The sequence below is a fragment of the Crinia signifera genome, chromosome 8, assembly GCF_055691185.1.
Source record: "Crinia signifera chromosome 8, ASM5569118v1, whole genome shotgun sequence".
Lineage (NCBI taxonomy): Eukaryota > Metazoa > Chordata > Amphibia > Anura > Myobatrachidae > Crinia > Crinia signifera.
Genome location: NC_139224.1, coordinates 80262705 through 80390258, shown reverse-complemented (window position 1 = coordinate 80390258; position 127554 = coordinate 80262705). Strand labels below are relative to the sequence as shown.

The window sequence follows — 127554 nt, the reverse complement described above, 5'->3', positions numbered from 1 at the left end:
ATATATATATATATATATATATATATATATATATATATATATATATATATATATATATATATATTTATAATGTTGGAGGATTCTACTTTGTGCATGTGAACTAACTTAGAAATGTTGCAGCATGTGTTATTCGTGCTTTGTCTCACAGGATAAACTAATGTAACTTCTGTACATACTATCTCCAGCTAATGGTTTCTCTTTTTTTAAATGGTGTTCAGGCTTTGGCCATATGACATGTAGGTTATTTTTATTTTATTCTGTTTGATTAGGGACATCCAGCGCGCACATAGAGTAGTGGCAGCTTTACAGGCTGGAATGTGCTTCATCAATAACTACAATGTGAGCCCAGTGGAACTGCCCTTTGGTGGATACAAGAGGTCTGGTACGTATGAATAGGAAGCCTCTTTACTCTGCTATTTGGTCATGCTGGGATGTGTAGTTTACAGCTGGAGGGCCGAAGGTTCCTCATCTAGTGGCATGGAAACATCTGACTTGGATAAAACTTGTATCTGTTTTGTAATTTTAGATTATTGATATAAGCGGTCAGTGTGCAGGGCCAGAATGGGACCTACTGTATATAAAATAGAGACACTCAAAAATGAATAAACATGAATATTAAAATAAAGGCTATGCCCAAGGAAACTTATTTAGTTGCAAAAGGCAATACCTTTTAATGTCACCGTAACCTACTTTAATCTTAATGTAATTATCTTGCATATTTTATTGTGGAAATCATTCTGACAAAATTGGCTTTCTGCTGCTAGTTCTTGCATTTAGGAACACTCTTCCTAACCTATATATGATTGCCGCATTTTGTGCTATTTCTACAGGCTTTGGACGTGAAAATGGACAAGTGGCCATTGAGTATTACTCGCAACTCAAGACAGTTTGTGTGGAGATGGGAAATGTCGAGTCTGTATTTTAAATAGCTTGCAAATTTCCATCTGTCTTGTATTTCTTACTGCAGTCTGTTATAGAGGAAAACCAAAGTATTTTGTAGTTTTGCCTTTCTTTATCCTACGTATATTTTGGGAGGACGTTAACTGCAAGACTGTAGCCTCCGATCTCCTGTGCACTTACCAGGAGAATCCTTTTTATATGCAAATCTTAGTACAGCAAAGTAATCCTTTCTGAATTTGTACCACATTTGAACTCGAGGCACTGCTTTTGAAAATAAACACGAATAATAAATATTGTGTAGCTTGTACTGGTTATTTCCATTTAATCATGTAATAATTGATCCTGCACAAATGTCTCTGTAGTGATTTTAGCTTTAAGGTGCACTTTTTTCCCCCAAATACTGCCTGAAACATGGCAGTTAGCGGATTGGCTGGTATTTCTTTCCTCTTTCTCTTTAAGACATGAAAAATGTAAGATTTCTCAATATGTCCTACAGCGATATCTGGTCATCTGTACTGAGATTTAAACCACAAGTGAGCTGTGTGTATTTGTAAGTATCTCATGTCATTGTTTGTTCTGGAGTGTCTGGCATGTATCTAATGCTGCGATGAGTGCAGGGGCAGTGTATGCTGTCATGGTTTCGCCTGCGCTCGCCGTGCTTCTCCCGTCAGCTGGATTTGCCGCCAGCCCGCCGGTCACAGTATTCAACGCTCGCTGCACCTGACAGCAAAAATAACACAATGTGGCACTACACAGGCAGGAGGGGGACAGGGTGGCTGCTGCAGAGAGGGACGGAGGGCTGCAGCTCACATTTATCCACAGAAGGGAGGGCCGGTGACCCAGGCAGTAGTGTGTGCTGAGCTGGTCCCACTCCGTGCATATCTAATGAGCGGGACCCAGCTCAGTGCATATTTAATGTACTGCACAGTGCATATTTGATGAGCGGGTCCCCATCCCCTGCATAAATAATGGGGGGGGGGGGGGGGGGAATAAACAAAAAATCTAAATATATTAATGTGGTGCTTGTAAAGAAATAAAATTAGCAAGACCCTTCTAAATTTAAATATTTGACTTGTAGACAAACTTTCTTTGTATTCATTTATTAATTTTTTTTTTTGGTACGTACCAATTTCAGTTCACCTAAAAAAGATGTCAAAAGCAGAACGGAGAACTTCAACAAAAAAAAACCCAGTGAACAAAGTTCTCCATTTTGGCATTGAATATACTTTCGGCAAACTATGCAAAAAAAACCATAGAAATACAACGGCGAATATCCTTTTCGGAGAAAAAATTTGCCGTTTCCCCAAAAAACAGCCCTGTTCACCAAAAAAAAAAAGCAGTGAATCAAGAGCATTGAATATGGTCCTATGTATGATTACTGTTTTGTATAATTTTGAATGGCTTCCCTGATTTTAGATGATGGGCAATTTATACACTGAAAAGAGGCAAAAGAAATAGTACTTGAAATTTAAAACCAAAAGCATCATGGTGGCATTCCAAAATACAAAACTTCTCTCATTCTCAATGTCTTTTATTGCTGTGTTTCACCAGGATTGGAATCCTCTTTGGAAATGAAGGGGTATATTTAGTAAATTGGTTACTATAGGGCAGAGGTCCTCAAACTGATTTGCTCTGGGACCCCATCAGACAATAAAAATAATGACAGGACCCCAGCAGGTTACTGCAGAAGGTCATCACATCACATGTATGGCCAGCAGACAGCACATGCATGGCAGCATTGTAGAGGCACAAAATGATGTCAGAAGTCTGATATAACAGATTAGTCAGACTCCTTGAATCACTGACCGAGATTAGAAAAGTAATCAGTCTGATGGTCAGCAACATGGAGTCGCGACCCCATGCTGAGAAGTTCGGGACACACTTTGGGGTCAGGACCCACAGTTTGAGAACCGCTGCTATAGGGGATTTTTATAATCCATGCCTCTGCAGGTTTGCCACCAAAATATTTAGCTATAAAAATTATTACACAAATGTAACACCTAGGTATAGTATTAAAGTATGTCAGATACCTTTTAAAACCACATGTCTAATATTGTGTAGCCTCCCCCTCTTGCAGCCAAAACTGCTATGACCCATTAAGGCAGGGGTCGGGGAACTTTTTTACCATTTTACCTCAAAATATTTTTAGATACGCCAACGTTACCTCCTTGATTTCATCATAAAGATGGCGCTGGTGGAGTCGGCTGCCGTCACAACTGCTCCTACTTAACTTCAGACAACAGAAATAGAACCAGGGGGGATAGCGAGGATAGAGGTGCCCAGCGCTGTCCTTCACCCACTGGCGGTGGTAAGATGGCGGGCGGACATCAGAAATACAGCAGGGGGGATCGCGAGGATAGAGGTGCCCAGAGTTAGCGCCCGAGATATTGCAAAGACTGCTTCCCATCTTATGCCCCGCACTGCTGTACATTCTCTGAGGTGGCGGTGACCATATTGGATACTGGCAGCGCCATTCTACACCCGCTGGCACTCTTCCCCCCCCCCCCCGGTCATTATACAGGTGGGGGACCAAGGGGACACCACATACTGGCTCCCCTCATCTCACCATCAAATAGGGGCCCAAAATTGCGGAGCACTTTATGTGGTGCTGGCTATCTTTGGTTATGGAAGCCCTTCTGAGTGACATTCTCTGCCATCCTCTGCTCTCTCCTGGAGCTCTGGGGTCTCACCCCACTGCCACTCCAGTGAGGTGCCTGTTGGAGGCCCCCCCAAGAAATTACAACAATTGCAGCATCCGGCATCCTGCTGGTGCCTAATTAGCACAGCATATATAGCAAGTGAGGGGATGCCCCCCCCCCCCAAGCAGGGATTCGGCATGGAGTGAATTCGTACAGTAGAGATACTCTTATTGCTACTTATGCACGATGTACTCAAAATGTGGCATTTTTAGCCCTGGATTCTAGCTGGTCAAATGAGATCCTGAGGAAGAACAAAGGACGGCATACGAAGCGGCGGCCACGGGGGAAACAAGCCGGCATTAGAAACAGGCTGAGAGCTCGGGCACACCGCACACCTCTACCTAGCATTCTGCTTTCCAATGTCCAGTCTCTGGAGAACAAGCTCGACGACCTCAGGGCCAGGGTAAAGTGCCAGAGAGACACTCTCACACTCGGAACTGCAATCTCCTCTGCTTCACCAAGACATGGCTAGACCCAGCGGTGCCGGACCATGCCTTCCAGCCAGCCAAGTTCTTCTCGGTTCACTGCAGGGACAGAACATTGGAATCGGGTAAGTCAAGGGGAGGAGGCGTGTGTTTAATGGTGAACAGTAGCTGGTGCAATAGCGCATGTATTGTCCCTCTCACACACTCCTGCACACCCAACTTGGAACTTCTGACCATCAAATGCCGTCCCTTCTATCTTCCTCAGGAGTTTACATCAGTCATAGTCAGCGCCGTTTATATTCCACCTCGGGCTGACACGGACACTGCTTTATGCGAGTTGCATGAAGCACTCATACAGCACCGGGATGCTGCGCTTATTGTGGCAGGGGATTTTAACAGCGCCAACCTCAAATGTGCAGCGCCAAACTTTTATCAGCACATCAGCTGCCCCACCAGGGGTGAAAGGACATTGGACCACTGCTACTCAACAGTCAAAGACGGCTACAAGGCACAATCTCGACCTCCGTTTCGGAAATCTGACCACGTCGCCATCTTCCTCTTGGACGAACCAATCGGTGGCCGCTCTGCAGGATGCTCTGGATGATGCAGACTGGGACATGTTTCGGCGCAGCTCTGATGACTTCAACATATTTACGGAAGTGGTTATGGGATTCATCGGGAAACTAGTAAATGACCCATTCCACAAGACTACCATCACATGGTTTCCAAATCAGAAGCCATGGGTGGATAAATCCGTACGTGATGCTCTGAGATCCCGTTCCACTGCGTATAACTTGGGGCTCGCCAGTGGGAACATGTCAGAGTATAAGGCTACATCCTATATCATACGCAGAGTGGTGTTATGGTGAGAAATTAGTTACAACTTTACCAGAATGGAGGAAAAGGGAGTCTATGGAATTGACTAAGCACTATGACTGACTACAAAACACCATCTTCCAGATCGATGAATGCAGATGCTTCTCTGGCTGAGGAGTTAAACTCTTTTTTTTATGCTCGCTTTGAGACTGCAGCTCACAATGCTAAAAATGGTAGCAGCACGAACAGCGCTGTGGGCAGCACACTAGTGGAGTGTACTGGAGTGGTTAACTCATTTATCATCTCGGAGCACTACGTGAGTAAGGCATTCAGGAGAGTGAACATAAGAAAAGCAGCAGGACCAGATGGCATTGCAAGTTGGGTCCTGAAGGCCTGTGCAGACCAGCTTGCTCCAGTGTTCACTGAGATATTAAACCTCTCACTGGATCAGTGTATCATCCCAACATGCTTCAAACAGTCCATCATTGTTCCGGTTCCCAAGAAACCACAGCCCACCGGACAGAACGACTTCCGTCCAGTGGCCCTTACCTCAGTAGTGATGAAGTGCTTTGAGCGACTAGTTAGAGACTTCACTTCTTCTCAACCGGCCACCCTGGACCCGCTACAGTTTCCGTATCGTCCTAACCGATCTACTGAGGATGTCATTGCATGCCTCCATCATGCAGCCCTGGGCCACCTGGACAGCAGAAGGGGGAACTATGTCAAAATGCTGTTTGTCGACTATAGTTCAGCATTTAATACTATAATCCCCTCCATACTCACCACTACACTGGAGACCCTGGGCCTCAGCCCATCCATGTGTTGCTGGATATCCAACTTTCTGACAGACAGACTGCAGTCTCACCCTCAGCACTGGAGCCCCCCCAGGGCTGTGTTCTGAGCCCATTGCTGTACTCTCTATACACTTACGACTGTGTGGCCACTTTGAGCTCCACCAACATCATTAAGTTTGCAAACGACACTCTAGTTGTGGGCCTGATCCCTAACAACGACGAGACAGCCTACCTAGAGGAGATTAGCAACCTGGAATCTTGGTGCCAGGTCAACAATCTCTACCTGCACATCAGCAAAACTAAGGAACTAATAGTGGACTTCAGCACAAAGAAGGAGAAAAACTACCAGCCACTGACCATCGACGGGACCCCAGTGGAGAGAGTAGACCGTTTCAGGTACCTAGGTGTCTACATCACGCAGGACCTGACATGGTCCTGCCATGTTAACTCCCTGGCGGAGAAGGCCCGGCAATGTCTTTATCATCTTAGATGACTGAAGGACTTTAGACTATCCTCAAGGGTACTAAAGAATTTCTATGCCTGCACCATTGAGAGCATCCTGACAGGAAATATCACAGCCTGGTTTGGAAACTGCACCAAAAAGGACAGACAAGCTCTCCAGATGGTTGTGCGATCGGCAGAGTGTACCATCTGCATCAAGCTTCCAGATCTGGACACTATATACAGCAAGTGATGCTGGACCAAAGCCAGGAAGATAATGAAGGACCTCAGCCATCCTAACAATGGACTCTTCTCCCTATTGCGATCAGGGAAACGCTACCGTTCATTGAAGGCAAACACAGAGCGAATGAGAGGGAGCTTCTTCCCGCAGGCCATTAGAGCCCCCAACCAGACCTCCTAGTACTGGGACTTTCCTTCCTTCTTTCTAGACATACCCCACACAATCTCTCTACACTCTTCCTCAGCCGATCTACTTATTCTAATGTAAAGTAGAACAGTTGTATAAGCATTTCGCTACATATTGTACCATGTATGACTTGTATGTGACAAATAAGATTTGATTTCTAACGAAGGAAATCATATCATTGTAATACACACTGTACCCCCATAAATTGATGATCTATCCTGCTAGTACATTATACAGGCTGGCATGTATGGCTGTGTGGGGTACAAAACTGTAATGGTCATAATCATCATCAATGGCTGCCAGGATGTGTGTGGTATATCAATTGATAATATGACCTTCAGGCAACTATTCGTGTCATAATTTCAAGATGATAGATTGACAGTGTGCAAAAATCTTTTCCCTAGACAGGAGCCTATAACCAATACAAAAAATCACTTAGCGCATTCAGATGAACTTACACTATAAGAATGGGTAAGTGTCCTTTAGATTCATGCAGGAATCATCCTTGAAACTAGCATAAGGAATGTCTGCCGTTTAACATTAAAGTCCTCCAATGTGAGGTGAAAAAGTGTTTCCACAATCAATAGAGGATATGTCCACAATGGGTAATTTCTAAAAAGAGAAAGAATAGTGCAATATCGCTTTGCTGGAAAGGGATAACCAATTTTATTCATGCACTCACAATTTATAAAACTCATATAAACATATAGTCACCAGCCGGTGAAGTGATGGGGAGGTTACACCCAGTCTTTCTCCTTAGATAAACATCAAGGCTCCGGAACCTCTTCAGTCATAAAGGGAGATTCAGGGGTGAATAGCAAGCTTTTTCTCCTTCAAGTGAAACAGGTAATTCGACCAGCCACGGGAACCACTGCTTAATGCATTTCGGACCTTTGGGTCCTTCCTCAGAAGCATAGTGCTTCCCGTGGCTGGTCTGGTTTAAATAGCAAGAAAAAGCGCCAAAGGAAACTCACGTTTCCAGGCGCAACACTCAAACAGGAAGTAAACGCGGCTACGCACGATCTGCGTTCCACCGCGACTTCCTGTTTGCGTTCCACAAGTTGGAACGTCACTTCCGGGCGGCCCTCCGACGTAGCCGCAGGAGGATGTGGGAGGCATTTCTATTGCGCTCCAACCACTTACACTGGCGCTGTATTTATATTGCACATCTCCCATATTACACATTGTACGTTTTCATACAAAACAATAACATTTTATATAAAATCTGTTGGAACGTTCTCCTCTGATTCTTGGCCATTCTTGGGAAATTAATTCTTCCATCTTTCTCTTTATCAAAACGTCCATTGATTTAATGATATAAAAGGCCATATAGAAGGCAATCAAAACAAAGGAGAGAATGGGGATATCAATTTCAGTTTTTTCACGATAAATACAAAGCATTAAAAAACATTAAAAAAGACATATGAATTCATAAAGGTTCATAAAAAAAGGTAATAAAAATACAAGACATAAAAAGTACTATAAAAACCATTTTAGCTCGAATTCACTATTAAGACCGTTTGGCACTAGAGTGTTCAATTTAAAAATCCATCTCATTTCACACTGAGCCAAACGTGTATCAACAGCTTTATTGCGCCATGTTGCTGTCACAACTTCCAGGCCACCAAAGGATTTAATACAGCATTCTTTTGAATTGTAGAATGCTGTATTAAATCCTTTGGTGGCCTGGAAGTTGTGACAGCAACATGGTGCAATAAAGCTGTTGATACACGTTTGGCTCAGTGTGAAATGAGATGGATTTTTAAATTGAACACTCTAGTGCCAAACGGTCTTAATAGTGAATTCGAGCTAAAATGGTTTTTATAGTACTTTTTATGTCTTGTATTTTTATTACCTTTTTTATGAACCTTTATGAATTCATATGTCTTTTTTAATGTTTTTTAATGCTTTGTATTTATTGTGAAAAAACTGAAATTGATATCCCCATTCTCTCCTTTGTTTTGATTGCCTTCTATATGGACGTTTCTATCATTAAATCAATGGACGTTTTGATAAGAGAAAGATGGAAGAATTAATTTCCCAAGAATGGCCAAGAATCAGAGGAGAACGTTCCAACAGATTTTATATAAAATGTTATTGTTTTGTATGAAAACGTACAATGTGTAATATGGGAGATGTGCAATATAAATACAGCGCCAGGTCACTTCCGGGCGCTGACACGCACGAAGTGTAAGTTTTTGGAGCGCAATAGAAATGCCTCCCACATCCTCCTGCGGCTACGTCGGAGGGCCGCCCGGAAGTGACGTTCCAACTTGTGGAACGCAAACAGGAAGTCGCGGTGGAACGCAGATCGTGCGTAGCCGCGTTTACTTCCTGTTTGAGTGTTGCGCCTGGAAACGTGAGTTTCCTTTGGCGCTTTTTCTTGCTATTTAAACCAGACCAGCCACGGGAAGCACTATGCTTCTGCGGAAGGACCCAAAGGTCCGAAATGCATTAAGCAGTAGTTCCCATGGCTGGTCGAATTACCTGTTTCACTTGGAGGAGAAAAAGCTTGCTATTCACCCCTGAATCTCCCTTTATGACTGAAGAGGTTCCGGAGCCTTGATGTTTATCTAAGGAGAAAGACTGGGTGTAACCTCCCCATCACTTCACCGGCTGGTGACTATATGTTTATACGAGTTTTATAAATTGTGAGTGCATGAATAAAATTTGTTATCCCTTTCCAGCAAAGCGATATTGCACTATTCTTTATCTCTTTTTAGAAATTACCCATTGTGGACATATCCTCTATTGATTGTGGACACACTTTTTCACCTCACATTGGAGGACTTTAATGTTAAACGGCAGACATTCCTTATGCTAGTTTCAAGGATGATTCCTGCATGAATTTAAAGGACACTTACCCATTCTTATAGTGTAAGTTCATCTGAATGCGCTAAGTGATTTTTTGAACTTTCTCTTGTATTCGTTGTGTTGGAAGGTGGTGAAACCTTCCTTTCTCAAAATTTCCAGCTGCATTCAGTTATCAGCGCATGATTAATCAAACAAACCCATTGCTTTTTCAGGAGCCTATAACCAGGCAAAGAAACTCTGCATGGCAGGTGCAGCAACTAGTCTCCTCCTACTGAAGAAGCAGGTGGACTTTGAGGCGGGGCCCGGGGCATCGCACAGGCAAGAGTGTTATACACAAGGGCACTGTGTCAGGTCCTAATACACTATAGTACACATATGTATGTCTCAGCAGTGCGACCGTCCATTACTCCCAGAAATTTAATTTTTGCCCCCTGTTCCCTGACCATTGCATTAAGGCATGGACTCCACAAGATCTGTGAAGATCTCCTGTGGTATGTAACATGAAGACTTTTGCAGCACATCATTTTAAGGTGATGTTGGACTCCATGGATTGTGGTGTGTTTTTTTTTTCTTTCCCCCAGCGTATTCCACAGATGCTCAGTCAGATTTGAGTTCTGGGAAATTTGGAGGATCAATCCACACCTAAAAATCTGCTATTTTCCTTAAACTACTCATGTCCATTTTTTTTGTAGGAGAGCGCATTATCCTGCCGTAAAGGATTACCACTAAAGTTAATAGGCATACAGGGTGCGAAACCACTGTTTTGTTATGTGGGAAGTAACATGAATGGAAGACCTCAAGGTTTCCCAGCAGAACATTATACAGAGCCTCACACAGCCTCCAATATCTTGCCTCCATTAAATAAAATGGGGGGGGTTGTAGGCTCTTGAGACTCATGATGCACAGCTCCTATTCTATATAACCCCACCTCCATTTTTTAGCTCCTTAGTTTTTTGTTGATGCCTGCAGGAAGCAGAAGCACCATGTGTTTCAGCAGGGATTGCTGGAGGCAATTACAAGCTTTATTTTCTCTTTTTACACTTTTTCAAGCATGCAGCACTGTGTCCTAGTGACTATAGCACTGCAGCTCCATCACCCCTGCAGGCGCCAAAACTTACCAATCTGCCTGGGCAAAGAGGGGTACTGGGTGTGGATACTGCTGCCTGCGGCAGGGACTCCACTAGACCACCAGGGCATAGAACGCAGGCCGAATGCATTCACCCATGTTCAGGGGCGGATCCAGGATAAAATTACAGAGGGGGCACCATGATAAAAGAGGGTTTAGGTGGGGGAGGGGTGGTGTTAGTGGTGCCAATGTACATGCTAAGAGACCGGCAGAGAGAGAGTGGGAATGGGATTAAAAATAGGCCCTGGCATTTAAAGTACGCAGGCCCACCATGGCGACAAAAGTGAAGGATGTAGTTGTACGCGCGCTGAAGGTGCGCTCCGGAAAAAGGGGTGTGGCCACTCAACAGGGGGCATGTCCTTGAGTGTAGTGTACAACAACTTCTACACATTATGCAACAAAATACTAGACCCCATTATACTTGCCCCTTACACATGATGCCAAATGGAATGAGCCAAAATTCATATAATACCACTCGGATTGAGCCAAAATTCACATAATGCCACACGGATTGTGTCAAAATTTACATAATAACACATGGATTGAGCCAAATTCATAAAATACCAAATGGATTGAGCCAAAATTCACATAATGCCACATGGATTGAGCCAAAATTCACATAATACCACATGGATTGAGCCAGAATTTACATAATGCCACATGGATTGAGCCAAAATTCCCATAATGCCACATGGATTGAGCCAAAATTCACATAATGCCACACGGATTGAGACAAAATTCACATAATGCCACACGGATTGAGCCAGATGGATTGAGAGAAACTTCACATAATGCCACACGGATTGAGCCAGAATTCACATAATGCCACACAGATTAAGCCAAAATTCACAATACACTTCATAAACAGGGACATTGTCCACCAAAGGCTCGCATTAAACATTTACACCATAATGTCCATTACACGTTAAGTTACACGCCATTATGTGTATATGCCAAACACCATAACGCCTATTAAAAATTATGCTACATAAGTGCTGCTTCTCTACATGCTCATTGCCAGAGGTTCCATGCTCGTTGCCATGTGGGATTACATGCTCATTGCCAAGGTGGAATACATGCTCGTGGTAAATGGGGGACAGCAGAAGTGATAGCCACTGACAGTGGCAGAGTTTTTAAGCAGGGACTAGCAATGACTGCACAACTGTGATGAAGGCATAATTCCAAGTAAGTCCTAATAATTTACAAATGTGAGTTTTCTTGGGGTAATTGTCTGGGTGCTGGGCCCCCCTGGGCTTGTCTGGCTGGACCACTCCAGGGCATCGCTACTTTACACATAGACTCACATAAACATATCATTTTTCTATGTATGTCTTATTTATATGTATTTTTTCACAATTTTTTTTTTATTTTTGACACACCCTTTATCACTATTAGTTGCTTACACATACCCTACCATTCTATGACACTATAAACTCTATTACACTTCACAGCTATATTTTATTTATGTGATGCCCTGGGGTGATTTTGCTGGACTGGCTTGGGGGTGCCCTGTGCCCCAGGCATGAACCCCATAGTGCTAGGGACCTGCTCTAATGAGGAGACCTTAACGTGGTGAGCAGGTAGATATATTTGGCCAAATGTATGCTAACATCCTCAGAAATTAATTATAAAAGGAATACATGTTAGCAGTAATGATTGCATAGTGCACCTGCAACCCCCCTCTGTTTTGCATCATTGCCAGAGGTTCCATGCCCGTTGCCATGTGGGATAACATGCTCATTGCCAAGGGGGAATACATGCTCGTGGTAAATGGGGGACAGCAGAAGTGATAGCCACTGACAGTGGCAGAGCCTGGCTGTATTCAGAGCACTGCAGGTCCCGGCTATTTGAAATAATACCCTTTTCACACCAGAAAATGCATTCCCAGGTTGGCCCCTTTTACACCAGCCTAGTCCCTGCATTTTCTGGTGTGAGGGGGAGAGAAAACCACCCCTCCCCCCTTTAACCAGTTATCTCATTTAACTGGTTATATCTTCGGAACCAACTGAGCAGTGGCGTAACTAGATACATGTGGGCCCCATAGCAAAAGTTTGTAAGGGCCCCTATTTATCACCTTATGCTGAAAAATGTATACAGCATATCATACTTTGACAGGCAAAGTGGGCCCCCCTCAGCTCTGGGCCCCTTAGCAGCTGCACTCCCTGCACCTATGGTAGTTACGCCCTTGCAACTGAGCCATTTACATGAGACAAGTATTATATTGAAGAACTTTTGAGTGGGCTTTGAATGATTTTGGTCCAGTGAAACTGGAACGTTTGGTTCCAGAGTAATCTGCCCTCAAAGAACATGAACAGCCATGAAATTACATTTCAAAAATAAAAAAATCGGTTTACACGCAATATCTCTGGAACTGATTGACCGATTTGGACCAGCCTGGTATCATATTGAAGGCCCAGCGATTTGGAAGTGAATGAAATCAACCACAAGCTTCTGTGATGCCAGGGCGGGTACTGGCAGCCGTCGGAACCGGTTGGGGGTCGGAATTGACGGGTCCCATATTATCCTATGGGGAAAAAACGTTACAGGTTTGCCAGACGATATCTCCAGTTCCCGGGGGGCTAGAGAGACGGGGCTGGGCTCGTTGGAAAGCCCTGGTCCTCAGCTACAAAATAAATGACAGGGGGCACGTGCCCAGGTGCCCCCCCCCTGAATCCGCCACTGCCCATGTTTACAGGGCTCACAGTACCAGGTGGGGCCCTTTTAGTCTCCCCAGAATCAAATCTTTTTGACTCTCATCTGAAGGAACCTTCCCACCCACCTGTATGGTGTTTAAACAGTACATGCCCAATTTAATAAACCCACCGCTTGACATACGAAAGTCTTATACGGCAGCAACACTAGACTTATATTGCAGCACAGGATACCACCACTGGACTTATGTGAAAGACCTTCACGACAGCACCAATGGACTTATATGTCTCACAGGGCAGCTTGGCTGGACTTCTATGGCAGCATCGCTGGACGTTTATGGCACCACAAGACATCACCACTGGACTTATACGGCAGCACAGCTAAATTTAAATGTCAGCGCAGGACAGCACCGCTGGACTTATATAAAATAATTATATGGCAGCACTGCTGGACTTATATGGCAGCACACGGCAGCACCACTGTACTTATATGGCAGCACACGGCAGCACCACTGTACTTATATGGTACTTATATGGCAGAACGGGGCAGCACCACTGGACTTATACAAAATAATTATATGGCAGCACCACTCAACTTATAAGGCAGACGTATAATGTAGCACCGCTGAACGTATATGGCATCTTAGGCAAGCACAGCTGGACTTATACGGCACACAGGGCAGTCCTGCAGTAAAAGAGATAACTTTTATTTTTTAAGGCAGCCCCTTTGTAGTACTACTATAGTACTTCCCCACAGTAGTGCCCCTATAGCAGTCCAATAACAGCAGACAGCACGGACATGTCTGAATTAAACTGTGGGAATGAAGATTGCGTGGATCACTGCGACTTAGGCCCCCCATACATTAGCCCGACTTGTCCTAGGGACAAGTCGGACCCGATTTCCCCGGCAGCTCCCCGGGAGGTTTCCATCATGATAAGGCACTTGATGTGCCAAGTTGTGCATATGATAAATCGCCATGCGATTTATCATATAAAACTCCCGGGGAGCTGCAGGGGGAGAGCGGGGTGAGGGACACTGGGGAGCAACAGGGGGGGAGCCGGGCATTGTAGCTGTCAAATAGGCTGGAGAGCCGGGCTGGGGACACAGGCAGCAGCGGGCGGGGGTGGACGCCGGTGAACGGAGCTGGCCGGGCGCAGCATGACCGGGGACGGGGAGAACGCTGCAAAAAAAAAAAAAACATTACAAATGAATTGGAAGCCAGTGATTGGCTGAGAGCTCTCTCAGCCAATTGCTGATTGGCTGAGAGAGCTCTCTCAGCCAATCACTGGCTTCCAATTCATTTGTAATGGGTTTTTTTTTTCTTGCAGCGTTCTCCCCGTCCCCGGTCATGCTGCGCCCGGCCAGCTCCGTTCACCGGCGTCCACCCCCGCCCGCTGCTGCCTGTGTCCCCAGCCCGGCTCTCCAGCATCGCCCTCCCCAGCGTCTGTCACCGCTGACGCTGCCCGCTCTCCCCCTGCCTGGCTCTGGCGTCCCCCGCCCGGAGGCTGCACATAAGATTTAGGAAATCTTATGTGCAGCCGGTCCGACTGCCCGACTCCGATCCGATGCGCACGGGACCGCGCATCGGATCGGGGGGGCTGTCAAACCATGCGATTTGGGCCGATTTCATGGCCCGATTCATCCGAATCGGGTGAAATCGTGCCCAAATCGTATAGTGTATGGGGGCCTTAAGATTCTTGCAAGACCCGGACTTTAGGGGGGGGGGGGCTGGTGCTCTGGGAACCGAACCTGCCCATCTGTAATATATACACACTCACACACAAACATCTTTTTGGTGTGCACATGCCCATTTTAAATAAAGTGAGCAGAATGTTTAAATAACTTCCCATATACTGTAATTGTTCAGATTTCTCAATTAGTTTTCACAAAGTACACTTTCAAACACTAGCCTTGGAATTACTAGACTTCTGCCCTTTAGCCTAGGAAGCATGAATCATTTATTAGTGAGGCTTGCCTGCTGTTAAACAGTAACCACAGCAAAGGAATGATCTATAAGTGCAATGGTGCTGTGATATTTATTTGTATTGAGATACTAACTATTTTTGGTACTTGTTTCCTAGCACGGCGCCCACGATTTACATCGTATGGCATCTTATGCATTGTATCGCATCGCATGCCATATAGCCGCATGCGATGCAATACTTAATTAATTGTACTGTATAAACACCCTAATGGGTGCTTACAATGTTAAATGCACCCCCACTATCAACGCCAACCTGAAGCGTGGCGAGCGCAGCGAGGGGTGGCGGTACGCGTCCTCCGACCTTTTCATACCCCCACTATCCACGTCGGTGTGGAGTTGATTTTAGATAGTGTGGCGAGTGCAGCAAGCCACCCAGCCCAAAGCGTGGCGAGCCGGTGCGTATTACTTTACATGTATTCCGCGTCCGCTCGCCACGCTTCGGGCTCGCCACACTATCTAAAATCAACTCCACGCCGACGTGGATAGTGGGGGTATGAAAAGGTCGGAGGACGCGTACCGCTGCGCTCTTCACGCTTCGGGTTGGTGTTGATAGTGGGGGTGCTTTTAACATTGTAAGCACCCATTAGGGTGCTTATACAATTAAAAATCGTATAGGGGGCCATTTAACATTGTAAGCACCCATTAGGGTGCTTATACAATAAAAAATCATATACCATCGCATTGTATGCCATTGTATGGCATATACGATTTTTTATTGTATAAGATCGGGTCCCATCGCATCGCATACCATATTTAGGCTTATGGTATACGACGCGATGGGCGTCGTGCTTGGAAACAAGTACCCTATTTTTTAAATAATTATCTCTCTTGTATAAAAATGTGCACAGGGAATGTAGCAAAAACAAGCTGTCATATGAATAAAAGTTGGCACAAGATGGCTTTTGCATTTTGATATTCTGATACATTTTTGGGGAGGATGGGGGCCTCTTCCAGGAGCTGATTAGGGTGCCAGGCTGCTGGACCTGTTGCCACTCTGCTGGTCCCAGTGTTCCTTCAGTGGCCTGCCCTCACCCTCTGCTGGCTAGCTGCTGCAATCTGAGATAAGCTCCCTCCCCACCTACCTGAACTCACCATGGCGATCCCACGGCCTCCATTCCTCACTCTGCAAACAATAGCGCATGAAGTAAATACCTGAATGAGTCAATGAGCCTAATAACACAGCAGCATCCTGCTGAGCAACAGACAGCGCAGCCACTCAGAGAGGACCTAAGGCAGGATGTTTTGTCATAATAATGCGGTAAAAACCCAGTTGTCTGGGTTTCCGCTGCGGGGGGGGGGGGGGGGGGGGTACTCACCAGCAGACAGCCTCCTGCTTTACTGCCCGGACCAGTTACCTTGTCCTCCCTAGCCCCATACTTCCCCTTCCAGGTGAAAGGAGGAGAGCCCTGCAGCAGCCGGGGACAGCAGGGAGGGAGGGGGGTGAGTCACCAAGGACCCGCTCATCCACCCACCGGCTGCTTCACTAAGGGCAGCCTTTTGCGATACTAATCGCATATGTTAGAGCATGTGCAGTAGCTGGAGGAGAGTGGCGGTAAGAGATGGCAAATCTTAGAGAATCATGCCCCTAGTCTGGCCGTGCTGGTGTGACATCAGGCTCTACTCTGTGGTGGTATGGTACATTGGGTCGACCACAGAATATCGACATATGAAATAGCATTAGTGTCAATCAATCAAAAGGTTGCTATGCGGTTTTCAAGTTTTTTTTCCCCCGAATGTCAACATGGACACCGTCAAAGTGTACTGTGTCTCCTATCATGGCTTGCTGTGCTCACCATGCTATGCTCGGCCCACTGTTCTATTCTCCCTCAATGCCCTAGTGGATGGGTCCTCAAACTGCGTCCCTCCAGATGTTGTGAAACTACAAATCCCAGCATGCCTTGCCACAGTTTTAACACTCCCTTATAGCAAAACTGTGGCAAGGCATGCTGGGATTTGTAGTTTCACAACATCTGGAGGGCCGCAGTTTGAGGACCCATGCCCTAGTGGATGGTATGGCATGAAATACCACCTGGGGAAAAAAAAGTATTCACTAGGAATAATCAGGCGCCTTGCAAAGAGCTGTATCTCTGGTAAGAGCTGCTGCTTTACTGTGGGGGTAGTCACTCCCCACTAGAAAGAAACCACAAAGAAAAGAACTCACACTGGGTGAGTGTAGCAGCGCTCAATTCAATGAAAGAAACCAGTGTTTGAAAAAGTATAACAATTTTACTGTTTGTTAAAATACAATATAAATAACATATAAAAACAATAATAACAATAATGGTATAATGGTGGAAGGGGGGGAATAAACGTAAATTGGAATGAATGTCAAAATGAATGAAATAATAAATATATGCCCCGCCTCAATGGACACGTCGGAGTAAGCTGTGTCGACACTTGTGTAGAAGAAACAGGTAAGTGCACTTTACCAATATTGAATCGAAGATCCTTTGGATGTGAGTAATGCTGGGAGTCCTCACGATGGTTACGGCTTGTTGGACAGCCGCTGGAGGGATTATAAACCGCTTGGAATGGAGCAGACCTTGTGTCGGTGAGGAACCGATCTTGAGGGTTCAGACCACCGGATATGTCTGCAGCGATAACCCAGATGAGAATATCTGCGATGAAATGTGGATGTGGCTTCCGTGCTTGGTGGCAGTCCACACTGGTGTAGATGTTGTTAACCAGTGGATTAGATGCACGGTGTCCGCCAAATTAACGTCCAGTGGGATGAATGGATAGAATGTAAGTCCAAATGGAACTGAGGTATCACAGCTGGGTCCAAAGGTGGGGGGCAATCACCTAACGCGTTTCGCTGCGTCTTGATAAAACCTTTGATAAAGCTGCAGGACGCAGTGAAACGCGTTAGGCGATTGCCCCCCACTTCTGGCCCCAGCTGTGACACCTCAGTTCCATTTGGACTTACATTCTATCCATTCATCCCACTGGACGTTAATTTGGCGGACACCCCTTCCACCATTATACCATTATTGTTTTTATATGTTATTTATATTGTATTTTAACAAACAGTAAAATTGTTATACTTTTTCAAACACTGGTTTCTTTCATTGAATTGAGCGCTGCTACACTCACCCAGTGTGAGTTCTTTTCTTTATGAAATACCACCTGTCAGCACAGATCGGCTCAAAAAAAAAAAAAAGTGAAAAAAGCACATCAACCTTTTAAATGCCGACCGTCCAACCTTAGATATATTAACCTACTTAATGTGTCGACCTAAGCCATGTCAACATTCAGTGGTTGACCCAATGCATGTCGACCTTATTTGTATCTACCTAACAACCATATACCCTCTCTGGTACCCGACTCTGTATAACAGGATGTTTGATAATATGTGTGATATAATATAAACGCGATGTGTAGTATAACAATGTCACCGATATGTTTTGTGATATAATGTGATGTGTAATTTGCAAATGTGTGATATAAAGCAGGATGTAATGGAGTCAAACGTCACAGAACACGTGAGATTCTGGACGATCTCATACTTTTTTTTTTATAAAGGGCCAATAATTTACAAGGCTAAACAATGCCTTGTAAATGATTGGCTGGCATCCTGCACGTTGTGCTCGTGTAATAATGTAATATAAATCGGTCATAATGTCATGTCATAATGTGTGATGAGAGAATAGACAGTATGTACCAAGCACCGGCAGTATATCCCACTGTCCATCATTACGATGCTCATCGCATATGTACTGAAATATTCAATGAGCAATGCAAAGGGAAGTTCTCCTGATAAGAGCTGCCCTTTGCGATCACCGTGGTTGCCTGAACTTCTAGGTTTCGTACCCGGAAGTCCCTCTGTGCATGCGCAGAGATGCTGGCTGCCCTAGTGCAGCCTGCGAGGGATCTGTGTCTGATCCATCACGCAGCAGCCCATAGGCTTCTATGAGCTGGCATAAACCTCCACAACTAAATACTGCTCGAAAATGTGGTAAAAACCCAATTTTTCTGCATTTTATTTAAACAGCAGCTAGGTCCCGGGAGACTGAGATAGCAGTACAGGAGTGAGCTAAGCCATGGAAGGAAAATCCATGAGGTCATACCAGAGGATGTACAGTATGTAAGCCACGCTTGGGGCCTGGATAAGTGGGAGAAGCCAGAGGACTACAGAGCCAAGCACCTGCTAAAGAGACTCAACCACCATGGTATGGAACCAGCCTGTATATACTCTTGGGCTCAAATGTCACATCTAGCTGACAAAGAGCTAGCACCACGGGGCAATCTTCATTGGCACAAACAAAAGGTTGACACTAAAAAAAAGGTGGTTCCAAGTAATCAGATGAAATGCTGTAGACCAGACGATGGTAGCTCAGAGCATGTGCTCTTCTTTGGTCCCTCCTCTGCAAACTATTGTGTTCCTGGTACAGTATGTGGTTAATATGCTAACAGTTGGGATCCCGGCAGTCACAATACTGAATACTAATATTGCCACCAGCCGGAAGCCTAATTCACAGGGTCTATTCTCCCTTTTGGGGGTCTGCAGCATGGCAAGAACAACCTTTTTGCACACATACACCCCCGCCAGCATTCCGGCGGCCGGGATACCATCTGGGGGAAACTTGCAGCTTTGCGAGTCAATCAGAATAAGGACCTATGTTCATGAGCTACTGGTTTTTAGGAATTAGTTCCATCCACAAAATGGCTGCTGAAATGCAAGAAAGTTATCTAGTGATATTAAACTGACAACTACTTTGGAGATGTATAGATATACAGTATTGGGACAATAGAAACATTAGTCAGCAAAGGATAGAATAAGTTCTGAGATACAGTTTTGCTACATATTTTCCTAAACATATTTCTACCAAACACTATTTTGTGTTTTTGGGCCCGATTAACAAATAAGTTTTGTATTGAAATCTCAAGTGGTGTGTCATTGCAATTGTAATACACTAATAGCACCTCCATAGTAATACAGGTGTATCTGTCCCCTAGTGGTCCAGTAATGTAATAGGAATGTTGTATTTTGGGCTATTACTGTATATACATTGCTGTGAAAGGATAACATTAGTATGGATTCTTGTTCTTTCCATCTAATGAAAGGTACCCAAACAGTCCTCAAAGCACATTAACAGTCCAAGTTTAAAGGCCTTGGAGGGAGTCAAACCCACTCAATGCTGTGAGGCAGTAATGCATTGTAAGCTTGCGAGCAGGGCCCTCATACCTTTGAATGTTTGTAAATACCCAGTTTGTTGTATCACTGTCTCCTTTGTAAAACGCAACGGAATATGCTGCGCTATATAAGAAACATAATAAATAAATAATGCTAACCCTCAAGGCCTTGAGAAAGATTGTAAATCGAAACGCGTTGGGTGGCTATCTGGACCTGCACTTTTACTGGACTACTTTTTATCACTGCTGGACATTCATCTGAGGTATTTTGTGGTACACTCACCAACATTGGAGACTTATCCGGAAGGTCTTTTCTGTTGTACAGAGAGTCTTTTGAACATCTTCCACTTGCCTTGTCTGATCTGTCACTTCAGTGTTTGAAGTTTGATCCATTTTTTTATATTTTTAGTATCATTAAAATCTTTTTTACTCAAAATCTCCACTACTGGTTGTCTTGAAATTCAAGGATAAAAAGAAACCCAGATGTGTTTGAAAACTCTCCTGCGAATTGTGAGTCATTGGTACGCTTAGAAACCATTATATGTGTGCATCTTTAATTTTCCAGTGAGTGAAAATGTACATGTAAAAACCATTCGAACACGTGGTGTACTCTGGTGAAGGCCACCCACACCTCTATAAAGATACCTTTATGAGTGTTAACACACACTTAATTGTGAGTGTGGTACGTTCTATTCTAAGTATTACTGCATCTTCCTGTCAAAAAATAAATACATTAAAAAAAAAAAAAAAGTGATAATCCTACACATGTAATTCTTCTCTTTGTTCCACATAAACGTCATATGTGAGAACTGGAGAAGGAGAAATTAAACGCAGACAGCGCTCTGGATATATCCTAAAAATAGTTTTGTACCTCCTATGTAGTATTCCTATGGCAGTCATACAGCATTGTCAGAAGACAGCAATTGCCTTAGCGCTGACAGCCAGGAGAGTTCAATTTAGTATGATGAAGTATCATAGCTGCCAGTCACTAGTTCCATACTGAACGTGGGATGTACTACACAGCTCCCATCAGACTGTTGCGGCCTATGAGCTGGTACAATCTGGCAATTGCATTTGTAGAAAAGTGTACTAACAAACAGCACGGTACTTGTGTAGTTTCACGGCACCACTTACGTAGTCAGCGTAGTGTCCCTGTCAGCATCAGCGTCGTGTTCCCGCAGCCAGTGTCCCTGTCAGCATCAGCGTCGTGTTCCCGCAGCCAGTGTCCCTGTCAGCATCAGCGTCGTGTTCCCGCAGCCAGTGTCCCTGTCAGCATAAGCGTCGTGTTCCCACAGCCAGTGTCCCTGTCAGCATCGTGTTCCCGCAGCCAGTGTCCCTGTCAGCATAAGCGTCGTGTTCCCACAGCCAGCTTGTGTCTGCGACTGTGTATGTTCGCGCCTAACCAGAGCTTACGCAGTCATAGTTGTGTCACTGCTTATTACATTGTTTGGGAACCATTGACCATTTTTAACCTGCCTGACATGACAGGTGTGAATGTGTTCCTGAAACACCCCCACTATTGCCGTCAGCCCAAAGCATGGCGAGCGCAGTGTGCACCGCGAGACGACGCAGTACACGTCCTCCCGACCTGTTCATACCCCCCCCCACCATCCACGTCGGCATGGAGTTGATTTTATAAAGTGTGGCAAGCGCAGCGAGTCACCAAGGCCAAAGCGTGGCGAGCGGACGCGGATTACTTGACGTGTATTCCGCGTCCACTCGCCACGCTTCGGGCTTGTTTTCTGCGTCTGCTTGCCAGACTTTATACAATCAACTCCACGCTGACGTGGATAGTGGGGGTATGAACAGATTGGGAGGACGCGTGCGCTCGCCACGCTTTGGGCTGACGTGTATAGTGGGGGTTTGAAATGAAGGCATTTGCCAGTATGTAACACTGGCAAATGCGTCCTTTATTGTGCATGAGATACACTTGCGCCCGCACCCCCCATTTGTGCATGATACGCACGTGCTACCGAACCCCTAACCATCTCCCTGAAGCGGACATGGTTGCCGTACCCTGCTGCACGAATTACTGAAATGCACTTGCGTATGAGATGCTCGTGCGTCCCAGGCAGATGGCGCGCCTCTCCGCCGTGGACAGAGCTGCAGCTCGTGGGGACAGTACGGTGACTACTCTGCCTGATGGGGACACTACGCTGAGCTGCCGTTGCCCTACGTTGAAAATTTAGCATAGTGTGGCGCCATGAAACTACACAAGTACCAACAGTACATATTAAGTATGTGGCAAAATCAGCTGTAGATGTATTATCTTAATAAAATAAAAAACAATGCTTGATACAAGGTAAGATACGTTATTATACATATACAATAGCAAAGTTACCTGTGGATATACAGGACTCCATCCTGTCAGAACAATTCTGTTAAATCATGTTGAAAAGTGGGTTTATTAAGCAGTCAAAGCAATTTTTGTTATACCATAATTATATACCTAAAGTAACTGTATGAAGTAGCACATTGGTAGAGACTAGATCCCCTTCAGTTTTTTTTACAGGAGGTGACGTTCAGTGAGGGCTGAAGTTGTTAGATGCCCCCACAACGTTTTGTATTTTATCTGTAATTCACTTAGATGTAGGTTATTTTGTTTTATTTTAGCTGCATTGTACCCTCGCAAACTTCGGGCACAGACTTATATTCCCCCTTCAGATATACATGGACCCAGTGCATGATGGAAAAAGTGACAAAACTGAAGGGGATCTAGACACTCCCATAGAACATTACCAAAAGAGATGTGGCTCGCTTTTTTAAACCAAATGTACCGTTTACTGGTGCTACCAGACTTCTGGTTTGATTTTGGAGCTATCCTCAGTAACTCACCACCTATCTAGCCCAGGAGTGCCAGAAAGAGCCTCTGTGCTAATCAGCAATGATTTTTTTGCAGGCCCAGTTCCCCCATAGAACTCTGACTCTGAGTTGGTGGCTGGTCCACACTATGGCATTAGGATTACAACAGACGTCACTGTTATAGTGACAAGTATGGTGCTTCTTACAGTTTTTGTGGTTGAACATGCTAGTACTGGTTATACATTTTTTAATTTAATACATACAACGTGTGTCAATCTCTTCACATAAAATAAAAACAATCAGTGCTATAAATGACACCTTGAAAGGAAAAAGGTTTGGCTATTATAACAGAAGTATTAGAACATCATAGGGGAGCAGCAGTAACCACCCTAGCCTGCATACTGCCCTTGACTACACAGGATTCTGTTTATGGTATAAATCTACAGTGTCTAGGTCTACAATTATATGGTCGACCACTAATGGGCGACAGGGTCAAAAAAGGTCAACATGATTTATGTTTTTAGGGTGTCTATATCGACATAGGTCAACATGGACACGTCTAAGTGTACCGCATGTGCTCACCATGCTTCGGGCTCGGCACACTATTTTATTCTCCCTCCATGCCATAGTGTATGGTAGGGCATGAAATAACGCCTGCCGGCTGCAAATTTAGCCAAAAAATGAATGTCGATCTTTAAAACCGGTCGACCTTTTGACCCAGTCAACCATATGACTGTCTATCATGAGTCAGTCTGCAATCAGTCCCGATACCCAGGACTCTCTACTGGGAAGGAGTACCAAGATGACGGGAAAGGTAGGGACAGATAACTTTATGCTGTATCATAGCCTGTGCTTATATAACGAACTCCACCAACTATTCCTTAAAGGAGATGCAAATGTTATAATAACCAAAACATTTCTACCTTACATGTGTCATTTATAGACATCTTAGCACTCATTGTTTTAGTTTACATTTTGGCTATATTTGTCAGCTCTATATACACCTACTAGCACGGTATTACTCATTTAATCTTCAAGTATACATGCCACCAGGTAAAAACTATTTTACAGCCATATTTTCACAACTACATTTTGGCTGCATTTCACAAACTGGATCAGACAATAATTGGCAGATTCTGGAATGGTTGATGTAGCTCAGGCATGGGGAACCTTTGGCCCTCCAGCCGTAGTTGAACTACACAATCCCAGCATGCACTGCAACAGTTTTAGTATGGCCAAATAGCAAAACTGAAACAGGAATGTGTAGGAAAAAACAAAACACCACACAGTTCTGTTTATTCAGGGGTTTACAAATTTTATTTAGAAAATAAAGGGCAATTAGATTAAGGTGTCCTATTTTAAAAGATACATAGGCCATAACCAACCCTTTTACATAGTACAAAGAGATATGGCAGCGATTAGAATTTTATTGGCCTCTTTAAAATGAACACCTCTGGTCCCATCTTTGGCTACTTCTGTTGATTTAACACCATGTCTTTGGGTTGAAAGACCAGCCGAGTAGTTTAAAAGCAGAGCACACAGTAGTACCAAATAGACCGAGTAAAGCGGCAGAACCAATGGCACCTCTGGCACGTTTTTTGGGATCTATCGGAAATATAAAAAGAGAACAATATAAAATTTCTGTTTATGACAATAATGAAAAACACCACTTGCATACAACACTAAAGAAGCTCTGAGCACCCAGGTCTAGACATCACGCAACTCATAAAGAAAACACTAGAGGTATAATTTGATTAACCCGCGTGTTACTGTGGGGTGGACTTTTCCTTGCAGCTTCAGGAGATGCCAGAAAAAAAAAGTCATCAGTAGAAAGGCATCATTGTGGTTTAACAAATTCATTACATAGTTTTAATAGAATCAGTGATTTAATCCTTAAATTTTAGTGCAGGAGAACAGCTATTAAATTGCTTGTTGGAAATATTGGCTGTTTTGCACGAGAATAGATCAAATTCAATGTCCATCATGATTATAAACTAGTGCAGTGGAGATATTGAGTAGGTCATGGACGATATTTCGGAACCGTTGGAATTGCTCAATTCTTGACTTTGAATCGGTTTTAGGTTATATGAGATTATAACAACTGTAAACTAAATTATATTTTTGGTTCTGGCCAGGTAAGTGGTTCTGTAACTACTTAACTCAGGGGTAGCCAAACCTGTCCTCAAGATCTACCAACAGTTCATGTATTTCAGGCAACCTGTGGAGCTATAGTAGGAATGAATGCAGCATGTTTGAAAATGTGACAGTTAGTAAGGACTGCAGCTGTGCACCAGCTTGGAAGTTTGGAAAACGTGGACCGTTGGTAGATCTTGAGGACCGGGTTGGCCACCCCTGGCTTAACTGAATAATTATTTCTATCCAAGGTCACTGGGGGGCATGTACTGCCGATGCCCAAATGAGCAGGGCTGATGGACTTGCACTGTTGCTTCTCAAGTGGCACCCTCTCCAGTTTTTGGGGTGTGTGGAGCCAGGAGAGACATCCAGCTATATAGCTCTTGACTGAGCTTCCTGTTTAGGCCTTGAAAGATACATACAGTGAAACATATCGTAACACGTTGGTTTGGAGACATAGAAAGTGGACTGCCTGGCTTTTGATCCTGTGGAGACTTCCAGGGATGCCTGTGGACTTACATTCTGCGTTTTGGTCTGAAGTTTGTTATGCTGCAGGGTGAGAGTCTGTCATGTCACACATATCTGTTTTAGACTTTTATTGTAGATTAAAGATTGTATTGCACTATTCTGGACCCTTCTGTTTTTACATGGAACCGGTGGGAGCGTCAATTGGAAAGGATTCAAGCCTTTCCCGACATTATTTGTCCCTCCCCACGCAATATATGTCTACCCCCTCAGTAGACCTCTATGAGTCCTAATCAACTAGACTACAAGCATTGTTATATTTATCAATTGGTCATATAACAATATCACACTAGTGTATATTCTATTTATTTTCCTTCTGGGTAATACTAATGAGAAATGAAGTGAAAATGTGACAAACACAGAGCCAGGGGACACATTGGTATTTCTTTGTGGTATTGTACACACTGCTTGATATCCGGGATTGTGACAGAGAGTCTTGCTTCAGACCAAGGGTTCTCAAACTCGGTCCACAGGACCCCACACAGTTCTGTGCAAAACATGCACTGTGGGGTCCTGAGGACAGAATTTGAGAACCTGTGTTTTAGAACAAACAATAGGAAAATCAATAGTTTATGACCAAGTTCTCTGCTTTATACACAAAACGCCAAAACGATGAATATACACACACACACACACACACACACACACACACACACACACACTATACAATAAATTATGCCGATCTCCCAATTATTGCCAATTGGGAATTTTTTTTTATATAGGGTGTACCTATCTTAAAGCCCCATACACACTAGACGAGAAAGTAAAAGATCGCTCAGAAGGGCCCAGTGTTAAAGTCGAGTTGCACACACGCCATTTTAGGTTAGTATGGCCGCCATTTTGGTTCGCAGAGTTGCGCAAATAAAGTATACATACCCGAGTCTGTGTGACAAAGTGGACCAGAAGCGCAGCCAGACTATTACACATAAATTCATAATACCACACTTACACCAAATAAAATATAGTTAATTAAAGGTTTAGAGCACTACACAGTTTAATCAGCATGACATACTTCTGTCTGTATAATGTTTGGTACCGTTACGTTCCTCATGCGCAGTATTCCGGTCGTTGCAAAGTTTTCGCAACTCCTATGGTCCGATAATTACGGACAAAATCTATATTTCAAGGACTATTTCTGTTAAAGTGTGTGTGACAAAAGAATCAAGATATAACCGGTTCTTGTTCTTGTTGCCAACACACAAAGGACTCCAAAGTTCATTCCCTCTGCACCTATCCAAACCAGGTGTAATACTTTGCCCCAATCACTGAGGACTGGACATTCGAACCCTGACCAATAGGAATGGCCTTTGACCTCCCCCTTCTGACCCTATAAGATAGCTATCCCTAGGCTGCCTCGGTCACTTTTGGCACTGCTGATATCCCCTCACCAACCCGGGCTATAGTTCTACTTGAATATAGCGAGCTCTGACCGGACTGCGCTGCGCTATTTCCTTAACGGTAACATTTGTATTCCCGTTTTATGTAATGTGGCTGATTATAATTGTATCTGTTTCTTTGTAAGTGTTTTAAAGTACTTATTATTGTTAGACAATTGTATCATGTGTTACCCTGTATTTTCTTCTTTCTGTAATCCCCCTTTGTCCGATAAGGACTAAATACACTATTTACGGAGAATCTATCTCCTCACTTGTTATACCGTGGTCTCGTCTATTATTCGCATCTAGCGATAAGGTGTATTACGGACATTGTCCTTAAAGTGTATTCGCAGATTAGAGACAAAGTACTGCGAAGGGATCTCCTATTACTGCATTTATTCATCCGTGTATAATACACGGTAAAGGTACGCTACGCTGCGCTATGTTTTGTTCGCATGTAGCTAGGAGTAAAGGGTACGCAGGTTACGGACAAAGTACGTAACCTACGCTTTTCACTTATTGTTCTTTGATCATATAAATATCGATTTTGATAGTTGGGGGCTGGCGTCCGAGCGTTTCATACTCTAGAACACTGTACCAAACGCGCGGCTTGAACCTATACCAGCAAAAGGGTGGAAGTGATTATTTAACCATTGCTGGATAGGCCAAGTCCGCGGCGGTGCAGGGTTCGAGAGGTGCTAGCGTTTGAACCCGAACTACAATAAGTGAAATCAAGGAAATATTAAGCCACGTGTTTTAAAGTATATTAAGTGTTTAGTAAGCTGTACTTCTGCCTGCCACAAGAAGTTTAACGGGGTATGGTGTCTTGAGTTGCTTGTTCATTACAGTATATGTGCCACGTGCGATAAGGTTCGCACACGTGGAGGCAAAGGCCTGTGTTTATTATAGTACATAGAGGATTCCTTCTGTGCAAAACTATAATCTTTTATTGTTAGTTACTGCAGGGCCAGGGACTTCGCCACGTGGCGATAAGTTCTGGGCCTTTTACAGTAACGTGAAGCGTCTATTGTGTATTACGCAAGGTGCGCACGCACGTGCTTACGTTGGGAAATTTTCACATCTTTGTACGTAATTTACGGATTAAGTGCGGGATTTATTTCGCATCTTTATACGTAACTTTCGGACTGAGTTAAGGGATTTATTCCATATTTATGCGCAATTACTGCATGTAGCGAAACCCGATCGCGACCTTGCAAATACACTGTAGAACACGTGGGTGGCCGATTTATCGGCGGCCTGTGAACAGGTCTAACAAACACACGTACATATGTGGCTGTTCACTGGCACTGCACATGCAGCACACATAGGAACCCAGAGGTGAATAGTATTAAATCACTAGCTTTATTTAAAAACAGTATAGTAACATACTGTGGATAAAGCGGTAATAAATAAGAGAAAATAAGTTTTTCTTTTATTGTTCATTTTTCCGAAAAACAAGCAACTCAAGCATTATTTTAATAGATTCCTATAGCCATTAAAAGGGATTTATACCTGCATAAGTATCTAGTGAGAAACTACCAACCTGGGAAGATTTTCTGTACAGAAATATTGCAAGTTTAAGCGTAAGACCAAGGTGTAACTAGCACCCAGTGTGAAACAGTCACTGAGGTGAACGGGTGTGTGACGACACAACTCAGCGCAGTCCAGATCAGGATATTAGTTGTGTGTTGAAATAAGACATATAGGTGCACGTGACAACGGGCCCATAGGAACTGCCCCTTTCCTGGATCTACCTATTTTGATCCACCGGGAGGGTACAAGAAGCTAAATCGGAACCCAGTGATCTGATCAGCTGCTTTAGAAATACCGGTTTTGAGGATACAGGAAAAACAAGTTTTGTTGTGTTCTGCAAAACTTGCCGCACCCTGCAAGTCGACTAGCATTTCGCTGCTAGCCAAAGGCGAGTGGTGATTGAGTACAACCATGTAGACTGCGCGCCTCGCTTAAGTGTGGGAACGTTGCAGGCTGCTGAGGAGGAGTGTTTTGGGTACTGCTCACTGATAAATTACCCACCGGCCCTTTAAAATGAACCTATCATTCCCTTAATGGGGAACCGTAGCTCGCACCAAGGGGCCGTGCTACCTAGGGAAGAATTACGCCGACCACAAGGATCGGCGGCATTCATAATGTGCAGAAAGCACGGTGAACGAGCAGTTGTTTACTTAAATAAATGGAAGGAAATGACACAAGGCAGCAAAGTAGAATTTCCCAGTGTTGGTAGTTTCGATCCAGAAGTCTTATCAGCAGTTAGAGATCAGATATGTTTGCTCTTGCCACTCGAGGAAAGAGTTGAACAGAATGAATGTCTAAAATTGTGGCAGAAGGAAAGTACAATTCAAAGGGAACATAGTTATCTGTCAGATGCAAGTATAAATCAGCCACAGGAATACGAATGTTTCTACTCCCCAATATGTAAAAAAGGGAACAATTCAAGTCCAAAGTGAAACCAAAAATAACCTGAAAATGAATAACCTGTATACTGTTTTTACCCCCTATAAGCAAGATACAGATCCACAGGAGGGATTCCTGACATCAGCCATCCCTTGCGAAGCTAGCGGAAAGGAGAGAGAGGCTGAGACAGCCCAAGCTGCTGCTGCCATCCTGGTCGAGGAGATTGCTGATGCCAGGAACACAATTGGAGACACAGGTAAGCACACACAACACAGCACAGAGATAGTTATTCCTGGGATGTTGTCCAATGGTGCAGGGGGGACACAAATCCACCCTCTGCACACAGTGGAACCTCCTTGTGGACGGGGAGGCAGGGATGAGGTAATGCCTGTAAGGGATAGCGACATGCACAATACGTGGACACGATTGGAACGTCGTTCAATCATCAAAAATTTCCCTGATCCCAGCAAAGATCTGGCAAAGTGTCAGAAATTTGTAAGGGAACGAGGAAATTCAGATGAGCCCACCAATAAGGATTGGCGATACATGTTGAGAGCTTGCCTCCCTTCACACATAGATGTCCCGAAATTCATTCGGGACAGTGGTGTGGAGGGCGATAAGATTTTAACTGAACAGGGCAACCAGGAAAATATACGCCTAATAAATATACAATTGGGTGTATATTTCCCAGCGACGGTTGAAAATACTCTGATGTTCACCAAACAAAAAGATGGTGAGTCTACCAGCGGATATTTCAACCGTGCTTTGCAGGCGTTGCCAAAACACTCTGGTATCCCCGACCCCAGGGACAACATACATCTTAAGGGAGTGATTGTCTCTGTGCTGATACAAGGTCTTAGGGAAAATTTGAGAACCAGCATAGAAACCATTTACCCCAACTGCAGACAGATGACAATACATACTTTAAAGAAATCTGCTGTTGATCTAGACAAACGATTTATGACAGAAATACAGACAAACGGCATGCAGAAACTGATAACAGCCGATAGTCACACTTTTAGTAAGGATCCAACCAAAAACATACAACACCAAAGGCAAGACACGGTAAGACGGAAACAAACCGTATGTTTCAACTGTGGAAACAAAGGACACCTAGCCAGACATTGCAGGGTAAGTAACCATAGGAAACATAACACATATGTAAGACATATGGGAGACACAATGGGAGAAGACAGGTAGGTCTCAACACATAGCCATAGCCCCACCTAGTAGCCAACGCCGCCCTAAGCATGACACATATATGCAAACAGGGAGTAGGACACACATACACCCCACAACCAGATAACGTGACACAATATCTGAGGGAGGAGCCTCAGATATGGGTAAGTGTAATGGTTTAAACGCAAAAGTTTTTTTTTAATCAAACCCGTTAATAACATTCCCTCCTGATCTAGGTTGTGCCAAGCAAATAGCAGTTACAATTGGGGTAACAGGAAAAGTGCAGCATTACCCATTGGTAAAACAAATAGAGATCATAATCGGGCCCTTGCATATCAAATACTCTGTCTTATTAACTGCAGCGGCTGCGATTGACCTTCTAATTACAGAACGACCTTGAAAAATAAGTTATGTCTGCTTCTGGGCTCCAGAGGATTCATAACTTAGAGACAACAGGACCAGTATGCACGAACTAGATGCAAAATCGTTAGATACACCCCCATGACTAATGCTGCACTGTACGGTTATAATTTTTTTTTAACCCATCTAAGGTAGCTAAAAACTACAGCACGAATACCGAGTTCCCTTTGAACTAAAGATGGGCAGGACACAGGATTAATGGCAACGATAGCTTCAATAGAAACCCATTTAAAAACAGAGAGCATAGCTCCCCAAAGTACAGCTTCACCATTTGAAACCTGAGGTCGAGCTGGAAAAATACCCAGTGAGATAACAAGGTTCCCAAAAGAGAACTTTTTAGCTAATACCCCTAGACACAGCCCATAGTCACAACCCCACTGGGTAAGAGAAAGGAGGGAGGGCTTACAGATCAGAACAGGAGTTGAAAAGGGTGAGAACCAAATAGTTGAGAGCCTATTCCCCCATAGTGCCAAATCCTGGTGTCATCTAAATAAAAGAGAAATTTCTGTTGCAATAAATGTACACATTACGGTCATCAATTTTTCTACCCTTTTGATATTTTTTTTTCTCTTTTTTTCCATTTTTTTTCTCCTACTCTTCTGTTCCAGAAACTTTAGAGAGCCACAAAGCCCCAAGTCTAGCAGGATTGCACACTGTCCTTACAGCCCACAAATGGTTTGATACCGATACAATGGGTCAATGATCTATTGTTAGGTCCTTTCTCATCCACAACACCAGCAGATGGCAATAGACAACTTCTGGTGTATCCTCCTGAGGGAGGACATATTGGGCGAAATGTAATAGGGTGGGATTTTAAAAAAAAAAAAAAAAAAATCGCATCTTTAAAAAAAAAAAAAAAATAGCATTTTTTGCAGCGAATTCGCATATGTAATGAGATGCGAATTTGCGATTTCGGGCGATTTTTAGTCATGGCCAGAAATCATTCTAACTAGAGACGCGAGGAAGAAACATCTCTGCTCTAGATGCGCAGAGATGTTTCTTCCTCGGCGTCTGTATTCAGAATGATTTCTGGCCAATCAGGAGCCGACTTTCTCGGCTCCTGATTGGCCAGAAATCATTCTGACTAGAGACGCCGAGGAGGAAACATCTCTGCGCCTGTCAAAGTCCTGCGAGCCGGGTACCAGATGGGAGCAGCGCTGTCACCGGAGAGGATGCCGAGGTCGTCGCCGGGGACCAGGTGAGTAGGATTTCTTTCCTTAGGTACCCCTGGGGACTACCTCGGATCCTGGACCCCGGATTCTTCAGCCCAGGAGCCCCGGAACCCCAGGACCAGCCCCGGAACCGGACTCTTCTGCCCTGGAGCCCCGGACCCAGGGACCGACCTACGGGCTCAAGGTAGGTAAGTATCAGTGTGTGTGTGTGTGTGTGTTATGTGTGTATTAAACTTTTATTTTACAGTGTGTCAGTGTGTTTTTGTTAACTATTTTTTGTACTGTAGAACTACAAGTGCCAGCGGGCCCTTTAATGCCCCGCATGCTGGGACTTGTGGTTCTCCAAGTCCCAGCATGCGGGGTAGGCTTGCTGGGACTCAGTTCGCCAGTAGAAAACAATAGTTTTTATTCTTTTTTTTTTTACACAATCCATCAGCCCGATGCCCACCGCCCAGGGGCATCGGGGACAGCCCCGGACTATCAGCATGGGCTGGTAAGTCCTGGAGGGGGGGGGGGACCCCTTCATTGGGGGGGTCCCCACTTCCCCAGGACCCCTGCCCATGCTGACCAGCCAGGGGGTTAATGCTTTGGCCGCGGGAGCTTATATAATAAGTTTCCCCCGGCTGTGGCATTACCCTGCTGGCTGGTTGTGTCCGGTGCTAGTTCTTAAAATACGGGGGACCCCTAGTCATTTTGTCCCCCGTATTTTGGGAACCAGCGCCAGACCTTGAGCCTGGTGCTGGTTTTATAAAATTCAGGGAACCCCAACTTGATTGTTCCTTTGATTTTATGATACCAGCACCGGCTTTTTGAGCCCGGGGCTGGTTATGCTTAGGGGGGGGGACCGCACGCCGTTTTTTCTTTTTAATTTTTTTTTACAACAGAAGCATGCACAGATCAATGATCTGTGCATGTTTCTGTAAAAATCGCCAGCAAGAAGCTGGTCTATTTTTTTTGCGCTTTTCGGGAAGGTCCCATATGCGACTTTAGAACTCGCATCCTATTACATATGCGAGTTCTATAGTTTCCTATGGGAAAACATCTGGATGCGATTTTCAGTGTGACTGAAAATCGCATCTTTTAAATGTGCGAATTCACGGGAAAAATGCGCTTTTCCCCGCGAATCGCACCCTATTACATGTGGGATTTTTAGAAAAATTGCGATTTTGGCCGTTTTGGACCAAATATCGCAAAAGTCTAAAAATCCCACCCTATTACATTTTGCCCAAGGTATCTCAGGACAGATTGCAGTTGTGCCCGAACGGGGGGGGGAGGGGGGGAATCTGGGACACATTAGTAACCACAAACCAACAAATGATAGAAAAGTAGTTTGAAAAATCTGTCGCACACCCAGCAGAGAAATACCTATTATAAATATGCAGTACCCCATAAAGCATCACGAGTGGACAAGAGAGTAGTCACAATAAATTTTTCAGTAAATTTTGAACAAAGTCCCAGTAACCTTAAGCATTGCTCCTTATGTTACCCAGGGCAACCACAGCCACCATCTTGTGAAAAGCAGTCCAAGTAGTGCACAAAGCATTCCCCTTCAACAGAGAATGAAAAGGGTTGTCAAATGCATTTACATATGAATAGGTGCAATCACAAAACCCATGTCATCACAGACAGATAGTAAAGAATGAGAAACAGGATAGTAAAGAATGAGAAACAGGCCTGATTACAGCCTTTGCCCTGGGTATGACACAAGAGACCATGTGATTTGGAATACTAGACATCTGCTGAGTGTGCGACAGATATAGATGCCAGCCTGACCAATGTCGTACTGCAGTATACAATTAAACCCAGTTACTCTAGCACTTCCTACTTGTCTACACAGTGTAGTTGCCATAGCACTACCGGTAAACAAGACTGAGAATGTGGTGTTGGGGTGTGTTTTAACTGGTTATGCTCCTCATTAAGGCCCTTATTCTGGTTGGTGCGGCCGGAGCCGCACACGGTGCTCCGGCCGCACAAACCAATCCCCGCCCACGAGACGGATCGCCACGGCCGTCCGTACACGGACGGCTGGCGATCCGCATAAAAATGGTGGAGGCGTACGCCTCCACCATGGTGGGAGCTGCCCCCTGCATTCGATGGTCGTCGACCATCGAAGGCAGGTCCGCACGCCCCAGCAGCTCCCGCAAGCTGAGACCACACGGACAATCGTCCGTGTGCTAGCTTGTATGGGGGCTGAGAGCTGACATCCGGCGACGTCAGCTTTCCGCCCCCATGAGTTGCGTCATACCCTCATTACCATGCATACGCCCCGCGTTTGCATGGGAACGCCCATGAAACGCGGGGCGTACACATAGGGAAATTAGGGTCTGAAGCCCCTCACGCCCCTATACGCCCCCTTTGCGGCGGACGAAATACGTCTGCGGCGAAGGGGGCTGCACATGCGCAGATTGACCTCTGCGCATGTGCAGAATAAAAACATCGGCGGTACGGCCGCACGCGGGCCGTACCGTCCGAACCAGAATAAGGGCCATAGTCTGGACACTCCTAAAATTCTGCCTAAACATGAGAAAAATATTCACCAGCCAAGTTCACTAAATGGGAACTTGCATTGATGAATTTTATAAATGTTACCAGTAACATGCGTAATATTGTAAACCCAGCACCACTCTTACCAGGTGTGCCCTTCAAGGCACAAAGGGTGGGGGGTTGATGCTGAGGTTGCTGGACTGGTGGAAGTTATTGGGAGCCGAGACGAATATGATTGCATGACATGTTTGAATCAGACCTTTGCAGCATGTCCCCAAAGGGTGGTAACAACCCATTGGAAGAGGTAATTCATTTTTTTTCTTCTCCCTCGTTCTTCCCACAACACTGAGATGGGAAAATTGTACACTGGCTATACCGTAATAGATGGAGAAGGCATAGTAAAGGCTGGACCCCTTGGACGTCTCACTCAGCAACAGCAGCCTCATTAGTAGTGCTGCGAGAAAAAAAAAACAGCCATATTTATGCCGACTCCAAGTACGTTTGTTGGGGATATGCAGAGGATTTTGAGCCCTATGGCGCCTCAGAGATGTTTGTTTCAGTAGCTGGCACTCCAGTGGCGCAAGCGTTGTAAGTTCAAAAGATTCCTGACAGCCACACAGCTGCCGGACAGAGTGGCTGTTATCAAGTGTAAAGCCCACACCTTCGATAAGGATCCAGTGTCACTTGATAATGAACATGCTGGCAAGGCAGCTGGGTGAGCCATGCGCTCTGCGGATGTTTGTGTTCCCCCTGTAAATGTCAGTGTATTCACATAGAATTTATGTCCCCTGCAGGAGAAGCAGTCTGGAAGCCGAAGGGATGTGGACAGGAATAGAAAGATGGACAAGGAAAACCAGTGACTCTGAGAACATGCCAAACGGTCAGGGCAGAGATAGCCCATGGCCTGACTTGTCTTGACAGGGAAGGTATGTGGAAATTAGTCCGAAATTACTGGTGTGCCCACAGACAGGTAAGACGACAGGGTCATGCCTTACTTGTCTGGGGAAAGATACTGGAACGGCTGTTCCCACAGAGCCAACTGGAAAACTGCAGCAAAAGGACTTTGTTGACACCTGTTGTGAACTGTCATAACCATGAACCAGGAGATGTTGTTGTTTCCCATGCTTTGCCATATACAGGTTGCTTGATAGACCTTTAAAAAAAAGAACCACCCCAAGTCTTGTTGACAAGCACTACAGTACCTCAATAACAAAGTCGCACTACCTCAATAACAAAGTCGCAGAGAGAGAGAGATTCGGGTACGTTTGTCCTACTGCCAAAAGACCAGAAACCCAGAAGGTCCTTACATTCAAGAGCGAAAGAAAGAAATCGCTAGAGGCACCATTTCGGGAGGACTGGAGAGCAGCTAAGGTCAAGCAACCTGTACAAGCTACAAAAAGGACTGTGACACACCCCACTGGTAACAGGTTGGAAGGATCACTAACAAGTTTTTTTCCTTTCTCAGTTTTCTCCATTATTTTGGGTCCTATTTTTGTCTCCCCCCCCACTATCCGTTCTTATCCCCAAAGTCAAGGATACTGCTTTCGCACTGCTGCCAGGTATTGGGCAGACGATACAGAGTTCTGAGAGTGTGTCCCGTCCCAGTTTAGGTCAAGATAGAATACCTAAGCTTGACACGTTACCCAGGACCGGATGTTTGATAGTAATAATACCAGCATACTTAAAAGTATACCAAAAAGAGAGACAAAGAATTCAAGGGTCTGTTGTCACAAACAATGCCTACCAAAGGATGCCATATCTGAAAACCAATTGTATATAGTGTAATCTCCCCTGTTTTTATTTTTATCCCAAAGATTGTACATTATCCTTCGTCACCCCGAGTAGATTGTTCGATAAATGTGGCCCCTCATTTATCCATGATCCTGGATTGGCCAAAGAGCAGATGGTTTACTCCCCTTATATGTTTAATTCACAGATCCCAAATTTCTCTGTTAGGATTATGAATTTCTGTGTTTTAGGAAATTTTTTTGTACTGTGACAGTTTTATATTTACTGTCAAAGGGTGGACTGTTAAAGTCGAGTTGCACACACGCCATTTTAGGATAGTATGGCCGCCATTTTGGTTCGCAGAGTTGCGCAAATAAAGTATACATACCCGAGTCTGTGTGACAAATTGGACCAGAAGCGCAGCCATACTATTACACATAAATTCATAATACCACACTTACACCAAATAAAATATAGTTAATTAAAGGTTTAGAGCACTACACATAGTTTAATCAGCATTACATACTTCTGTCTGTATAATGTTTGGTACCGTTACGTTCCTCATGCGCAGTATTCCGGTCGTTGCGAAGTTTTCGCAACTCCTATGGTCCGATAATTACGGACAAAATCTATATTTCAAGGACTTTTTCTGTTAAATTGTGTGTGACAAAAGAATCAAGATATAACCGGTTCTTGTTGCTATTTACGACCCCCGACGACGATGCCAACACACAAAGGACTCCAAAGTTTACTCCCCCTGCACCTATCCAAACCAGGTGTAATACTTTGCCCCAATCACTGAGGACTGGACATTCGAACCCTGACCAATAGGAATGGCCTTTGACCTCCCCCTTCTGACCCTATAAGATAGCTATCCCTAGGCTGCCTCGGTCACTTTTGGCACTGCTGATATCCCCTCACCAACCCGGGCTATAGTTCTACTTGAATATAGCGAGCTCCGACCGGACTGCGCTGCGCTATTTCCTTAACGGTAACATTTGTATTCCCGTTTTATGTAATGTGGCTGATTATAATTGTATCTGTTTGTTTCTTTGTAAGTGTTTTAAAGTACTTATTGTTAGACAATAGTATCACGTGTTACCCTGTATTTTCTTCTTTCTGTAATCCCCCTTTGTCCGCTAGGGACTAAATACACTATTTACGGAGAATCTATCTCCTCACTTGTTATACCGTGGTCTCGTCTATTATTCGCATCTAGCGATAAGGTGTATTACGGACATTGTCCTTAAAGTGTATTCGCAGATTAGAGACAAAGTACTGCGAAGGGATCTCCTATTACTGCATTGATTCATCCGTGTATAATACACGGTAAAGGTACGCTACGCTGCGCTATGTTTTGTTCGCATGTAGCTAGGAGTAAAGGGTACGCAGGTTACGGACAAAGTACGTAACCTACGCTTTTCACTTATTGTTCTTTGATCATATAAATATCGATTTTGATACCAGTGTGTACATTCAAAAAAGTTGACTCGCACCCTCCTCTGTTCAGTGCAGACCAAGTAGGAGCTCGTTAAAGAGGGCCATGCTGCAGCACGGCTTCCACTCCCCTGCTCCCACCCGACATGCACTTGCCGAGGACCACCGCCTCCAATATCGCCAGATACACACATTGTGTAGCGTGTACCTGGTGTGAATCTTATTTTTCCTAAAATTGGTAATTTCTGAAAAATCGCCGGGACTTGCTTTGAAATTTGACCTGGGGAATAATAAACTGGAAGTTTCAATTTGGCATCGGGATCCAGTATGTGTCTAAGCTAGTGCGAGTGTGTGACCCCCTGTACACGGTCACCTCCCCCCCAAGAGGCAGCAGCAGGGAGATCTACACAGCAGACTACATCTCCCTGCAGTCTTTGAGCCTCCCAGCAGCAGAGAAGGAACTCTATTTTTATCATTGCTGAAAACCGTGTGACCCCTTTGTTTTATATTAGATACCATGGGTATCGGGAGCATGCATACCTGGCGTAATCCAAAATTAAGTGCAAGGTAAGCAAGGCACACTCATGGAAATCCCCCCAATGTATGAAGAGTTCTATAATGGTTTAGTACAAAGGTCCAGACAGGACAGTATGCGGCTTGAGCCATCTGACCTCTCAGAACAATGTGGGGAGAGGGGGAGGAGAAGGCAGGTCAGTAATGATTTAAAAAAAAAAAAAAAATGCATACATGCTTAGTAATTTTTGGATTTGTTTAGTAGCTAAAATTAGTTATTTTATTAAGGGGCATATACACACATATACATATATATATATATATATATATATATATATATATATATATATATATATATACACACACACACACACACACATATATATATATATATATATATATATATATATATATATATATATATATATATATATATATATATATATATACATACACACACATATATATATATATATATATATATATATATATATATATATATATATAAAGCACAATTGCGGTATGGCGCCTTAAAAATAATAAATAAAGTCCATATGTATGGTGGTCATAGATCAGTAAAACAGACCAGAAGAATTCATCCAATTTCTTTGTTTATTGATGTCAACTTTTTCATCGGCAAAACCGTGAGAAGTATCCCAACGCGTTTCGTCTAGAACGACTTCATCAGGGGTAACATCATAAAATTCTTTTCTTTCCTATAATAGGAATAAAGTGCTTATTGCTCCTCCAATAGAAAACGGGGAGGAATGACTGTGATTCCAGACCAATTATTTTTATAGAGTAGAGTTAAGCTGGTGACATGCTTAATCGTATACAAGTGTATAAATACCAATAAATTCTGGCAAAAAATACTTTTCTTCCCTGTGTGATCAACCTTTCTCTCAAGGATCTCTCTCCTACAGGGAAGAACTGCAGTTCTTCCCTGTAGGAGAGAGATCCTTGAGAGAAAGGTTGATCACACAGGGAAGAAAAGTATTTTTTGCCAGAATTTATTGGTATTTATACACTTGTATACGATTAAGCATGTCACCAGCTTAACTCTACTCTATAAAAATAATTGGTCTGGAATCACAGTCATTCCTCCCCGTTTTCTATTGGAGGAGCAATAAGCACTTTATTCCTATTATAGGAAAGAAAAGAATTTTATGATGTTACCCCTGATGAAGTCGTTCTAGACGAAACGCGTTGGGATACTTCTCACGGTTTTGCCGATGAAAAAGTTGACATCAATAAACAAAGAAATTGGATGAATTCTTCTGGTCTGTTTTACTGATCTATGACCACCATACATATGGACTTTATTTATTATTTTTAAGGCGCCATACCACAATTGTGCTTTCTATCATTTTGGTTGTCCCTAAACCCTTTAGGGATTTGTGTGGTTAGGCGGCCGTCCATTACAGTATACGAACTATTGCTGCATATATAGCGCGGAGAGGATTATTGGTACTATAATATATATATATATATATATATATATATATATATATATATATATATATATATATATATATATATATATATATATATATATATATATATATATATATATATTATGGAAGTCGAGTTACACACACGCCATTTTAGGATAGTATGGCCGCCATTTTGGTTCGCAGAGTTGCGCAAATAAAGTTTCCATTCCATAAAGTTTCCATACCCAAAGTGGACCAGAAGAGTAGCCATACTATCACACATAAATTCATAATAACATACTTACACTAAATGAAATATAGTTAAAGGTTTAGAACGCCACTCATAGCTTAGCTAGCCCTGCACGCATCTGTCTGTATCATGTTTAGTACCGTTCCGTTCATTATGCACAGTATTCCGGTCATTGCGAATATTTAGCAATATACACGGCCCGATAGTTATGAACATAATCCATATTCCAGAGACAGTTTCTGTTGAAAGTATGTAACAAAGGAATTTAGATGAAACTGGTTCTTATCACTGCTGACGCCGAAACCATCAAACAAAGGACTCTTAAAGTTCACTCCCCTGCACCTAGTCAAACCAGTTGTATCATCTTACCCCCCGATCACAGTGGACCTGACATACAAATCTCTGACCAATGGGAATGGCCTTTGACCTCCCCCTTCTGACCCTATAAGATAGGCGACCCAGAGCAGCCAAAGTCTCTTCGGCACATCTACCTTCCCATGACTTTTCTACCGGACTATAGTTCAGCCCTGAACGATAGTGAGCTCTGACCGGACTGCACTTCGCATATTTGAGGAGACGGGTAACGGTTGCATTAACGGTATTTATACTTATTGTATAGTTGGCTGGTTGTGTCTTGTATCTGTATTCTTTCCCCTTAGCAGAGCCTGTTTAGTATTCATTGTTAGTATATTGTATTACTTGTTATACCTGTTTATTCTTATTTCTGTAACCCCCTTTTGTCCATTAGGGACTTAAATACAACCTTTTCACGGAGTTCTTATCTCCTTATTTATATACAGTGGTCGTGTCTGTTTATTCGCATAATAGCGACAAGGTATATTACGGACACAGTCCGATAAGGTATATTCGCAGATTAGAGACAAAGTACTGCGAAGGAATCTCTGATTAAGGTATTGGTTCTTGGTGTACATAATACAATAAAAAGGTACGCTACGCTGCGCTACGCTTTGTTCGCACGTAGTTAGGTATAAAGGGTACGTTGGTTGCGGACTTATTACGTAACCAGCGCTTTTCACTTATTGACTCTCTGGTCATATTTAATCGTCATTAACAATTGGGGGCGCGTCCGTCCGCTCCACATTCCAGAACTCAGTACCAGGCGTGCGACCCGACCTATACCAGCAAAAGGGTGGAAGTATTATCCATTGCTGGATAGGCCGGGTCCGCGGCGGTGCGGGGTTCGGGAAGTGCTAGCGTTGAACCCGGAGCACAATAAGTGAAAGCCACGTGTTTAAAGCATATATTAAGTGTTTAGTAAACTGTACTTCTGCCTGCCACAAGTAGTTTAACGGGGTATAGTGTCTTGAGTTGCTTGTTCATTACAGTATATGTACCACGTGCGATAAGGTTCGCACACGTGGAGTCTGTGTTTATTATAGTACATAGAGGATCCCCTCTGTGCAAAACTATAATTGTTTATTGTTAGTTACTGCAAAACCAGGGACTCCGCCACGTGGCGACAAGCCCTGGGCCTTTTTGCAGTAACGTAAAGCGTCTATTGTGTAGTACGCTAGGTGCGCGCGCACGTGCCCATATCGGGAAATTTTCGCATCTTTGTACGAGATTTACGGATTAAGTGCGGGATTTATTTCGCATCTTGATACGTAACTTTCGGACGGAGTTAAGGGATTTATTCCACATTTAGGCGCAATTACTGCGTATAGCGAAACCCGAGTGCAACCTTGCAAATACACTATAGAACACGTGGGTGGCCGATTCATCGGCGGCCTGTGAACAGTGCATGTACACACGTGGCTGTTCATTGGTACTGCACATGCAGCACACATAGGAACTCAAAAGTGAACAGTATTAAACCACTAGCCTTATTTAAAACAGTATAGTAATATACTGTGGATGGGGCGGTGATTTAATAAAGAGAAAAATACGTTTTTTTTTCTTTTGTTCATTTTCTCATTAAGCAAGCAACTCAAGCATTATTTTAATAGATTCCTATAGCGTATTATAAGGGATTTATACCTGCATAAGTATCTAGTGACAAGCTACCAGCCTGGGAAGATTTTCTGTACAGAAATATTTCAAATATATGCATAAGACCAAGGTGTAACCAGCGCCCAGTGTGAAACATAACTGAGGCGAACGGGTGTGTGACGGCACGACTCAGCGCAGTGTAGTCCAGTGTAGGACAGTCCAGTTAGGACCGGGTTCACGTGACGACGTGCCCATAGGAACTGCCCCTTCAGTGGAATTGATTCCGCTAGGAGGGTACAAGAAGATACATCGGAACGTACTTGTTTCCGATTAGCTACTTTAGAAATCCAATTTTTGGGGGTATAGGAAAACAAGTTTGTTATACCCTGGAAAAATTGTGCCACACCAAGCAAGTTGGCTAGAAGTTCGCTGCTAGTTGAAAGACTTGGTGATTGAGTATCGTACCTCGCATTGTGGGCTTCACGCTTGATTGCGGAATAGTGTCGCTGTGTGGAGAAGTGAGTGGTTGGGGAGCTCTCAACTTAAATAACCCACCGATATCTATTAAGCTGTGAACGTTTATTCCTGTAATTATGGGTAATAACGGGTCACGCTGTGATAACGTGCATGTTAGGGAGGAAGCAAGCCGGCCAAAAGGATCGGCTGCTTTTATGATGTGCTGTAAGCACGGTGAACTCACAGTTGTTTACCAAAATAAATGGAGAAAAATGACACAAGGCAGCAAGTTAGAATTTCCCAGTGTTGGTAGCTTCGATCCAGAAATCTTATCAGCAGTAAAAGATGAAATATGCCTACTCTCCAGTCGTAAGGAGAGAGTGAAGCATATAGATATTCTTAAATTGTGGCAGAAGGAAGGACAGGAACAATGGGGAACCAGAGGTCTGGCAATACTTGACGCAACCAGCCACAATAAAAATGCAACCGTTACAACCGCTGCCACAATAGAATCAGCTCCCCCACCCCCATATGTGCTGAAGGGGTTAATGACTCATAAGAAAGACATGAGTAATAATGTATCCATTGCTAACTTGTACCCTGTTTTTACCCCCTATAAGCAAGATACAGATCCACAAGGGAGATTCCTGACATCAGCCATCCCTTGCGAAGCTAGCGGAAAGGAGAGAGAGGCTGAGACAGCCCAAGCTGCTGCTGCCGTTCTGGTCGAGGAGATGGCTGATGCCAGGAACACGATTGGAGACACAGGTAAGTACACACAACACAGCACAGAGATAGTTGCTCCTGGGATGTTGTCCAATGGTGCAGGGGGGATACAGATCCACCCTCTGCACACAGTGGAACCTCCTTGTGGACGGGGAGGCGGGGATGAGGTAATGCCTGTAAAGGATAGTGACATGCACAATACATGGACACGATTGGAACGTCATTCAATCATCAAAAATTTCCCTGATCCCAGCAAAGATCTGGCAAAGTGTCAGAAATTTGTAAGGGAGCGAGGAAATTCAGATGAGCCCACCAATAAGGATTGGCGATACATGTTGAGAGCTTGCCTCCCTTCACACATAGATGTCCAGAAGTTCATTCGAGACAGTGGTGTGGAGGGCGATAAGATTTTAACTGAACAGGGCAACCAGAAAAATATACGCCTAATAAATATACAATTGGGTGTATATTTCCCAGCGACGGTTGAAAATACCCTAGGGTTCACCATCACACAGAAAGATGGTGAGTCCACCAGCGGATATTTCAACCGTGCTTTACAGGTGTTGCCAAAACACTCTGGTATCCCCAGCCCCAGGGACAACATACATCTTAAGGGAGGGATTGTCTCTGTGCTGATACAAGGTCTTAGGGAAAATCTGAGAACCAACATAGAAACCATTCACCCCAACTGCAGACAGATGTCAATACACACTTTAAAGAAATCTGCTGTTGATCTGGACAAACGATTTATGACAGAAAGACAAAACCAAATAGTATGTTTCAAATGTGGAAACAATGGACACATAGCCAGACATTGCAGGGTAAATAACCATAGAAAACATAACACATATGTAAGTAACTGAGAGACACAATGGGAGAAGACAGGTAGGTCTCAACACATAGCCATAGCCCCACCTAGTAGCCAACGCCGCCCTAAGCATGACACATATATGCAAACAGGGAGTAGGACACACATACACCCCACAACCAGATAACGTGACACAATATCTGAGGGAGGAGCCTCAGATATGGGTAAGTGGAATAGTTTAAATATAAAGTTCTTTTTGTATCAAACCCGTTAACAACATTCCCTCCTGGTCTAGGTTGTGCCAAGCAATTAGTAGCAGCAATTGGGGTAACAGGAAAAATACAGCATTACCCACTGACGAAACCAGCAGATGTTACAAGCGGGCCTCTGCATACCAAACACTCTTTTCTGTTGGCTGCAGCGGCCCGACTAACCTCCTGGGTAGAGATTTACTATGTAAAATGGGATGTGTCATCTATTGCACCCCTGATGGGGTATTTCTGGACACTCCTAGAAATCTTACACAAGAAGTGCAAGATATGCTGGACAGTCCTCAGAGGCTAATGTTGTATTCCACTGTTATAGAGTCAAATCCATCTAAGGTAGCTAAAAACTACAGCACAAATACCGAGTTCCCTTTGAACTAAAGATGGGAAGGACACAGGATCAATGGCAACCATAGCTTCAATAGAAACCCTGTTAAAAACAGAAAGTATAGCGCCCCAAAGTACAGCCTCACCATTCGAAATCTGAGGTTGAGCTGAAAAAAATACCCAGTGAAATAACAAGGTTCCCAAAAGAGAACTTTTAGCTAAATACCCCTAGACACAGCCCATAGTCACAACCACACTGGGAAACAGAAAGAAAGGGAGGGCTTACAAATCAGAACAGGAGTTGAAAAGGGTAAGAACCAAATAGTTGAGAGCCAATTCCCCCATAGTGCTAAATCCTGGTGTCATCAAAATAAAAGAAAAATTTTCGGTTGAAAATAAATGTACACATTACTGTCATTAATATTTTCTACCCTTTTTGAGTTTTTCTCTCTCTTTTTCCAATTTTTTTTCTCCTTTCCCTACTTTTCTGTTCCAGAAACCTCAGAAAGCCACCAAGCCCCTCCCCCGGGTCTTGCAAGATCGCACACTGTCCTTACGGCCCACAAATGGGTAAATACCAATACAATGGGTTAATGATCTATTGTTATGTCCTTTCCTCATCCACAGCACCAGCAGTTGGCGATAGACAACTTCTGGTGTATCCTCATGAGGCAGGACATAAGGTATCTCAGGACGGATTGCGGTTGCGCCTGAACAAGGGGGGGAGGGGGAGGGAAATCTGGGACACATTAGTAACCATAAACCCACAAATCATAGAAAAATAGTTCGAAAAATCTGTCGCACTCCCAGCAGAGAAAAATACCCATTGTGAATATGCGGTACCCTGTAAAGCGAGTAGTCACAATATATTTTTCAGTAAATCTTGAACAAAGTCCCAGTAACTTTAAGCATTGCTCCTAATGTTACCCAGGGCAACCACAGCCACCATCTTGTGAAAAGCAGTCCAAGTAATGCACAAAGCATTCCCCTTATACAAAGAATGAAAAGGGTTGTAAAACGCATTTACATATAAATAGGTGCAATCACAATACCCATGTCTTCACAGACAGATGTGGAAAAAGAAGGAGAAACAGGCCTGATTACAGCCTTTTGCCATGGGTAAAACTGACACAAGGGACCATGTGATTTAGAATATTAGACCTGCTGAGGGGGCGACAGATATAGTGACGTAAGAAACCTGGTGATGCCAGCCTGACCAATGTCGTACTGCAGTGTGCAATTAAACCCTATTATTTGAGCACTTCCTACTTGTCTACACAGTGTAGTTGCCATAGCACTACTGGTAAACAAAACTGAGAATGTGGTGTTGGGGTGTGTTTTAACTGTTTATGCTCCTCATATAGTCTGGACACTCCTAAAACTCTGCCTAAACATGTGAAAAATATTCATCAGCCAAGTTCACTAAATGGGAACTTGCATTGATGTTACCATGTAAAATGGGTAATATTGTAAACCCAGCAACACTCTTACCAGGTGTGCCCGCCAAAGGCACAAAGGGTGGATTGGTGCTGAGGTTGCTGGAATGGTGGAATTTAGTGGGAGCCGAGACGAATATGATTGCATGACATGTTTGAGTCAGACCTTTCGCAGCAGCCCCCCCAAAGGGTGGTAACAACCCATTGGAAGAGGTAATTCATTTTTTTTCGTTCTTTCCACAACACCGAGGGGAGAAAATTGTACACTGGCTATACCGTAATAGATGGAAAAGGCATAGTAGAGGCTGAACCCATTGGACGTCTCACTCAGCAACAGCAGTCTCATTAATAGTACTGCGAACTGAGAGAAAAACAGCCAATATTCATGCCGACTCCAAGTATGTTTGTTGGGGTAATACAGAAGATCTTAGGCCCTATGGCGCCTCAGATGTTTTGTTTCAGTAGCTGGCACTCCAGTGGCGCAAGCGTTGTAAGTTTAAAAGATTTCTGACAGTCACACAGCTGCCGGACAGAGTGGCTGTTATCAAGTGTAAAGGCCACATCTTCAATGAGGATTCAGTGTCACTTGATAATGAACATGCTGGCAAGGCAGCTGGGTGAGCCATGCGCTCTGCGGATAATGTTTGTGTCCCCCCCCTGTAAATGTCAGTATATTCACATAGAAATACAAGATTTGTGTCCCCTGCAGGAGAAGCAGTCTGGAAGCCGAAGGGATGTGGACAGGAATAGAAAGATGGACAAGGAAAACCAGTGACTCTGAGAACATGCCAAACTGTCAGGACAGAGATAGCCCATGGCCTGACTTGTCTTGACAGGGGAGGTAGGTGAAAAAAAATTAGTCCGAAATTTCTGGCGTGCCCACAGACAGGTAAGACGACAGGATCATGCCTTACTTGTCTGGGGGGAAAGAAACTGCAACGGTTGTTCCCACAGAGCCATCTCCACATCCCTCCTCCAGCAGGATCCTCTGCAGGTAATACAAAATTGGCTTCGTACAGTCCACTCTAGAAGCATTTATTTATTTATTTATTTATATTTTTTTATATATATATATATATGTTGACGTTTGTGTGTATAGATATGGCAGCCCAGAAGCACCCTTGAGTATGCAAAAATATATATGAAAGGTTTAAGTCATATGTGAACCTTCAGGGACTGATGGTACACCCCATAATCTCTTTTTGTAGTAGTAAAATCACTCTCAGAACTCCACCTCATTGGTCCCCATCGAAACATTGCTTGGCGGGCAGCCACAGGTTATGGTAATCCCACAAGGAGATCCTAGACCACAAATGCAAGTGATGTATCCACACCTGGAAAACTGCAGCAAAAGGACTTTGTTGACACCTGTTGTGAACTGTCATAACCATGAACCAGGAGATGTTGTTGTTTCCCCTGCTTTGCCATATACAGGTTGCTTGATAGACCTTTGGAAAGAACCACCCCAAATCTTGTTGACCAGCACTACCTCAATAACAAAGTCGCAGAGAGAGAGATTCGGGTACGTTTGTCCTACTGCCAAAGGAACAGAAAACCAAAAGGTCCTTACACTCGAGGGCGAAAGAAAGAAATCGCTAAGAGGCACCATTTCGGGAGGACTGGAGAGCAGCTAAGGTCAAGCAACCTGTACAAGCTACAAAAGGGACTGTGACACACCCCACTGGTAACAGGTTGGAAGGATCACTAACAAAATTTTTCCTTTCTCAGTTTCCTCTATTGTTGTGGGTCCTATTCTTGTCTCCCCCCCCACTACCCGTTATCTTCAAAATCAAGGATACCGCCGCCGCACTGCTGCCAGGCATTGGACGGACGATACAGAGTTCTGAGAGTGTGTTACCCATCCCAGTTTAGGTCAAGGTAGAATCTATAAACTTGACACATTACCCAGGACCGGATGTTTGATAGTGATAATACCATCATACTTAAAAGCATACCAAAAAGAGAGACAACAAAGAGTTCAAGGGTCTGTTGTCACAAACAATACCTACCAAAGGATGCCATATCTGAAAAACGTGTATATGTTGTAACCACCCCTGTTTTTATTTTTATCCCAAAACTGTACATTATCCTTCGTGACCCTGAGTAGATTGTTCGATAAATGCGGCCCATCGTTTATCCGTGATCCTGGATCGGCCAAGAGCAGATGGTTTACTCCCCTTATATGTTTATTTCATGGATCCCAATTTCTTTGTTAGGATTATGAATTTCTGTATTGTCGTGTAAAATGTTTTTTTTATGTAACAGTTTTATATTTACTGTTAAAGGGTGGACTATGGAAGTCGAGTTACACACACGCCATTTTAGGATAGTATGGCCGCCATTTTGGTTCGCAGAGTTGCGCAAATAAAGTTTCCATACCCGAGTATGTGTGACAAAGTGGACCAGAAGAGTAGCCATACTATCACACATAAATTCATAATAACATACTTACACTAAATGAAATATAGTTAAAGGTTTAGAACGCCACACATAGCTTAGTTAGCCCTGCACGCATCTGTCTGTATCATGTTTAGTACCGTTCCGTTCATTATGCACAGTATTCCGGTCATTGCGAATATTTTGCAATATACACGGCCCGATAGTTATGAACATAATCCATATTCCAGAGACAGTTTCTGTTGAAAGTATGTAACAAAGGAATTTAGATGAAACTGGTTCTTATCACTGCTGACGCCGAAACCATCAAACAAAGGACTCTTAAAGTTCACTCCCCTGCACCTAGTCAAACCAGTTGTATCATCTTACCCCCCGATCACAGTGGACCTGACATACAAATCTCTGACCAATGGGAATGGCCTTTGACCTCCCCCTTCTGACCCTATAAGATAGGCGACCCAGAGCAGCCAAAGTCTCTTCGGCACATCTACCTTCCCATGACTTTTCTACCGGACTATAGTTCAGCCCTGAACGATAGTGAGCTCTGACCGGACTGCACTTCGCATATTTGATGAGACGGGTAACGGTTGCATTAACGGTATTTATACTTATTGTATAGTTGGCTGGTTGTGTCTTGTATCTGTATTCTTTCCCCTTAGCAGAGCCTGTTTAGTATTCATTGTTAGTATATTGTATTACTTGTTATACCTGTTTATTCTTATTTCTGTAACCCCCTTTTGTCCATTAGGGACTTAAATACAACCTTTTCACGGAGTTCTTATCTCCTTATTTATATACAGTGGTCGTGTCTGTTTATTCGCATAATAGCGACAAGATATATTTTACGGACACAGTCCGATAAGGTATATTCGCAGATTAGAGACAAAGTACTGCGAAGGAATCTCTGATTAAGGTATTGGTTCTTGGTGTACATAATACAATAAAAGGTACGCTACGCTGCGCTACGCTTTGTTCGCACGTAGTTAGGTATAAAGGGTACGTTGGTTGCGGACTTATTACGTAACCAGCGCTTTTCACTTATTGACTCTCTGGTCATATTTAATCGTCATTAACTATATATATATATATATATATATATATATATATATATATATATATATATATATATATATATATATATATATATATATATATATATATATATATATATATATATATATATATATATATATATATGAAAAAGAGGTTCAGAGTGCGCTATCAGAAATTAATAGGCAATTTGTAAATTATATACAATTTAATAAAAGGTGCCTAATTCCAGGCGACATATAAAACAAAAGTACTTTTTACAGCATATAATGATTAGTTCTCGGTTATTTGTGTTGTTCTTTTGGTGAAGGGCCTGCTTCACCAAAAGAACAACACAAATAACCGAGAACTAATCATTATATGCTGTAAAAAGTACTTTTGTTTTATATGTCGCCTGGAATTAGGCACCTTTTATTAAATTGTATATAATTTACAAATTGCCTATTAATTTCTGATAGCGCACTCTGAACCTCTTTTTCTTATCTCTAAACCAACCAGGGTCCTGTCTAACAGGGGACCCTCGGAGTTGCTGCTACGCTATTACTGGGCGCGGTTTGGGTACTCTGTATTTCTTATATATATATATATATATATATATATATATATATATATATATATATATATATATATATATATATATATATATATATATATATATATATATATATATATATATATATACACATATATATACATATACATACACATATATAAAAAAAAAAAAGTATTTATGAAGGGACAACAATATTTATAATCAGGACAAAAATTATTTTATTTATTTTTACTGGTGACCTCTCTCTCCTAATGCCAACACTAGAATCCCTAGGCCTTCAGGACACTGTTACAGAATGTTCTCATTGTACTTAAATAGCTCTTTCTTCAATAGTTTTCACCTCCTCTATGCTTCCTTTTATCAGGAAAACTCACATTTAATAATTATCCCCATCATTTAATTTTGGTCGTCATCTCAATAACTGACATAATCTTTCAAGAACAGAATAATATTTCCACCTATAGTACCGTACATCTCCATTTCTGATGACAAAATGACAATAAATACAACCACTGAATCTCAATGCATAGAAGTGGAGGATTTATCAAAACTTTGCCTTAGTACATACATATGCCCCAAAGTACCAACAAATCATCTGTCATTTTTAAACACAGTTGGAATGACAGTTTGGAGCTGGTTGGTTGGTACTTACTCTTTCCACAGCTTAGTAAATAAACAGGTTTACAACTAAGCTTTGATAACTCCTTTCCTTGGTGTTCAAATGACCTAAAGTATGTGTCATGCCCAATCACAGGCAATAGAATTGTATGAAACATTAAAGAAAAGAGTATCTATATTATTAAGGTAGTACGGATGGAGTAATGGTTAGCATTGCTGCCACACAACGCTGAGGTCATGGGTTCAATTCCCACCATGGCTCTAACTGTGCAGAGTTTGTATATTCTCCCCGTACTTGCATGGGTTTCCTCCGGGTACTCCCGTTTCCTCCCACAATCCAAAAATGTACTGGTAGGTTAATTGGCTCCCAACAAAAAATTGACCCTAGAATGTCTGTGTGTGCGTATATATGTGTTAGGGAATATAGATTGTAAACTCCACTGGGGCAGGGACTGATGTGAATGTTCAAATATTCTCTGTAAAGCGATGCGGAATATGTATGCGCTATATAAGAAACGGTTAATAAATACAATTATATGTACAATTGTACTCACCCCCTGTATAGTATCCAGAAGCGTATAGCTCCCTGCCAACGATCCAGGCAACTCCCAGAGCACTAGTAGCACGCTAGATTGATGGCAAAATGGGAAAGTATAAGGTAGATAAAGTATTGTTCAAGAAATTTGTAATCGCAACAAGAAAGAAATATATAAACTTCTTAATTCAATAATTTTTATTGATTTTGCATACCGAAATTAAACAAGACAACACACAAAAAGACACATCAGTATACAGGTGGTACGCGTCCAATTACAAGCGTAGTACAGTGCCGACATATACAGAAATAAAAACGAGTAGCCATTGTAAGATATAGATAGCAATTCCTGTATAGATTTTACCAGTAGAAATACCCGAAGGCGCCATTCGGGTATGTGTTTGGTATAAAGGAGTATGAATCTTACAATAAGTGAAATGTACTATCTCACCTAGTGCATATTATAAACAGGATATCCATTCATGCATTCAGGCTGTAGTCAGAATATTATGTTGATACTGATGTGTCAACCAAAAACTAAAATAAGAATAAACCCCTTAAAAAAAAAAGCCTCCCAAAGGACCCAAAGCAAACCTCCCACATAACCCCCCACCCTGTACTACCCACCCCCAACTTAGGTGTACCTGGAGCCCTGCAACCATAAAACCCCTCTGCCAATCCCTACCTACTATGGAAGAAGTAAGTTAGTGGTCCTTAGCTATATTGTAGCTAATCTGTACCAAAATCCTAACCTACCCCCCCCCCCCCCCCCCCCCCTAACCACCCACCCAACTACATCTAATACTATACTACACTAATACTAATCTAGCCCATCCCTTTGATGAACCCAACCCACCCACCAAACATCCATGTGCGGATAACAGAAGAATGGACTATGTGGGGCAATGGCCGAGTGGCCAAAAATTATGTATAGCCAGGATATATCAGCAAAATTACAATGAAGAGACTGTTTGCAGTGGAGAGAGCCACAGTAAGGAAAATAACATAAGGTACATTCCGAAAGGGCATCTCGAATTATAATAAAGCATATACTGTAACATTAATCCGGCCAGCTCTCGATCAGTCGAAAAAGCAAGATTAACTCAGTAACCTCATCATTAGGCATTCTAGGAAAAATAGGAAAACATTCAGAATATTTGAACATCAAAGTCCAGGATCTAGTAATTTCCATCAGTAGCATTGAAGGGGTTTTTAGGTGGAGCACAACTACCTCAGAGCAGCCAGGTATAGAACAGCAAATAGTCCCAGTTTTGGGCAGACCCATAGAGGAATACGCATCCAGATCATGATCAGGTATGGTAGTAGTAAGAGCTGCAGGTTCAATAGATGTAGGTAAACCTCCCTCAGCAACTTCAGCGCACCGCTCAGGGGTGCAGGTATAAGACAGGATAGCCCCTTGTACAATATCAAACTGGTGGAGAAGTCTAGCGGTAGAGGCGGAGATTGCTTGTAGTATTTGTTGAACAGTGGATTCCATATTCCTTCAGCTAAAGAATGGCCACAGATGAAAATGGCAGTGGCTAGCACACTGCCAAATGCATAGAGGAGATTGGCAGCTTGAGGAGAAGTGAAAAATAGTGCACTGTGTTGAAATATTGTACTCCAGGGGGTGGGTAGTCTCAGGGATCCAGCTACGCACAAGGGTCGGGTAGTTTTACCACATACAGGAATCCTCAGCTACTACAACAGGCAATGGGGATTGTCAGGGAATTGGTGGAATCCAACCCCCAGTAATATATAGCCTGAGTCCCAGATAGTGCCAAAGCTAATTGCAGTGCAGCACCACTTCGTTTAGTACAGGAGGCAGAGGAGATAGGTGCAGGAGGTGAGGGACACAAGCTGTACAGCCACACTCACCCTGCCCCAGACTGATAAGGCCCCGGGTCCCGATGCGCAGCAGGAGACCTTCAGAATGGCGTCTCCACTTCAGGAGGGCGGAAACCGTCAGGCGCTCCAAAGAAACCTGCCCCTGCTTCACAGTTCTTCGTCCCCCGCTTCAGGGAGGGAGAACACAAGGGATGGAGTGCCGCTGTCAGGGCGTAGTAGAGGAAGGAGCCGCGGCGGAGACTGCACGGAGCCAGCGTCGCCGGGTCCCTCCAAAATGGCGCTGGCGGGAGCAGGGACCTGGATGCAGAGGAGAGTCGGGCCGCACTCACAGTCACCGCGTCCGCACTCGCCGATCAGGGTGCTTTAAACTGCAAGTCGAGAGAGGTAAGCCAGGGTATTCGGCGGCTCTCGGCCTGGATACAGGAGTTTTTATAAGGATAGTTGCCGGAGCTCTGTCCCCCTGCTGCCGCTCACTTGCCTGGCCAAGCCACGCCCCTAAATATATAAACTTCTACACTAAATAAAGGACATTGCATACTATGGTCAATTGCTATGCAGAAATGTAGTTCTCAAGCTAAGAGCTATTCAACCAACACTAAAATGTATAGGTTTAATAGCTTCTACCGCATTAACTATCAGGCACTGATGCATTTAAGGCACATCCGGCATTTGTGACCAGGCCTGAAGCCGACTCCTGAGGAGCAGGAATAAATGCAGCCTCAAAGCCCCATACACACAGTGTGATTATAGCAATTATTGCCAGGGATATGATTGCTAAGAAGCCATATTCCCGTGTGTACAGGGCGACGGTCGCTGGGAGCGCACTCCTGCAACCAGCAGCTTCCCCTGGCAGTCAGCTGTTTCCCTGCTTCTTTCCCAGGCATCAGCGACCTTCCTTCATCAACAACCATCTCTGGTCGCTGATGAAAATGAGACACTGAGCAATAATATTGCTCTGTGTTTACAGAGTTTATGTGGGATATTCAATCTGGGATCACGGCTGTCGATCTCCTCCGACAGCCGTGATCCGGGCCCGTCAGATCGACCGCAAAACGACAGACGGGATTCAATGTCCCGCCTGCCGATGGGCGCAGAGGGGGCGTGGCCGTGGAAACGGCCGTGGATTGTCGATCTTCGGCCCGGATAACGACAATCCACGGCCGTTATCGGCATGACAGGCCCGACAGCTTCTGAAGTCGGGCCCGTTTTGCCGTGATCCTGCATCAATGCTGTCACTAATGACAGCATTGAATAGGGAGCTGCTGCTATTTCCCACGTCAGAAATAGCGGCAGCAGATTGCATAACCACCTATAATAGCTAAATTCCTGAAGCACACGCTCTAATTTTAAAATTATGGTACAATGTATACTCCGAGACCAATCTTGACCAAGATTGGTCTTTTTTTTTTTTTTTAAAGACTTTAAAAATTGTTTAAACATATTTAGAAATCCTCATTAATAGCAATGTAAAACGTTGTGTGGAACTTTAGATTTCCTTTTCCACCTTCTATCAATAAGTGTTATGGAACCAATCATGCCAGTGGTCCTACATTTAACCTTTTCAAGACAAGGTGATTTATACCTGTATAATTGAAAATAATTAAAAACCATAATGGAAATTTTGGTACTCTTTACCTAGAACGGCGCCCACGATGTCCATCGCGGTCATCGGGGGTAAAAAATCGCGGGCATCGCATGCACTAAAAAAACGGGTGCGACGCGATGCCCGCGATTTCCCATAGGGATCAATGTTAAAAGTGTGATTGGACGCGATTTTAGTGTTCAATGCCTCAATGCCCGCGATTTTTCCATAGGAAACAATGTTAAATGGGCCACAGAGCCCTAATAGTCTGAAATGGCCCCCACAATTGTTAACGCCACCCCACGATCAACGTGAACCCGAAGCGTGGCGAGCGCAGCGAGCCCGCGAGGGGCGGCGGTACACGTCCTCCGACCTTTTCATACCCCCACTATCCACGTCGGCGTGGAGTTGAGAATAGAATAGTGTGGCGAGCGCAGCGAGCCACCGAGCCCGAAGCGTGGCGAGCCCCGCGAGGGGACGCGCATACCTGTGAAGCCCGCGAAGGGACGCGTTTACCTGTGAAGGTATCCGCTGCGCTCGCCACGCTTCGGGCTCGGTGACTCACTGCGCTCGCCACACTATTCTATTCTCAACTCCACGTCGACGTGGATAGTGGGGGTATGAAAAGGTCGGAGGACGCGTACCGCTTCGCTCGCCACGCTTCGGGTTCACGTTGATCGTGGGGTGGCGTTAACAATTGTGGGGGCCATTTCAGACTTCAGGGGGACTATTTGGGCTCTGTGGCCCATTTAACATTGTTTCCTATGGAAAAATCGCGGGCATTGAGGCATTGAACACTAAAATCGCGTCCAATCACACTTTTAACATTGTTCCCTATGGGAAATCGTGGGCGTCGCATCCGGTTTTTAGTGCATGTGATGGCCGCGATGCCCGCGATGGGCGCCGTGCTAGGTAAAGAGTGCCGAAATTTTTTATTGTTTTGCGGAGCATGGATTTGGCTTTTTAATTTTGGGCACTGCCTAACCATATGTTATTTCTTTTCCAGGACATATATTACTGCTGCTTATTCCCACACTTACCTCCCATAAGCTGGGTACATACTTAATGATCTGTGGTATGGCTGATAGATCGTTCAGTGTGTATGGTTACATCACACTTGACAACACAATATTGTTATTTCTGTATGCAAGCCATCTTTCGCCAGGTCGTCAATCAGACAACCCAACAAATGTTCTGCTGGAGTGATCTGTAATGGATACACCCTAGACGAGGTGCCAGAGAGGTTGGTCCATTATGCTGGACAGGAAGACAGATCTAGTGCCCACCCACACTTATTGAAAGCTGTAATGGTAAAATGAGGAGGTTTATATAATCCTAATCCTCAGTCTCTAGTCTTTTATCACCACATATGACATGAGAGTGGGGGAAAAAAATCATTGGATAAACCAGGAATGAACTAATGAATATAAATTATTTGGATACAAGCCTTTGGTTATACATGCCAATATTTCATGCAAGTTCTTTTTTTTCAAGGATTTTCAAGCATTTAATTAACCAAAACCATATCCTCTTACCGGATGTGTAAGTCCTCCAGCAACAAGGAAGAAGAGAAAAGCAGGGTATGCTTCTAAACTGCAAAAGAAGATAAAAACACATGCTTTATATAGCACAGTTTAACATAGTATGGGTGCAAAAAGTTCACTGGACTGTTATATATTTATTTAGTTTCTGAAATAGCGTAGCATATTCCATTGCGCTTTTACAATTGGAAACAACAGTGATTAAACAAACTGGGTGAAACAAACCAAAAGAGGTAGGAGGGCCCTGCTCATATATATGTTTTCTCTTAAGGTCCATACACATGCGTTTTTGCCCAGTGTGTATGGACAGCAATGATGTAAAAAAAAAAAAAAAAAAAAAAATACTGGCTTGAAAAATTTTCTCCATGGCCACACCCAGTGTGTATGGGCCTTTAGTCAAATTTTGGTTTGCATGTGGTCTCTACCTTTCACTAATCTCATACCACCTTGACTATGATCATTTAAGTGCCATTGATTTATACGCTGGTATGGACTTCCATGTCCACTGAAAAGAATGTAACAACTTCACTTCGGAATCCACCCTTCTTCCACTTACAGTAGGCTGACAAATAAAAAAAATGCATTGAGGCAGAGGGGTTATACCATTGAAACTATAGGACAAGGCCTCTCTAGAAGGGGGTGGGGGTGTATGTGTTTGCATCTGGAAGCTACATGTACATCCAGCACTTTTAATGCATTTTAGAGAATCATTGGATAGTAGAAGTAAACACATGCTGCATCTGTAGAAATCTTGAAACTCACGTATTTTGATGTGCCCGCTGAATGCAGTTGAAAAGGTGGCCAGTTGCTTTATCATCGCTGTACAGGTTTGGATACTTATATACAAAAAAAAATATATATGTATTATATTTCCATCAACACAAATCAAACATTTTTACACTAACAAGTGGTAGATTCAATTAGATGAGGGTTCATTTGTGCAGCCTCCCCCCCCCCCCCCAATATGTAATTTTCCCTAGGCTATTCAATTACAGACCCGCAATCATCCCTGAGGCTACAGACAACCTGTAATGGTTGCAAGCAATAATGACCATTAACTGGAGCCTACTAAGTAAATGCTTGTTAGTGGGTAACCCACAGCAACGAACGGGCATGTACAGAATTTCAAGCACTGGATAAAACAAAAATGTACCATGCAATTTTTGGGGACTGTCTCACAACTATAGTAACTCAACATTGTTTAGTGACATGCAAAAAAAAAAAAAAAAAAAACTGGCCAATTCCACATGAGATCACTCCTCTCCGCCCCCCCCAAAAAGTCGGAATGCTTGTGTAGTTTCACGGCGCCGCCACGCGCATACTCTGTCTCTGAAACTTGGCAGCCTGCCAGAGGCTCGCGTGCCACTCTAGCTATAATGTAATGTAACGTAGCGCTGCGCGTGCCACTCTAGCTGTAATGTAATGAAATGTAGCGTGTAAACAGGACACAAACAGGGCTTCTAAACTACACACCCCGGCACACCGCTATCAAAGGGGGTGTCCCCAATGTAGACGCTAACATTTTAGGCGCCTTTAGCATCTGAATTCACACTCCCGGCACTTCGTGCGCACAGTCTGTTGCTTAGCCTCGCGCAGTTAGCGTAGTCAGTCAGTAGTAGCACTGTGTGAGAGCTGGAGGTGTATGATGGCAGTGGCAAACCTGACTATGGCGATGGAGCATCTGACTCTGTTTAGTCTGCCGCAGACGGAGGAGGCGGCGGTGGCTTTCCTGCAGGCCCACCAGTTCCTGCCGCAGACCCAGACCTGCCCCAATGGCCACCCCATGAGGCTGAGCGTCAAAGAGCGCATGTGGCGCTGCCACATTCGCAGCTGCCGGAAGAAGGTGAGCGTGAGGTCCGCGCAGTGGTTCCGGGGGTCTCACCTCAGCTTCGTGACCCTGATCCGGTTCATCTATTGCTGGGCGGAAGAGCTGACCAGCATAAAGTTTTGCGACCGCCAGCTCAACATCTCGCAAAAAACATCGGTCCAGTACAATAACCTCATGAGGGAGGCCTGCACTGTGGACCTGCTGGTGCAGCCTCAGCAGTGGATCGGAGGCCCGGGTCACATTGTGGAGGTGGACGAGAGCCTCTATGTGAAGAGGAAGAGCAATGTGGGACGGCTCCTGCCCCAGCAGTGGGTGTTCGGGGGCATCTCGAGGGAGACCGGGCAGTGCTTCATGACTGCGGTGAAGGTATCCGCGTCCCCTCGCTGCGCTCACCACGCTTCGGGCTTGGTGGCTCGCCACACTTTATTAAATCAACTCCACGCCGACGTGGATAGCGGGGTATGAAAAAGTTGTAGGACGCGTACCGCCGCCACTCGCCACGCTTCGGGTTGGCGTGGATAGTGGAATTTACATGCCCCACCACCTTAGCGGCTTGCAGGGTGCCTAGATTCAGACGCTTAAGCGTCTAAATCCAGAAACCCCGGCTTCTTAGCGGCTTGCAGGGGCACCTGGATTCAGACCGGTTTTGCGTCTAAATCCAGGCACCCCCCCTTCTTAGCGGCTTGCAGGGAGTCTTAATCCAGACGCTTTAGCGTCTAAATCCAGACTCCCCCTTCTTAGCGGCTTGCAGGCAGTCTGGTTTTGCGTCTTAATTTAGCGTCTACATGGGGACACCCCCTTTGATAGCGGTGTGCCGGGGTGTGTAGTTTAGAAGCCCCGGCACGTCAGCGGTGTGCCCGGGGTATCCACTTTTACATGCCGCCGTTGTCAGCGGTGCGCAGGGATGCCTATTTCACTGTGGAACTACAAGTACCACAGTGACCTGTCAGCGCCTGGGCAGCGCGCTGCTGCCGCCCGACGCTACGCTGATAACGTAGCTGACAATACGCACAGTCAGACAGAGCTAGAGCAGCACGCGCACAGTTAAACAGAGCCTCTGGCAAGCTGCCAAGTTTCTGAGACAGAGTGTGCACGCGGCGGCGCCGTGAAACTACACAAGTACCAAAAAAGTCCACCACCCTTCTCAGATTTTTACAAACTTTTTTTTTTTTAATTGCTGAGTAACCAAAATTGCACCGTGTGTACACACCTTTACTCTCTCTGAAAATGTTACATTTGCCCCACCTGCATTGCAGCATTGAGAAAAAAAAGGTGCCTTCCAATTAGGCCCCACTGTACTGTCCAGAAAATACATTGTTGCCTCTTACCTCTACTTTGTACTGCTTACGAGCTTTTAACACATTGATGGCCAGATGATTCACCATAACAAAGCTGGCTGCACCAGTCAGGATCACGTACCCATGCTCTTTGGAAAGGACCACCATCTTCAGTCTGAAACACATTCAAATACTGTAGGTTATACACAAGTATGACCTCTGCAATTGCAGGCTGTATAAGATATGCACAACACAGATCCAAGACTTACTAACAAATATAAAATTAATTTTAAAATTTAAGAGAAACTTTACTGGCTTACATTATATAGCAGAGCCAAATTAATTGTCTAGAAATGCAGAATATGTATGCTCAATATAAAAGAGTAGTGTTAATTATACCCCTTTTCCACTTGGAAATTCTACCTGGGTTTTTGCGCAGGGACGCGCACCGACACAGGTTTTTTGTTAGTGTGAATGGGTCTGACTTCCAAAACACGGGTAGAAAGACCAGGGAATTCTACCCTGGTATCTACCAGGGTAGAACACGGCAATGACACGTGTATGTGTGCGTAGTGTAAATGCACATTACCCAGGTTTTTATATCCGGGTAAAGCTCTGAAGCCGTTTATTGGTTCTTTATTGGAAAAAAGCTATGTCTTGGTTTTTTTTCAAAGCTTACCCGGGTTTAGTGTAAATGGCTCCGACACGGGTATAACACGGGTCTATGTGCAGTGTAAACAGTGTTTTTACCCGTGTCTTACACGGGTATGATCCGTGTTAAAAAACCCCTGTTTAACAGAGGTTTCAGATGGAAAAGGGGTATAAATAACGGTCGACATTTTGACTTGTTAACAATTCACACCAAACCCAAGTATTAGGAAAGATTCACTGCCTAATCATTTTATAGTTGCTCCAGAATACAGTACAGCCCCGTTTTCCTGTACAGAGTACAGCTCTATATCCTCGATTAGTTTTATTCAGTTTTACAAGTGAGTCAGGAGAATTTTCTAACAGGTCGCAGACCCAAAGTACACAAATAAGGAATTTGGTACTTACTGATCATTCCCTTTCACCGAATCAGCAGGAGACACTGCAGTCATTACATGTGGGGATAGAGTAGGTTTACTGGAGGAGTGGCACTTTACTGCTGCAGGCTCCTCCCTCCTCTATCCCCGCCCAGACCCCAGTCTTAGAAAAACTGTGTCCGAGAGGAGAAGAGAGACCAGGGCCTGCCCGGTAGGGAACGGAGCTAAAACATAAACAGAGTTAGTAAACAATGCACATAACGTGAACATACTAACAAAAACAGAACACATAGGATTTATGGAAAATTTCCTATGTAACTAACTTATGCAACAAACATTGCAACAATAGAAAGAGCATATCTTTCACACACACACACAAACCACACTAACATCATGGCAGGAGAACCAGTGCTGGGTGGGCGTGCAGTGTCTCCTGCTGATTCGGTGAAAGGGAATTATCGGTAAGTACCAAATTCCTTATTTCACCTACATGCAGCAGGAGCCACTGCAGTCATTACATGTGGGGATACATACCCAAGCTTTTAAGTCCGGGCGGGAGAGCTCTGGGGCTCCTGTAACACTGCCCTACTAAAAGCCGTAGCAGAGCTGGCGAAGGTATCAAAACGATAAAACCTTGCAAACGTGCTAGATCCCGACCAGGTAGCCGCTTTGCACACTTGTGTCAAGGAGACACCTCTCGCCATGGCCCAAGAAGTACTTACTGACCTCGTGGAGTGCGCTGACACTCCCGATGGTACTTTATTTTGTGCATACAAGTAGGCTTCCCTAATTGTACAGCAAATCCATCTTGCCAAAGTCCTTTTTGACGCAGGCCAACCCCTCTTAAGTGCATCATAGAGCACAAAGAGGCAGTCAGACTTCCTCAGATGTTGGGTCCGCCTAACAGACTTGTAAGGCTCTGACTACATCCAAAGAAGCATCTTCTCCCTGAAGAACCGGTACCACAATAGGCTGGTTTACGTGGAATGCAGAAACCACCTTAGGGAGGAAATTCCTGCTAGTACGTAGTTCAGCCCGGTCCCTGTAAAAGGTAAGGAAAGGAGACTTACACGATAGGGCTCCTAACTCAGAAACCCTACGTGCTGAGGCCAAAGCCAGCAGCATCACCGTCTTCCAAGTGAGAAATTTGAGATCCGAGGTGTCCAATGGCTCAAAAACATCTGACTTTAAAAACTCCAAAACCACCGATAAATCCCATGGTTCCGTAGGAGCAGTGAACGGTGGTTGAAGCCGAAGTACCCCTTTCAAAAAAGTTTGTACTTCAGGGATCAGCGCTATCCTGCGATGAAAGAATACTGAGAGGGCTGAAATCTGGACCTTGAGAGAAGCCAGTTTCAAACCTGCCGAAAGTCCCGCCTGCAGGAATTCAAGAAGTCTAGCCAGAGAAAAGATTGCCTTAGGCACCTTCCTGGCCTCGCACCAGCGGATGTACGACTTCCATATTCGATGGTAGTGAGACGCTGTTACATCCTTCCTTGCCTTAATCATTGTAGGAATGACCGTTCCTGGTATACCTCTTCTCTTCAAAAGTTCGGCCTCAACCGCCATGCCGTCAAACGTAGACGAGGTAAGTCGGGGTAGGCGAATGGACCTTGCTGCAGCAGGTCTTCTCGCAGCGGCAGGCGCCATGGGTCCTCCACCAACAGGTCCCTGAGGTCGGAGTACCACGGACGCCTGGGCCAATCTGGAGCAATTAAGATGACTTCTGCTGCTCCCCTCTTTATCCGTTTGAGTACCTTTTGAAGTAACGGAATAGGAGGGAAGAGATATACCAGGTCGAAGTTCCAAGGAATGGAGAGGGCATCCACTGCAGCAGCCGCTGGATCCTATGCCCTTGCACAATACTGCGGAAGTTTGTGATTCAGTCTGGATGCCATGAGATCTATCTGTGGCATCCCCCATCTCTGAACCAGTTGTTGGAAAACCTCCGGATGAAGGCCCCACTCTCCCGGGTGGAGATCCTGCCTGCTGAGGTAATCCGCCTCCCAGTTTTCCACTCCTGGAATAAAGACTGCGGAGAAACCGGTGGTGTATGTCTCTGCCCAGGACAGAATCGGGCGGACTTCTCGCATGGCTGTCCTACTCCTGGTGCCCCCTTGTCGGTTGATATAGGATACTGCCGTGATGTTGTCCGACTGTATCCTTACCGGCAATCCGACTAGCAAGGGGTGGGCCTGAGCCAGGGCCAACCTGATAGCCTGCAACTCCAAGATGTTTATGGGTAACCGGGCTTCCTGGCTGGTCCAAAGACCCTGGAAAGTGTGACCCAGCGTGACCGCACCCCAACCCCGAAGGCTGGCATCTGTGGTCACCATAGTCCAGACCTGAGACTGGAAGGAGCGACCCTTGGTAAGGTTGGATGTATCCAGCCACCACTGAAGGGAAAGTCGAGCTTCTCTGGAGGGTACAATGGTCTTGTGGATCTGAAGATGGGACCCCGACCATTGTGCCAGAAGATTGCCTTGGAAGGTCCTGGAATGAAACCTTCCGTAAGATAGGGCCTCGAAGGCTGCCACCATCAGGCCTAACAGCTTTGTGCATAAATGCACCGAGACTCTGCGAGGCGTCAGAACCTGACGAACCCTCTGCTGGATAACTGTGACCTTGGATAATGGTAGAAAAACCCTTTCCTGGACGGTGTCGAACAACAGGCCCAGGAACAAGATCACTTGTGTTGGTTCCAGCTGTGACTTTTTGAAGTTCAGGATCCATCCGTTCTGAACCAGGAAGTCGCAGGTAGTCCGGGCATCCTGTTGCAGCTTTTGTGGAGAGGATGCTTTTAGGAGTAGATCGTCCAGATAGGGCACAATCGTTATCCCCTGAATCCGAAGGGCTGATATCATGCAAGCCATAACCTTTGTGAAGGTTCTTGGAGCTGATGAAAGGCCGAAAGGGAGACACTGATCGCGAAAACTCGCAAAAATGATGGGTCCCTGGGACCCCTCACTTACAAAAATCGGGGTCCTACTTGACCTTTTCTGGGTCCCAACGGAATAAAGCCTCCTCTCCCCTTCCCCAGCATGGAACATACAGAAGCCTCCTCCTCTCTTCCATATGGCATATACCCTGAGCCAAGGGCCAGCCTGAGACTATTTTTTTTTTTGGTAAGCAAACATAGATTTGGGCACCCCAAAACTGTGACTACTATAGCTTGGGAGAGGGGTGTAATCAATTGGCATAGGTTGGGAGGGGGGGGGGGGTGTGTAATCAATTGGCAATTTGCCCACTCACATAAAGCAAGATACACATATACTAGAAAAAGGAATAATGTCGGAATAGGGACACCTGTGCTGCACCAATCAGGATTGTAAAAGTAAGGCAGCAGGAACAGGAGGGATAGGGTTAGTGAAATCCCAGCAGAGTCTATAGGCTCCTCTCCTACAGGCAGCTCTGCCTGTTAAGAGTTAATTGGTGAGCTGCAGCCACTCTGCCAGCCATGTAGTGAGGGGAGGAGGGGACAAGTGGGCCATTAACAGCCAGCACTGGAGGAGGTGGCTGTGACACACAAGAGAGTAGCACCGCGAGGTAGGAGAGGAGGAGGGAAGTCTGCAGCCCGAGTCCTGCTAGCATTAAATCCCCTTACATGACACAGCCAAGCAGCCTGCTAAATGAACCGCGCACCCTTTTTAACTCTACTTCCAGCCCGGGTCAGCTCCGTCCTCACTGTCACACCTCCCTGGTTCTGGCCCCCAATGCTGGTTTCAGTTCCTTGTGCCCCGTCCTCACACCAGCTGCAGCTCTGTTCCCCTGCTGAGCAGCTGCTTCTGGTGATGGCTCCAGCCGTCTGTTGTTGAGGCACAGTGCAGGAGCCAGCTTATGCGGCTTCCGTGCAATGCTGCCTATGACTCTGTGGTGACCGGGACCCTTTCATTTTCGCGCCCAGCAGATGTATGAAGTGGTCGTAAGTCACGCTGTGTTTTCTCCACGGTCGCATCACAACTGAGGGGGAAACAGATCCCTCCGCCCTTGTCACACATATTAACACGGCATGCACGCTGAAATGGCTGGGTCCCAGGGGACCCAGCCATTCATAAAATGTGAGTCCCTGGTGCTCCAAAGTGGGTAAAATACTCGCTATAGCGAGTATTTGCGAACCCTGGGGAGAGCTCTAAACTGGTAATGCTGATTGCGAATAGCAAACCTGAGGAACCGATGATGTGGTTCCCAGATCGGAATATGCAAATATGCATCCTTTATGTCCAGAGATAAGAGAAACTCCCTTGGCTCCAGGCTTGCAATGACTGACCTTATGGATTCCATCTTGAACCTGTGGTACACTATGTAATCGTTGAGGTGCTTCAGATTGAGGATGGGTCTTACCGAACCGTCCGGCTTCGGTACTAGAAAAAGACTTGAGTAATAACCCAGCTTTTCCTGAGGCTTGGGGACAGGTATAATGACCCCTGCCTGTAAAAAACTTTGAATGGAGCTGACCAAAGCTGCCTGTGTTGTTGCTAAAACAGGCAGGCCTGTTGTAAAAAATCTGTTCGGCGGAGCCTGAACAAACTCCAGTTTGTACCCGTGTTCCACAATCTGAAGCACCCAACTGTCTCGACAGTGAGACCTCCAGACGTTCTCGAAGAGGGATAACCTTGCGCCCACCTTGGGGTCCCCCAAATGGGCGGGAAGCCCGTCATGCCACAGGTTTGTCTGCAACCTTGGGTTCTGCATGGCGGGTAGAGGTAACTGCGGCTGCGGCACCTCTGCCTCTACGCCCTCGAAAGGACGAAAAGCCTCCCCTGGAACGTCCTCTAAATGAGACGCCCCCTCTAAAAGCCCGAAAGGACGGGCCCGTAAACTGTCTTATCGGTGGGGGAGTGGCCGAAGGGAGGAAGGTGGACTTCCCTCCTGTAGCTTGAGCAATGAGCTTGTCAAGCTCAGGCCCAAACAACATATCTCCCGCATAAGGCAAAGCTTCTACTGCCTTTTTAATGTCGGCCTCAGCCTGCCAAGACCTTAACCAGATAGTACGTCTGGCCAAGACAGCTGAAGCTGAGATTTTAGCCCCCAACTCAGCTACATCCGCAGCAGCTTTTCCTGTATAGACAGCTGCGTCCTTTACATACAGAGCCAGCTGTAGCAGCTCGTCACGAGGCCTACCGCTCTGTAAAGCTAGAGCAAGCTCTTCTGCCCATTTCTCCATGGCCTTACTGACCCAGGCTGAAGCTAAGGCTGGTCTGAGTAAAACCCCTGCCGTGGTGTAAATAGCTTTTACCGTGGTCTCAAGACGACGGTCAGGAGCCTCCTTCAGAGCCACAGCAGCCGGAACTGGAAGCGTGGTTCGTTTGGAAAGCCTGGACAGCGAAACATCAGCTGGAGGCGGAGTCTCCCATTTTTCCCTAGATTCAGGAGAGAAAGGGTAGAGCAGTTTCATGCGCCTGGACAACTGAAATTTCCTGTCTGGCGTTTTCCACACATTAATAAGTGGTCTATCCAATTCAGCCGAATCAGGGAAGGTAACCTGATGCTTTTGTGTTCGACCAAATATGGACAAAGGAACAGGAGCATCCTCCTCAACCAAATTAAGTGTTGTGCGAACTGCTCGAATCAGGCCCTCTACCCCCTGAGGATCATCACGCTGTAGCGCCTCATCCTGAAGGTGTTCAGGTTCATCTACCTGAAGTAAGTCCTCATCCCCATCAGTATCAATATCAGTTCCCTGTATTGAACCTATGGGTGATCTAGGACGCTTTTGTGGAGGGCGTGAAGGCCCTGCCACTGGGTTGGACAAAGAGTCCACAGACTGCATAAGGGTCTTAACCCAGACTGGTTCAGTAGAACCCATAATGGAGAGGTGAGCATGAAAACGCTCCCTGTCCTTCCTGGAAGCAGCTAATTCTGCAGCCAACCCAGCCAACACATCCTGTAACAAAGGCTCAGAAGCATCTGACTGAGAAGTCTGTGTCTGAGGCTCCACATCCTGTGTGTGCTTTTCCTTATAACAAGATTCACACAGAGACACCCTTTATATGCTGGGTGAATTGCTCCTTACAAGCTTTACATGTAAAAACCTTAAGAGCAGCCTTGGAGGCAGCTTTTCCTGCCATATTGTCAGTGTATGAGATTAGTCTAAAATCACAACACTCACACAGACACAAATAGACAAAGTGCACACACTGTAAGCAACAGATATACTATGCCTAGAGCAGCGGAGCTGAGCTAGGATAGGGAGGGGGAGCCTTCCGCCCTTGTATCAGAGATTATGCACAATCTCTGTAAACTGTGCACAAAAATAATCCCCCAGTAACTTACAGACCTTCTCTGTAGTGGATAAGGGGAGCGCTGGACTGCAGTGCGTGCGCTGGAGCGCGTTACACGAGGTCCTCAGTTATCAGCCTTGCGGTGGGACAGCAATGGCGCCGGCAGAGAGAGGAGAAAGAGAAAGGGCGTCAGCACGGTGACGTCACCCAAGCCCTTCCTTTCCCTCCGGCGCGTAGTTTTGCTAGAGCGGAGCGCTATGTACAGCCTCCGCTCTGATGCCTGTCCCCACTGACGCTCACCAAAATGGCGGCCGTCAGAATCTGGCTGCTGAACATTAGAGAACGGGTGCGCCCGCCCGTCTCAGGCCACATTTCGGCGCACAGCGCCGCTTACCTGCAGCGATGCTGCCTTCTTTCCTGGAGCAGTGGCCAGGCCTTGGACCCGTAACGCGAGCAGCTGCGGCGGGTCCCCGATGCGGTGGCACCGGTGGCCGGGTGTCTGGAAGGCGCACTGCGGGCAGTGGCGACCAGCACCCCTCCAGGTCCCACGGAGCAGGCAGACCCTGCGGAGGGGTCTGCCTGTGTTCAGCAGTAAAAATAAAAATATTTCAAAAAAGAAAAAGTAAAAGGACCTAACTCCCTGAGGAGAAGAGGCCCAGAGAACCTACTCCTCCGGGCACTTTTTCTAAGACTGGGGTCTGGGCGGGGATAGAGGAGGGAGGAGCCTGCAGCAGTAAAGTTTTCTTAAAGTGCCACTCCTCCAGTACACCTACTCTATCCCCACATGTAATGACTGCAGTGGCTCCTGCTGCATGTAAGGTGAAATCCTCTTACTGCGTCAGTACCTAGTAGGCATCTGCAGGAATTGATAGGATGGTCACTACCCACTGGAGCTACAGACCATGCTTATCCCCTGGGGCTACATTAAAGGGGATGCGGTCAATGGGTCGACATACTGGAAGGTCAACAGGGGTCTAGGTTGACATGGAACAAGGTCGACAGTCAAAAGGTCGACATTGGGGTTTTTCTCTGTTTTCTGACCCGACATGTGCCAACAGGCAGTATTTCATGCCCTACCATCCACTAGGGCAGCGGTTCTCAAACTGTGGGTCCTGACCCCCAAGTGGGTCCCGACCTTCTCAGTAGGGGGTTGCAACTATTCAAAAAAACTGTTGAATTGTTTATTTTAGACTCTTCCCACAATGCTGCCATGCAGGTGCTCTCTGATGACTACACATGTTATGTGATCTTCTGCAGTAACTTTCTGGGGTCCCGTAATTATTTTTATTGTCTGATGGGGTCCCAGAGCAAAATAGTTTGAGGACCCCTGCACTAGGGCATGGTGGGAGAATAAAATAGTGTGCCAAGCATAGCAAGGCACCATGCACGAAGCATGGCAAGCGCAGCGAGGGGACGCGGAGCACTTAAAACTGAACTGTGTCCAAGTCAACTGTGTCGACATTCGGGTAAAAAAAGTGAAAACCCCTATGTCGACCTTTTGACTGTTGACCCATGTCGACCTAGACACCTGTTGACCTTGTTCCATGTCGACCAAGACCCCTGTCGACCTACTTTTGGTTGAACCAATGATCCCATTCCCATTAAAGAGACAGGGCTTAACATGTTGGGTGGTTGCACTGTAATCCCTTTTTTCAGTGGAAGCAAAATACAGTGATCCTATGGCTTATAGGTAGTTTCTCAAAGAAGTTATGAAATTGTATTGCTATGCTTATTAATCCCTTGTTCATGTAAATGGAAAGGATTAAACCATTTATTGTGTAGACTGTATTGTGACGATGGTTGCCATTCATATCCCAATGTCGAATGTCTAGCAGATGCTAGATTCTAAAACTATCAAATGATAACTCAATGTTTTGGTGTACGATCTATAATGCTTTATGTACTAAAAAACTAAAATAAACAAACCATTTTTTGGGTGGCATTACTCATTCATCTTTTCTAGTGTTATTGCAGGGACACAGTGGGTCATAATATATTAATCATCAATGAATAACAACCGCAGAGAACTGAACTTGCATTATATTCAAATAGTTTTATACAGTATATGCAAAAAAAAAAAAAAAAAAGTATGACTTTGATAAAACAAAACTAGTGTAGGAGGGAGTTGGCCATTAGAAAATGATATACACAATACAATGACATTAGTGTTATGAGTATGGTTTTTAATACGCTTACAAGAACAAAGGTTAACAACTGAGTCATTGTGAAAGATCAACCCATATCATGTAAGGAAGATGTCACTCTACTGTTTGATCCATGTCTTAGAAGGACATTTATCCGATTGTCACAGACTGCAATGATAAATGACTTTTTTTTTTTTTTTATTATTGACACTTATTGTATGTTGCAAAGTGATAATGAGTTGCCCTAGCATGGTAAGAGTTGACTACAGTAATTGTGGCAGAGTGATACAGTTTACTAGAGAGCTGTGACAAAATAAAGAAATGAATCCCGCACCAATGCGGTTACCAATACTTTTGGTAGAAATCTGTTGGGGAGGCAATCACACAGATGCTGACAGTATGCTACATGAGTTACCATATACCTCAAGCAGGGAAGATGGTAAAATCCAAATGCTTCATCATCTCCGTCTTCTTAATGCATTTCAATGATAAAGTACCTACATCGAGTACCCAGTTTTCTGCACGGTTGAAAATAAACGACCTGGGAATGTGGGCGGGAAGCTCTAACATCCGCACCCCCCGTCCGCCGCATATCGCCGGCTACCGCAGACATAACTATCGCATATCCTCTAACATATGCAATAATTATGGCAAAGGACAGCTCTTGCGTTAAGAACTGTACTTTGTGGTGAGCCAGCTATGCGCAGAGGCTCGCGGCGGCTCCCCCCTCCCTCCCTTACCCGGCTATTTTGCTGCCGCTGCGGGCAGGCTCTCCTCCTCCCTGTACCCGGAAGCGTATTTTCCATTGCAGGGAGGAGGCGGCCACAGCTGCTCAGACACAGGTGAGGGGTGAGTTGACGCGAGGCGGCAGGGTCCGTTCAGAAGCCCATAGGCTTCTATAGGGTATCGCCAGCTTTTGCTGGCAATACCACCCGCAGCGAAAACCCACAGTGCGGATTTTGCTGCATATCAAAATGTGGAAAAAACCCAGATAACAGGGTTTTTACTGCTTATTAAGCTTAAAAAAATCCAGCCCTGTAGCTGCCCACACACTGATAGATTTTTTGGTACTTGTTTCCTAGCATGGCGCCAGCGATTTTAATTGTATCCATCGGGTCTGAAAAAAATCGGATCGCATCGCATGCAACCAAATCGCATGCGATGGATGCCATTTTTACATTGGAACCAATGTAAAATGGTCACTGAGACCCGATTTTACATTGGATCCACTGTGTAATGCCACCCAGACCCCAATTTTCATTGCATAACTACCCTGATGGGTCAAATGCCCCCCCATTGTTAACGCCACCCCACGATGAACGCCAACCCGAAGCGTGGCGAGCGCAGCGAGCCCACGAGGGGCGGCGGTACGCGTCCTCCGACCTTTTCATACCCCCACTATCCACGTTGGCGTGGAGTTGACTTCATATAGTGTGGCAAGCGCAGCGAGCTCGAAGCGTGGCGATCGCAGCGAACCCCGCGAGGGGACGCGCATTACTTCACAGGTATTACGCATCCGCTCGCCATGCTTCGGGCTCGGTGGCTCGCTGTGCTCGCCACACTATATAAGATCAACTCCACGCCGACATGGATAGTGGGGGTATGTGCGGGCTCGCAGCGCTCACCACGCTTCGGGTTGGCGTTCATCGTGGGGTGGCGTTAACAATGGGGGGGCATTTCACATACAAATTACCCATCAGGGTGGGTATACAATCAAAAATCGGGTATGGTGGGCCATTTAACATTGTTCCCTATGTAAAATCGGGTCCATCGCATTGGTCGCATTGTATGCCATTATAATGGCATGCGATGGACCCGATTTTCTAATTGTCGGGAAAGGTTAAAAAAAATCCCGAAATCGCATCGGTCAGGTCCCATCGCATACCTTAACTTAAGGTATGCAATGGGACCCGATGGGCGCCGTGCTAGGAGACAAGTACCGATTTTTTTCTTTTTCTTTAAACAATATGGCCGTTTTTCATCCAATTGGAACAACCTATCATTTAACAACTGTCCATGTGCAGGCACAATAGCAATGCAATTCACATACCCACTGGATGTTCATCTTGCTTATTGATCCCTTCACTATGTAGAAAGATAACAACCTGTCTTGCACGATTTGGCACACATCGTTCCATGTGTAGTAATGATGAGCGATGTGTCAATGATGTTAATGATTTGCAGTTGTTAAACAACCCATCAAATTTGATTGTTTACACAATTGCTCTTGATTGTGTGCATGATATTGTTGGGCCAGTAGTGTTATGGATTTCAAGGGAAATTGGGTGATAAATTGGATCGTTCAAAAAATTGTTTTAAGTGCGTACCTTAAAGCTGGGTACATACCTAATGATTTATCTGTCCAATCTGGTTGAAATAAAGATCTGGTAAGCAAATATCAAAAAGGTAAAAACAATAGGATTTAACAAATGTATCTAAACTATTGATTTAGTCTATTTTTCAGCATTTAGAAGCATATAGTTGATTATAATTAGCTCCCATACATTGTCAGATTGGCCAGGGTCATGGAGCAGAGACATGGAATTTGCTAGCTGGCTTAGACCCTTCAAATTCCCCAGTCACATGTCTGAAAGCAGCATTAATGTTTTCTAATATACACAATGGACCCAAGTTACAAAGCCCACCAGAATTAGATGGGGACAGGTGGCACACTTAATTGCACATGCCAAGATTCTACTCCCAGATTTGAAAGCAGAGGATCTAGAAGAGGTGAACTAAGCAATAGTTTATACACCATAGTCCAACACTGTATCAATATAGAAGCACTCGCTCATTATATGTTTTTTTTTAAATCCCAGAATATTACCCACTATGGTTTCACTTATTGCTTAAATTATGAGAGAAATGTGACATCCTTTTTGACAGTCAAATTTAAAAAAATAAACTCAGCAGAAATGTCACTGGGAGGTGCTCAATGTGTCTCATTATAAACTACTGGATAAAATTGGAGCTCTGCCAGTTGTAGGTGATGCAATATGCAACTCCTTCAAAATGGCTCTTGTCCTTTCACACACATACTGTAGAAGGATCATGTAAAAAAAATAATCATCTCCAATTTTTCACATTACATTGTACATTCTTCAATCTGCTGTATAACATGGAGTGAACTACTTTGATGTTTACATTAACATAGTATGGTCTACAGTCCTTGTACTTCAAGGAAGAGGATAGATAGAGATAGATAAACAGATACAACAAGTAAGTTGGCAGAACTCCACAATATTTTTTTCCATATGGAGTTTTGGAGCTATAAGCTGTACAGGTTACCGTTTTCTGAGTCTGTGGAGAGCTGCCAATCTACCTGTTGAGTAAAAGGGCACAACGTTAAATGCCAGTAAGTGCACCCAAGTGTTACTATTCACGGCAGGGCGCTGGCCAAAGTAACTTTGTATATATTTGCTTAAAACTGGGTACATACCTACAGATTTATCTGTCCAATCTATCTGGTAGGAACAAAAACCTGGAAATATATGGGAGCAAAGGACATTCAAAAATTTGCTCCCAACGCTGGAAAGCAGACAATGATTAGGGAGACAAATTGGTTAAAATCAATCTGGTATACCAAATGTATCCAAGCAAATGGTTTTGCCTGTCTTTGGGAGCAACTGTTGATTGTAATTTGCTTATATACATTTCCAGATTTTTGCTCCCACCAGATTGGACAGATAAATCTGTGTGTACCCAGCTTAATGCCACCCATACACGGTGCGATCTGCACAGTGCATTTTGAACTAGATACAATGCAATCTAGTTCAAAATACCTGCAGCACATACATTTTGGACTGTAAGATGTGATGTGCGCGGGAGCGTGCACCGCATCTTAAGCCCAAAAAGCTGAGTGTATGGGCACCTTAAGGTCATTAAACTTCATCTGAACATTAAAATGTGTACGCTAACCACAATTCACGCACCAATACTCACTAAGCTTGCCACAGGTGAGTATTCCCAATAGATATCCACATGGATAGTAATAATAAGTCCTACATTCTGACAATAGTATTGCTCTGCAAAATTAAATCTAAATTTCTCACCTCTGCGAAAGGTATACTCGCAGGCACCTGCTGCATTCCTAGCCAATAATGCACTCATATCCTGACACTACATGTTGTGCTTCACAGCTAAGCGGTCATCAATGGGGACAGGCAGGTTGGTGTGCAGCCATGTTTGGCAGACACGCAGACGTACACATGTACAAGAGATGAGCCCTGGCCAATGACTGCACATCACACAGATAACTTTAGACATGGTCTTTGTAAGATATATAAAGATAGTTTAACCAGCAGAACTGAAGAAGCCCATCTGCAGCGACTAGCGCTGTACCTGCCTCAGCACCGGAGAGTGACGCTGGGGTGGAAGGTGCTTCAGCAACGCGCGATTACTGGGTGCGCGGTGTGTGTGTTACCTGCGACTTTCCCAGCGCGGCGTCAAGGTTATATGGAACAGGAAGCTGGCTGCTGCTGTGAGAAACAGAGCGGAGCTATTGCTGTCCTAGCACATACGCAGATGCAGCAGAGCGGGTGACTGAGAATCATTCCTGTCAGGCAGCGCTGCACCCACATTCTGCACCTAACTTATTATACTTTTACCTGCAATCTGTGCACGTACCTGTCTGTCACTTCTCCGCCTGCCTGGTAACCAATTTCCGTCAGGAGAGCAGAGGGTGTATAGAATGAGGAGGAGCTGTACAAAAAGGAGGGAGGATATTCAGGATAGACAGGCTGAGACCCCTCCCACCATGACCATACAGAAATCTAACATTTTATGAGCATGTTGGGGCATGGAATATAATTTCTCATGGTGCCCATACACGGCGCCTCACAGACAGGGCACCTTACACTTGTGAGATTTTGTCAGATTTGACCCAATTCAGGTGGATTGAGTCAATTTTTCTGACAAAATCTCATGTGCTTGTCTGACAAAATCTTATGTGCCTGATGTGTAGGACCCAATGCACAATTCCGTGCCATTGGGTATAACCAAGAGATTGCAAGAGATTGATCCTCCTGCACATAGCATAAATCTTGAGTCAATCAGGTCCAATTTGTTGAACAATAAGTTGGACAAGTGTTAAGGGGGCCTTGACAAGTGGCACCTGTGCAGAATGAATGAATAACGAATACACCTGTGCATAAACTGTTTGGGGTCATGAGGACCAAGGCCCTTATTCTGGTTCATTCACAAAGGCAAATTCCTTCTCAAATGGACAAAACCATGTGCACTGCAAGGGGGGGGGGGGGAGGCTGCAGATGTAAGATGTGCAGAGAGATTCATGTAGGGTACACACCAGGACGACCTGCTCACGATGCACATCGTGAGTGGGTCGTCAGTGTCTCGTCCGACCCGCTCATAGTGACGCGGGGGGGCACGACCCGCTCACGATGTGCACCGTGAGCGGGTCCGATCTGATGGCGACCCGCACCCGGCTGTATGGTCGTCATTGAGATCCTACCTGCAGCAGGTAGGATCTCAATAACGACCGACCCGCGGGACCGTGCATCGGATCGGTATCGGTCCACACCAGGTCAGAAAAGGGCCCAATCAGCACACAATCTACATCCAATTGATCGGAATTGGATCTAGATTGTGGGGATCGGGCCCTAGTCGTCCTGGTGTGTACCCAGCATTAGATTTGGGTGAGTTATTTTGTTTCTGTGCAGGGAAAGACTGACTGCTTTATTTTTACACTGCAACATAGATATCAGTTTGAAGAAAACCCCACCAAGATCTAATTCTCTATGCACGTTACATCTGCCCCACCTGCAGTGCACATGGATTTGTCCATTTGAGAAGGAGTTTGCCTTTGTGAGTGAACCAAAATAAGGGCCCATATTTCAGAACCACTGGAACAAGAAATGCATTGTTAATTTTTTTTTAATTTCTTTTATTCAGGTTTTGCACTTGTTACAATCAAAAGGTTTACACATTTACAGCAAGAATCAGATATAAAACGAAGAAGATAGAAAAAGGAAAAGTTGAGCAGTGCTAATATAAAATAAATAATGTTGGCCAATTTTTTGGTCTATCACAATATTTATTCACACATATATGCTAAAGGATGAATTAAACCAGCAGGTTAAATAAAACTACAGTGTTAAAAAACGATCGATTGACCATGAAAATCAAACAAAAGTTCTCACCAACAATAGCTCAAGTGTCCTGGCAAGTGCCGGGTTTGTGAGTCCATAAGGAAAAGCTTATTTCCCAAACAATATTCCAGGGGGAGAACCACTATGATGCAGATGTTTTTGAAGGAGTGGCCCAAGTTGGCTCAAATTACCAGCTTCTTTCACACCGCTATTTAAAGCAAAGTGTAGTGGTGTCCTCGACCTCCTGGTATGGCAATGATGGAGATTGTATCCAAGTTGGAAAGATGTCCAAGTGAAAGTCTCCGGGTTTATAGTCCAGGAACAACATTGTTAGGAGAGTTACAATTGTAGCACCAGTCTCCTTACGCGTTTCGCTACACCAAGTAGCTTTATCAAAGGATGACTGTTGTCTGGACCTGGCTGGCTATAAATACCTAAGGTCATGTGACCAATCTAACCTAATTAGACCAAACAATCTAAGAAACTATATAGTAAAATAACGCATGAGTAGGAGGCAAGAAGAATCTATTAAATCAGATTAATTAGTTACATTGAAATTCTAACATTAGAACTCAGGAAAAGAGGCATTAAATAAAGTATAGTGTCACCGTGTACACCGGAACTTCCGGGTCACGGAACATCATAGAGTATCTATTTCAGCTGTTCATTAACATTGAGCAATATATTAGTATAGTGGACATCAATAAAGGGAACCCCATCTGGATAGCTTTAATAACTAGCCAGATGTCCATGGGGGGGTGTGGTATATTAGCCTGACAGTCGGGATTCCGCCAGTCATTAGTCAGACGTCGGAATCCCAACTGCACTGCGTGGGGAGCGCAATGAAGCCCCTTGCGGGCTCGCTGCGCTCGCCACGCTGCGCTCGCCACGCTGCGGGCACAGTGGCGAGCTGCACTCGCCACCTATTTTATTCTCCCTCTATGGGGGTCGTGGACCCCGACGAGTGAGCTGTCGGGATTCCAACGTCGGAGGAATGACTGTCGGAATCCCGACTGTCTGGGAGCCGTCAGGCACCCCATAGGGGATATGGTGCCAGCATTGGCTTCACCGTTCATTTGTGTCATTCCTGACTGACCCCGCATTGTTTCCGGGTCAGATCTGATGAAGTTTCTGTATAGTTATTCAGCCGCAGTAAGGTTCAGCTCTTTAGAAGTACTTCCGGGTCACAGCCAATCACGTGACCACGGAGAGATGCAGTGTATTGACAGGCATTTTAGTTGCCTAGTAACTGGGTTCCGATCACGTGGGTATAGAGAAATACATTCTGTTGACTAACAATTGAGGTTGCTTAGCAACTAAGTGCCGAACAAAACCTCCGATCACGTGGGTGTAAAATAATACAATGTACTGTATTATATAAAATGACCCTTTAATATAGAGTTTATGATAGTCAACCCTTCATTGCATGATTTTTTATTTATTTATTTATTATATTTTCATGCTTGTGTATTGTATTGACAAGGAAGAATAATTAAAAAATAAAAGATTTATTCTGAAAAAAATGCTTTGTAGCAAATAGTCCACAGCATGAAACGGTTGACTGCCTGAGTTTCAAGTGTTTTATAATGAGATGTTTGGGTATGTAGAACATTTGCAACAGTATGCAACAGAGGGTTAAGTGAAAATCTAGGGCCTGTATTTTAAAAAAAAAAAAAAAAACCTGGCCCAGGTCACCTAATGTGTTGATTACATCATCTACTGCCACAATGTACACTAACAAATATTTTTGTTTGCTTTTTTCTGCATTAGGTAGTTTGTTCAAATATAAGAATTGTCAGCTTTTATATGCCAAAAATGTATACAATATCTATCTGTGGAAACAACTTGATAATTAGTGACCCAGCCAAATAGATGGCCTCACCTGTGCTTGACTAAAGAAACTTCAAAACATTTATTATTATTATTATTATTACATGACCTGTAAAGTTGCATAATACACTACATATCTCCCAACATGACCCTCTCCAGGAGGGACAGAATGCTCTATTCCTTCCCACCTGGATATCGGCCCCTCTGGCATTTGCCAGTAGGGTGGCCAATCCCGGGATCGGGATCGACGGGATCCCGGGATTTGGCCCCTAAAACGCTGGGATTTCAATCCCGGGATTGGAGTTTCCAATCCCGGGATTTCGGGATTAGACTGCGCAGTCTAATGCCGGGCAGCGTCTGAGCTAGTGCTCAGACGCTGCCCGGCTTCTCCCGTCCCGGGCAGTGCAGCTCTGCGCAGAGTGACGACGTCAGAGGTCACGCTGCGCAGGGCACACAACAGCCGCCGCCTCCTCATCTGACTCCTGCGCTGACCTCCCGCCGCCCGCCCTCCCACCCAGCCTGCATTCTCCTTTACCCGGACCCCCAGACCATCGACCGACAAAGGCTACATCCTCCCGCCACACACGCCTGGCTACTGTATATCCGCCCAGCTCATCACCCGCCCGGCCGCACCGCACCTGTAAGTAAATATGCGGGCGGCCGGGGCGGGTTGACACAGCCCACAGTCACTGAGAGCTGCGTACGGCACAGCACAGCAGACACAGTAATGCACACGGCCATGTCCCCACCCGCAGCACCTGTCACACACAGCCCCGGCGCTGCAGCACCTGTCACGTACAGAGCCTTAAAACTGCAATTAGCATCCATCACATATGCTGCTCCCTCATCTCACGCCATGTGCCGGCAGCTGACATCGCAGAGCTTCTAACTTTGAGACTGACCTGTCACGTACACCAGGCTGCGTCCTGCGCAACCCCCGCTGCGTGCTGCAGAAAGTGTGCACCCCTGCTCCAGAACCAGGAGTGCATGCATATACTGTAACGTAGGGGGTAATAACGCCCGCCCTCAGGGTCGTACCACGAAGAGGCCTAAGCCTAATGCCCCGTGAGCCTGAATCTGCTCTGAGCGGCCAGCGCCGCTGACTGAGCCCCAGTTCTACATCGGGGTCACTTCTGGCGTGTCCCCCTTGTTTGGGGACCGGCCTCTGACTTCCTCTGTCTGCTCCTATTGGTGACGGCACCAGAACCTGCATGATCATGCCCAGAAACTGCCACATTGCCCAGGTCTCCCGCCTCTCTCGCATCCTGATTAGGGAAGCCAATCCCGGGAATCCCGGGATTGGGCATTTTTCAATCCCGAATTCCGGGATTGAAAAAATGCCCCGGGATTGGCAACCCTATTTGCCAGTGTGTGTTGTAAGAGGGTCAGAGGAACAGGTACCATCACCTGGGATAGATGTTAAGTGCAGCAGCTTAGAGGTCATAAATCACTCCAGTATTTTGATGCAACTGGCCTCAACCAGATTTATTAGCAAATCCTTGCCGTTTGGCTTCGCAATATTTGTAATCTCTTTTGAGTGACTATTTCATCTATTATCACAAAGGGCAGTTTATTTGTTAATATCTTGTTATGCTGCTTAAGCAGGGTTGCCGACTTTTGCAACACATCAGAGGAGGTATGGGCAAGGCTGACATCTCTTACCCCCCCCATGCCATACAACTTTGTGATTCATGGGCTGCGGAGAGGGGGTGGTGTGCTTAAATGATGCTACATTTTAGCCTCGTCCCCTCTCTGCGGACCTGCGATTTCAGGTAATTGAACCAGCGGGGAAGGGGGGCTCTGCACAGCAAGCTGGAGACTTGACCACCTTACCAGGGGTCGGGAGGCGGATCCTCTTTTCAGGAGCCTCCTGGCAATTTCAGGAGGGTAGGCAACCCTGTGCTTAAGGCAATATATGCACTAACAAAGGCTGCACATCGTCTCTCCTCATTGAATTATGAATTTGCTGGGGCAGGAGACATGGCCAGCTGAGGAAAGGCAGGTGAAAGGGAGCCGTGAGCATCTGTGATAATTATACACCTACATATTGTGCAATTATGTTTGGTTACTTGAACATCCTTATCAATATATAATTTAACTGCCGCATTATAGCCCAACAGTCAATTGAGATACTATTGAAATTCTGGGATTTGTATACATAATTGTTACACATTAACACCACTCAATGTGGTTAACCTATACAGAGAATTGTTAAGAGGGGATTATCTCCATCAAGAGAAGGTACAGTAGGTTTACCCATTAATCTCAGCCTCTGATGGTTGTGGGGTCACAGGACCGTCTGAGAGATTTTAAAGTTTGGAATATTGGGGCACATGTATTCAGCCTGGTAAAGTGAAGGAGATAAAGCACCAGTCAGTCAGCTGTGTTTGAAAAATGGCAGTTAGGAGTTGATTGGCTGGTGCATTATCACCTTCCACTTTATCACTTTACCAGGCTTAACACATCTGCCCCAATATGTGGAAAGAGACTGGCAATATCTGAAAGATCTGCGAGGAATGGAATGTTCTGGTTTTGAAAAAGATCTATACGTTTTTTCAATTTGAAACAGAAATTTTACGTTCAGAGTGATAGAGCTGGAGGACTCATAATTAGGAAATTAAGAGGAAAGCTAGCAAAGGACCGTATATGATTGATTACAACCTCTATACAGTATGTCCTCAGCTTGGATGATGTAGAACAGTGATTTTCAATCTTTTTACCTTGCGGCACACTAAATAAGACTTTAAAATTGCTAAGGCACACCATGAGATCCCCATAGGGCAAAAAACATTGGCCCCTACAGGAAAACACCAAACCTATTGGCCCCATATAAAAAACAATCACTGGTCCCCACAGGTTACAAAAATATAATACATTGGTCCTTTACGTGAAAAGAAGAGATCAGTAGGTAACAGTTGAATTGGTGGTGGCTGTAAACTGGTTTCGGCATCTCTAGGGCCCTTATTCTGATTGACGCGGACTTTACCGCATTCTTACGGATCGCGTCTTTTCGGCGTCTGCGCATGCGTGGAGAACGCAACGCGCATGTGCCACGCCTAGACTCCGTACCAGTTCGGCCAAATCCCGTCCAAAACTGTTCCCCGCAATCAGTCGGGAAATCTGGGCGTATTATGGGCGTCATGCGGAATGGCACATGGGCGTAGTTTCAAAGTGGGCAAAACGGGGCGGAAACATGGGCGGACACGGGGGAGTACACTTATGTTGGGGGGCGTACATTCGGATACCACTCCGAATGCACGCGATGAAAAAGGGCAGAAATGTGCGGTGTCCACAAGTGTACTATTGCTTTGCGGACACCACTCGTTCATGCGGTAGGCGAACGTACGCCTAATGACTACAAGCTTTAACACCTGAACCCAATAGAATCTACTCCTTTACTCATTACTCACTAATAGGCCGCTTGTCAGTGCTTTAATTGAAACCATTGCTGCTTCAAGGAACCCTTACTAAACACCCACATATCCTGTACTTGTCAGACACTTTAAAACTGCTAACAATGGACATGACAGAATATTAATACTAGCAATACACATGTGTATTCGACATGTACTCATGAAACCACACATTTTTGGGTAAAGTAAAAAAATTTATTTCTATACATGTCACAGTCAATGCCACTGTGATGCAATGACCAAAAAATACAAAATCCAAAAAATAAACAACATGGCAGGAATGTAGCAAAATAAATAATAATACAAAACAAATATAATTGCACACAGATGGACTCCAGCACCTCCTATGTGCCACTGCACATGCAGCCAGTGGGAAATGAGGATGCTGCTGGCCCTTCTACAGCAGGGCAACCTGCACCTGACCATTCTACAGCAGGGCAACCTACACCTGGCCCTTCTGCAGCAGGCCAACCTGCAGCTGGCTCATATGCACCATCAGCAGAATCATTTGGAACACAACCGGGGACTTCACAAGATAGTACCATGGCCATCACTTCAAGTACAGCTGACAGTAATGGCAGGCAAAAGAGGGCAACAGGGGAACCAAAAAGGACATATGAAGCAAGGGCTCATCTGGTTACCCTCAGCACGTGATTGGACACAAGAAGCTGACACACACAGCACAATGGAAGATTTGGGAACACATAACGGTGGAGATTAATGCAGCCACAAGTTCATTTGCGACCACGTTTGGCCTTGGTAGGCTCCTTGGCCTGTGCAGCAGCTCTTCGGGGACGGCCAGATGCTGGGGCAGGTGGAGCAGATGATGTTGAGGGGTTGGCTGGTCTACCCCTCCTGCCAGCAGGGAGTGTTGCCGGTGGTAATGCACCAGAAACGGATGACATTAGGACCCTGTTGCTGGTAACCAGCTCCACCATAAGCTCATTATGGTGGAGGAGGAGATCATTTTGGCGGGTGGCTTGCTCGGCCAGCACCTGAGCACTTGCAGCCATGGCCTGATGTGACTCAGCCATGGCCTGCATGCTCGCAGCGATGGCCTGCTGGGTGCTGACCAAGCTCGCCAGGATCTCCTCGGTCCTATGCATCCGTTCTGATGCCAAGTCTCCCTGCTGGTTGATGTCCCCAAGCATCTGGGCCAAGGCGGCCAAATCGGCTTGGGCCGATGGCTGCTGCTGCACAGGCCTACCACTGGGGCCAGGTGGCACGGACTCCTCCACCTCCTGAGCAGAGTCGGCACCAAGCGGTGGGGTGTCTGTGGAAAAAGATAAACACAATTAGGAGACATTCTAAGATAATTACTTGCACAAGTTTAAGGCATGACCAATATTTACCTTCAATAAAAGACACAAACACTTCAGCTGGGGCCTCGCTATCCATCGTGCTCACCCCCCTGATCTCCTCAACTGATATACAGCACTCGGCCATCAACTCCAGGGGGGTGAGCTCTAGCCCTGATGGCATGGGCCCGGCCCCAGATGTCTGGCTGTGTTCCCACCGCTTGGTCATCTTCCTCTTCAGGTTGGTTTTGAAGTCCTGCCACCTGCAATGTAAGTTGACATATTAATACATGTCACTCCAGATGTTAGCTGTTGCAGCCATTGCTCTGTGCTACATATTACGACATGTGATTAATGTCCAAAAGATAATATTATATGCAACTATGATATCCACCGTTACAATACACATTCACAATCACCCTACTCTAACTCTCACCGAAATAACATGGCAATAATGTATGTGTATCGTAACAACCTCACGGGCCATTTGCTAAATCCATCTAAGCATCAATTCAATCATTACTTGGCTATTACTGGGCACATGTATGACAAAACAACTTGCCTCTTCTTCACATGGTCCGTCTCACGAACTTGTGGCGCTACTTCATTAATCTCTGCCGTTATCTGTTCCCAAATCTTCCATCTGCGTGTGTGTGTCAGCTTCTCCGATGGACACTCAATCCAATCACGTGCTCGGGGAACCAGGATGGCAAGCTCCTGTGCTTCATATGCCTTATTTTTTTTGGGTGGTTCCTCTGTTGCCCTGGCTCTCCCCTTGCCACGTCCTTGGCCACGCCCCCTGTCACGTGTCGCTGCACTTGAAGTGCTGGCCATGGTACTACCTTGTGAAGTCCCCGGTTGTGTTCCAATCAATTCTGCTGATGGTGCATATGAGCCAGCTGCAGGTTGGCCTGCTGCAGAAGGGCCAGGTGTAGGTTGCCCTGCTGTAGAATGGTCAGGTGCAGGTTGGCCTGCTGTAGAAGGTCCAGCAGCCTCCTCATTACCCACTGGCCGCATGTGCAGTGGCACATAGGTGGTGCTGGAGTCCATCTGGTCAAATAGTTGCTGCAGATCTGGGTCCACCTCTGGTTGTGATCCAGACATGTTAGCAACAACATGGTCACCTTCTAATACACCTTTATATACTGTTTGTGTAGCCTGTTTGGCGGACATCAGCGGCAGCTGCGTTCCGTGCGTGAGCGTACGTCGCTGTTTTTTCGCGCCGCATACGGTGGCGGAAATTCCATTGTGTAAAACCTGGCGAAAGTTCTACATGAAATACTAGGCACCAATGCTAACATTGCATAGAATCTTCTGATACACCTGTGACTATTGCACAATACACATGCTATTTGCTAGCATGACATGACATTTGATTCATGACTACTGTGGTATTGTGGCGTTTGTTTGCAAGCTAAAAGTAGCCCAATCCCTTAGATAATCCAGGCCACAAGTCATGCAATACTCATCTCTACTGTTATAGACCACACATGTGAGAGCCCTATAAATAGTGACTTGCTGCTAGAATCATTTGTCTCCAGATCTGGACTTGTCAGGGTCTAAGGTAAGCTCTTCCATGCTCCTTGTAGATATGATATCCATTAACAATGTAAGTGTATGAATGTATGCACCATTGCCTCACTGACTACAGATTGTTGGGCCAGCAAAGTGCGTGTAGCATTATTGCAACATGTCACATGTTCACTATTTCACTCACAGGTCTTAAACCTGTGTGGGTTCATCTATTGCAGGACAACATGTCCCAGCAATAGATGAAATGTCTCATAGTACATGATGTCGGCAAAAAATGCTGACACCTTTATCTGTGTGTTTTGGACGGTGTGTATTGAGTTCATATTATTGTGTCATCATTAGAGAGTCAAATGGATCTGCGGGATTTCACGGGGCGGCCATCTATTGTACGTATTGAAGGCTACAAATCTATTTGTAGTGGGATATGGCCATTATGTGCATAGGTGCATCAGTATTTATGTTCATTTCTTTATAGGTTGCTGAAGCAATGATGCGCTACATGGAGAGGAGGCTAAGGGCACTTGCGGCTCTCCCCACTCGTCGCCCAAGGAGGCCAGGACGTGCTAGAATCTATCGCACACGGGTGACTCTGTTTGCTATGCCCGATGATGAGGTACTTACTAGGTACCGGTTACCGCCACATGTAATTCTGGATCTGCTCACCTTAATTCAGAGTGATCTGGAACCTCTACACGGGATCACGACAGCAATTCCGCCTCACACACAGCTGCTGGCGGTGTTGCATTTCTGCGCCTCAGGATCATTCCAACAAGTAGTGGCAGTACTTGCTGGAATATCTCAGCCGGCCTTCTGCCGAATCCTGAGGCGTGTGACGTCGGCCATGTTCAGGCGCAAGGGGCACTTCATGGCCATGACATTTGCCACCGAGACCCTGCGCAGAAGCCAGCAGGCCTTCCATCAAATTGCTGGCTTCCCTAATGTGATAGGGGCTGTGGATGGCACCCATGTACCATTTGTGCCTCCATCTCGAAGTGAGAAGATATATAGGAACCGCAAATTGTTCCACTCACTGAACGTGATGGTGGTATGTGGCCCATCCATGGAGATTCTCGCCTTCAACTCGAAGTTTCCCGGAAGTGCCCATGACTCTCATGTCATCCGACAAACCGGGATATGGCAAAGACTACAAGAGCTGGAAGGCCGTGATGCGTGGGTTCTGGGTGACTCCGGTTACCCATGTACGCCCTGGCTACTTACGCCGTACAGCTACCCAGCACCGGGCCCACAGGAGGCATTCAATCGGGCGCATGTTGCCACCAGGCAAGTGGTGGAGCGCTCAATTGGCCTTTTAAAAGGTCGATTTAGAGTGCTCCACCGCACTGGTGGTGACTTACAATATGCGCCTGAAATGGTGTCGAGGATCGTGGGCCTGTGTATATGTTTCCACAACATTGCTGTGCGGCGTCAGATACCCTTTGATGAGTGGGAGGTACCATCTGAGCCGCAAGATCCGCCCATGCGCCCATCCCGCGCCCCTGAATGCCGGAGGGGATACCAGCTGCGGGACTCTGTGGCGCAAAGATACTTCAGGTACATGTTATCGAGTTGACAGAACACACCAATTATTGTAAAAATCACCCCTTCAAATAAGTACAGTGTGTTAGTTGTCAGTGTTACAACACGAAAATTAGCCAGCCTGCCCTCCTAATGGCAAAGAAATAGGAGATATTTATCATATGTGCTTAGTTTTGGGGGAAGTTAAATATAGGTGCTAATTATTATACCTTGTTCAAGGGATCTTATGTGTTTGTTATATCTTCATTATTGTAGTTGATACTATCCCTGATGACTGGTGAGTACATTGATTTATTCTGTAATGTGTTGGGGATTTTTTCAAGTGTTGATGTCTGATTTGTTTGCAGATATATATATATATATATATATATATATATATATATATATATGATATTTGAATTTATTCACATGTTTCAACATTTCAAGGAGCAGGCAGCCAGGCAGGCAGGCAGGCAGGCAGGCAGGGCTGGTGTATAATGCTGGTCTCAGGATACCTGCAAGTGTGTGTATGTGTCTTTTACACATAAATGTACGCATACACATAGATGCATAGAGTAAGTAATGCTAACTACAGCTATGCGTTGCTAAGCTATAGCACGCGTTGCTTGGCGGAGCGAGGCGTCATTGGATTTGCTAAGTGCATACACACTGTGTTTTATATATATCAGATTTGTTCATTGCCATACATCAACACTACTGTTTTGAAGGCATGCGAATTTGTCACCATTTGTGTTGGCGCAGAGACGCTGTTCATGTAAAGATGAACAATAAAGTTATTAACCCAAATAACTGTGATCAACCAATGCCACCACCTGATTGGTTGATAGATGCCATTGTCAACATGGCGGAGACACGAAGGGCAGAACCCTTCACACATGCGGAGCTGAGGGTTCTTGTCTCCGTCATGGAGACAAGGCTGGGCCGTGCGGGGCCCTTCATCACAAACCGCCATAAGCGGAGGGCGTATGCTGCGGCAGGGCGCCGTATTTACGCCCGCACTCGGGTGCGGAGGTCCCTCGGGCAGCTGGAGAGGCGGTGGTCGGACCTCCGCAGGCGCCAGCCCCAGCTGCTCCAGCAAATCAGGGGCGAAATTGCTGAGTGTGAGTATTTTAGCTATGAAATTTCGCACTTACAACATAGCATCTAGAAACAATAAAATGTGTCTCATGATAAGTGGGTGTCCATGGGTTTAAAAGTCCATAGACTGTTATGTGTGCTTCTTCCTGGTTAACATGCAGTCATGTGGCTTTTATATGTAATGCCATAGCATTGAGGATTCTGATGCATACAATGTGCCAGATCTAATATGTGTTACACATTGATAAATGCCTGGGTTGTAATGTGTGAACATATTACTAACAATCACATAATAATTTAAATGACACAATTTGGAGTCCATTAACAGTAAGGAGCTACTTTCCTGCATCGTTTGCCATCATTATCACCCTTCCATGTATGTCTTGTTATGGATTAATACATGTGCACCAATGACCCGACATTGACCATGATGTTTTTTTCTACCACACAGCACGAGCCCGAGCCCGACAGGCCCGTGAAGAGGCGGAGGCAGACCTGGCCCAGGAGGAGGCCCAAGACCCGGAGGAGGAGGTGGCGGCAAGGGTGGAGGAGGAGGAAGTGGAGGAGGAGCAAATGTTGGAGGAGATGGTGGAGGAGGTGGTGGAGGAGGAGGAGGTGCGTGAGGAGGTGGTGGAGGAGGATGTGGAAGCGGAGTTGGTGGCGGAGGAGGAGGTGTTGGTGGCGGAGGAGGAGGTGGAGGAGGAGGTGGTGGTGGTGGAGGAGGAGGAGGTGGAGGAGGAGGTGGTGGTGGTGGAGGAGGAGGAGGTGGAGGAGGAGGAGGAGGAGGAGGTGGAGGAGGAGTTGGAGGAGGAGGTTCTTGTGGCAGAGGAGCTGGCGGAGGAGGGGGCTGAGGAGGCCACGGTTGCCCCGGACGATTCTGATGACGAGGGGGAGGAGGCGTGCCAGGCCCCGGAGTCCCAGCAGATCGGTATGTTAACATAATGCATCATTCATGAAGTAGTTGTACTGGTATTTGTTATGTAGCACTGGTGATAAAAAATTTTGGGCCCATACTATTCATATAGACCCCAAAGTGGGTAGCTACAGATACAGGTACGGGTTAGATGGGGTGTCCAAGGCATCCCTTTCATCCAGGACACCTCTCAATTACACAGGTTTGTGGGATGGGTTGAAGGTCCATTTTGACTGCCACATAACCGTTGTAGTTAAACAGGATCCAGGAGTAAAGGGATGAGTGGATCATTTGTGGATTAAAATCACCTGCTGCAAGCGTAGATTATGACCCATCAAATAGTGGAATCTATATTGTTGGTGAATGTTATTTATAAACTCTAGGATGTATGCTATAAATGGAGTAGGGGCCAGCCTACCTTGGAATGGAGTCAGAAGTTGCCAGTGTCCCAGGAGCCTCCTCTACCTAAACACCCCCTGTAGTTCAGATTGTTTTTTTGCCCTCACAGAATTGTAGGTTGGTTTCGACAGAATTATGATTTTGAGGATGTGTACTGTGCATTCCTGACATTTGCATAACTCCCATGCCACGAACCATCACTGAACTTAGACTGAGCAGATTGTGACAAGTTCTTATTGACGGAGGCCATGACATGCTTGTCATTGGTTAGTCATGGGTGGGTTGTGACTGAGAAGAAACAATATGACTGTTATGTCTTCTGCAGAGTAAAGGGTAGAGGCCAAAAAAGACAGTATGTAGTAAATAAGTTTGCATGTATGTATATATGTATGTGTCATATCTATTTATCTATGTGTGTCTCTATCTCTCTACATAGATATATATATATATATATATATATATATATATATATACACACATGTCACCTAGCATTTGTGCAATTTATGTCGCAGTATGTGAAATGTATGCATGAATAACATGACTAATTTTTGCCCCTTTGACATGCCCACAGATGACACCACACCGGCAGATGAGGGGGTGCGTGGGGCCGTCCTGCGAGCGGAGCACCATTTGAGGCTCCTTCTAGCAGACCTGCAGGACATCCGAGATCTGCTGCTTTAATTTATTATTTTATATTTTTTTTTTTCTATGTTAATGGTGTTTTTCAATAAATTCTTTATGCAAGTTCACAGTTGTTGGTTTTATTTGCACTTGAAACAGTATATGTGTAGATTGTTTATAATCTTTTACACAGGGTGTAATACAAACCATTGCACTTCAATTGCTGTAAGGGTTAATGTGTGCAATGCATGTGTTAGGCATGCTTGTAAGGATATATTGGCATCTAATTGATTCCAATTCCAAATAAGCTGTTTTTTATGAGGATAGGTAATTGAATAAGTGGGTCATGTGATGTATTGCAGAAGATACTTCATAGTGGGTTGTTTGGCGTAAATACTCCGCTTACGGGCGGTAGCACCGCTTGGCTCCCGTTCGGATGCGGTATTTCCGAGCATACTCTGTAATACTCTGTAATACCGTGCAGAATCGGAGTGTTTCTCCCGCACACGCATGGTTTGTATGTCGTCCGTAAACACGCCCTGTTCTTAAAGAGTGAGTCCGTCCGAATGCGGAGGACACGTGGGCGTTTCTACGGACGATGGCCGCATGCGGCAAAACACCGTGGCGTGCGGACCGCTCCGTAAGAATGCGGGAATATCCGCACCAACCAGAATAAGGGCCTAGATCTGGAGGCACACTTGAGAACAGCTCAAGGCACAGTAGTGTGCCACGGCACAGTGGTTGAAAAACGCTGATGTAGAATATTTTATAGTTGGGCCTGATTGCTGCTTTGAAATAATTTCATTGTCCAAACTCTTATATTTATCTACAATCATACCCCTAATACTGCCCAGATCATTATTTAAATAAATTCCAAACAGCCTTTATTAACCCTTTGAGTGGCAAGTGAATTTGACAAAATTTGTGTAGGAAATCTTTTTTTTTACACAGCATTTTTTATTTGAATATATATAACAAATGTGAGCTACTCTGGCATTTTAGCTGATATTTTGCACATCTCTCACAGACAGGGCCGGACTGGCCATCTGGCACTTCTGGCAAATGCCAGAAGGGCCGATGGCCTTCTGGGCTGATTTTGTGCAGCCTGATTTTGTGCATACTGAGCACAGCAGCATCACGATGCGACCGTGCCTGAGCTGCCGGCAACGCTATCCAGTCTGAGCAGCGCTGGTGGGGGGGATCTGAGGGGACGGCCGCAGGTGGGAGAAGCTGGACGGCCCCATGGCAAAGTGCTATTTAAGCAGAGGCAGAGCATTACATGTGGACGGATCCGTCCTGGCCTGCCTGCTGTGCCACAGTGCAAGTGAGTGGCCTGCTCTTGTTTTGTCTTGTCTTGTCCTGCCTCCTGCCCCTACCCCTACCTCCCTCTGACTTATCTCTGCTGCCTGTGGCTGCTGCAACCTGCACTGCAGTCTGCAGTGCAGACTCAGGGCCAGATTCTCTAAGCTTCAAAAGTGATAAAATAGAGAGTGATAAACAGCCAGCCAATCAGCTCCTACCTGACATTTTTCAAACATAGCCTGTGACATGGCAGGTAGGAGCTGATTGGCTGGATGTTTATCACTCTGGATTTTATCACTTTTGAAGCTTAGAGAATCTGGCCCTCAGTGAGAATTCACTGCACAGACCAGAAGGTAAATATGCACCCAGCCTCCAGCCAGCAATGGGTAATGGGCATAATGTATTGTGTCATATTCTGTAATGGGCATTAGGGTGTGTGCCACAATGTGTAATGGGCATTACAGTGTATGCCATAATGTGTAATGGGCATTATGATGTGTGCCAATGCCAAAATTTGTAATGGGCACAACGGATTGTGTCATAGTCTGTAATGGGCATTACAGTGTGTGCCATACTGTGTAATGGGCATTATGGCTGTGTGCCATACTGTGTAATGGGCATAATGGTGTGTGCCATAATGTGTAATGGGCATTATGGTGTGTGCCAATGCCAAAATGTCTACTGGGCAGAATGGATTGTGTCATAGTCTGTAATGGGCATAACGGTGTGTGCCATACTGTGTAATGGGCATAACGGTGTGTGCCACCATGTGTAATGGCCATTACAGTGTGGGCTTGTGTGGCCACAGCAGATGGGCCTGTGTGGTAAAAATGCCAGGGCTGATTTTTGGTCCCAGTCCAGCCCTGCTCACAGAGATGATGGCACTCATAGAGTTAAATATATTTGGGAAGACTAGCTAGAAAAATACTATCCTGTTCAAAGCAAGAAGGGGTTTTGTACCCAGACCTGTATATTTGCGAGGATTCTCTCAAGTTGTGGCTTGATTTGCTACAGATGTCCCTAAAGTATGGGTAGTCCTAGAACACAGTGTGCTCTCCCCCTTTCCTGTGATGTATTGCTTGTGGCTTCCCCCATTGGTGGTCCTGCAGGTTACATCAGTACTGATATAGACATCTCCCTCCATGGTACTCACCATTCCATTACAGAGGTGGCTCTCCTGATTACAAATCTCTCTTACGACTCAGTATTTAAAAGTCTGTCAACATGATGGCTTTTGCAAAGTACTTTCACTTTGAGCTGTGACAGTTTTTACTTTCACTTGAGCTGTTAAATTTCAGTTGGAATGTGCACCGGCCACTATTTCTGGTTTTGGGTTCTGATTCCCTTCAGGTTTTGGGTACTAATGGGTTTTGCCAAAACACCCCTTCCGAGTTTTTTGGGTTTCGGGTTCTGATTTTTTTTTTTAAAAAGCATAAAAACCAGCTGGAGCCCTGGCAGTAGGGGATACCAGCATAAGGTAAGTGACTTGACAGAGATAAGGGCAGATTAGCTCGAAGTGTCGGCAGACATTTAGCATGACTTCTGTAATACATGACACAGTATGACAGCATAGTTTTGGATAAATACAAAATTCCACATCTACCGGGACAGTGCCATTATTTAGCCACCAGGAGAGCCTTCAATTGGATTGTTGGAGACATTGGAGCGCTGTCTAGTAGCGCCTATATTGTATTTAATTGAATCCTTTATGTGCGGCTGCACTGATGACATCTCCTTGGAGTTATTCGGTGGGCCTAAAATGTTCCAAATTAGTTCCTAACGCTCTCACTGTCTGCCTAAATCCCATTGTGCCAGTATGGCCTGCTGTTCCATTGTTATTAATGTGCAGAGGTGTGAGTGAATTCTATTGTGCTTTAGTCATTACTTTTGTGTTTATCTAGTACTATATATAGATTGCAGTGGGAACCCCTTGTAGCATCAGATATGAGTGCTAAAGGGATTCACTGACATGTATTTGCGTTCTTCACCGGCTGGGTAATAGGTCAAAATAGCAGATTTGAGGTGACAGAAGGGGTGACTGGGTGATGCATGGTTAGTTTGGTCTGGGCAAACACTGCATAGTCTCTTAATGTCTAGAGGGATGGGCAGTCCTGCAGCCATGGGTCCTAGAGGTTTCCTCCACAAGGGGGTTTTCCTCTCCTGATTGCTGAAGGATGACTCAGTTTCTATAAGAGGTTGTCGGCATTGTGCCTCTTACTGAAATCGGTGATAGCATAGCCTGCCTTGGAAGCTGACTTGCAGGAGATGCTGCTGTGGAAGGCGATCTACCCAGTGGGCTGTCACAGTCATATAGTCCTTAGTTTACCCTGATCCACTTGTCCACATGTCCGTGGTTAAGTGCACAGTGGGTACAGACGCATTTTTCAGGGCACTGAGGACACTTTTTCGTACGTCTCTGTACATCCTGGCTATCGCCTGCCTAGTGAAGTGGAATCTAGATGGGAGTTGATACTGTGGGACACAATACCTCCATCAATCATCTAAATCCCACTCCACTGATGGCGGACACTGGATGCACGTCTAACACCAACATAGCTGTCAAGGCTGCAGTTATCCACTTTGCCATAGGAGGACTGCTGTTGTTTTTCATCCTCATGGCAAACGACTGTTGGACGGTCAATTGCTTAGTGAAAGCCGTAGCGGTCTTATGACTTCCCCTCTGGGATGATGACTGACTCCCAGCAGCAGCGGCAGTAGTAGGCATAGCACTGCAGGATCTTCCAGAGTTATCCTGGATACAAGAGGAGTCAGTCATGCTGGTGACATGGTCTGCTGGACTCCCACCCCAGTTGCTGGTGTGCTTTTCAGGTGCTTGGATACAACAGGAGGACCAAGGGATTTACGTGTCCCTGAACTGCTGACGGTCCCAGCCACAGTTCCTGAACTAAACACAGAATTATGAAGGGTCTTCAGGTGACGTATAAGGGAGGATGTCCCTAGGTGGCCAAGATCCTTAGCCCTGCTTATTGCAGCTTTACATAATCTACATATGGCAATATATTTGTTGTATGGATTTGGATTAAAATAATTCCAGACCAAAGAGGTGGATTTATAGGTCTTCTGCCCAGGCATGATAATGGGCTTTTCCATCCCACAGACAACTGTTTCCCCCCCTGGTGCCTCATTTAAACAAACCACATCAGCATCCTCCTCGTCAACTTCCTCCTCAGCACCAGCTACATCAATATCCTCCTCTTGGTGTACAACATGGGTCTTCAAACTGAGGCCCTCCAGATGTTGTGAAACTACAAATCCCAGAATGCCTTGCCACAGTTTTAACACTCCCTTATAGCAAAACTGTGGTAAGGCATGCTGGGATTTGTAGTTTCACAACATCTGGAGGGCCGCAGTTTGAAGACCCATGGTGTACAACATTGACACCTTCATTATCAAAATCAGGAACTGCACTGTGGGTGATCCTTCCAGCATATGCAAAGGGCGTGCTGAAAATGGTGGAAGGAGCCAACTCTTCCTGTACAGCGATTGGAAGGTCAGGACTGCAACCACTAACACCCTTGGACTCTCCTTGGGGATTTGTGATAACATGTCATCTTTAGTAGGCAGAGATGTTTGCTGTGTTTTTCATGACAGCTTAAGTTTTCTAGAGGGTGGAGGAGGAGGGCTTACTTTGTCATGTGAAGATGAACCACTAGTCATGAATACAGGCCAGGGCCTTAACCGTTCCTTGCCACTGAGTTGTAAATGGCACCCTGACAAGTTTACATTTCTAGTCCAACGATTTTCATTTTGTTGGGGGGGGGGGGGGGGGGGGGGAGTCCTTTTACTGAACTTTAGCTTTTTGGATTTTACATGCCTTCTACTTTCACACTGGGCATCGGCCTTGGCAGATGACGTTGTTTCATTGTCTATGTCATCATGACTACTTGCAGCAGCTTCGGAAGTAGGAGGAAGCGACCCTTCATCTTTCCCTATTTTATCCTCCATATTTTGGATCTCCATTATTTTTGTGGAGTTATGCAATATATTACACTACAGGACAGCACCACTGGAGTGCAATTATATATGGTAGTAGGCTAGGTAGGCACCAGCTGATTGGAATTATACATAAGTAAGCTAGGTAAGCACCAGCAGACTGGAATTATATATATGGCATTAGGTAGGCACCAGCAGACAGGTATTATATATACGTCAGTAGGTAGGCACCAGCAGACAGGTATTATATATACGTCAGTAGGTAGGCACCAGCAGACAGGTATTATATATACGTCAGTAGGTAGGCACCAGCAGACAGGTATTATATATATGTCAGTAGGTAGGCACCGGCAGACAGGTGATATATATATATATATATATACGTCAGTAGGTAGGCACCAGAAGACAGGTATTATATACATCAGTAGGTAGGCACTAGCAGACAGGTATTATATATACATCAGTAGGTAGGCACCAACAGACAGGTATTATATATACGGCAGTAGGTATGTACCAGCAGACAGGTATTACATATACGTCAGTAGGTAGGCACCAGCAGACAAGTATTACCTATACGTCAGTAGGCACCAGCAGACTGGTATATGTATATATATATATATATATATATATATATATATACATATATACATACATACATATATACATACATACATCAGTAGGTAGGCACCAACAGACAGGTACTACAGCAGCACAGCAGCAGTAGTAGGCAGTGGGCACTGGGCAGGTACTGGCAGTGCAGGCACCAGCACAGTGGAAAATACAGTTGCACCAGCGGACTAAATAATTAGAAGACAGCAGAGGAGGAGAGACAGTTCACTGTTGTAATAGCACAACCTAACCAACCCTATTCCCCAACAAGGAATGAAGTTGGCGGCACAGGAGCCAGAATTTATTAGAATCTGCATCTCACGAGAATCTGGCACCGGGCAATGATGTTTTGCCCTCGCACATCTATAGTTTTTAGCCCGCAAACTCTCCATCCCAGTTCCTATCTGGTTCTCCCTCCAATCTCTGTCTTCATAGCTCCCTTTCTCCATATTCAGCAGTGGCGTAACTATAGAGGGTGCAGGGGATGCAGCTGCTATGGGGCCAGGAGGCTTGGGGGGCCTCAAAGCAATCCCCTGCACCCTTTAGATTTTTTAAATAGTGCTGTGCCCATACCCTCTTCACCGGTGGAGGGAACTGGCAGTGGCAGATGAACGGCGACTGTAGGAGGAAAGAGCCTAAGGCTGACACAGCCAGGAGCAGGGAATGGTACTAGCGGGAGTAGGGGACCTGACCAGCACCAACAAGTGCAGTATAATAGCAGCAGCAAGTGACTGTGTGAGCATGGAGACCACTGTGACACAGTGGCACTGCGAGCAGGAGACCAGTGCCAAGCGGAGCGGGAGTTTGACACGGCTGGGAGAAGGGGACCAGCACCGGGGGGGAGCAGAAGACTGATGCGGCCAGGAGCAGGGGACTGGCGTTTCTTGGAGCAGGACCAACAGGTACATTGTAACAGTGGTGTCAGCAGGTGACAGTGGTTGTAGAAGCGAGGGGCCAGAGGCTGCGGCGCTGTGGGCAGGAGACAAGCGCCTGGGTTTGGAGCAGTTGACAAGGAAGGGGGAGGGTTACCAGACCAGAGTTACATTGGAGGGAATTAGAAGGGGCAAAAAGTGATGCTTGTCACCCTTTTAAATGCCTGCTCTTCCTCCCCTCACCCTACTCACGCCACTTTCCTAACTCACCCCCTCTTCTCTCATCCCCCCCCCTTCCCCATCTTAGCCCTCTATTTTGCTTTTTATCCATCCCCTCTCTCTTTCCTCCCTCTCTCTCACAGTCTCTCCTTTCTCTCTGCCCCCTTTCTACCTGGCACTCTATACCTCTCAGTCTCACCCATTTCTCTCCCTGACACCTTCCCTCTCACTCACCCTCATTCTCTTTCCCTGGCACCCCTTCTCTCCCAGACACTCTCACACTCGTCCTTTCCTCTGACACCCCCTTTTCTACCCCTTTCTCTCCAGGACACCCTCTCTTTCGTTCTGTCTCTCCCCCTGACAATCTCTAGCTCCGCTATCTCTCTCTCCCTGACATTCCTCTCTCCTGAATGCACCCATCCCTTACTCTTTCTAGTTTATCCCCTTCTCTCGCACCCCTCTCTCTTTCTCCGTCACCATCGCTCCTCACTTTCTCTCATTCAATATTTTTTCCATAAAACCCCTCTCCCCGACCACCTATATCTCCTATCCAAATTGTTTTTCATTCCCTGACACCCTCTGTGTTTCTCACTTCCCTCACTCTTTCCAACCCGACCCCCCCCCATGTGCATAGTAGTGATAATGGTAGGGTAGGGGGCCCTTTCAAAATTTTGCTATGGGGCCCACAAAGTTGTAGTTACGCCTCTGATATTCAGCAAGTTTGAAACAGATCAGTGTCCCTGCAAAAAATGCTTCATGTTTAGCACACAAAGGAGAAATCTATCTGTCAAGTGGCCTTTGGTGGTCAGTGGCGGTACTTCACCTAATAGCAGTGAGGAGTGCTGCAGTTAGCTTTTTCTGTGTCCATGTCCACTGTGTCGACATTTGGGACAAAAAAACCTTGAAAAACCCATGTTGAACTTTTGACTGTCGGCCTTCCCAATGTCAATCTAATGTTTGTGTCGACCATTTGACCCCCATCGACCTTAGGCATGTCGACCTTTTTCATGTGTTAACATAGGGCCTATTAGTGGCCTTCTGTGGCCAACCCAATGTATATCGACCTTCATTTGGTCGACCTAATGACCCATATCCATTAAAAAAAAGAAAAGAAAACCTATACTATTCTTTGAGGTGAAGCATTGATTGCAACACTATGGGGTATTTTTTTACATACAGAAGTTCTACCTCATGTGCTTTTGTTTGTGTGCTGATCAGATGATCTAAAGTTTACCTTTGGACTATTGCCACATGTACGTGTCTGAGCCAAAGCAGAGCAAATAAGCAGAATTTCAGTAACTTTTTATGAAAGTTAAAAATGCACACATTAGATATTTTCGATGGGTGTGGTATAGGGTCCCGACAGTCATTAGCCCGACGTCGGGATCCCAACTGGCCGGACTCAGACAGCATGGTGAGCGCAACAAAGCCCCTTGCGGACTCGCTGCGCTCACCACGCTGCGGGCACGGTGGCTCGATACGCTCGCCACCTATTCTATTGTCCCTCTATGGGAGTCGTGGACCCCCACAAGGGAAAATAGCGGGTGGCCACCGCGCACCTGCCGCCGTGCACCTGTCTGTCGACGTCAGGTAAACAACTGTCGGGACTGCGTCCGGCACCCATTTTAGATATAGCTTGTGTAAATGTTAGCCATCTTAGATATACCTAATTACTAAACGTGCGATTATTGGCGTTACAGACACCACTACCGATAGCAATATTTCTGCTATAAATGTATCTTTGAAAGAGGATGTTTCATTTAAGATTTACACAGCAATTTTGCAGGTCCACTTAGTATAATTAATTCAAGGATCCCAACAAACACTGTACAACAGTATGTTAATTGAATTTATTCCAATGAACCTAACCTAGTATGAATCAATTGAAATTTTCATTGTCTCAATAGAACAAGTAAAATGTAAACCAGTGCTCGAAGTGGGCCGGTATACAACGGTATGACATAACGGCACTTTGAGCACTGAACTTTTTTCTCCCCTCTCTGCAACAGAGATGGAGATTCTGCAGCCATTCACTGCAGCACACAGGAGACGTGTAGCTGCTGTCACCCGGCGATAGGGAAAGGTGGGGAGATGACAGGCTGGGCAGGGGGTCAGGGTGCATTGTAACCCCCACTGTCATTTATTTATTTAAGCTCTGTCGCGGCCACCCGCCTGCCCACCCACCCACCCACCCACCAAGAGAATGGCAGAGAGGTGACAGCCAGGTAGAGATCGGCGAACTGCCCATGCTGCCCGGCTGTCTTCAGAGCAGAGAGTGCAGAGCGATGAACTGCCCGTGTCCGGCAGTCTTCAGTGGGTTGCGGCTATTTGAAATCTCGCGCCGGGTTGCGAGACCACTGATTGGCTGACAATCTTTCTGCACTAGATTTCAAATAGCCGCAACCCGCTCTGAAGAGTGCCGGGCATGGGCAGTTCACCGCTCTGCACTCTCTGCCGGCTGTCACCTGACTGTCACCTCACTGCCATTCTCTCGGTGGGTGGGCGGCTGCGACGGAGCTTAAATAAATAAATAAATAAATGACAGCGGGGGGCACAATGCACCCTGACCCCCTGCCCAGCCTGTCATCTCCCCACTTTTCGCTATCGCCGGGTGCCAGTCTCCTGTGTGCTGCAGTGAATGGCTGCGGAATCTCCTCCATCTCTGCTGCAGGGAGGGGAGAAAAAAAATCATCAGGGGATCCCAGCCACGCTACTCAAGGCATTTTATGCACCCTGACCCCCTGCCCAGCCTGTCATCTCCCCACCCTATCCCTATCGCCGGGTGCCAGCAGCTACAGTCTGCCGGGTGAACAGACGCCGCAGCGTTTCCATTGTGGCGGCTGTCACAGTGAGAATAAACCCCCTTGGCAATAAGCATGTAATACCTCATAGTAACAAGCATGAAACCCTCTTGGCAACCAGCATGTAAACCCCCGTGGTAACAAGAATGGAACCCTCTTGGCATCGGGCATGAAGCCCCTGACATCAAGCATGAAGTCCCTGGCATTGTGAAATAAACTCCTAGCAATGAGCATGTGGGTAAGTGGCACTTACGTGGCATATTATGTAATGGGCATCACGGTGTGTGCCATAATTATAATGTGCATTAAGGTGTGTGGCATCATGTGTAAAAGGTATTACAGTGTGTCGCGTCATGTCTAATGGGCATTAAGGTGTGTTGCGTCATGTGTAATGGGCATTACGGTGAGTTGTATCATGTGTAATGGGCATTCCATTGTGTGGTATAATGTGTAATGGGAATTACGGTGTGTTGCATCATATGTAATGGGCATTACAGTGTGTGGTAGAATATGTAATGGGCATTACGGTGTGTTGCGTCATGTGTAGTGGGCATTCTGTTGTGTAGTATAATGTGTAATGGGCATTACGGTGTGTTGCGTCATGTGTAATGGGCATTATGATGTGTGGCGTCATGTGTAATGGGCATTACAGTGTGTGGCATCGGGTATTATGGTATGTGGCATTCATGGCCACACCCCTATTGAGATGAAGCCACTCCTCTAGCTTTGTGTGACCAGGCCCTTTTTACGTGGCCACGCCTCCTATTATGAACAGCATTTTTTGCTTTTCCATACCCCCACTTCAAAATTTCCACTTCGACCACTGATGTAAACAAAAACTTTTGATTAGGCTGTCTGGTAAAAACCACAGGAGACAGGTCAGCAGCACCTTTTGTCTAATAAGAATTCCCATGAAATACAGTTATAAGGTTTTTTAATATAAACTAAATATTTTTAATGATCATAGAAGCTTCTAAATTTCCACAAATCTATTTTCGGATAGTATGAAGATTCAAGGTAATTTTGAAGTTAATCGGATATGTAGTTCCCAAGATATAGAAAAACTCCATTATAATATGACATAACATTCCATTTTCTAGTACCAAACTACTCGAATAATAGTCAGCGTCAATATAGGAATATCATATTTTAGATAACCTTAAGTCCTGAAGACTTATGTAACCATTAAACTTTTAAGTTAAAAGTTGTACTACGCAGACCAGATGCGAGTGTCTATCTTGATCTCTCCCTGATTCCCCCCAGCCAATTAGAGAGAGAGAAGCATGTAACAACAACAGCCAATCCTAGCTCCCCATGAGTCCACTGTTCAAACCCTATAAAAATAGACTGCATGACCATGTAGAGACACACACCTGTTATCATTCTGATAATAGAGTTCCTGGTCAGGAGAGCGCAGCGTCTACGCATATGATAACTATGTCCCACAGGTATAGTCTTGTGTCTCTGTTTTAATTTAGAATATTAATCCCGCTGACTGTAGCGGTTAATATATTGTAATAATACTGTAACATTGAGTATTTTTATTTGTGTAAGTTTTAATGGCTTACTCTCCTAAATAATACCTTTCTTACACTAACGTTATTGTTGTGGACTCATTTCTTTCATATTTTATTGGGCTGAAGGGGTGGCTACGTTTTTGTTGGGAACAACAAGGTTTAAAGTGTTTTTTACCATGTGTTATAGAAGTGTACAGGCCCATAGCAATCGCATACTGTCCTAGAGGTAAGTGTCCTAGGAGCACTGTGTGTGTACTATCACAAATCAAAGAGTTGTTTTTCTCATTGAGCTAACACTATTACTGAAAGAAAGGCTTACCTTGCTTCAGCTAATAGAGTTCGCCCACTGAGAATTAAACACCATAATCTGAAACATTAGGTTCACAGGAGGCGCTGATGTGCATTGACAGCTGGTGGTATTTATCGCCAGCTTTGTAAATACTTACCAATTTGTCCGCTAGGAGGTAGGAAGGTAATTTTATACTGACTTTCACACTTTAATCACAGCATTTTCACCTACAACCTCCTTATATATAGGTAACAAATTGGTATCAATAATCCATACTGGGGGGGGGGGTCAGTGATGCCTCAATTTGGGCCCATAGAACCCATACAATATAAGCCAAAGTGTCTCTCTAAATATATACAAATACAAAATTTGCATAAATGTGTGAAATAGGAATGCAATTTTAATACTTTTACTTATGGCAGCCATGTGGCCAGCTGGTGTACGTCTGGTGATCCTCATTCTGTCATGATGGTGGGTCTATTTTTATGTGGAGGCTTGGAGCTGCAGCTCCATCCTCCCCATTGATAATCTGGCCCTGCATCTATAGTCTACATCAGGCATTCCCAACCACGGTCCTCAAGGCACACCAACAGTGCAGGTTTTAGTGATATCCAGGCTTCAGCACAGATGGTTTAATCAGAATCCCACAGATACTAATTAAGTCACCTGTGCTCAAGCCTGGATATCTAGAAAACCTGCACTGTTGGTGTGCCTTGAGGACTGTGGTTAGGAATGCCTTTTCTACATAAAGGCACCTGCCTGTAGGGATAGGGTGGTTCTTTATGAAACAGTGACTGACAAAGGGCCAGCTTCAAAAGTGATAAAATAGAGATTGATAAACAGCCAGCCAATCAGCTCCTACCTGACATTTCTCAAACACAGCCTGTGACATGGCAGGTAGGAGCTGATTGGCTGGCTGGTTATCACTCTGGATTTTATCACTTTTGAAGTTTAGAGAATATGGCCCAAAAAGAGGGATTATTACTACTATTTATCACCAACTGAAATTACCTCTCTCTCTCTCTCTCTCTCGAGACTATGGCCCTTATTCTGGTTCACTCGCAAAGCAAATTATTTCTCAAATGGACAAAACCATGTGCACTGCAGGTGGGGCAGATGTAACGTGCAGAGAGAGTTACATTTGGATGAGTTATTTTGTTTCTGTGCAGAGAAAATACTGACTGCTTCATTTTTACCCTGCAATATAGATCTCACTTTGAAGTAAAACCCCACCCAAATCTAATTCTCCCTGCACATATTACATCTCCCCCCCCCCCAGTGCACATGAGTTTGGCCATTTGAGAAGTAATTTGCCTTTGTGAGTGAACCACAATAAGGGCCTATATTTGTGGTGCACCCCCCCCCCCCCGGTAACCATTGGGATACATACACTTTGTGGCTCGGGCACATGCACAAACTACAGACCTCAATTGCTTGCGTCCAACATCACCGTCGGCACTTATTCCGTGGGTGCTCCCGGGCCTAAGATCCCACGGTAAATGTTAAGCACCCACCAGGCCCGTCAGCACATCAGACTGCAGACAAGAGTACAGCGCAGGGCCGGAGGGAGTGCGGCAGGTGAAAGGAAGCGTGTGCCAAGCAGAAGTAGGATGTCGGGAGGGAGCTGACCTCACACCCCAGGCAAAAGTACAGGGCAGAGTGCAGTGGGAGATATATCACTATATATGCGTTTACATATCAGAAGTGTCTCACAGTCGTGCTGGTGTAGGACTGTGCATTTGGGGCCTTATTCTGATCGGTGCGGCCGGATCCGATTATGCGGCCAGGACCGTGCGTGCGAAACCCCGCCTTCCATACGGATCGCCAACTCCGTCCGTATGCGGTAAGAAGCTGGCCGAACGGACCGCACGTGTATTTTTCACGGAATACGCCTCCTCCATCTAAGGGAACCTCCCCCATCATTCGATGGTCGCAGACCATCGAATGCAGGACCGAGTGCTCCACTAGCTCCCGCAACCTCAGACCACACGGACATTTTTCCGTGCAAAAGCAGGGATCTGGGCGGGCAGCTGACATCCGGCGATGTCATATGTCCACCCCTTACACGTGCGTCACGACCGCATTACCATACGTACGCCCATCGTTTGCATGGGAACGCCCATGAAACGCGGGGCGTATGCATATGGTAATGAGCCCAAATAGCCCTTCACGCCCCTCTCCACCCCCTGTTCGGAGTGTTCACATATCATGCGGGATTTGGCCGTACGCCCCGCTCGCACATGCGCAGAGACGCCTCTGCACATGCGCAGACACAAAACATCGGCGGCCCGAACGCACGCGGATATATCCGCACCGACCAGAATAAGGGCCTTGGTCTGTGATGTACAGTATACTCATGTGAGTATTGATACTATATCATTTTGGTGGCATTGATTACTTTCAATGCATTTCATGGAGTGTTTCGTTACATTGTGCCGTAATGTGTAAAGAGAGGGACTCTGCTGCTATAATGTGTAAAAAGGGGAACTTTGCTGCTGTAATTTGAATATTGGAGACAACTGTGCTGCATAATATAAATTGGTATTATTTTGTGGTTACTCCCCTATATTTTTGGCTCGGGCACCCACCAACAAAAACATAAATTGGCACCTATGGACATCACCACCCCTTCCACCTCTGCATTTGGCATAGAATCAGAAAGGGATTGCAAGGTAATCATCTCTGTGGATATTTTCACTTAAATATTAATAGTCACCACAAAAATATACAGCATATTATTATTGGTGGATAGCCGCATATATGTACAAGTGTTTTTTCTTTAAATACTATTTTAATAATTCAGTGTGAATGGACAATCAGCCCTTCCTATATTATATTACATTTATTATTAGGTCAGCACCGCTTTAATTGCTTCATTAAACAAGCAAAACAGTATCTTCATTGTGTTCTGCGTTTGTAAGCAGTTGACCCATTCTGATTGTATAATATACAAGTTCAACATTTATAATGCTGCCATAAAAATATTGCCATGGGCTGACTGTCAACATGGTTTCTAATGTGACAGTGGTAGTTTTGACATCCACTATGACAATTCTGACAATTTTGACATGTTCAAAATGTTGATATTATGCATTTTGGACATGTCAACATTATTAACAAAGTTGTTAACATCCAGAACCATTTGACAAAACAGTGTTGACATTCTGATGGTGAATCGCCATTCATCAATGTAAAGCAGTAATGCAGTAAGAATGTAGCAAATACAGTTTAATGCTAAAAATACAAAATCATGCACTTGGGTCTCAAAAACCCAAATGCTAAATCTAGTATCAAGGGTACTATAATGTAAACTACTGAGAAGGAAAGGGCATTAGGAGTCACTACTTCAACTGGGATGTGGTTATAATGCCGGTGATCGGGATAACAGCGGTCAAAATACATGCACAACACTGGCACCGGAATCCCAACATCAGTGGAGATGCTGATGCCAGAATTCAGCTGGCATCCCGATCGTAAGTATGCCAAGGTGTCATGGTGTTATGCCAGGGATAGGTGGGTGGGAGATTTTGGTTTAGGCACTAGGGGGGTCTTAGGGTTAAGGTTGAAGGGAGGTTAGGCACCAAAAGTAGGGTTAGGCACTAAAGAGGTGGAGGAATACTAGATGGACCAAATGGCTTGTATCTGCTGCCAAATTCCACATACCTCCTAATGAAGCTAATCCAGCACCCTTCATGGAAGTGAGGAAATTGCTATTTATTGATTTCTGCACTTCTGTGCATGCATGCACGCCAGAGGGCGCATGCTTGAGCCCCGAAAATGCATCTAAGTGCTGTTACTGTCACGATCTGAGTGTTAAAGCAAGCTCTCTTACCGGCTGAGTGTCTGCGCAGGCTGAGCTTGTGTTTCAGATCCAGATGCAGCCTGCGTCCTGTGCTCTGTATGGCTGTCCGGCAGTCTAAGCAGCATCTCGCTCCCCTCACGCTGAGTGACAGTATCCAGTGTCCGGTAATCCTCCAGTCCGCCGACATTTCTCCCGGCCACAAGCATGGTGGATGCAGACAAGCTTTCCCGCCCTAGCCTGACATGGGGGCTGCCATGCTCCTTTCAGTCACATGTCAGTCTGAACCAATCCTGTGCAGTCTAGGCTCCCTGTCATATATACCCAGCCAATCCTGGCCTTCCAGTGTGTATAAGTATGCTGGGAGCCCACAGACCATTGCCAGTGCTTCATTTGTCAATTGTCTCCTGTTGGTGCAGTTGTCTCTCTCTCTCTGCTGCTGTGTGATTTTCTCCAGTTATTCCAGCTCCTGCGACCGTCCAGGTATTCCAGCTCCTGTGATCCGGTGTCCAGTCTTGGTCATTCACCTCAGCAGTTCTCAGCCTAGCTCTGGTGCATTCGATGTTCCAGCCATCATTCATCCGCATTCAATGTTCCAGCCATCGTTCTTCAGCATTCGATTTTCTAACCATCGTTCCTGTGCATTTGATGTTCCAGCCATCGTTCTTCAGCATTTTATGTTCTAACCATCGTTACCCAGCATTTGATGTTCCAGCCATCGTTCCACATCTCATCTAAAGGCAAGCTCCAGTAAAGTATTGCTCACTGTGCGGGGTACATTCCCCATCAAGGACTTCATCAGTGCTCTGAAATGCATCCCATACCACCTGTCCTTCATTGTGTTACAGTATTTGCATATTCTACTGCCTTCCATATACAACCTTCCTGTCATCCGTAACATCAATAAATCTGGTTGTGTTTTACCTTGCCTCTTTCCTGCCTCTGGGTGCATTGTCGCGCAAGTGAATGCGCAAGGGTCTCCTAAAGCTTCCCCGATTCCTATATTGGCCCGAGTCCCCACCAGAGGTCTTCGTCACTGGGACTCAGACCCCTGGTGTGACAGTAAGCACTAGCCAGATGGATCCAGCCTCAGGCCAAGCATCACCACCCAGCCCGGTTCAACAGCTGGCTGCCCACTTGGACCAGCAAGAAGCGGCCCATGGTCAAGTGATCCATTGTCTCCAAGATCTGTCTGCTAGGCTGGATAAACTTCAGACCACTCTAAGTGGCCCGGAGACTCTCAGTGCTTCCCAAGTAGAAGTTCATCCTCCTGTGACTCCTGCTCCTCTTCGTCTTCACCTGTCCACTCCTACCAAGTTTGATGGTAACCCTAAAGCTTGCAGAGGTTTCCTGAACCAGTGTGAAATTCACTTTGAGTTACAGCCCAACAACTTTCCCACAGAGAGAACCAAAGTTGCTTATATCATCTCTCTTCTGTCTGGCTCCGCCTTAGATTGGGCATCACCATTATGGGAAAGATCTGATGCTCTCCTGTCTTCATACAAAGACTTTGTTACAACATTTCGGCGTATCTTCGATGAGCCTGGGCATGTAACCTCTGCTTCCACTGAGATTCTCCGCCTCCGGCAAGGATCCCGTTCTGTTGGACAGTACTTAGTTCAGTTCCAGATATTCGCTTCTGAACTTTCCTGGGATGATGAAGCCCTGTATGCAACATTCTGGCATGGTCTGTCCAACCGCCTCAAAGATGAACTTGCTACACGTGATCCGTCTAAGTTAGATTAACTCATCTCTTTGTGAACGCAATAAAAATCTCCACATTAAGACGCAAACTTCTTTAGCTCCTACACAAGCTGCCATGGTGCTACAGTCTAAAGAAGAACCTACGGAGGTAAACCACTTTTGTCTGTCTCCTGAAGAGCGTTAACATCGCCGTCAGTCACAGTTATGCCTCTACTGTGCAGCTCCTTCACACAAGATTTCTGCATGCCCTAAGCATAATGAAAACTCCTCCTCCTAGCCCGTCAAAGAGAGGGTAGGCTAGGAGTAATTAAGTCCTCTCCATCAGTTACCGATTGTGTTCTACCAGTGTCCTTACAAGTTGGCCAGCATTTCAAGACAGTCTCCGCGCTGCTTGATTCCGGTGCCGCTGGGAACTTTGTAACTTCTGAATGGTCCAGCAGTGGCCATTACCCACTGAACCCCTTCCTAATGCTGTCTTTCTTACTGTGGTGGATGGCAGTAGGATTTCTGATGTGACAGTCTCCTGCAGGACTTTGCCTCTTCAAGTGAAAGTGGGGGTACTGCTCCATGAACTTTTGTCATTCCTTGTGTTAGCCACTCATCCACTAGTTCTGGGCCTGCCCTGGCTCCGTCTTCATAATCCTCGAATTGATTGGAGGACTTCGCAAATTCTCACCTGGGATCCTTCCTGCTCTGGTACCTGTCTCTAAAAGGTACTTCCAGCTCGTAATGCCTCCATGGAAGAGGTAGATCTTCCACCTCCTTTGTACAGAAAATACACTGATGTGTTCAGTTAATCTGGTGCTCGTCATAGACCATGGGACTGTCCTATTGATCTCATGCCCGGCAAAGAGCCACCGAGAGGTAGGACCTATCCATTATTTCTTCCAGAGACCCAGTCCATGGCTGAATACATTAAAGAAAACCTCGCCAAGGGATTCATCTGTCCTACCTCCCCTGCTGGAGTAGGATTATTTTTCATAAAAAAAAGATGGAGGTCTACGCCCTTATATCGACTACAGAGGTCTCAATGACATCACAGTGAAGAACAGGTACCCTTTACCCTTAATCACCAAGTTGTTTGATCTTGTCAGTGGAGCTATCTTCACCAAGCTCGACCTGAGAGGTGCATACAACCTCATCCGCATATGAGAGGGTGACGAGTTGAAGATGGAATTTAACACCAGAGATGGCCACTATGAGTACCTCGTCATGCCTTTTGGGCTCAGAAATGCCCCAGCCGTATTCCAGCATTACGTGAACGAGATCTTCCGGGACATTCTTTATCGACACATTGTCGTTTATCTAGATGTCATCCTGATATTTGCAAACAATCTCGAGGATCATCGTCATTGGGTAAAGGAAGTACTGTCTCGTCTACGAGCGAATCATCTTTGTTGTAAACTGGAGAAGTGTGTCTTCGAGGTGAAGTCTATACCCTTCCTAGGGTACATTATCTCCGGTTCTGGTCTTCAAATGGATTCAGGCAAGTTTCAGGCTATCCGAGATTGGCCAATTCCTTCTACTCTGTAAGGTATCCAACACTTTCTGGGATTCACCAATTATTACAGAAAATTAATCCGCAATGTGTCTACTATTGTGGCATCCATCACTGCCTTAACACGCAAAGGGTCTAATCAAGAAAGTGGCTGGCAGATGCTATCCAAGCCTTCCATCTGTTAAAACAGAGGTTCACTTCTGCTCCAGTGCTAAGACAGCCCAACACCACACTGCCCTTTGTTCTAGAGGTTGATGCCTCCTCCGTGGGAGTTGGGGCAGTGCTCTCACAGAGAGCGGCAGATGGACGTCTCCACCCCTGTGGGTTCTTCTCATGCAAGTTCCTGCCCGCAGAGCGTAACTATGCCATAGGTGATCAAGTGCTACTCGCCATCAAGTTGGCATTAGAGGAATGGAGATATCTTCAAGAGGGCACTATTCACGAGATCACAATAGTCACAGATCACAAGAATCTTCTTTACCTCAAGTCTGCCCAGTGTTTAAACCCTCGTCAAGCCAGGTGGGCACTTTTCTTTTCCAGATTCTGATTCAAGCTGTGGTTCTGCCCTGGGACACAAAACCGGAAAGCTGATGCCCTTTCCCGTTCATGGGAGCAAGAAAGTGAGTACAGTTCCACAAATCAACACTTTATTATTGATCCAGTGGCCTTCTCCGCTACAGGGGTAACAAATCTCACACCTCCTCCAGGTAAAAGTTTTGTAAAACCAGCCTTAAGAAAGAAGCTGCTATCATGGGCGCATTCTTCCAAGTTTGCTGGTCATGCAGGCATTCAGAAAACTTACGAGTTTATCAGCAGGTCCTACTGGTGGCCGTCCCTCAAACAGGATGTATAGGACTTTATTTCTTCTTGTGCCAAGTGTGCCTAGCACAAGATCAGCCATCAGTCTCCTCCTGGGCAATTGATGCCATTATCAGTGCCACATCGTCCTTGGACGTATCTTTCAATGGACTTTGTAACTGACCTGCCAGAGTCTGACAAGTTCAACACCATCTGGGTGATAATTGACCGGTTCACCAAAATGGCCCTCTTCGTTCCTCTCACCGGTCTTCCATCGGCTCATAAGCTGTCTCAGTTATTTGTGAAAGAGATATTTAAGCTTCATGGACTGCCACTTGAAATCAATTCAGGCAGAGGATTCCAATTTGTGGCCAAATTCTGGCGAAGCTTATGTTCTCTCCTGCAAGTTACTGTAAGCTCAAGTTCTCCACCGCTTATCATCCAAATGGTCAGACTGAGGGTGAATCAGGATGCAAGCAAGACGACTGGGCTCCACTTCTTCCATGGGCAGAATTCTGCCGTAACAACCAATATCACTCTTCTTCTAGTCACTCCATTCTTTGCCAACTATGGGTATCATCCCCGAGTTCCTGACTTCAGTCCTCAACCAATTTCCTCAATGCCAGCTGTAGATGCGACCATCAGGCAATTCAGCAAAACCTGGAAGCTCATCCGTTCTTCACTCCTGAAAGCTTCAAGCAGGTACAAAAAGTTTGCCGATAGGAAGCGTAGAGCTGTGCCAGCTCTCTGGCCAGCAGATCGTGTCTGGTTCTCGACAAAGAATCTGAGATTGAGTGCCATCTATGAAGTTTGCTCCTCGTTATATTGGTCCTTTCTGTTGAGCAAGTCGTCAATCCTGTGGCCTACAAGTTGAGATTGCCTCCGTATTTGAAAGTGCCAGCTACATTCCATGTTTCACTGTTAAAACCTCTGGTGCTGAATTGCTTTCATTCCAAGCTCCCCAAGGCACCTAAAGTGCATACTCAACATGGAACAGAATATGAAGTCTCTTAGATTCTGGACTATCGCATCTGCTATGGCCTAGAAGAGCGATTCTGGACCAATGTGGTAGATTTCCATGCTCCAAGACTTATCTGAGCATTCCATGCCAAGTTTCCACGCAAGCCAAAGCCTAAAGGGGGGAGGGGGGTGCTGTCACAAACTGAGTGTTAAAGCAAGCTTTCTTACAGGCTAAATGTCTGCGCAGGCTAAGCTTGCATTTCAGATCCAGACGCAGAATGTGTCCTGTGCGCTGTCTGGCTGTCCGGCAGTCATCTCCCGGTTCCCTCAGTGCTGCTGAGTCCGCGGCTGAGCAGCGTCTCGCTCCCCTCACGCTGAGTGATAGTATCCAGTGTCCGGCAATCCTCCAATCCGCCGACATTGCTCCCAGGAACAAGCATGGTGGATGCAGACAAGCTTTCCCACCCTAGCCTGACATGGGGGTTGCCATGCTCCTTTTAGTCACATGTCAGTCTGAACCAATCCTGTGCAGTCTAGGCTCGCTGTCATACATACCCAGCCAATCCTGGCCTTCCAGTGGGTATAATTATGCTGGGAGCCCACAGACCATTGCTAGTGCTTCATTTGTCAATTGTCTCCGGTTGGTGCAGTTGTCTCTCTCTCTGCTGCTGTGTGATTCTCTCCAGTTATTCCAGCTCCTGTGACCGTCCAGGTATTCCAGCTCCTGTGATCCGGTGTCCAGTCTTGGTCATTCACCTCAGCAGTTCTCAGCCTTTGATGTTCCAGCCATTGATCATCCGCATTCGATGTTCTAACCATTGTTCCTGTGCATTCGATGTTCCAGCCATCGTTCTTCAGCATTAGATGTTCTAATCATCGTTACCCAGCATTCGATGTTCCATCCATCATTCCGCCAGTATTCGATGTTCCAGCCATCGTTCCACAACTCATCTAAAGGCAAGCTCCAGTTAATTATTGCTTACTGAGCGGGGTACATTCACCATCAAGGACTTCATCAGTGCTCTGCACTGCACCACATACCATCTGTCCTCCACTGTATTACAGTCATCTTGCATACTTTATTGCCTGCCAATTACAACCTTCCTGTCATCAGTTACTTCAATAAATCTGGTTGTATTTACCTTTCCTCCTTCCTGCCTCTGGGTGCACTGTCACGCAAGTGAATGCTCAAGGGTCTCCTAAAGCCTCCCCGATTCCTTTATCGGCCCGAGTCCCCACCAGAGGTCTTCGTCACTGGGACTCAGACCCCTGTTGTGACAGTTTTGGGGCATCACGTCAGCGTTTTTGGGGGGTCTACGCAGTGGTGTAGCTAGGTGCCACGGCACCCCAATTTGTAGTAGGTGAGGCTCCTGCGCAGTGAAAAGGGGGTGTGGCCTAACATTACACAACACGCCGTAATGCCCATTACACGTTATACCAAACACCATAATGCCCATTACACATTATGCCACACACTGTAATGCCCATTATATATAGTAGTAGTAGTAGTACGTTTATTTATAAGGCGCCACAAAGTGTCCGCAGCGCCGTACATAGCAAACAAAAAAAACAAATTACAAGGTAACGTACAGGGTGTGTAGAAAGATACAGTATAAATAGGGGTATAGCTGGTAGAACTAAAATCAGCATCAGTTCAGAAGTAGGTGTCAAAATAGTCAAGGAGACCGAAGATGAAGTAGAGGAAGGGAAGAACAGGACAGGAGCACAGGTGAGGTAATGAGGTAGGGTGAGTGCGTGAGGAAGGAGGGCCCTGCTCATAAGAGTTAACATACTAAAAATAGGTGGGTGGACGAACGAAATACAATAGGATAAGTAGGAACGGAGGGGAACGGAGGCAGGATAGGAGGATCAAAAGAGGTTAGGAGGAGGGATAGGCTAGTCGAAAAAAGTGGGTTTTGAGGGAGCGCTTGAAGGAGGTAAGGGAATCAGATAGCCTGATGGGTGGCGGGAGGTTGTTCCAGTGCAGGGGGGCAGCGCGAGAGAAATCTTGGACACGGGAGTGGGAGGAGGTGATTAGGTGAGAGGTCAGTCGGCGGTCAGCGATGGATATATAACACCACACACTGTGATGCCCATTACATATAATACCACACACTCTAATGCCAATTACACCTTATGCCACACACCATAATGCTTATTACATATTATACCACACACCATAATGCCCATTACACATTATGCCACACACTGTAATACCTATTATATATTATGCCACACAATTGCGGCTTACCTAAATTCTTGTTGCCAGGAGTTACATGCTCGATGCCAGGGGTTTCATGCTCATTGCCATGGGAAATTCATGCTCGTTGCCAATGGGGATCACATGCTCCTTGCCCAGAGGGTTATATGTGTAATACCCCCATAGTAGATACTCCTTTTACAGACTTGTGGGGGTATCACTGCTGTAATAACCCCATTATGGTTGTGGTTATGTTACCCCCATTTCCCCCTTGGCAGCAGCAGGGCAGACAGGTATACACTCATACTCACCTAATTACAATCGGGCCAGCAGAAGAAGGGGAGCCCACCCCCTATGTTTTCCGAGTTATTTTTATTAAACTAACAGCGGGGCAGGGAGTATAAATAGGGGAGCCCAGCCCCTATAATGTGTTCTGAATTTGCAGAGTATTGCAGCGGAAGGGGTAACAAGGGCAGAGTGGTGCAGCAGAAGGGCATGTGGAGTCTTACCCTCTGTTGTGACGCATCTTTCCCCTTCAATCTCCAGCTGCTGTGATCTTCAGCAGTGCCCGGGATGCCGAGCACCGCTCCAGGCTGCGCACTTTGTCCAGGGCTATCCGGGGTGAGGTCCTCCACGGAACTCGGCGGTTTCTTCTGAGGCAGGTATCCTTCCCTTAATTTCAGCACTATCTGGCGGTGCAGGGAAGTGCAGGGCTGGTGACGCCCTGCATGTCACCCGGGCCCCGGCACAGTGGTGAGTGGTGAGCGGGCGGGAGAGCAGGCAGGGCTGGCGGCGCCCTGCTTGTCACCTGGCACAGTGGTGAGCGGGGAGCCGGGAGCGGCTGGGGGAGCAGGCAGGGCTGGTGGTGCAGGGCTGGGAGGCGTTGCAGGCACGGCTCCGGCGCCTTTTGATCTTCCGGCGCCCGGAGCTGGTGCTCTGCCAGCACCACCCTCGCTACACCTCTGGGTCTACACAAAAGAGGAGTGTTTGTATTGCTTAGGTGGGTGTGATGAAAATACCTCCCGACGTGCGGGCAGCCTTTCCTTGTGCTGGGCGGCAGCCTGCATGTTTTCGCTCGGAGTTGTAATTTTTAAAAACTTTTGCAAAATTACAGCTCATGCTGAATGAGGGCTTATCTTCCTTATTTTGGCAAAAGAAACCCACAGTCTCCCACAGGAAAAAGGTTGGGAGGGAATTCTCGCTTACCGTTGCTCCGGTATGTGAAATGATTCTGTGTGCATGTCCATGGCATTCCAGCAGTGCGGAGAAAGGTTAGGGACAGCTCAGCAGCTAAAGAAGAGTTTAGCATGCACTCATCCTGACAAACAATGCTCTCTTCTTCCATTGTTTGTGCAGGCTTTTTTTCCTTCCTGAATTTGTGCCAGCCTCACTGCTGATGCCGGTCTACCCTTCCTCAGTGTGTGCCAGCTCCTTTTCATGTAATCCTCGTGTCTATAGCAGCTCCTTTGCCCTTTACTTGTCATTGACAACCTCTCTGCCTTGTATGTGACAGCTCACTGCAGTCTTTCTCCTTTCTCTGTCTGTGCTAGCCTCTCTTTCATCTGTCCAATCTATACTCTCTCCAATATCACTGTGCCAATGTAAGAGGCACGGAGGCGGGGCCCACGCCAACACTCGTTGCGCGTACTCACCTCGCTGACCTCCGTCTCTCACCTTCGGGACGACGATGGTCCTAGTATTTCCCTCTTGCTCCACTGGGTTTAGATGCAACTCTACCTGTAGGTAAAACGGGGGTGGAGAATCCCACTATGGGGGGGGAGGTATTGGTCATCATAGGCGCTACTGGCCTCAGACTGGTTACACCCACTTGTGGAACACGGCGGGTGTAACCCAGGTGGGGAAATGCTCCGGGTGAAGGGAAGGAGCACAAACAACACAACAACAGATGCAACACAGACTATACTCACCAGTCGTCTACCGGTCCTCTGACTCATCGAGGATACTGGTACCAGCACCTGGAAATGAACACAAGTAACCTCCTGCTCCCTAGGGCAGGGCAATACACAAACTCACCTGCGGCTTAACGCCCGCGAAACCTGGCGCCTAGCGCCCACGCAACCTGCGACCTAGCGTCGCGCAACCTGCAAAGAACACAACCTGCACAGGGACACAATTGCATGAACCAAAGTACAGCATACAACACACAGTGCCAAATAAACAGTACAATGAAAGCAAGACAACACTGCACCAGAACACTGGTGTTGGCTTACCTCCCTATGGTTGTTCCCAGCCGTACCACAGTAGCCACTGTGGAGATACCTGAGTCCACGGCCTGCTGTCCCAGACCTATTACTCATACTGAGAGGCCTCAGACCTAGGAGGGCCTAAGCCTAATACACAGAAAGGGCCTAAAGGCCTAACTGCCTTGGGTGAGGGCCAGGAGGGTCCCAGTGGTCCTTGCCCATGGTGCCTAACTGACCCGGTTGCTGCCTCCACAGGCCAATGGGGCTTGATTGCGCCACACAAGCGTAATGCCTGAAACCCCACGGACCTACTGCCCGACTATATGGGCCTAATGCCCAACACAACAGCAACCTAACATCCCCACGGGCCTAGTGCCCGCCTTCTGCGACACAGGCCTGGTGCCTGAATTGGGCCCACGGGCCTACTGCCTGATTACCTGGTGGTCTAGGGGGGCCACATGCGGACTTACCCATCCTAGGGGCGGCTGCTGGACCAAGCCTGGTCCAGCCACGTGTTCGGCCCTGTCTTTGCTGGAGGTGGGATGACTCCCACCACCTCCGGGCTTCCTGTAGTCTTCGACAGGGCAGCGGGGGACAGGACAAGCTATTTTACATTGCACCCCACTGCGCCCGGGCTTCCAGCGTCCTCTCCGAGGGTCCCCGGCGCCTTGTACTTTGCCCAGCAGGCGGCAGCGTGTAGCAGTCCTGTGCACACAGCTGCCGCCTTCCAGGGCTTCCAGCGCGTGCTTCTGTCCTCCTGCCAGAGCTCCTTCACTTTCTCTCCCGCTCCCGGTGCTGGCCAGTTCAAATCAGTGCCAGGGGGCGGGGCTATGATGTGGAAGAGCCGGGATTGGCTCGCCACCGCCACCTCTGATTGGCCGCCAGAGAGGGAGCCGTGATTGGCTCCCCTTTGGCACCAAATTCAAATCACCGCAACGTGATTGGCGGGGCCTGAATCCTGGAGGATGCAGGCCCGTCGCCATTGTCCGCATGGAGCAGCGGTGAGGATTCACTGTTGCCTCCACGCCCACCATCGTCTGAGGACCTTCCCCCAGCTCCACGGGATGGTGCCGGGCCATCCCAGGTAAGGAGGCAGGCGCCCACCAGGAGCAGGGCCAGTGACCACATGAGTATACTGGCCCCAGCTGCAGGGGGTGGCGCCACCCGGCGGGTGCACCACTCCTTCCGCTCTGGTGCAGGGGGAACCGTCCCTGCACCGGGGTGTATTCCTACAGCACTGCCAACCTCTCTGCATTTCCCCATCTTTACCTGTCTCTCTCCCCCTCTTTCACTTTGTGTGTGTGAACACGCCCATACAGATAGTAGTAGTAGTACGTTTATTTATAAGGCGCCACAAAGTGTCCGCAGTGCCGTACATAGCAAACAAAAAACAAATTACAAAGTTTCGTACAGGGTGTGTTGATAAAATACAGCATAAATAGGGGTATAGCTGGTAGAACTAAAATCAGCATCAGTTCTGAAGTAGGTGTGGAAATTGTCGAGGAGACTGAAGATGAAGTAGAGGAAGGGAAGAACCGGGTAGGAGCACTGGTGAGGTCAGTAGCGCACACAGGGGGGGGGGGGGGGGGTTGAGTACCCAGAAACCCCCCCAGGAGTCTAAGGGCCCTAGGCTGAAAGCGGAGGGTCCCCTCTTTCTATAGGTACAAGAATTTTCAAAATCGGCCCTTGGGAACCGGAGATATCTGACTTCAAAGCAGTGGTCTCCATCCAAGCCTGTTAATTGCTCTTCTCAGTCAGATATTTCAGGTTCTGTCTGACTTAGAGTTTTTCTGAGGATAAATTCCAAAAGCTAGGACTCTCCCCCTTTGAAGGATACTAGTAGCTTGTATCTACTGTTCCCAGATCCAGAGATATCAGCCTTCCAGCAGCTGGTTACTGCTCCAACTCCACACACCTGGTATGTAGTTTTATATACTCATTGGCAGATTGCTCTGCCTCCTGAACTCTGATCCCCTAGTCCCCAATACCATTTGGTAGGTGGGATTCTCTAGTTTTTAATTCCATTACAATCTAAGAAATTTATTTCCGGGAACTACAGATGTCTGCAGTCAAGCAAGCTGTCCTCCCACCAGAAAATTATGAATAATAAGCCCACTCCACTATACACCCCGTCTCTGCATATTAAACATCCTTCACCACCCTGGAAGTTGTGTATCAGGGCCCCTTCATTCAGCCCAATGCCCCCTTCTCCCACCATCTGTGCAGTAAAGGGGTCATTAGTGGAAATTACTGATCCAGGCCCTACATGCTGAGCGGTTGATATAATACCCCCTACCACACGCAGGACATCAAAGGACCCCCCACCCCTACCGCTGGAGGATCAGTAGGGGCCCCAATACATTGCTATGCCCAGGAGTCTACACTGCTGTTGAAGCCCCTGTGTGTGTGTGTGTATATATATATATATATATATATATATATATATATAATTTTTTTTTTATTATTATTATTATTATTTATATACATTTGGTCTATCTATAATACTTTAACTGACCCGGCATATACTGGGCCACCTAAGTGTCCATATCCGTGCTTTGCTCCGCCCCTCTGGAAACCCCCTTCTGAAAATCCTGCGTTTGCCCCTGGAGGTAAAGAGGTAGGGTGAGTACGTGAGGAAGGATAGCTCAGACTAATCTTTGCATGTATTTTCCTTTCTTTTCCCACCTTGTGTTTGTGATTCTTTTTGAATGTTGACATTTTGCTTTCTTATGAAATCTGTTTTCCTCCAGCTGCCACTATTTCCCCCCAGCTACCACTATTTCCCCCCACACCACTTTTCCACTTTGCCTTTCACAATTTTGTTTCCTTCACCTGTCTTGTTCATCATTGGCGGTGTGTCAGTAGTGGTCTCCAGTGGTCTCCCTTCCCTTTTGGGGGGGGTCGCTGTACCACTACATTGCAGGTGCTGACTGGTGTCTCAGTGGTATCACAGTGTCTCCTGCTCTTCCCCCAACTGGATTGCTTCACTGCAGGCAGGGGATTAGATTCTGATTAGATCCAACAGACAGAAGGGACTCATTACAGCACCCTCCTCCCCCACCTGGTCATCCTTCACCTGCTCATCCTCTGCTCTAATTGAAGGGAGGGGGATGTGTGGGGGAGCTGCCGTGGTTGCTACTGAGAAATGGGAAAGGATTTCTGTAGACTGCACTGCAGCCCCTTTGCCTAGTTCAGCACTGGTGGCTGGGAGACTGCGCTTGGCATACTATTCTAATCTAACTAAATAAGTATGTCCACTTGGATGGAAAGTATGAACCAAGTCGGTCTAAACTTAAAAAACATGAAAAACTATTTTTTTGTGTGTCAACCATGTCAAAGAAGACCTTTTGCTTGTGTCGATCTTCTGTCAATGTTGACCTAGGTTATGTTTACCAATTATATTTGTCGAATAATAAATGGAATAATGGAGACCTGCGCTTGATGGACGCGTGTGTGTGTGTGTGACAGTATCTATAGGCTACAATGGATGAAGGACTATAATGTCTTAGTGCAACAAAACTCTTCATTGGTCACAATACCAGTAAAGTACAAGTGAAATTGCAAAAAAAGGGAAATGATAGAAGTCTCACAATTATGGCTGCACCAAAAGGGTGTCTTTGGTCTAATTGTGTGCTGTGATGGGTGGATACCGTATGTTGTGGGTACCTTGCCAGCGTTGCAAATGAGTCTGTGTCTCTTCACAATTCCCCCATCCGTGCATGCATGTGGTAAGCAGTATTAAACAGGATTCCGCTGGTGTATTGGGCACTCAGTGTACTGCAAATGGTTGCAAGGGTGAATGGGTTGAAAGTTGAGCAGATGGTAATGTGGGGGGAAGGGGGGTTAGGTGGCTAGTATAAGTCAATAATGGTTGGGTGGTGGTGCACGCAGGGCAGGATTATAATGGAGGCACAAGGGGTCAGTGCCCCTGGGCCCCCCACTAGCTAGGGGCCCCCTGTGGTTGGCATGTATTTAAGCTTTTTTAGCTGAAGGTTTTGTGCATGGGAGTGGGGTAGTGCTGCAGCTTCACCTATCTGCCAATGTGACAATGATTAATGGTGCTGAGCATCGGGAGCCAAGGCACACTGATTGCACAAGGGTGCAGTGCATTACTGGGAGTTGACTAAGTCCCATGACACTTTAAACCAGAGGGCAGAGGCTGAGAGGTTTGTGCTGAGCTCTAATTGGTGGAGCTCATTACATTCCCATGGAGAACAGCAGCAGCTTAGTCATGGGAGGGTTTTTAATCAAAGGCAGCACTAGGACTGTGAGGTCTCCTACAGAGTAAGGTGCAGAGGGACAAACATAGGCTTTTCATATGGTATGTATATGTGTGTGTGTGTATATATATATATATATATATATATATATATATATATATATATATATATAGATAGGCTTGCAATGCCCGGCACTCAAAATAGTAGAGAGCAGCTTAGAAAGGTGCACTGTCTCCCTTCAGGGATAAGTATAGATACAGTTTGTACAGGCACTCTTTCAATGACAGCTAGTTCAATAAATGAAGGACGCTACAACTGTAGGTACTGTCAACGTTTCGAGTACTTAGACTCTTTATCAAGACATAAAGCAAAAGAAAACATGAGACTTACATTTATAGTAGTGATCACAGTGACAGACACCAATGCAATCAGCAGCTCCCAGCGTGTGCGCCCCACGGGGTTCCCATGACGTCATACAGGCGCCGATGAGCTTGGCTGGCCCGTCAGACAGGAGAGGGGGGGGGGGGGGGGGGCGTGATTCCAGGGGAGAATGCCGGAAAAAAAACTGACATAAATACACCTACAAAGTAAAACGGTGCACAAATAAGTGATAATGAAATATTAAAAACAAACAACGTTAATCCACGTAAGAGTAATGAGCATCAGGTAGTAATAATTCATCAAAAACAAGCAATAATGTTAATGTTAAACAAAACGAATGATGAAGTTCAAAGCATATTGTATGAGTCACTTCACAGGATGTAATACTGGAGAGCGGGTGCTAAGTCCAGCGCATAAAGTCAAACTGTTGACATGAAGTCGTAGTACCACTGTTAGTGGGTAGATTACTGACTAATTGGCCAAAAGGATAAGGGAGAAAAAATGACAATGGGATGTCAAGGTGATGTGGGGTGGATGCGATTGGTCAACATGCAGGCATGTCGGCACTTTACAGAAAGCAGGTGAATGAGAGCTGTTCATTCAGGCCATGCGGGTGTACCATCTGTAGCCGGTGTATCCATTTGGCCTCACATTTTAACAGCATCTTGTTTCTGTCACCGCCTCTTTTATTGGCAGGTACACAATCGATCATTTTGTAGCGAATGGATGGCAGGGTATGTTTAGAGTCTCTAAAGTGTCGCGCAACCGGCTGCTCAGAACTTTTACCTTCCAATGCAGCCCTGATTGCGGATCTATGGTTGGCAATGCGTTCCTTAAATTGTGTGGCAGTCTTACCTACATAGAATAAGCCGCACGGGCATCTTATGTAGTAAACAACGTACCTACTGCTACAGGTCAAAGGGTGCCTGATTTTAAATTTTTCTCCTGTCCGTGGATGGAAAAAATTGTCACCTATTTCGAGGTTAGCGCACGTAGTGCAACCAAGACATTTGTAGTTGCCGTTCTTCCTACTAAGGAAGTGTGTCTGAGGGCTAAGGTTGAGATTACTTATATCGTTGTGTACAACGTAATCTTTGAGATTTTTGCCTCTCCTGAAAGATGGCAAAAATTGGCTGTCTTTTAAACTGGGCAAGGTTTTATTGGAGGCAATAATTGGCCATACTTTTCTGGCTGATTTGACTACGGAATGGCTTTTAGTGGTGTATTTTTGGGTCCACACTACCTTATTGTCCAATTTTTTATCGGTGGAGGAGTTGAGGACAACATTTCTGTCTAGGTTAAGGACTTTGGTTTTAGTATTTTGTAATAATTTGTGTGGGTACCCTCTTTTGAGGAAATTGATAATCATGCCATCAATTTCAAGCTCAGCGTCTTCGATTCTGCTGCTGATCCTAAGTGCCCTCAAAAACTGAGAATACGGGAGACCCCATTTCAGGGATGGGGGATGGTGGCTAGACCCGTGCAAAATAGTATTGCGGTCAGTCGGTTTTTTGTACAGGGTAGTGATGATGGCATTATCATGGGCAATATTAACACATACATCAAGGAAATTGGTGGTGACAGGGCTGCAATTAAAGGTAAATTTAATTGATTGATCACTTTCATTAGCACTGCACATAAATGAATGGAATTTTTCAGCACTATCTAACCAAATTAGGAAAATATCGTCAATGTAACGATAAAAGACATGGATCGCAGATGATATCTCTGGGTTACTGAAAAAAATATCATTTTCAACTTCGTGCATGAATATATTGGCTAAACTCGGAGCCACACAAGAACCCATAGCCACCCCCGAGCACTGTAGGAAAAACTGGTTATCAAATAAAAAATAATTACGAGATAATGCAAGGTCAAGGAGTTCAATGAAGAACAGAGCATCAGGGCCATTGTATAAGTTACTGGACAGTACCGCTCTTTTCACAGCTTGGATACCTCTTTGATGGGGGATAGAGGTATAAAGGGAGACAACGTCTATGGTGCATAGTAGGCTGTTTGCTGGAAGCGTTGCAATGTCGACTAATTTCCTCAAGAAAGTATTGGTGTCCTTGAGGTACGTGGTTTGATGTTGCGCAACAGGCTGAAGGAACATATCAAGAAACTGTGCCACCGGGTAAAAGATAGAATCTCTGGCCGAAATAATCGGGCGACCTGGGGGGCATCTAGCATCCTTATGAATTTTAGGGATGGTATAAAGAAGCGGTGTCTTGGGGAAGTCTGTAGTAAGAGCGGAGCGAACCGATTCAGGAATAATGCCCGAAGAGACACCTTGTTGGAGTAAGGTGTCCAATTCCTTTTTAAATGAGCTTGTGGGGTCTCCATCAAGTTTTCTGTAGATTCGCTCATCTGCCAATTGGCGGTATATCTCGGTCTTATAATCAGATGTATTTTGGACTACCAATCCACCGCCTTTGTCGGCTGTTCTGATAACAATATCAGTGTATGAACTCAGGTTCTTGAGCGCCATTTTTTCATCGAGAGATAAGTTGTACTGAGTGTTGCCGCAGAGGTCATCTGGTTTAGAGATGATGTTGTCAACATAATCAGTGAAGCTTTTAATTGCGGGGTTGTTAGAGTAGGGGTCAAAAGCAGATTTTTTGTGGACCTTCTGCAAGGGTACTGGGGTTAATGGGCTGTCAGCGAAGAACTCACGCAGTCGAAGGCGTCTGCCAAATTTGAACAGGTCCACTTTGTCATCAAACGGGTCAGGGGTTGTAGTAGGGACAAAAGACAAACCTTTATTAAGGACACTGTGTTCAGATGCAGTAAGTGTTCTGGATGAGAGGTTATAGATTATGTCCTCCTGCTTGTGTTCTTTTTTCGTGAGCCTCGCCCATTGTCCACCTCTCCTGACTCTAGGACGTCTGTTGGTCCTCTTCGGGCTCGGGTTAAAACACCTAGAGGGGGCCGTTGGCTGCTGCGGCCTCTGCCTCTTGGCGGTTTGACACATTCTGCGTCACTCGACGAGGGTTGGTCACTGGATCTATCAGAGTCTCTTTGGAATCTGCGGCGGTAATTGCGGCGGGAATCAGTGGTCTGGCCTCGGCTGTAAGCCCAACTGTAAACCTTGTACTCTTCGTAATCCCTGTTCACCGTCTCACACTTAGATTTCTTAAAGGCTATTAGCTCTTTACGGTATTGGTCGATTTGAGAATTCAGGTTGGATAACCAATCTTGGGATTTGTCCAATTTATTGGCGTTGAGATTGACAGTTTCGAATGCCGAGATCTTATCTTTAACAACGTTCAATTCTCGTTTAGATTCCTCTATAACTAGAAGAATCAAATCATAGGAACATTTGTTGAGGACAAATCAGCCAGAAAAGTATGGCCAATTATTGCCTCCAATAAAACCTTGCCCAGTTTAAAAGACAGCCAATTTTTGCCATCTTTCAGGAGAGGCAAAAATCTCAAAGATTACGTTGTACACAACGATATAAGTAATCTCAACCTTAGCCCTCAGACACACTTCCTTAGTAGGAAGAACGGCAACTACAAATGTCTTGGTTGCACTACGTGCGCTAACCTCGAAATAGGTGACAATTTTTTCCATCCACGGACAGGAGAAAAATTTAAAAGCAGGCACCCTTTGACCTGTAGCAGTAGGTACGTTGTTTACTACATAAGATGCCCGTGCGGCTTATTCTATGTAGGTAAGACTGCCACACAATTTAAGGAACGCATTGCCAACCATAGATCCGCAATCAGGGCTGCATTGGAAGGTAAAAGTTCTGAGCAGCCGGTTGCGCGACACTTTAGAGACTCTAAACATACCCTGCCATCCATTCGCTACAAAATGATCGATTGTGTACCTGCCAATAAAAGAGGCGGTGACAGAAACAAGATGCTGTTAAAATGTGAGGCCAAATGGATACACCGGCTACAGATGGTACACCCGCATGGCCTGAATGAACAGCTCTCATTCACCTGCTTTCTGTAAAGTGCCGACATGCCTGCATGTTGACCAATCGCATCCACCCCACATCACCTTGACATCCCATTGTCATTTTTTCTCCCTTATCCTTTTGGCCAATTAGTCAGTAATCTACCCACTAACAGTGGTACTACGACTTCATGTCAACAGTTTGACTTTATGCGCTGGACTTAGCACCCGCTCTCCAGTATTACATCCTGTGAAGTGACTCATACAATATGCTTTGAACTTCATCATTCGTTTTGTTTAACATTAACATTATTGCTTGTTTTTGATGAATTATTACTACCTGATGCTCATTACTCTTACGTGGATTAACGTTGTTTGTTTTTAATATTTCATTATCACTTATTTGTGCACCGTTTTACTTTGTAGGTGTATTTATGTCAGTTTTTTTTCCGGCATTCTCCCCTGGAATCACGCCCCCCCTCTCCTGTCTGACGGGCCAGCCAAGCGCATCGGCGCTTGTATGACGTCATGGGAACCCCGTGGGGCGCACACGCTGGGAGCTGCTGATTGCATTGGTGTCTGTCACTGTGATCACTACTATAAATGTAAGTCTCATGTTTTCTTTTGCTTTATGTCTTGATAAAGAGTCTAAGTACTCGAAATGTTGACAGTACCTACAGTTGTAGCGTCCTTCATTTATTGAACTAGCTGTCATTGAAAGAGTGCCTGTACAAACTGTATCTATATATATATATATATATATATATATATATATATATATATATATATATATATATATATATATATGCGCAGTTACCCATTGACCGAGTTTATACTGCCTTTACTCTGTGTTTTGACAGTGTAATATACTCCCATGCAGTGTGCGGCCAGTAATGACAAGTGCAAGGGGGCCCCCCTGGCTAAAGTACCCCGGGCCCCCCGAAGGCTTAATCTGGCACTGGGTGCACGGGTGGCACCAGAGGCTGGCGTCCCTGACCTCTGATGGTGCCCATGTACCTGGGTTCCCCCTGAGCTTCCTCTACAACTGTCCCTTGGTGTTTCCATCCTGATTCTTCTACCGGGGTCTGCCAACAATGCAGTACCGCCGGCTGTTGTTCCACGGTGTTACACACTGAGCTAGCACCACTTCCGGGTAGGCAGTATCAGTGACACTGCGTCTGCCCAGAGTGCGCCGTCAGTGGAGTGCCATGCGCTTGACTCCACAGGGGGGAGGAGACTTGGTGAAAAGTAAGTGGATGAAGCAAATGTCTCCAATGCGTATTGACCTTGTAGGTCTTCTTCAGGGAGGAATGGTAATCCCAGTTCCTGGGAGGGGGTAGTGTTTATAACAGGTGGTAAACCTGATTGATTGAGTGTTTGGTGGCCATTTTTGTTAAGGGCTAGCTGCCCTCACAGGTGTGAAGTATATTAGGAGCAGATGTGTCATTCACTGGATAACCAGTGGAGATTCAATGGACTTGCATGCATATATATCAAATGTCAGTGGTGTTATAGGAACAATTGGATGCAAGGAAAGAGAGGGGCTAGATTCCCCCACAATCCATTGTTCCTATTACTACAAATGGTGGTAAGCAAGATTGATAGGTGCTTGGTGGCCATCTTTGTTGAGGGCTAACTGCCCTCACAGATCTAAATAGGTGCTTGGTTGGCATCTTTATTGAGGGATAACTGCCCTCACAGATTTATAAAGTATTGGAAAAAGGTATGTCTATTGCTAGATAAACCCTAAGTAGTAGTAGTACGGTTATTTATAAGGGGACACAAAGGGGGAAATTTACTAAAGGAAATTTGTAAAAAATAGGTGTATTTGTATCCAGAAATACACTTATTTTTGACATTTACTATCCCGAAAATATGGCAATTCGTATTTGTATTGATAGCACATCAATACGAATACAAATTGCCGTATTTTCAGGATAGTAAATGTCAAAAATAAGTGTATTTCTGGATACAAATACACCTATTTTTTTACAAATTTCCTTTAGTAAATTTTCCCCAAAGTGTCCGCAGCACCGTACATAGCAAACAAAAAACAAATGACAAGGTAACGTACAGGGTGTGTTGATAAAATACAGCATAAATAGGGGTATAGCTGGTAGAACTAAAATCAGCATCAGTTCTGAAGTAGGTGTCAAAATTGTCGAGGAGACTGAAGATGAAGTAGAGGAAGGGAAGAACGGGGCAGGAGCACTGGTGAGGTAAAGAGGTAGGGTGAGTACGTGAGGAAGGAGGGCCCTACTCATAAGAGTTAACAGACTAAAAGGAGGTGGGTGGACGAACGAAAAACAATAGGATAAGTAGGAATGGATGGAGGGGTAGGGTAGGCAGGATAGGAGGAGCAAAAGAGGTTAGGAGGAGGGATAGGCTAGTTGGAAGAAGTGGGTTTTGAGGGAGCGCTTGAAGGTGGTACGGGAATCAGAAATCCTGATGGGTGACAGGAGGTTGTTCCAGTGCAGGGGGGCAGCGCGAGAGAAGTCTTGGACACGGGAGTGGGAGGAGGTGATTAGGTGAGAGGTCAGTCGGCGGTCGGCGGCGGAGCGAAGAGAACGGGAGGGAGTGTGGATAGATATCAGTGAAGAGAGGTAAGGAGCGGTAGAGGAGGAGAGAGCCTTGTAGGTGGTGGTGAGGAGTTTAAAGAGAACTCAGAAAGGAATGGGGAGCCAGTGAAGAGATAGAAAGAGGGGGGAGGCGGAGGTAGAGCAGCGGGAGAGGAAGATGAGCCTAGCAGCAGCGTTAAGAATGGATTGGAGAGGGGCGAGGCGGGCGAGAGGTAGCCCAGAGAGAAGGATGTTGCAGTAGTCAAGGAGGGAGATGACAAGAGAGTGAATGAGAATTTTGGTTGCGTCAGTGGAGAGGAATGGTCTGATGTGCGAGATGTTGCGGAGGTGAAAGCGGCAAGACTGTGAGAGAGCACGAATGTGGGGGGTGAAAGAGAGGACCCTAAGGGTCCTAATGGTTAGCGACCGTATAACTAAAATGTCGTTAGTATTTACAGGACCCAGTGGCGTAACTATAGAGGGTGCAGGGGGTGCAACTGCTATGGGGCCCGGCCGTTTGGGGGGGCCCGAGGACCCAATAGGCAATCCCATACATCCTCTATAGTTACGGCACTGCCTGCATGCTATTGAACATATTGTCTCTTTTTAAAAAAAATTAGGCAGAGCAGTGCTGAGCCGGGAGGCAGGGTAGGGTCAGCCGTGTGGCGCACCAGACTAGGTGGCGCTGCAGCTGTCCTCTTTGTTAGCCAGGCGCTCGCTCATAGCTATGTGCGGGCGCCCGGCGGCTCCATAAGAGGAGCAGCAGTAGCATGATGACATGCTGCCGCTACGCCGGGACTTCGGTTGGAGGGCGGCACAGAGCTCCTCCCCAAGCAGGTACCCAGCGCAGCAGAGAGTTGATGATCGCTGGCAGATACCCGTCCACGGACCTAGCCTGCTGCAGAGCTCACCGGAAGCCACCAACCCACTCAGGAACAGGTAACTGGATGGGGTGGGCTACCCGGTGTCTGGAGGTGCTACTACCCCCAAATAAGAGCCTGCTTCCCGAGTCCCTGTACAGTGCCTGCCAACCCACCATGTGACAGCCTGTCCCTCTCTCCTCTGTGTCTGGCTGCGTGCCCCCCCCACCACAAGTGACAACCTGCAACCCTCCCTCTCTTCTGTGTCTGCCTGCAAATACCCCCCCCCCCACAAGTGACAGCCTGCCCCCTCTCTTGTGTCTGCCTGCAAACCCCCCCCCCAAGTGACAGCCTGCCCCCTCTCTTGTGTCTGCCAGCAAACTCCCCCACAAGTGACAGCCTGCCCCCTCTCTTGTGTCTTCCTGCAACCCCCCACAAGTGACAGCCTGCCCCCTCTCTTGTGTCTGCCTGCCCCCCCCCACAAGTGACAACCTGCCCTCTCTCTCCTGTGTCTGTCTGCAACCCCCCACAAGTGACAGCCTGCCCCTTCCTCTCTTCTGTGTCTGCCTGCAACACCCCAAAAGTGACAGCCTGCCACCCCTGCATTCTCCTGCTTGTGCATGTGACCCCCCACCCCCCTCACCTTCTAACTCACCCCTCCATACCCTCCCTTTGTATGACCATTTTCACTCTTCCTCCCTTTCACTTTATATTTCTGTCTTCCCCCTATGTCCTCACACATGTAAAGGTCCGTACACACTGGACGATATGTGGCACTGCCGATATTATAAATTATATCGGTGTTGCTGCAAAAACAAACGATCCAGCGTCTCTAACCCTCTGTCTCCATGTCTCCATGATTCCTTCTCTTTCTTGTTTCTCACGCCTTTCTCGCTTATACCCTGTCTCTCTCTCTCTCACTCTCATTCTCTTTTTTTTTCCAGGAAACCCTCTCTTCACCTGTCCCTTTTCCTCTTCCCAACACCCTCTTTTTCACTCTCCTGTCCCCTAATTGTAGTGAAAACCAAATGTCGGGGCCCTAATCAAGACTTTGCTATGGGGCCCACAGAGTTCTAGTTACGCCCCTGACAGGACTGATTAGGTACAGGAAATGAATGAGGGGCTAGATGCTCAAATCTAATGTTCCTCTTTCTAGGGTGAGGCTGCCATATTAGTTAAGGGTATGGTGCCAGCATTGTTATGTGATAATTATGATCAAGGGGGTATTACAGCATGCTTATGGATCTCACCTCATTGTCGATGTTGAGACCTCTTGGGGTCAAAGTTTTAAGTGTATACATCCATCTTAGTTCTTCCATATTGATGGATCTGATATAATCTGCCCTTACACCAAAGTTTTGCAGGGTCTCCACCCTAGGACACAGGATGTCTTTGCCTTGACATCCAAGACCTGCAGGACTTTGTTGACAGCTAACAAAAAAGCTTGGGATAGGTGAGGGGGCTTATCGGTCCTATGTTAACTGGCTCAGGTTTTCATACCTTCTCAGCATGTTATCTGGAGATGTGCCCGGAAGAGGCCATGAACATCGTGCGTTACCTACACATGATTCATGGTCTGTTTTGTTGCCGCAGGCATCTTGCATGGCTCCGGTCCTATGAGGGGTTTAGGTATAAGCAGTACGGGCTGCATGTCATGGCCTTCGGAGTGAAGGATGTTGAGATTTGGCTGGAGATTACGCAGAATTCCTCCAAGGCTGCTGAGATCTGTCCCACCAGGCATGTTATGGGCCCCATACATCAGCAATTAATTGTGACAATCCTCAGATCTGGAGATGATTGCCACAATTAATTTTAGATGTGTGGGCTCCCCCTTTTGGCAATCCCAATCAAAAATGAATAGGGATCGCCAATCGATTGCTTAATCAGATTTTTAAACATGTTTAATAATCTGGTATTATCTGCGGATCTTTTTTATATGTGTGGGCATTCCCAATTCGTCTTCTTCATCTATTTACATTATGAACAGCTGAAATGACAATCGATTGGACAATTTCCAGATATGAAGATGCAATCTTTAGATGGAAAAATCTGCCGATCACTGAAATAAATCTGTAATGTGTGGGCAAGTCAAATAGATTGTAGAATCCATTTATCTGGCCAAAAAATCCCTGGATCTGGAAATCCATTAATTGTGATTGCTGATGTATGGGGCCCAAGGTCATAGGAAAGGGGATCCTTCATTCCAACCTTAGCAACAGGTCTGAAGGTTATTGTTATGCTTTTAACAATGGCAGTTTTGGATCTGGTTAATGTCGCTTTTAATTTTTTTGCATGCTTTGTGGAGCAGCCCATCCAGGGAAGGAATGCCCCAAGCCTACCATTTTGGGATCATTCAGCAGATCCTCTGGCATTGGCAGCACTAAGTAAGGCCCTGTCCCCTGTCCTGGTTGATGCCATGAGCAAATGGCTTACTTGGTACCCGCTTTGCTCTCAGGTGCTATTCTTGCTGGAGGGTTTTAGCATGCGTTTTTGCTTTCCCATTAGCTGCAAGGTCCCTTTATCTGCTCCTTATAATTTGTGCCACGTCTTAAAAGGAAAAGAGGCAAAGGAAGTGCAGCTGGATCACATGGCAGGCCCCTTTGCCAAATTTGATGTTATCTCCAGTTGGAGTGATCCCTAAGAAAACTCCCAGTCAATTTAGACTAATTTAGCACCAGTCCCACCTGCCTGGCTTGTCAGATACTGATGCTATCCCCAAGGTGATTTCCTCAGTTACAGATGGAACAGCTCCAGTCGGAGCTGCTCCTGGCGATAGAATCGGCATCCATCAGCCTCCACCATCCACCACTAGGTGATGGAAGGCGGTGCGTGCATGAGACGCTCAAACAATCCGTTCTGTCGGAGCCCTCCACCACACATTGCTGGTCCCCTCACTCCCTGCTCATCTCCCTGAAGCAGAAACAGGCAGGGAAAGTGCTGCACCTTGCTGATGGGGATGTGCGTATGTGTGAGATGCATGTGAGTCCCCATCACATGGAGCGCCTCTCCTCCAGGATATGCCAGCTTAGGGAATCTGGCGATTCCCTGGGCTGGCTGAGAGGTGCTCCATCTGTAAGTATCAGTCATTTAATAACGTTTTGGAATTAGTCTGTGGGAACACATGCATTGTTAGTTAAAGTTGATGTTGAGTCTGCATTTCATCTCTTGAAATTGCACCCAGATTATTTTTGGTTCATGGGCTTTCGGGTAGGCAAGGGATTCAAAATCGAAATTTTTTTACCCATGCTTGATCTCCTGCATTTTTTTGAGGCTTTTAGTTAATTTCTTCATTGAAGTCATCACCCAAACAGAATTTGATTTTATTAATATCAAAAATCCATCTGTACCAACAATATATACTCTTCCAAAAATCCATAAGGACCCCCTCCAAACTCCTGAAAGACTTAGAGGAAATGCTGTTGCATCCTGAAACTATAACCTAAAGTTTTAAGTATTTTAGAGAAACTAGAGTGGAAAGACTCACACACATTGGTAAGTGCCAGCGTATCAATGTTG

General features: G+C 45.7%; 2 protein-coding genes across 9 annotated transcripts in view; one reads left to right on the top strand and one right to left on the bottom strand.

Moving 5' to 3' along the window:
- ALDH9A1 (aldehyde dehydrogenase 9 family member A1) overlaps window positions 1-1196 on the top strand; it is a 49785-nt gene extending 48589 nt beyond the window's left edge. Inside the window, exons 11-12 of the mRNA XM_083156718.1 lie at window positions 270-382; window positions 831-1196. Coding sequence (XP_083012844.1) covers window positions 270-382; window positions 831-925 — 208 coding nt within the window. The 3' untranslated portion in view covers window positions 926-1196. The remainder of the gene's footprint in view (window positions 1-269; window positions 383-830) is intronic.
- A 23106-nt stretch (window positions 1197-24302) lies between these two features.
- On the bottom strand, window positions 24303-73424 carry MGST3 (microsomal glutathione S-transferase 3). Of its 8 annotated transcripts, none has more exons than XM_083156714.1 (8): window positions 73290-73383; window positions 71952-71985; window positions 71010-71030; window positions 59325-59448; window positions 56931-57004; window positions 56163-56220; window positions 51217-51289; window positions 24303-24618 (listed from the first exon to the last, which is right to left on the bottom strand). In XM_083156714.1, exons 4-8 carry the CDS (start codon window positions 59439-59441, stop codon window positions 24497-24499), a joined length of 444 nt encoding a protein of 147 aa, XP_083012840.1. In that variant the 5' UTR covers window positions 59442-59448; window positions 71010-71030; window positions 71952-71985; window positions 73290-73383; the 3' UTR covers window positions 24303-24496. The 8 variants fall into 8 exon arrangements, with proteins under 8 accessions (XP_083012840.1, XP_083012836.1, XP_083012837.1 ...); XM_083156710.1 differs by having other exon boundaries at window positions 71010-71047; window positions 73290-73370; XM_083156711.1 differs by having other exon boundaries at window positions 71010-71047; window positions 73271-73306.
- Window positions 73425-127554: the final 54130 nt, after the last annotated feature.

Coding starts and splice junctions, on each gene's coding strand:
- MGST3 (XM_083156712.1), bottom strand. CDS start 59,441: ATGGTGGTCCTTTCCAAAGAGCATGGGTACGTGATCCTGACTGGTGCA. Junction 56,221..56,930: donor CAGCGGGCACATCAAAATAC/GTGAGTTTCAAG, acceptor CTTCTTTTGCAG/TTTAGAAGCATACCCTGCTT. Junction 51,290..56,162: donor CTGGAGGACTTACACATCCG/GTAAGAGGATAT, acceptor CCATCAATCTAG/CGTGCTACTAGTGCTCTGGG.